At 40.7% G+C, this 105,174-nt stretch overlaps 2 protein-coding genes across 6 annotated transcripts; both read left to right on the top strand.

Moving 5' to 3' along the window:
- Positions 1 to 3,956: 3,956 nt before the first annotated feature.
- USP10 (ubiquitin specific peptidase 10) lies at positions 3,957 to 60,290 on the top strand. The gene is made up of 14 exons (XM_052796267.1): positions 3,957 to 4,103; positions 24,890 to 24,958; positions 28,678 to 28,723; positions 33,459 to 34,484; positions 40,210 to 40,301; positions 41,867 to 41,976; positions 42,449 to 42,504; positions 43,927 to 44,030; positions 44,787 to 44,886; positions 46,156 to 46,336; positions 49,985 to 50,150; positions 55,289 to 55,433; positions 56,695 to 56,760; positions 59,202 to 60,290. Exons 1-14 carry the CDS (start codon positions 4,083 to 4,085, stop codon positions 59,387 to 59,389), a joined length of 2,370 nt encoding a protein of 789 aa, XP_052652227.1. The 5' UTR covers positions 3,957 to 4,082; the 3' UTR covers positions 59,390 to 60,290.
- Positions 60,291 to 67,459: 7,169 nt separating this feature from the next.
- Positions 67,460 to 99,324, top strand: CRISPLD2 (cysteine rich secretory protein LCCL domain containing 2). Of its 5 annotated transcripts, XM_052796812.1 has the most exons (17): positions 67,460 to 67,564; positions 68,531 to 68,577; positions 70,922 to 71,107; positions 72,638 to 72,963; positions 78,301 to 78,419; positions 80,407 to 80,539; positions 80,649 to 80,764; positions 82,782 to 82,882; positions 84,446 to 84,595; positions 85,450 to 85,510; positions 86,121 to 86,187; positions 87,167 to 87,297; positions 87,446 to 87,489; positions 88,387 to 88,459; positions 89,147 to 89,222; positions 93,921 to 94,054; positions 95,858 to 99,324. In XM_052796812.1, the coding sequence occupies exons 4-17, from the start codon at positions 72,721 to 72,723 to the stop codon at positions 95,910 to 95,912; spliced, it is 1,503 nt and encodes a 500-aa protein (XP_052652772.1). In that variant the 5' UTR covers positions 67,460 to 67,564; positions 68,531 to 68,577; positions 70,922 to 71,107; positions 72,638 to 72,720; the 3' UTR covers positions 95,913 to 99,324. The 5 variants fall into 5 exon arrangements, with proteins under 5 accessions (XP_052652772.1, XP_052652771.1, XP_052652770.1 ...); XM_052796811.1 differs by lacking the exon at positions 70,922 to 71,107; XM_052796810.1 differs by lacking the exon at positions 70,922 to 71,107 and having other exon boundaries at positions 67,560 to 67,709.
- The last annotated feature ends 5,850 nt before the right edge of the window (positions 99,325 to 105,174 follow it).

Genomic DNA, 105,174 nt, shown 5'->3' with positions numbered 1-105,174 from the left:
TCAGAGCAGAGACGAGCTCCAGCTACTCACAGCTTCCTTCCCCCTTCTGAGAACTCTGCTGCTAAATGAGAGACACACAGCCCAGCAGCGGGTTTGTTGATACCACACACGTTTTTTAGCATCACATAGGCTCTTTCTGGAGCTCAGAGTAGCTTTGGGAAAAAAACATACCTTTGCTTTTATCATGATGGGTTCGGTGACAGAACATGAAAGGAAGGTGAGATAAAGACTTGCAGGTTCTTTTGAGACTGTAGCCCTAAAATAGATGATTGCGTGAGAAGAGAGAAAGCTCATATTTAAGATAAGGATGAATAAGTCACAAATAATTCAGCCAAAAGCTCTGCATAAATAATTGAAACACAGAACTTACTGAGTCAAGCATCCACATGATCTACTAAAGGCTTGTCCAGACTTCAAATTTGTTTCAGGTTAACTTGAACTAGTCCATGCCTAAGTTCCTTACATTGTGAAATTAAATGTATTTTTTACAAATTTTCAGCAAATTTAGGAATATGGAGTTTGAAGTCAGGTTTGCATTAATGCATTTTTGGAATGAAACACCTCCCATTGCTGTCCTGTGCTACTCTGCTCACTGCTGCTACCTGCGTAACCATTCCTGCGCTGCTGCTGTCTCAACTTCCCTTCGTAAACACCGGGATGCCTGTTGCTGACCTGTGCAATTTAGGCCACAGAAAGTTCAAAACTTACTCTGCCAGCTTGTTTCAGTACTCAGGGTACTCTGAAGTATGAAGCTTTGGGAAAACCTCAGTAGTGACTATCCACCATGAGCAGCTGTCCAAAAAAGAGGTTCGACAAGAAGGACCTAAGCAAGTTCTATAAAGGAAGGAGAAGCACTTTACCGGGGCTGTAAAAATGCTTTATTATAACCACGAGCAGCAGAAGGGACCTGCTTCAGCAGTGACTCCTGTTCCTCTTCATAGGCACCACATCATATAACAGCTTTCGTGCCCCCATGACCACTGTGAAAACAGCTCGATTTACCTCTGGCAAAGTTCACGGCGTCTCTGCGGACCTTACGCTGGAGGAGCACTGCCGCAGCTGCCTTTGACAGACTATGCCGATGACACCTCTGTGGACGTTGACCCTGGGTAGGCTGGTTTTCTATTGGAAACTTAAAAATACAAGGAGCCAACTGACCCACGAGCAGAAGCCCCTCCCTGAGATCCAACCAGGAAAGATGACTGCTGCTTGTGAATCCTTCATGGTAGGCAACGGTGCAATGGAGTGAAAAGAGCTCCCTCCCCAGCACTATTTTTGTGCCATTACGGGCACGAGGCTGGTACCACCATGGTCCCTTAGAGTCCTGGTGCTTTAAATAATGTTTCTGGTTTTTCTCTACACAGCAGCCACGTTAGCTTTCTGTGTCTTGGCTCCCCCAGAACACAGTATAGTGCTGACTGTTTTTTTTCTTCCCAGTTGAATCTCATTACCATAATGACTGGCAAAGTAGCAAAGCCCTTACTGTACCTAGAAACTATTGGGACAAAAGTTCTGCATCTCTGAAGAAAAAGTCTTCAGAGCTCCTAAAGCTCTTAGCACTGGGAGGAAGCTTTACATGGACAGCAGTAAACCTCCCGCAGCGATCAGCCAGTTCTTGCAACGCTACAGGAAGACGTTCCCTTCTGCCCCTGAAAGAGTGGATGTGTGGGTCCTGGTTGCTTCAGAAAAGTCATACGTATAAATCCTTCACCTCCTGGGCGCTGCCATGAGTACAGGCCTTACGATCTAGTGAAATCACGAGGAGTATGGTATGGAAGGGTGAGCCATTCCCAAGCACTTTGCATTTACAGTAGGATAAGAACAATTGCAGTAGTTACCGGGAGGCAGCTAACTTGGGAGTAGTTTATTCAGCTAACCAGCTAAAGTCAGACAGTCCTTTATTTCCCTAGCCATGGACCTCATTTGTTGTTGAACAATTCACAAAATAATTAAGTCAGTACCATGTTGTTAGGAACATTACTTTACCCCATGAATCTGAAGAACATGGATACACAGAAAGAATACAGCACCATTTTTTTGAAGTTGGAAAAGCAACATGTTGTTTGGGAGGTATAATTTGCGGCCACTGGCATAAAGGATGGAAGAAAATAAAACCGATTTGTGCAATGCAGTAAGCGGTAATGCACTAACAGACCACTAAAAATGCCAAAAATGAATGACAAAACAGAACTGAGGTGGAAACTTTCCAGCAGGTAAGTTTCTTCAAAGCATGCTATTACAATAAAACTTACAAAACTTACATTATTACAAAATATTGTGGTAAAATGTTAACAGACTTCACAATGAAACTGTATTAAGACGGGATAAAATTGAAGGCGTTTTAAATGTTGCTTAACTAGGACACAGTGACATCCTTTCTGCCCACGTCAGTTTTCACCATCCGCTGTGGCTTTTAACAGTATTGGTATTTGAATTAACTGGTTTTCAGGTGGGAGGCACTGCGCACATTTGTATTTTCAGCCATTTGAAGGGGCAGCCTTTCCAGCAAAAACAGTCAGTTTACTTAGGCAGTATTGTGGGCAGAAGGGAATTTTTGCCTTCAACCAGATGAGCTACGTAAGGGTTTTCACTCCATTATTTACCTTGTAAATTAGACTCCCGAGGGTAGAGGGGGTTTCAGATGTTTGAAATGCTGTATGCAAAAAGCCTATACATTTGTCTCCCTTTTGTGTTTCTCTCTTTTAATATTCAACAGCCGTTTTCACTGCTAGTTCTCTGCCTTAGGACAGAAGAGCAACACTTGCTAGAAACAAAAGAAAGGGAGCGGCAGCAGGGTGTGTCAACTGAAAGGACAGACGCTGATATAGAAAATCATTTACTGTCATGAGCACACATTAAGTGTTGCACTTCATGAAACGGGAGGGAAATGTCCTTATCGTAGAGAGGCTGATGAATCCTCTTTCCACTTCCAGTGAACGTCCTCTTTGAACAGCCAAAGACAACACAAAGTTCTTTTTTTTCCTTTTTTCCCTTCAACTTTCACAGTAACGTTAAGCTTTCTCTAACACTCGCTTCCCAACTGAAGTAGACTTTTGCAGGGTTTGGTAGTTTGTTCAAGGAAAAAAATATGGAGTAAATTAGCGATTAATTTAATGGATTCTTGCCTGGGGGCTTCAGTATTCAGTTATGACTCAGTCATCTCAAAATCATGAGATTGGCTTAGTCACTAGATTTTTATTTTTTTTTCCAGATACAAATGCCGAACCCATTCCCACTCTCGTTATTTGGGACAGACAGGGGTCAGCTTGGCTCTGCTAGCAAATGGGCACGCAGCCTACCGCTCACCTGCTGGAATAACCCTTGGCACGCGGCCTTTTACAGACTTTCGAGGTGAACCCACCATTAATTCCTTGGGGCAGCCTGGCTGCTTGCACGCTTGCATTTTTTCAGCGGCGTTTCTCCTGCACGGCACCACCTCACTCCAGTAGCACTGGGCCGGCTGTGCTACCTTGCCCGGGTTACTCAGCTGGGCCAAAGTCTGCGTGGCTCCAGCTCCAGCAGCCTGGGAACCAAGCTCCCGCCACCGGCTCTGGAGGCGGCAGGCTCCCCTCAGCCAAGGCTCTCCTCAGCCTGGGCCCGCCTCACAGCGGCCTCATGGCCGCCCGCCTCACGGCAGCTTCCCCCGTCCCAGACGCTGCCTGGGAGCTGAAAGCGAAGTTTTTTTTGGCAGCCTCGCCCACCTTCCCGCCTCAGGCTCGCCCCTCTCCCCCCCACCCCGCCTCAGGGAGGCGGCCCCACGGGTGGCGACCGCCCCACGGGTGGCGACCGCCTCACAGCGCCCGCCGCTCCCCGCCGCCGGGCCCCTTCCTCAGGGCCGCCCCGCCCCCTGCTCGGCCCTCCACTGCGCCTGCGCCGCTGCCGCCCGCCGCCGCCGCCCGGCCGGCACGCATGCGCAGAGGCGCTCCCGCCCCTCCCCTCCCCTCCCCGGCGGCGCTGTGCGCAGGCGCAGTGCGTGCCGCCTGCCCGCCCGGCTGGTGCGTGCGAGAGAGAAGATGGCGGCGGCGGGGGCAGCAGCGTGAGGCGCCCGGGAGACGCCGAGCTCCCCACGGACGCGGGGCGCCATGGCTGTGAACAGTGCCCAGGTACCGGCCGCCCCCGCGCTGTCGGCCCCGGGGTGTTGCGGAGGGGGGTGTCTCTGACGGGCTCCGAGGGGCGGCCGGGCCCCGCGGCGCGGCTCGCCGAGGGGGGGAGCGTGGTGGCCGGGACTAGGCCCAGGGTGATTCTGCAGCTTCATTGAATCTCCTCAGGGCGGTGGAGGGGCTTCGCTGCCGGCCGGGACGGCGGTCTCCCGCGCTCCCGGCGGCGGTCGTGCCCCGCCGAGGGGCCCAGCGTGCCGGGGCTGGCCCCCTCGCCGCGCCGGTGTCACGGCGGCTGGGCGAGGGGAAGGGAGCGGAGGAGGCCTGCGGGAGCCCTTTGCGGGTGAAGTCGGTGCTGGACCCCGTTGCGAAGAGGGGATGGTTGGAAGAGTTGATAGCTTGGGCTTTTTCTTTTTTTTTGGGGGGGGGGGGGCAGAGACAAGCGATTCTAAAATGAGAAGGGAATAAGGAGATTCGTAAACTAATCTCCCCCCCCCCCGCCCAAACACTCGATAAACCTCAGTGCATTGGGGTGCAAAGGGCTGAGTGTTGCAAGATTACTATGCATGGGGATGCGTGTGCAGTTTCCCTGTCTCCCACGAACTAAACCAGCCAAAAGATTTGTGCACGGAGTTAAAAAAAAAAAAAAAAAATGCAGTCGCGGTAGTTTTTCACTGGAAGTTAAAAGCTCGGTTCCTGGTCTAATCTAGTGTGTGCTCAGAGCAAATGATTGAATGGGTTAACTTCACTATTTCTTTCCTGTAAGGCTTTTCTCCCAAAAAGCTTTAAAACAAAAATGTCAGGCAATGTGTGTGGTACACTGAGGTGTTTATTTGCAAGACTTCATACAACTTTGTTTTTAGCAAATAATGAAATTTAGAGAACTTTCATCGTGTTAAAGATAATTCTGTTAAGAAACCGTGTCTTTTGTGGCGGAAAATATCTTTCATAAAATCGAAGTGTTTCAAACAAGGTGATGCTTTATTCTGAATTCTGTATTTTTTTTTCTGAAGAGCAGTTAAGGTACACATCTAATGAAGTGACGCACTAGTTTCACTGACAATTATTTTTCCATAAACAAAAGCTTGTAATCAGTGAAAACTATCATGACATTTCTTGTCCAGCTTGATTTATTTATGTTTGAGAGAAAGAGGGATGTGATTTTGTTAACGTGGGTGTTCAGAGGGCAGTTGCCGTTTCTGGAGTTTGCTTAAAATTTAAGATTGTTTTAAAATTTTGTATCATTTAACTTTTCTTCCAAAGTGGAGGAAACTCAGTTTTGGACTTTTTTTCTTACCATCCTAATGAATGATAGTTAAAATGCACATATATCAAAAGGATTCAGTGTCCAACTCGGAAGCTGTTTTACTCGCTGCTTTCCCCTCAGTACTAGGCAGCAGTCGGTGCATGTGGTCAGTTTGATAAGACCGTGTTTTACGTTGCAGCTTTTTTCTTGATTTAGAAGAATTGAGGACACTCTTGTGTCTGTACTTAATTAAGTTGGTGTACCTTGAAACAAAAAACAGTTCAGCTGATGATGTAGTTTATGGTGAAGCACTGCATAGCTGTAATTAAAACTAGACCGTAAATTCATCTTTAGTAGTAACTTGTACGTAGACTATTTTAAATCAACCCCCTCTATAGGCAAAGGTAGATATTTAGGTCTTGTGAGGATTACTGCTTAAATTTACAGGAGCAAATCTGTGAGATACCTTTCAGTTAATGCTTTGTTCGTGTCATTAAATACAGCTTATTTTTGTGTTTAAGTGTCAGTCCGCCCCCCCCCCCCCCCAATGTAAACAGTTTATTTAAATGCTGTCTGGGATTTATGTGAATACATATTCTAGAGCAAGATAGTGCTATAATGCTGAAAGAAGGTAATAATGTTTTGGACTCTTTTGGATGGAGAACCTGAAGATAAGTTCAGGGATGTGGTTTTACATGCATGTGTTTCCTTTTTATTTTAGGATGGTAGTGTTGCAGATCGGTAGAAAAATTAGAGTTTTGATAAAAGTTGTCTGTTCTGAGCACAAGACTAAGTAACATTATGTAGTCCTTATGTTTGTGTCATAATACAGAGACCTAGGCAAAAGTGCTTCGTTTTTCCATGTGACTGTAATTTGGGTGTACCGTAATTGAGACCTTTTTTTTTGTCACACGGGAAAAAAAGTTCAAGAAAATCATGCTCTTCTAATAGCTAAAATGCATAGTCAGATTTCTGCCAATTAATGGATTCATGTAATAATGGGCAGAAATATTTGAGTCAGTTTGCACATTCTAACAAATGAATCATGAAACATGACCATATCGTATATTTTCAAAGGAGCATTAATTTTGGATGGCCAGCTAGTTGGCAAGCACATGAGTATATGGTGACACAGTTTAGATATTGCTGGTCGTTTGTACCTCTGAATTCCATGTCATTATTTCATAATCATTTAATGAGATATTTAAGTGTTGCTGTCAGTTTTCTGGGTGTGTTCTGAGTATATTCAAAAGCTGTACTTTTTTTTTTTTTTTTTAATTAAGGTGAGCTAGCAGTAAACCTGCTGTATCACTACAGGTTTTGTATGACACTACAGATGTTGAGCTGATTTAGCACTGGATATAGTTGAAACCATTTGTCATCAAGGTCATCTAAAAATCTTCTGTTAAAAACAAAAAAGAAAGACTTTAAAAACTATTTCCCTGTTTGGAAAGAGTAATACTCTGTAGGAACTGTATAAACAGTTGTTTTAGCCACTTTTCCTATTGTTTTTCATAGAAAGAATTAATACAAACGCATCATTTATAAATCTTGTGAAAACAAGTTAAGCAGAAGAAAGGATACCATAGCAGAATGAATCATTTATGCTTGTTTTGTTCTTTCACCATTACTGTGGTGTCAAATTAACTCCATGCCATTTTAAATGTACCACATTGCCCCCAAACCCAGCTGAAGTACAAACCAGTAGAGTTTGTGTTCAGAAAAAGCTGAACAAGCTCATAAGCTGCTCATCCTCACCCAGGCCTGTGTCTGGCCTGGCAACCAGAATAACTGGAACTTAGAACATGGCATGCAATCTGACTCCCTGAAATACTGCACTGCAAACTACCGCTTTTATGGCTGGCTTGGAGTGTTGCTCCCTGGCAGGGTGTAGTTTGATGTTCCCTTAAGCCAGTGCTGTTTCTGGAAGGAAAAAAAAAAAAGCAGCAGTCTGTAGGCATTTGTTCTGTGCTGTCATTACAGTGTATTGCCTGATGTTTGTGGGTGACCTTGATTAGGAAATCTATCTGTCTAAAAAATAATCCTAAAAAATGGTTGTTATGCAGCTGAATGAGTTTCTTGTGCTAGTTTGCTTGCATCCATGCAGATGTGTCTGATGTTACAGTGTCCTTACAGGCAGAAAGAAGTGTTTGGAGAGAGGGTGATGTGGATGCTGTCAGGTTTGTGAAATACGCTGAAAACTGTGGGGGACACCCTGAACACAATATGAAAGGTGTTTCTGGGCAAGGGCTGCCAGTGGGTGAATTTGTGAAGAGGTGTTTGAGTGCATCATCTTGCTGTAGCTGCTGCTTCTCCCCTGTCCCGCTCAGTTGCTGTTCTGTGTTTTAAAGAGGTAAAGAAGCTGGATTTGTCTCCCCTCTCTCCCTGTTTTTTTGGTTTTTGGTGTTTTTTTTTTTTTTTTTGGTCCTGCTTTCATTGCTCAGAAGGGCCTGGGTTTGTCCTTTTGCTAGAGCTTTTGCTTATGGAGTGAGAAGTTGTTCTAGACTTCTGTGGTCTTGGGAATTCAGGCTGCAGCTGAAGCTGTGAGTTTAGGTAGCCAGAAGGTATCATTTGCCTTTCTAAAATGTGAATGGTGAATCCATGCAGAGTACAGTGGGTGAATGTGGGTTGGTTAACTTAAAAAAAAAAAAAAAGGAAGTCTGGGAAAACTGACATAGAACATAAATTTGGAACTATATGGCAGCATGCAAATAATAGAAGAAAACCCACAGGTTTTGTGAATCACTGTTACTTATTCTGTGCATTCTAGACTATAGCGCTGATTTGGAGACTTTTAAGAATGGATCCAGCCATTTACCTATTAATAAAGCCAGTTTTTGTAGGCAGTTGCTTAGACACAGTGCTTTTTCCGTTCATGTAGCTGTTAAAATACTTTTAAAGTTAAGTGGGGTTTTGTTTATAGGTAAACTAAGCAGTCTCATTTCTGTTTAGCGATATACATGCAACATGCTGTGTCGTACAAAACAGCCAAATCTGTTGTAATAGAAGTTGCTGGCCTTGGGCCATTGGATTATAGTCATTTGTCAGTCTAATGCCATTTCAGCAATGTAGATGTTCATTTCCAAAGAATTAAACATGCTAGAACTGCGGTTTTTCTTTTTGATGGAAGTGTCTTATGTGTGATCATTAAACATACAACTGGGGATTATGGAACAAAGGGTTATGCTTCATGGTGGAAAAAATGTGTGTGTGTACATGCGTGTGTGTATATATACACACACACGCGCGAACACTCCGTAATGGAGCAGTCTGGTGTTTTAAAATTGGGATTCTAAACCCTATTTTTACTTTATGAAATTGTAACGTATGTGTTTAAGACTCCATGTTTTAAGTATTCCCAATAATGGTGCCATGTTGATTATTTTTAAAACACTTTAAAGGTTTTCATTAGATTAGCAGTCATGTTAATATATTCATTAACACACTAATAGAGTAAAATTTTGAAGTACGTTAGTCTTTTTCGTTTCATTTGACTTTCTAATACCTAATTTAATTGCAGATGCTCTTGATATTTTAGATACGTCTAAGAACTTTTCCTCCTTGTTTGACAGCATAAGATTTACTGATTTTTTTGGTGTGCACTACAAGGTCTGTTTTTTCTTCACCTGTAGTTAGGCAGAAGGTAACTTAAATCACAGTAGCCCTAATAAAGTGTTTGTGTAAGGGTTATTTAAATCATACACCTTACAGAAAAGCATGTGTTTAAAAGAAAATGAAGAAAGGCCTTCCTGAGATCCTACGATAGTCACAAGTGTTAGTGCTGTACAAACTGAAAGAAACGTGCAAGAGTGCTTTTGGGAATTTTGCAGCTTATAGTATTGTATGTGAATTCATATGATGTATGGAAGTTTTAAAAGAAGCATTGTATGTTACTTGCTTTGGAATTACAGTAGGAAAGAAAGGGATATGGATCAACTTCCATTGAATGGAATATTAACACAAACTGGAAAATCACTTAAGGGTTCTGTAACTTTTTTACTTTGTTAAAAAAGTAAACCCCCTGATTTGGGTTCAGCTTTGAGGTAGAAGAGAAAAATGTCCTATCTGTAAGAAACTGTAAAGAATAACATATCTCTAAAGGTTGTGTGAAAAGATGCATTTCAAAAAAAACCTATAAGAAAGTAGGTTTTCTTCAAAGAATTCTGTGTATGAAAGACTTCTCTCTGTTCATTTGAACCAAACTGAACATAGTAGCAGAAATAACAGTGCTGTATTCCCTCAGTGCAGCGGGCATGTTTTTTCATACAACATTTAGAGCCTGCTGTAGTGATTCACAGGTTTCCTGCCTCATTTTTCCCCATGAATGTTGCAGACCAGCAATGGATTTACCAGTGTAACTTAAAATACAGAAGCTGTATATCATTCCTGCAAAGAAGTGAAGGCTTTTGTCGTGAAAATGTTCTGTCTTGGAGTGGGATTCCTTTGTTGGTAGTGTAGCAACATGTTACCAATAGCGATTCTTACAGTGTCAAGGCAATGTTCCTATTTTCATGAGTACTTAACAGCTTTGCCATATGCACATACCTGTCTCAGCAGGAACATGTATGTAATTTGCTCTTTAGCCCGTATTGCAAAAATACACATATGTTTTAAGTTGGTTGAAGATAACCTGTTATTAGCATTGAAAACTCCTAGAATGCAAGTGGGATTACCAAGTATTGGGTGACGAGTGACTTTAGATGTGCTGACTTTCATTGTGTGAACGTATCAAGACTTCGAATGCTGTACGTGGTATGAAACCACAGGTATTCTTGCTCCTGGTTGTCTGGTGAAGCAGAGTTCCTGTTGCACATGGCTCTTGTTTGAACAGGCTGAGTGTAAGTTTTAAAGAGGGAAATGAATTCAAAGCTAACCTTCTTTACAAGGTGGGAGTTAAAGAAATTACTCTGACAGGAAAAGAGGGGAGATAAAGGCAAGATATTGATAATTGCTTTGATTCTAGCTGTAAGCATTAGAAGGGACAGAGAGGGAAATGGAAAAAGTTCAGTTGCTTAGCTTAATGGTAGCAACAAGCAATTAGATTAATTGTATTCAAATAATGTTTTTGAACTGTGCTACTTAGGAGGGTATTTGGTTAAAAATGATGCTATACCGGTACGTAATATGGGATGGTCTTGTCATTTTAAACCTGAGTAGGTATGATAAAAGGAGAGGGAAATAAATCAGAGAGAGAGAGAGTCATTGTCAGCACAAGTTACAGCTCCATTGGAAGAAGAATCAACTTGTCTTGAGTTCCAGTCTACTTCAGTCGATCCACCAAATCATATGGTCTCTAATAATAGCTAGCTGTTACCAAAGAAAATAAGAAATAGTGCTGTAATGTCCTTAAAACATGGAAAACCTCACTTTCTGTTCCTCTGCTGCCTTTGGGATACAAAACCAAAGCTGCCACTGTTTGAAAATTTCTGTGGAGCACTGTAGTTTATTGATACAAAGTTGGAAAAAAGTCAAAGACAACTTAATTGGGCAATTCCCCATACTCATTTTCTTCTTCTCAGCTAAAGGCTGTGACCGTTGGCTATTGGCCCTTAAGAAGTTAAGCTCCCAGGTAGTGAAAGCTCCTTAACAAATCTTAGGACAACAAAAAAAGGGTTTTTGCTGTTAATATGCTTTCATAGCAAGCAAGAATGAGATAAAATTATCATCCTGGCATTGCAAGCAACAGAAAACGTAAGTGCAGCAGAATCATAATAGTGTGAAAGAGCAGTCAGCTTTCAGAGCAGAAGAAATAAAGCTGTTGAGTTTGCTCATGTCAACAGGTTTGCATTCTCAGTCTTTTGAACTTTACCTTTGTTCAAACACAACACTGAATTGTGGTGGTCACTCTTGTTGCCGTGAGTCAAAACGACTGTAAATACCAGATGCTGGCGTGCAGTGTTTCAGATGCTGCCAGACTCAGAGTTTCCTTAATTGGGGAGGATAAAGGCAATGGACATGTATTACACTTAGTACTAATGATTGTCGCATAAAGGCCATTATGGTTTTCTGCTTTGGTGTAACTGCATCCTTAATATAGAGATTTCCCTGAGGTCTCATCAGTGTTCACCCCTGGAACGATGCGTTAGGGCAGTTGTGCACACTTTTTTCCTTCGCTTTATGCTGCTGCTAGTAATGGTGGGTACCACCTTCAGAAGTTGTGGTGGGCTAGAGGGATCCCTCATTCCCAGAAGCAGTGCTCAGTTGTGTGCTGAGCTATACGGCATGTGCATGTACAATATTTACGTGGTAGTATGACTTTATAGTTAGTCTGAATTCTTCACAGTTTTTTCTAGCCAAAAATCTTAGGGCTTAGCTAAGAGCTAAGGTGTTTTATAGCCGTTTGGTTTGCATACCAAGTTTTGTGTAAGTGTTTGCGCTTCAAATTTATTTATTTTATGACAGCTTAAAAAAAAAAAGCGCTTGTAATTAGTGAACAACTGCTTATTATATTATCTTTGAAGGTCAGCTCCAAGTATGAGTGTCCAACACATCCAGTGTGTTTACTGAGTATCCAGAGGTTGCAATATTTGATAACGGTAGGCATCACTAATTTGAAACTTTTGTTCAGTTTGTATTTTCTGTCTTATTTGCAAACCAGCCATTTCGAACAACAGTATGAGTGACTGATTGTGTTTACCAAATGTTTTTATGATTTGCAAGATTTTTTTAATTGGATTTGGGACCAAAGGAGGCAATGTACAGCCACATGAGAAGCATGTTCTTTCAAAAGCTGCCTAAATTGGTGTTTTTTGGAAGTGGAAAGTATTATAAATTCACAATGCGCAGGCTGAAATATGAGGGTGTGGTTTCATCGTTGTTGCTCAACCGTGTCAGCGTTGTGGATTAGATGGCAATTTGCTCGTATTTACGTGGGGTCCCCTAAAATGCTCTTGCTCCTTTGTACCGTAGGTGGATGAGGGAGAGGATAGAAGGTGCTGGAGTTGCAGACGTGCTTGTGGAGGTGAGGGGTGTGAGCAGGGACGCTGCAGACAGCAGCTGCTTCTGTCCTTGCAGTGAGTAAGCTGAAGAGCCAGTGCTGCGTTGTGTTTGCCTCCCCTGCCGTGTATTCATATTCCTGTTTGTAGATGGCTGGATGTGCAGGCCAAGGAAGTGGCCGACTCCTTCCTGGATGGAGGGGGTACATGAGCTATCGGTTGTGTACTGTCATCTCAGAGCCTTGTGGGCCTTATCAGTAATAGTATGTCAGAGTATACTCTGGTTTAGTCCCCCTTTCCTCCTCAGAAAGCAAGAGAATTTCAGTATCTTCAATATTGTAAACGTGTTGGGAAATATCTTGAGTGCTCTGTTTTGCATTCTGTTCATTCATATGTGCAAAAGAAATCTGAATGCTAAGAGAAGATCTCGTATAAGGAAAGACATGAAGTAGCACCACTATCAGTGTTATTCTTTTGAAATGAGCTACCTAAAAAAAAAAAAGTTCTAAAATTGACAGCGTTGTTATCATACAGTAAACCTACTGCCATATTCGTGCCCAGTTTTTAATGCTGCCATTGAAAAATATGGGTGTTTATTAGTCTTACTATCTGTGTTTTAGTTGCAGCAGTGTATTAATTTGTGCATTTGTTTTAACAGTTATCTTGCATCTACATAAAATTGTGTTGCAGATGCTTAAGCTTTAAAACTATCTCGGGAGGAGGTGGCGTATGTGTGGTGTCCCAATTTTCATTTTAACTTGCACGCCACTTCAAAATACAAAGTTGCTGTCATGGGCAGTGCCAGATCCTCTCAAGTTTCCACCTGCCACTTACCACACATCAGGCTGGTAGAGGAAATGGATGGCTGCATATATACTGAGAATCAAACCAATAGATGGTGTCCTCAGTTTCTGTCTGCCAGGGGCACGTACAGCATACACACGTCACTTGGTGAAGTAGTGGAAGGGGCTTGAGTTCCTGCAGAGAGAAAATAGAGTAAGAACCTCTGTAGCATTACTCTCAAACTTCAGCAGTTACAGAGCTTAAAATATAGGAGACTTTATTATGTGGTGGTAGTTGTGTTTTGTTTCTGTGATCCCCTTGAGTCATTTACCGATCATTGTGTTTTTTGCAAGTTCTCTGGTTTATTTTTGGCTGTTTCTCTATGAGATTATAACCCATTTTTGGCAGGTCACAACTCGCAGAGGGGAAAGTCTCATTCTTTCTTGCTCCTGGCCACTTGCATCTTTTGTTTTATGCTGGTTCCTTATCTTCTCTTAACCCTCCTTCCCCCAGTGCAATAAATAAATAAATAATCTGGATAATTTTCTCTCAGTTTGAGTGTAATTGTCTTGCTGATCATTCAGCGTGTGCCAGAACTGGCACAGGGGAAGAGGTGGGAATGTGAATCCAGCAAAACAAAAAGGTGAGTAAAACCTGTGTGGCCTTGGTGAATGGAGCAGGTGGTGCTTGCTTTTAATGATTGGCCAGTGTTTTCTCTTGCTGTCACTGTTAAAGGTGTAGTGCCTTGCCGGGGTGGTTACCCCTGTACAAGCTCTGGGTATCATTAGCTTTTGCATTGTCTTTTTTTTATTCTCAGTGGCCAGTGTGGTTTTGATGGGACTTTGCACCACATTTAGATTAATACTAAACTTTCTAGGTTAAATCTCATTCAGCTGTAGTTCTAAGCATTCAGCACTTCTGAAATGTAGGGTTGAGATGTGAAGTTAGGCCTTCAGAAGAGGCGTATCAGTCCTGGGTAGGTGGGCTCAACTGCCTTCTGAAGGTGCTAATCTGTATTCCTTGTCAGGATGGAGTCCAGGTAGCTAATTTTTACCTCACCTAATCTTAGCCATCTTAAATCCTGCCCTGAGTAATTGCTTGTGAAAAGCATTGTGTGGGTGACTTGGCTAGGCATGGTGCTGTTAGGGATAGATTTTAGTTTTCCACAACATTTATTTAGCTACACTTACTCAGAGGCTATCTGTTCTTTTCCTACTTTTCTTTATCTTCCAGTGTATTTTTCAGCTTGCTTTTCAAACTGGAACAGTGGTCTCCTTACTGCCCAGGGTGGAATTTTCACCTGGGACGGGTCTGTATTGATCCTGTGGGGCATTAGTCCTTGTGAAGATGTGAGTAGTGGAAATAAGCAAAGAAAATACCGAATGTACACAAACTAGTGGGAATCAAATGAACATACAAGAAGCCTTAATTTTTGTGCAGCTTTGCTTTTGATTACTTGATTTTAGAGGCATAGTTTTTAGTGTAATTTCCTTATCTTAAATAATAGGGTGCCATCCTGAATCTCACATGCTGTATCTGCAAGGTTAGCACCTTTGCATACATGAAAAGGGCGTCTGCTATTAAAGCACATGAAGCAATTCACAAGAGAGGGAGTATTATTAAAGGAGCTGAGATACATACTGCTGTAACTGATTCAAAGAGCCTTCTGACTAACAGTTGAAGGATTATGTGATTCCAGAATTTTGGGTGACAGTTCAGCTTTTGGAGAGGAGGGTGGTCTGGCAGGCACAGATCAGTTCTTTCAATTTCTTTTTTTTTTTTTTCCTGTGCTGTCTCTACAAATAACTTCAGATCCTATGTCATCTCTTCATCTAACTCTTGTTCCTCATCTTCGGCCTCATCAAGCCAATTGTAATCTCCTTGAACCACTTAAAAATGTGCTTACAGTCAAACTTGTTTAATTTCTTAAAACTCAGGGTCTCATTGCACTTTCTCTTCCCAGAGCTCTACCTCTCTTTTTTTTCTTTTTAATAACCTCATCCAAGTCTAGATGTATTAGTTTTACTTTTTTAAATCATGGATTTGGTGGATAAAAGTTGCCTGTGAGGTAAATGCAAGTATAGTAAGCACAGAAGAAGAAAAGCTTTTCTCTGCCAGGGCGCTGCCAAGCACCTCTGAAGCTTGCTAGCTGGAAGCCATTACAGGGAAAGCCTGTCTTTGTCCTGGTAGCCCAGAGCATCCTGCCTTGCCGGAGTAGGAATGTACTGGCTCCTCAGTGCTATGAACTATGTGGATGGTAGAAAAGATAGTGCATGTGCTGTTCTTCCACCTGGAGGAATTGAGAGAAGCTCGTTGAAAACAATCCTTCAAAATCTCAGTTGCTAAAATACCTGCTAAATAAAGATTTTGTAAGCCTCAGAAAAATGCTGATTGATACAGCATGTCTGGAATTTGGGTGGACTGCTGTGACGTGTTCAAAGACAATTTGCTACTTAATGTGGCCAAAGCAGTGTTCTCCAGATGCAAAACTGATTTTACTACCGTGTTCTTAGAAGTTTGTTCTGCTGTAGGTATCTGGCACTAAAGGTTGCAGTCCTAATGATTTTAGTCTGGCAGGGAAAAAAAATGGCTAACACCAAGGCTTTTCTGCTGGGAAGTATCAGATAAAATTAGTCAGATTGTTTTGCCTGCCCCACCTATAATAAAATAGTAGTTAAACTGGCTGTGTTCTTGAGTAACTTCATGTTCCAACTTCTCTCTCCTCAGTGCTTATCAGGCTATAGTAAATCAGAATAATTCAGGTGTTAATTGTTTTTCTTCTTCATTATAGGAAGAGTTTACAATTTGTGCATTAGACTCAGTAACTAGTTCAGTGCAAGCAGAGCTTGAAGTAAATGTGTTTGCTCAATTATGAGCAACCAGCTTGAAGCTGGTGTTTTCAAACTCTTCAAGGGTGTGAAGATAGAGGCTTAGCAACAGGTGTTTTACCAAGAATGTTCTTGAATTCAAAACTGAGGAAGGACCTATCTACCCATTTTGGAAGTATTTATTTTTCTTTTGATATTTGCAAGGACTGCTGCTTGGAGAATTTAATAGGAAAGTATTTTTGTTTGGCTTTTATTTTGATTTAACATTGCAAGAAAATAGATTGGAAAATGTTACTTCTCTGAATCACTGGCAGATGTTCTGTGGGCTTCTAGTGGTGGAGCTGCTGGTGTAAAGGTGTCAGAAATTCCATCTTTTGCTCTCCAAAAAGCTAAGATTTGATGTAATCAGCCCTGACAATTCAGTTGCTATCCTCCCTCTTGCTTGCTGTCTGGAGTGCACTTTCCAGGTATTCCTGCTGTAGTCCCAAAATGGCTGCTCTTCACTGCAGCTCTTGTTTGTGTAACACATGAACATATATTCTTACCTTGGGCTCCGGTGGAAGGTACAAGGAAGATACTTCCTAAGCAAGAATACCTGATGCTCTCTAACAGGATACAAATTAAAAGGTATATAAAATGTATATGGAATTATCCTGTCACTGGGCTGTTGCTTTATGATCACATGTGATACAGCTGCATTGCCCTATTTCTACTATTATTATTTACAAAATAAAATTGTGGCTGGGTTTGGGCATAATTTTTTTTTTTTTTTTCATTTTGTGGAACAGAGGAAACATATCAATTGGGGAAAGCTTTAAATGTGAAAGAGCAGAGGTTTTTTGCTGGGGTAGTCCTGCTTTGGAGACCCAGAAGATAAGAGAGTCTTTCTGTAGGTGGGGAAGGTACTCGTAAATGCAATGGTGTCTGTGTAAGATGATGGGTTGTTGTTCTTCCACTCCCTTTTTACCCCCTCTACTAACTACAGTCAGCACTTTATAGACAGCTTCCTTGGGCTGGTTGTGCTTTGTAGCAGTTGCTGTTTGTTTCAAATGGAAGAATGCCAACAAGCACCTAACTTTTGGTAATAGAGTCAAGAGTGTACATAAACAGAATTTGTTTGGGTGTAAGAAATTGACTCGTGTTTTGGAAGCTTTTTGTATGGTTATTGTTTGGTGTGTTGCTCTTACTTGAAATACATAATGTGATTGATGAAAATGAATAATAAAGAGTCCAACATGCTCTGTTTTTGTGAAGATTTGAATTACAATCTTCAGGATAAACTGCTCTGATCCATGTTGTGTCCCCATGATAATGTCAGGCTGTAGGGGCCATTTGTTTGTTAAACCTGCCCTTCCAGTAATGCTGTGGCTACAGCTGAAATTTCACCAACTTGTGCTTTCATACTAGCCAGTGATCTGTTTTTTCCTCTGATCAGAAAATGAGCTTTTGAGAATAATTCTTTTTTTTTCATAATGGAATAAATTCCCCTCACATTAATTCATGTAAAATGTGTGGAAAATTCCTAACTTTCTTCAGCTGCAAGAATTCTGTAATAACATCCAAGAAACCCTGAATTGGGGGGGAAAAAAAAAAGGGAAGGTACACTCACGTGCTATATTTTTGAGCCTTTGATTGCTTAAATGGTAGACAGGCAGAGCTGCATTGACTCATGGGCTTAGTTGACCTACATTTACCTAGCTGTGATCTTTCTCCAGGCACTGTGTAGATTTGTTAATATTCTAGTTTTAAGCTGCAGGCTAGTGATAAAGGACTATAAGATGTACTAAGAGTTTGCTCATGATTCGTTGCATTTTCAACTGTTAAAAGCTTTAATATGCAACTACTCTGCATTAAAGTACAGCTTCATTTCCATATATTTTTAATTATAAAAATGGACTTTATTTTTCTATAAAGAGGATAGATCAGCATTGGATTTTTCAGAAATGGATTTGCCTAAAATACTGCTATTAGGCTGTGATACAGCTGTAAATATATGGCCAGTGGTCTTCATAGCACCTGGTTTTGGGTTGTTGCTTACAAATTCAGAATCTAAAAAAAACCAACCCCAAAACCAAACCTGTTTTTCAGTCTCACAATTTTGTCTGTGTTTTTATAAGCGTTTAACCAGTAAGTTTCTTGAGATTTGGAAGTTAGAAAACCTTGTTGTATCAAATTAAGTAATTGTCTGTGTAGTAAGACTTGATGGATTTCAGCTCAAAAGGAAGGAGAACCTGAGGGAAGGTTGTCTTTCCCTACACTTTCCAGAAAAAAATAGACAAACCTTGACAAAATGAAAGAGAAGTAAAGGGTGAGGGAGAAATACCTTACTTGCTGCTGGGATGACTAATGTAAGAGCTTTTTCTCTGCTAATAAAACCCAAGTGTAGTCATATGCATGTGCCCTTTTTTCCTTGCCAGAAAACAGACTTCTGTCTGAATGGTTCATTTTCTTCTTCTACCACAGCCTATCCCGGTAGCTTTAAGAATAAGTACACTTTGTAGAAGTAGCTTGGTGAGCAAGATTGTATAGTTTATGGTATACATAAACTATTTCATAATTTCAATTTATATGTGAACTAGTTTTGACTTGTTAGGCCTTCTGCTTAGATACAATTGAGTTATTCCTTGCCACTGTTAGTAAAAGCTGTATTTTTAACTTGTTTGTGGAGAAGTAGTTGAAATGGGAGTATTTGCAGCTTAAACTAATTTGACTGGAAGAGCTGATGAAGCTCTTGGGTTAATAGGTGAAAGCCATGTTAATTCTTCTTGAAAGCAGAAGTTGACACTTCATTTTCCTAGCTTTCTTGTAGCACAGGTGATGCCAAGATGATGATGCATCAGCAGTGCTATTTCTACCCATTTTTCTAGGACAAGCAGCTGTGTAACACGTACTCCTCCTCCTTGTATTCCTCCAGGAGAGTGTTCGTGTTGCTACACTGGAATACCAGTGGAGATTTCATTACAGGCAATGGGGTAATATTAGCATTCATTTTTTAAGTGGTTAAGGAGAGCACAGCAAAAACAGTTGACGTGGAGAGAGCTTGCAGGTCAGGCATTTTAATCTTTTGTGGTCTTCGGAGAACTTTTTTCCCCCATCTTGGAATTAGTTCTGTGGCTGCTGCTTTTGTCTGCATAGTTAAGATGCCACTTGGTCAGTTATGGTAATCAGAGTTATTGTACAAATATAAAAGTAATCTTACTTTCATTCCTGTGCGGTAGAGAACAAATTTTCTTGTATAGATTTAGTTAATTGGTTTTATGTAATTTGTGTTAGTTACCTAGATGTAGTTAGTATCTTGAAGATGTAAAGGTGGTATAATTGATGGAATGTTTTGCTCAAAGTGGTGTAGAATCTGCTGGACTGCAGATGTTATACTATTGTAATCATATTGTAGAGATTAGCTTAGGAACTGATTCTAGTTTTGTTGCAACTGGTAACACCAGTGACTGACAATCAGGAGGGTTTGGGTTGTTGCTCAGAGAGGTATTATAATGTGGGGTTTTTTTAAAGAGAACTAATGTTGGGAGGCAGGTACTTGGTGCAGGAAAATTTGATCTCTTACAGCATGTCAGGCTGAATGCTAAAATTGGTGAGACCAGCTCGCTAGTGAGCTTTGGAAACACAAGCTGACAGTCCTTTCCACTATACCACCTTCAATAGTGTCATTCAATATTCTTGACTTGTATTATAAAAAAAATGTATTGCAAATGTCATATACTTTAAAAAAAATTTCTCATCTGCAGAGTATTTGTATAATATTCTAGTCTCACAATTTTAAGTTCTTCAAGAAAGTGACAAAGACACAGGTCTTCTGATGTCTTCAGGAGTTTAGAACTACAGTTGTATCTGGTTCTTTCAAGCATTTTCAGGAATTTAGTTGTAACTTTTTTTTTTGTAATCTCCAAAGCTGTATGAGAATGTTTTGAATTCAGTCCTCAGACTTTAATTGCAAAATCTTGATGGGTAGAAATAAGGCAAATAAATCTGAAGTACTGGTAACATAAGAAAGTTTAATTAAAAACTGGAGTACCCATACCACCAGCAACTTCATGTGAAAAGAGATGCTGTTTTAGAACTGCACAAAGTATCTTTAATTTTGCATTGTTTTTTTTTAATCTAGGTTCTAGTTGTTGTGTTGGTATCTGAAGGGATAGATTTTGTGTCTGTCATGTATCCTCTGCCTAATGCTATCTCATTTTTAAGGTTTATTCCAGCATTTTTTTCTTTTATTTTCATCCTTGGTCTCATAGATCTGAGCATCTGCAAGAAGACGTTCACATTTGAAAACTCCCAGAAGTTCAGAGTATCTTGACACTAGCATTTAAAAAAAGGGTGGAAACCAACCGTTGTGAATAATTTTCTTTTTAAAGCGATTAGTTGATAAACCTCAGTATGGAAGGTACTAGATGGAAAAAAAAAATTTCTGATCATGCAGTGTAAGAAAGGCATTTTGTTATGTTGGTATATGTTTACTCACATTAGTTAAAATCATGTTAATTTTAATGTTTAATAACATACTGTACATCTCCAGTAAATAGTCAAATTGGGTTACAGTCATGAATTGCAAAATGGAATAGATCCATCAGTATGTTTTGGGTTTGCTATTTTGTTTTTCCATTCCGAAGGAGAGGTTTGGAAACACTGACGAGAAAGTGGAAAGGTAGTAGAGGTAGGGTTTTTTTTTTCCCCCCAGGAATTCCACAAAGCCTTGTCCTCTCCACACCCTCATGCCCCTGCCTCCCCCCAGAGGAGACTGTTATTTCCCATCTGTTTTTCTTACACAGCTGCAAGTGGAAGATCATTGATATTTATATGATACTGTTTTGACATTGCTCTTAATCTGTAGCAGAAATCAAGCTCACCAGAGTGAGCTATCTGAAGGGATCCTTGAATACACTTAATGCAGGGCTGATGATAGCTCTGCAGAGTTGAATAATCTGGAGAGTAGTGTGAGAAATGCAGTGTGAAATATGTGCTCCCAAAAAAGTGAGAGAGGATTCCTTCCCAGGAGCCAGAACAGAAAGCTTCTATGTAGGTTGCAGAGATGGTTTGAGAAGGAGAGGGAGATCAGATTTGACTCTGAATTAAGCCTCTTAGGGATTATGTATCTTTAAAAGTAAGTCTAGGGGTAACGTTACAATCAGAATTTTTCAAAACTTCTCCCCAGTATTTTCTTAGAGTTTTTCTTCCAAATCCAGTGTTGGTGTAAGACTGCACTCTCTCTTCTAAGCATCGTTCCTGCTCTACCTTGTGAGTTACTACTTGTACCATTGACTACTATTTAGCATGTTTTTCAAGCAGATGCTTTTTTTTGTCTGAGCATATAAATCAAAATCAGCTGTTGAAATGTGTAATTGAGTGCCAAACAGTATTTTTTGCTTGGAGAAAGCTTGATCCGCCCCCCCCCCCCCCCCAATGAAATTTGTGTAGAGCTCTAATTAAGCTTCAACTTTTCACTGGTAGTATTTTTAAATATTTGGGGTTTGCATGTTGCCATACATGCTTTAGTTTATGTACTATCGATGGTAATAGGCATGGGTTTTGCTAACTGGGACAATTCAGCTGTCTGTTCATATGCATTGTCACAGCGATTGTGCTCATCCTTTGCTCAGGTAACTGTACAGTTGTAGTAACTGTAAAGTAAGAGGCTGTTGATGTACTGACACATCGGTAATGGTCGGCATGACAAGCAGCTTACTTCCGAGCAGATCACAATCCCTTGCCTGCATTAGGGCTGATGGTAAGTCTGTATCTGAAACCCACTTTTTGCTTGGAGCTTGTGTGGTGAAGTCCCAGTCTATTATCCATGATTGAGACCTCGGAGTACTGTGACGTACACATAAGTTTAGAGGTTGATACAGTGTAGGGCAAATTAGAGTTTGGCATTTAAAGGAATCAATTTGATGTAGTCCTAATGGATATGTTTGTTTCTTACGCAAAGGCACACCTGAAAATACTAAAACTGGAATTGAAATAGTGTGAAACAGCTTTGGCAAAGCTTTAACACATGCTAGTGTATCTCTGCTCTGTGTTTTAAATGTTGTTTACGGAATGTGGGGTAAATTAATGCTGATCGTGAGAAGCTTGTATAGGAATTGTGTAAATAATTAAACTTCTGTTTGATTGGTCCAATAATTAGATTTTATTTGTCAGTTTGGAAAAAACCTAACTTTGAGGCTTTTGAAGTTATGTGGAATAATTTAGAGTGTACAAGCTAGGACCCCAAAAGCTCATACTGATAATGAGATTATTTCTTGTAAGGGTGTATTGGTTTTATAAAATCCTAGTGCTCTCTTGCTTAAAAATGCTTACTACTTAAGCATTTCAGTTGCAGAAAAACCTTTTACATTTGAATTAATGGTTCAGAGTAAGTACTACAGTGATGTTTTTCTGAAGCTGTTTCACAGCTAAAACAAGTATTTTCTTACACAGAGATCATTTGTATAGCGCTAGGCACACTGATTCATTGAGATGTAGGATGGACGGACAGCAGGCAGGGAGCTAGCGCGGTATTTCAGGTTGCTTAAAATGCAATGGCTTTCCCCTCCGCGACCTTTTTTGTGTAGATTGTTATACTTCCCAAGTGATGTGAAATCTCAGTTCTCCTTCACTTCAACATGTAGTTGTGCCTTAAAAAGGGTAGAAAATTCTGTCGTGCTAGCAGAGGGTGCTGTGTGTGCAGCTTGCAGAAATCTTATTTCTTGAGAGCCAGAGGACAGGAAGGTCGGTTAAGTTGGGTAGGTTTAATCTCATCATCAGTCATATGGCCTAGTAAGTTTATTTTGAAACACTATTTTTCTCAGTTATGCAGGCATCTTTTAACTGGTTTACTTTGTGTTTGCAGGTGTAAAGCATCGTTAAATAAAGCCATAAAATCAAATAAAATTCTGGTTTCTTCAGGCCCAAATGGGATGGGTTTTTTTGTGCTAGAGTCAGACTAGGATTAGTTTTTGGGTTAGATGTTGGTAGTGTGTTTTAAATTAAGAAGAAACAGTTGCATAGACACAACATTTCCCTTTGTGAATACATCATTATATAGTAAAACCATTCCATTAAGATAGTATTAATGATCATTTTGTTTCACTTTTGTTTGGTGTTCCCTAATTAAAAAAGAAGCACTTATTTTGCTCAAAAGTACCAGGCCTGTAACACCTCAGTTAAAAATGCTGGTAAATGAAAAGATTGTATTATTATACGGAAGAATTAGGGTTGGATTTAGATAACTTTTAGTAGTCTGGAGTTGAGATTTGTTTTGTTTTGATGCATGACTGCATCAAAAATATCTCCTAAAAACATAATTTAGTTATGATTCAGCAAGTGCTTTTTTTTAGACATGTTTTTGGAATATGATAAATTCTAGCTGGTATGTTACTGAATAAAAATGACTTGGTTATATTGAGAGCATAAGCCAAGTTTTACGTCCTGTGCCAAGAACTGTGAAACCATTCACAAGTACAGTTTAGGGATCCTGTTCTGTTTAGGTGTTGTACTGTCTCAGTTGGTAGTTAGCAGCTGATTAGTGAAGGGTTTTTTTTAAAGCATTAATTTTTTCACTGGGCTTCAAACATTGTATCACAGATGTTCCAGTTTATTTTGACTGTTGGAATTGTTTGTCGACTAAACCAGATTATATTAATATTTGTTTAAAAACACTGAAGGGCATTAAAATGGTTAAGCTCTTTCCACACATAAAAGTGATACACATATAAATAACTTTTTGTGTAAGAAAATACATTTTGTAACTGCTGTGGAATTTAACTTAAGCTTAAACTTTGAAATTTATGAATGTAGATGGCTGTGAGTCATGCAAACAGCAAGTACATGAGTTATTGGAATAAACCACCTGAAGTCTGAGAAAAGTACTGTGATTGATTTACTGTATCTACAGTTTGTGGCAACAGTCTGCACTTCACTAGAGGTGATTTTTCAAATTTTAAGAACTTTTTTCTATGTTTCAACTCCCAGTCTAGTTAGTTGTATCTTGATATAGCCAAGCTAAGGTTTTACCATGAGCAAGACTTGACACTGCTGAAAAAGCTTTTCTAATGGAAGGGTGGAGGATAGCAAAGAATGACTGTCAGAGTACAGTGAAGGTGAGTGAGAGTGGTATTGTAAGGTACTGGACCAAACTGACCTCCTCTTTTCCATAGCCATAATATTTGTGACTGGTGACTCTTAATGTGAATATCCTTCTACATGCCAACAGTTTATAGAAGCTTCCAGGTGCTATGAAATGCCAACGTCAGGCCTTTTTATTGGGAATGTTTCATTTTCTGTAAACTAAATATAAAATCTCATTTTAGCGTGGGGTTTTTTTGTGGTCTTGTACTTTTTTTTTTTTTTTCCCCTCCATAGAAATATAGATGCAAAATACCTAAAGAGGTGCAGGGAGATAATGTTGGGAAAAGACATTTCATCTTACGTTTGTTGTGCAGAGTTTCAGGCACGGGGTAACAAAATTCGTAAGAGCAGTTGTACCAAAATTGATGATGTTTAGATCTTGTGTATTTTTGTACACCTAGGCAGCTTCATTTCTGTGCTTGTGCACTCAGGTAGTGGTACCATTAGTCTTGCATAACTCATTAGTTTAGCAGAACTCTGGAAAAGTAATTCCTGTGTTTTCTGTTGTGAAGGGTAGGCATTTGTGTTGTTTTAGAAGGTAAACTAGCTTGTGTCTAGGGCTTATATGAACTGATGCAACTTCTCACTGTACATGTTGGTTTAAAACCAGTCACGGGATGAGCTGCAGTTTGTGCTGTGATTACCTCTAGTGGGAATTTGAAGGAAAATGCATTGTATACAGTTTTAGAGCCTAAAGTACTTTGCTAAGGCCTTGGGAAAGAATTAAGATGAGAGTTGGGATGCAAACAGGTGAGTTTCTGCCTCCCAACATACAGGTCTTTTTGAATGCTAGTACCTTAATAGATTTTTATCATAAATTTATTAATTGTATTGAATATAAATAATTCTTTAACAAAAATCCTTCTCTTTTATTTTTAGTATATTTTTGGGGAGTTCAGCCCTGATGAATTTAATCAGTTCTTTGTGACTCCACGATGCTCTGTTGAGGTAAGATCTACTTTAAACCTCTTTTAGAAATAACATTTTAAAGCTACATCTCTTTGTCTGTATTTGAAATATAACAATACAATTATTTTTTTATCATTCTCTTAGCTTGCTAATTTGCAAACTGAAGATATTGAACAGGAGTCATCTTTCCATGTATGTGGATGTTAAGTCAATTTTTAGAAATAAGAAATTAATTATTCCACCTTCTGCTCGTCATCTTTCAGAGATGGTATAGCTGACATTGTAGTGATAGGATATTGAAAGTGAGTTATCCAGCCCTATTACCTCAGCTTTGATTTATGTATTTTTTGTTTTTTTTAGAGGTGGATCTAGAGAAAACTTTTTCAGCAGTACTCTTGGTTGTAAGTAAGGTGGGCTTCTAAGTCTTGTGAGCCTTTTGAAGCACAGGGATTCTTAATATTTTTTGACAGGTGGAGCACTGCTAACCATCAAAGCTATGCTTACAAGGAAGGCTGTGCATGAGGTCTGAGAAGTGGATCAGTAATGAACTAATTACAGTGACAGTGAGGGCCATGGAGTGGAAGCAGTTGTCTGTGTGTGTTTGAGTTCATAACGTACTACAGATAGTAGACTCTTCTTCTCTGTAGTCCTTGGTAGAGAATGAAGAAACCATTTCCCTTTGTATGGAAGAGTATTATGCCATTGTCCTAATCTCCAGACTTGAAAAATGATTTTCCTCTATGTCAATTTCCATGTTTTTCCTCCAAACATTTCCATTCAAACATTTCAGTCATGCTTCCGTCCTTCCCCCATCAACATAAAGGAAATGAACACTTCAACTGTAGGTGGGGAAATCCTTTTGTCACATTTTACAAATCTGATGGCCATTGTTAATGCGACTTAGTTTCCTGTAACTTAATTTCCAAGCATGGTTAGTATAGTATACCAGTAAACAATAAAAGTGCATGAAGGGAATGGGGTGAGGTGGGGGAAGTTTAGAAAAAAAAAGATAGCTTCTACTTGCCTTTAGGGATAGCTTTGTATCTTTTCTGCTGGTGGGAAGCAATGCAGAATATATCTTCAGGTAATATGTGTTTCTTCTGATTATATTGCTGTTTTCCCACCATTAAATACAGTAGCAGCAGTGTGACGTTTGCATCCTATGTAGTGTCACCTTAAGGGTCCTACATGAGCTATTCTAATGCTTACATTGTGGAAGATGAAAATGTCATATCGACTTCTGTAAAGCTATTCTCAAAGTTATGTTGAGGAAACATGAACCTACAGCATTAGAACCAGTCTTACTTAATTTTATAACTGTATCAAGTGTACCACTTACTGGTTAGCTATCAAAATAAAAAACTGTGTTGAATGATGTTCCTTAAGTTTGTCCTTGATCTGGTTCAGTTTAATGTTTTAATTATCTGGATGATGAAATAAAAATTATGCTTATTAGTTTTACACTGTGCAGATATTTTGGAGAAAAGTGGTCTGAAAAAAATAGGGTGAAATTCAAGAAGGACAAGACTGAGATTATAATACTGCAGTGGTGTTTGACATACATTCTGTTAGGGGCAGTGCCAGTTCTGGGAGTCCCAGCATCTGTTGATGCTGGTGTCCTCCTGAAGTCCCTTACCTATAAACTGAAGGGTGGACTGAGGCAAGGGACTAGTTAAAGCTAAAAGTTGTCTAGAATGTCTCTTTATACGTGGCGGTTTTAATACATGTTCTATTAGATACCTGTTGACTGAGATGATTCAGATGACCCAGTTGTACAAAACAGGTCAACTCAGAAATCTCTGCTTCACAAAAGCGCTGTTAATTAACCAGATATGTAGGGGACCAATAAATAGGTGGACTACTTTTTTTTACTTTGTATTTTCTTAAGCCCTTTGAATTGGAGAAAAACAAGAATTACATGTTTTGTCATAAACTGTTGACTGTAGACTTTTAGGGTAACTTTTTTTGAGCTCTAACTATAAAATTATATTGAATCTGTGTTCAGTATTAATATGGATAATAGGTTCTTAACAGCTTGGAGCCTCTTTCTGACCCATTGATTCTCATTTGCATTAAGATGTATTATGGTTTATAAATGAATTTTACAGTATGTGTTCTTTTTATGCACTTTTTCATAATGTAACTTCAGAAATATTTTTCTTGCCACTTCTGATGCACTGTTGTCTATAGTGCTTTAAGAAGGCAGTTTGTAAGTATCTGTAGCTTCAGAGAACTGAAGACTCCAACAGAGAAATCTTTGATATTTGTTACACCATTATAATTAATATTTAGAACAGCATCGTAAGACTGCACTATACTCTCAATGTTTTATCTCCCTCTGCAGAAACAGTTCAGCTGTTCTCCAGACAGCTGCTGGATTGCAATGTAGCAATGGCTACCAGTTCACATGCAGGCACAGGAGAAGGCTTTCAGCTTCTGGGGGAGTTTGTGGGCAGGCAAGGCGGGGATTAGAAATTGCCCACCTGTAGTTACACAGTAGCAGGGGTTCTGTCAACCACTGAGTCCATAAAATGATGGCAGTATTCTATGCCAGTGTTTTATACCAGTGATGTGGTTTAATCCCAGCGAGCAGCTAAGCACCATGCAGCCGCTCACTCACTTCCCCACCCCCACCCCCCAGTGGGATAGGGGAGAGAATTGGAAGGAAAAAGGTAAAAGTCCTGGGTTGAGATAAGAACAGTTTAATAGAACAGAAAGGAAGAAATTAATAATGATAATAATAACAATAATAAAATGACAATAACAACAAAAGGATTGGAGTATACAAAACAAGTGATGCACAATGCAATTGCTCACCACTTGCCAACCGATGCCCAGTTAGTTCTCGAGCAGCGATTTCCCCCCCCCCCCCCGCCCCTGGCCAACTCCCTCCAGTTTATATACTGGGCATGATGTCACATGGTCTGGAATACCCCTTTGGCCAGTTTGGGTCAGCTGTCCTGGCTGTGTCCCCTCCCAGCTTCTTGTGCCCCTCCAGCCTTCTTGCTGGCTGGGCATGAGAAGCTGAAAAATCCTTGACTTGGTATAAACACAACTTAGCAACAACTGAAAACATCAGTCTGTTGTCAACATTCTTCTAGTACTGAATCCAAGACGTAACACTATACCAGCTACTAGAAAGATGATTAACTCTATCCCAGCCAAAACCAGGACAACCAGACATATTTGCAATCCAGATAGAAACTATATGCTGTGGTTACATTATGCTTAGGCTGATGGTCAAAAATTTTTGTTTTTTTAAAAATATGATTAAGAGTACACCTTAGCTGAAACATTTCAAGGGCAACACTATAGCTGAAGCAGGTTGAGAATCAAAAGGTTTAGGTGTGACTATTGTCTGTGCAAAACTTTGTTTCATCCTTTCACAGGTAATTTGGTCTATCTTCAGTTTTTGCCTAAAAAGAGGATATGTTCCTCATTGTAAAATCGTGGTGAGTACTGTTGATGAAGGAGGATCCTGATGCTGTGAGGTGAATTGCTTGAGAATTTGATGAGCCTATGGTGTGTAACCAAGATAATCTTTATCTTTCAGTAATAGTGGTAATCTGCAAGGACACTTGAAGCTACAGTGTGGGATTTGATAAATATAGAAGCATGTGTTCAAGACATACTCTCAGAAAATCAAACCTTAATAATGGTGTTACTTCTAAAGGATTCAGATGTTTCAAATGAAACTGATATCGAATGTTAATAGAGTTGCTTTGTCTTTAAATAAGTTTCATTTCTTTTTTGTACAGCTCCCCCCATACAATGAAACAGTTTCATGTGGTATTAAGTCCACAGGTAAGTTTCATGATGGTAAGAAATCAACATCTATTTTTTTTTTAACTTAAAGGTTGTGCTTCTTACCTTAGATTTACTACAGCCTCTCTTTAAATTTAATCTTTAGAACACATTCGGCAGGTATATGCATATTCGGCAGGTTAGTTTTTTAAACAACTTTATTGAATAAGATCCATGAAAGTATTTGAAAATACTGCATTGAACTTCAGCTAATTAGAGTGGACATGCTTACTCCTCGATTGTGCTACCACACACTTTTAATGTCTTGCTGAAATATTGAGGGATGTAGCTGTAAAAATGTGGGGGGCTGAAGTTCGCTAGAGCACTTGTACTGAAGAAATAAGTAACCAGTGTGGCATTCAGCTGGCCCTCCTGTAAGAGCCATAGCATGAATATTTTCTGGCAGTTGCAACCTGAAGACAGCTCTACAAGCAGTGCTCTGTTTGGTGTTCCTTTTGACTCTTGTTTCTGTCTGGCTTAGCTATTTCTCTGGAAAATCCTTTTTCTTTTGGTGGAAATATGACTCTTGATGTAAAATGCATTACAGAGTTCCCATTGTAAAGCTGTAGCAGTCACACATGTACTCTGTCTCAACCCATAGTTTAAACCGAACTTTCACAGTATTTTAAGTGGAAGGTAAATTAGTGGGGGTTTTTTTGCCTGAACCAGAGGAGAGCAAGGAAGCTGAGACTTACCCAGATCTCCTTCAAAATAACGCAAGTGTCTGACTGGACATTTCTCAGAAGTACTTAAGAGGACCAAAATGCACATATTGATGTTTAAGAACACCTAATCATTATGCTTAGCTACTTTGGCCTTGATTTAAAGGTAAATAAGATAGCCAGTCATAAAGAAGGACAACAGGTCCCATTTGAAAGCAGATGTGCAACATTTCTGAAAATTTGGAACCTTTATTTAGTACAAGACCAGTTTTAGGACCCTGAGTAGTTTTAAGTAGAATTTTGAAAAGTTCATTAAAAGGACCATATGTTATGAATTGTCAACTGTTGTTGATGACAGGGGTGTCCAGTCATATATTGCTTTGTCTGACTATGGATTTAAGTTCTGTTCTTTAAGACTGAGATTTTAATCTTCACAAGCCATACAGAAAGCTGGTTTGTACAAATGTTTTTCAGATCATTCCTAGACCCTGAGAGAACCTCTCCCAGCCCTGAGATTAGGTAATGACAGCAAATTAGGTTTTGCCTGAAAAATGTCTTTAACAAGCTTGCACTGTACTGTGCATGCATATTGTCACTGTGATAGCTGCATAAGAAGCTCTGGAAACTAAAATGGAATGTTGTGCTTATGCAGAATATCTATAATTATAATAAGATGACATACACTGACCATGTTGTCACTCCCCATAGTCTAATTTTTTTTCTATACTTATCTGCAGTATTTAACTTTTATGGAATTAGAAGTTCTGTTAATACTCACTAGGAATAATCAAATCATGGCTGAAGCTCTAATATGCAGAACTCTGTTCAGACTGATTAGTACTATGTATTCACAGCTTTTGCTATTGTACATAGGCTTTGTCCTTGGAGTATCTGTTGATACTTGTTTCAATATGCGTGTCATGTTGTTCATGACAGATATACCTGTTTCAGTCCATTCAGAAATAGCACTGTGAACTAGATTGAAACAAAGATGCCCAGAAGCAAAGTGGAAAGTCAAAACAAATAGAAAAAAATCCCTCTCACTTTTTTGAAACAAACTTGACACAATCTTATGGCAAATGAGCTTCTGCCAATCATTCCATAGACTAACTATACATTAGCTACCGATGTTTATTATTCTAATCCTGCTGTGAGGTGTATAGTTTAATTCCTCAGCTGTAACTTCCTAATTTGTGTGTTAAATTCTAGAATATCAGTTATGCTCTTGGCAGGATTTTAGCTTACGATGTTTGTGTAGCACCTTCAGCTAAATTACCATTGTGTCATAATTGTAAGGGATGTGTTTTGTTTTCTGCTCCCCAGTTGCCCTGAGTTGGCTCTTGTGATTGTCTAGTGTACAGTAAGCTGATAAGTTCACCAAAAACAGGAAAAAAAAATATACTCGCTCCGATTATTTTTTTTTTTTTTTTTTTTTTTTGCTAGGTTAGCTTTTGGTAACACAACTACTGGAAGCTTGTTGTAGAGTAGAGGAGCAGGACAGGAGTGCGGAAGTGAGAACTCTCACTTTTGGCTGTCGTAGACTTAACTTGCCCACGAAGGGAAACCATGTTCTTTGTTTTGAAGCAATTACTATTTTTTTAACAGGGATTTTGGAAAAGAAGCAGAAGTCCCAGATTATTTTGAACTGGTAGGGATTTGAAATGTGCCAAATAATTCATTCTTCTCATGGTTGGAGGAATATTAGGTGTTATCAGTTGTTGCTTGTGCTTGTTCCTGTTGTAACAAAGGGTAAAGAACTAGCTCTTGGTTCATGCTTGAACTAACAAGTTGCTCTGTAAGCAGATGAACTAATGAGGAATAGTTTTGTTGTGGATTTGTGTCCCGTACCCCTTAAAACCCCATGCTCTGCATTTGCAAGCAAATGAAGCTGTGGCTGGTTTCGAGCTGTGTGTGTCCTGACAGGTCAGCCAGCGTATAGCACTGATAGCCAGTTGTGTTGCTGCTGAACAATTAGGTGATGTCTGAGATCTCCCAGCCCTTCCCTCTTAAGTGGATATTGATATCAGGCAGCAGCTTTCCACCTCCCTGCCTCTAGGCTGCTGATTTTTTAAAAAGAAACTTAAGCCCTCTTTTCTGGTTGGTGATAGCAGGTCAGTGATTGCAGAAGTAGTTGATGAATGGTGGATTGACAGGCATGGTGTTATAAAATGCTTTCTCGTGGGTGTAGGGGAAGGGTGAAGAAAATGTGAAATTTAGGCTCTTGTTAACATGACTTAGAGAAATCAGATGTGTATGGAGAGGTTTTTGCGCTTTTTTTTTTTTTTTTTAAAAAGTTTCCTTTAGTCTGACTGGCAGCAAGATTGAAATGTGTTTACTTCTCATTTAGGTTAATAGATAAAAGCAGAAAAGCAATTAAAATATGTATTATATATCTTTGTTCATTAATTCATAATATGTTGGTATTGCATGTGTAAGTCAGACCTCAACACACACTGAATGTTTGTTACCCTTCGTTTGATATTAAAAAAATATGTACCTTGTAGATTCTTTTTCTTTCACATTTTTTTTAAAGCTAAAATTTTCATTAGCAGACTTCTCTAGAAGGTATTTGGAGAGTTTCAAAACAGTTATATTGACAGTTATGTATCAAAACATTCTCCACTAGACTCTGTTCTCCCATAGGATTATTTCTTTAGTTGTGCAAATAACTTTTTTTTCCTTAGGAACTGTTGCTTGCTTTTTGTTATGTTGTTGGGTTTTTGTTTTTTTTTTTTTTTTTTAAAAAAACCACTTCATTTTTAGTGTCTGTGGTATAGTTGAAAATAGGCACTTGTTGATGTGTCAAACATACTGTAAGTTGCACAAAATCTTTGAAATTTAGTGGTGTATCCACTTACATTCCTTTTGAGATACCTATCTAGTGTTATTTGGTTCCCTAGTAACAGTCTTAAAAATTTGAAATGTGTTTCTTAGCCCCCCCATCTTTGAGGAAACAAAATATTAAAATGAATGCCTTTGAAACAGTAACATACATATCATAGAAAGACCTACAAAACTTTAACTACTAAAATGTGAGCTTAACCTTTAATGTTTCTGAGACTCAGTTACGTTAATTTTAGGTCTTTATTTGATAGTTATGGAAATAGTTGTAACTGAAATATTCAGTGTGACTAGTTAGCATGCGTGCATTATAAAACTAATTAAGTTCCATGAAATTGCAGTACTTTGTGACTATTTTGTGATACTGCAGCCTGCCATGAGAATATTTCTTGGTGTTTCTTTAAAGAGCATGTAAAAAAATTCCTAGGTAAATAAATCCCAACAAAACCCGGAACAAACCAACCCCCCCAAACCAATCCTGTTCATTAATTTTTCAGTACTGCTTGTATGTACAAGTTGAACGCTGACTTATGTTGAGGTGTATCTGTTGTATTTCTTGTCATAGAATCATACAGTCATATATATCGTATTCTCATATAGTAATAAATTCAACTGTGATAAAATTAAATAAGTTATTGATGAGCCTAGAGTTTCAAAAGCTGTAATTGCAGTGTTTCCATACAATTAATGAAAATATTTTTCAGTTATTAAGGATGATGATAAGTCTTTACACACCAGGAAAACCAAAGCATCCCCCCCCCCAAACCAAACCCCACACGTGGATATTTTTAAAAGTTAAACAGGTAAAGGCTTGGATTTTGTAACTGTCAGTGGAAAAGACTGGCTTTAGAAGCAGTGTGGAGTTAAATATTGCACTATATTTTATATGCAATTATCCAATAATTAACTTAATGCAGAATATTGCTAAAGTCATTGAGCATTAATTTTTTTTTTTTTAATAGGTGAATTTAATAGGTGTTATTTGCAGGAACTGTGCAGTGATTTGGAAAATTACATACTCTGTTTAAGAACCTGAATCGTACCCTATTGTCTTTAAGAAAATGACATTTTGAAATAGCCTTCAGGATTGAGATAGAGAATAAGAATTATTTTTGTTTGAGGGAATGTAGTTTGTTTTCTGAGTTGCAGGAAAATACAGGGTTTTTTTCTTGATTTTGTAGCTTTTTGATCAGATGTCATTCACTAACTTAGGTTTGCTCTTGCTTTTCCAGGGGAAGAGTATCAGAGGATTGAATTTGGTGTTAATGAAGTTATTGAGACACAGTCATCTGTACTAAATAACACCGACTACAGTATTTCAAGTACTCTGAATCCTCAGGCTCCGGAATTCATTCTCAGTTGTGCACCTGCTCAGAAAACCCCTGATGATACTCTCGGTGAAACAAACTACAATTCCATTGACTGCCAGTTCACTGATCCAACCCTCACTTTGGACAGCGGTTCTAATGCTGAAAACGATGGCTTGTCTGGAGGCCTTGGGCAAAGGGAGCGTAAAAAGAAGAAAAAAAGACCCCCTGGGTACTACAGTTACTTGGAAGATGTCAGTGATGGCATTGCTCCCACAGAAGCTCTTGTAAATGGCCATGCAAATTCATCGGGACTAAACAGTATAAGCACGGAGGATACGGAACTGACGGGAGATATACCCTCCCTGGCCACACCAAGGACTTGCAACAGCCCGGACAACTCTGTGGACTTCGTTAATGAAGCCGTCTCTGATGATTCTGTTTCTAGCACACTAGACAATACCAGGACTGCAGGGCAGCCTGAGGTATGCCGTGTTACTAATTCTGAACAGTTTTGCATCCCCTCAGAGACTGGCAGAGATAGCCCTTTAAGGACAGCTGTTGTACAGTCTTATGCTGGTACTGATACTACTGAAAATCTTGGCGTTACTAATGGACAAACACTTGAATCCTCTGGTGAGGACACAGCTGCCAATGGGGTAGAATTGCACACTGTGGAAAGCACTGACTCAGACCAAGCTAAGCCTGAGGAAGCTTCACCTACTACTGAGGCAACAGTCCCGGTTGCAGGATCAGTCCCTGTTAATCAGCCTGCAAAATCGTGGGCTAGTCTTTTTCACAATTCCAAGCCCTCTGCTTCCACATCTGTGGTCTATGTTGAGACTAAGTATACCCCTCCTGCCACATCTACTCTGGTCCCTGAAAAACAGGTTGAAGTCAAAGAGGGACCTGTTCCAGTTTCAGAGGATCCTGTAGCCATAAAGATTGCAGGTATAGTTAATACACACGAGTGGATGTTACACTGGAAGGGTATTAACTCTGCTTGTAACAGGAGCGTGCTGTATTGATAGAGAAGATTCCTCTGTTAATGTTCTTAATAAGATGACTGTTCAAACACTGCTATGGAAGGTGTAATTTAAATAAGCTAGTTTTGCATCCCCCTGCGTAAACATTCCAACAGGATGTTACCATGTCATTATCCCAGATGTGGTAAAACTATTGCTACTTGTCAAACAATATTTTTAAGTGATCTGTGATTTTTAAATAGGCTGGTTGCATTCAGCTGTGTGCTATTGTAATAAGGAGAATTATGTTAGAAAAGTTTGTTCTGAAAATGGTGTGTTATATTATCCAGTATTTACAATCTTGTAGTGCCTTCTGTTACAAGAAGGGAAGAGCATTGATATATTTATGCCAAAGTAGCTGAAATTTCTGGACACTTATAGTACCTTAAGTGTAATGTCTAAATAGGTCTTGCTTCAGAAATTCTAATTCAGGAAATAGTTTTTATATTTACTGATTTGCTGTTTGAGAGGTCTGTCCTTCAAATTTTGAAGAATTATCCTTCACCATTATAAACAATATTATTTTACTCAGAAACAATGCTAGCTATTGCCTATTCAAGAATAACCATAAGGAACTGTCCAGAGGGTACATCAGGAAAGGCAGTGCATAACATAAGGGCTTTGACAGTTGGTCCTGTCATATTTGTGGTTCTAATGAGAAATGCTAGAATGTGCATGAGATCGTTTTTGCAGATTTAGTTAGAAAACATGAAGAAGAATATCCAGTTGGTTGCATTTTGTGTCACTGACTGGTGAGTGTTGGAACAAAAATAATTTTTTTAAATCTGTGAAATAGTCTGTATGTGAAAAGGCTTGTACAAAATCCTGCTATTTATGCTACAAGCTAATTTACAAGTACAATAGTGTTTTGTGTGTGACAGCTTCAAGTCAAAATTTTTTACTGTTACCAGAAGCTGACCTGGAGATTTCTATTCAGAATACCCAGAAGTATATGCCTGCCTCTCATCCCCTCCTTACTCAGTAATGGTTTCACTACTTAAAATTGTTGAGAGGAAAGCTGTCAGAATAATTTAAATTTCTGCATATTTTTTACTTAGGTGTTGCAAATGCAGTTGACTGTATTAAAAAAAAAAAAGTATAAGCAGGTGATTATTGTTTGTATGAACCCATACCTGTGGAGTTTGTTGTACTCTTAGAATATTAAGCTATCATTTGGTAGTGAATTTTAACTTAAAACTATTTTGTGACAATCATAAAGCTAGAACTGCTTGCCATAGATGAAAAGGGTTTTTTTTCCTCTTGTCCAAGTTGCTTCAGCTTTAAGTTAACTTTCTAGACTTTTACTGTTTCCATACTATTTTTTGCCACCAGGTGGGAGCAGAGCTTTTTATTTTGTCTTTAATGTATTGAAATAGCAATGTAATTTTTATACAGTTTTCTTCTGCACCTTCGCTATTAGCTAGCTGGTTTTGCAGAGGAACAGTCTGAGTATAGATCCTTTTTTGGTGAAAAGGAATTCGTCTTCTCATTGTAGCTGATTTAGGTAGGAGTTATATTGCTGCAATTCCTGTAATTCAGATGCTACTGATTTCAGTATAAAATGTTTACTTGAAGATCTGAATGCCATGTAATCAGTGCTTTGCTCTGTGGAAAAAGGTGACTTTCTTCGTTGTCTGTTCTTTTTTTAATGTTCTCTGTCCTGTTTGTAAAATGGGTACATTAGTGCTTTGTTCATACCCCCACGCTCAAAAATGTGTTACATGAGTTTCAATTTATGATTTCCAGACAGATAATTTGCTCTGTTCTGTACATATTTAATTTCAAATCTTTTGCCTAGGTTAACATCATTGTATAAGGGTATATAGCAATCCTGTATGTTTTTCATAGGTAGCTGCTGATTGTGTTCCTTGTTTTCTGTGTGGCTGAGTTGAGATCCTGTTGTTGGATTTGCTGGGAATTCACCAGTTTCAACTCGTGCCAATGGGAATGAATTTTTGACCACAAGTGCCGTAGGGTGCTAAACACAGGTAAAATCTAGACCTAAAGTATCTCGAGTTTAGCAAGCAAAATTAGCAAATCTTCTGACTTGATGTTGGAGCTCTGAGGCTTTTCTGTACGGTTTTTATTTAGAACAGCTGCTCAGGACACAAGAAGATAAGTTACTTTTCCAGGGACAAATTGCTGGTTTGTGCCATAATTTCACCAGTTCTTACAAGGGAGGTTAACGATTCACAGGCACCTTGAAGATTGTTTAATGCTGCTTGATTCAACTGCAAAGGTCTGTGGTTTCTTAGTTCTCAAATTTAAACGAAAGCTACATAAGATGAGGAGATGAACATCAGGACTAGAAGATAAATAAAACAGACAAAGAAATTTCATGTTAATCTTGATGAGAAACAAAGATACCAAAGTGTTAATTTTAGCAAGTGGGTAAGGTGCGTGGTGAGCTTTACTGGCACCACTAGTGAACCAGTTAAACGAACTTCTAAAGCAAACTATGAGCCATTGATGTTTATTTGGCAAAACTCAAGGCAGATAGCATCAGAATGGTAGAGAAGTAAGATACAGCACTTCCATATTTAGAAAGGGACAACTGTACTAATTATACACCTTAGCCTAATTTAGATGCTAGGACAAACATTTTAATAATTCATTTCTAAGGGACAGTAAGGTTATAAATAGTCCATATTTGTAAAAAATAAGGCTCTCTTCCAGGCTTCACTTGCCATGTTTCACAGTTACTACCCTCTGATGCATAACCTGATAATAGTTAATAATGCCTTATGTAATGTTCTAAGTAACTAGGGAAATAAGTGATTGGGAAACTAGCTGTTCTGTGAGTAGTCTTTTAACTGTTCTTGGTAACTTTAGGAAAAATTTCAATGGGAGAATCTAAAAAGATTTTCTGAGTCATGTTTTCTTTCAGTGTTTTCATTGTGGATGATGGTGGAATTAACAGTGCATGTAAAATCTGTTTACAGCAGGCAGAATTTCAGATGAATTGAAGAACACAAACATTTAAGATCTGAATAAATCTGGAATGATTTTAAATTAGGGGGGGGGGGAATCCAGTAAATGCAAGTGTGGAAGGATACACCAGAACAGAAATCAAATGCAAGCATACAGTACAAAGAATAAATGGTTGGTAATAGTATTAGAGAATAAAAGGATCTGTAAGTTCTAGGGAATTGATAAGCGTCTGTAGTAAAGCTGAAGACGCAAAGTTTTTTTCTACTGTGTGTTAATACCAATTTACATGGAAAAGATGGAAGATAACTATAATTCTGTTGTTGCTGTTGAGGACTCAATGAAAATGCCAGTCTTTGGGCATTACTTCTCAAGGAAGAAGTGATAGTGCAGCAGTGAAAACAGAAGTAAGAGTTGAAAACCATACTTTCTTGGCAAACATGGAAAATTTGTACTTACTTTGTCTCGGATGAGATTGTTGGAGTCATCATGGATGTAACTTCAAATACATAAAACAAATTCGTAAAGAAGATAAGTCACTGCTCTCCCAAGACTGTAGTGAACAAGACAAGAATTACTTAGTTTAATTTGTAACAAAGGTGTTTCAATGTTACATAGTAGAAAAATTTTTCTTACTAATAAAGCTAGGTAAGCACTAGAGGAAGTAATTGTGGCAGGGAGGCAAGCAAGGTTTGGGCTTTTTTATAAACAACTTCAGAAAGTTATCCTGTTGTACTATCAAAATGCATTCTTGCAGAAACTAGCAGTGTTGTCCTGGCATTTTTTTATCATTGTCTGGATATGAAGGAAGATGTGAGTGACTTATGTGATATTTGCCAAATAATAGTCTCAAGCTAAGCGTTAAATTGCTAACTTGTAACACATATCTCTTCAGCGTGGAGACCATATCCACATGGTTTCTCTTTTGTTAAACTTTGGACTTGCATTGATTAGGGAATTATCTTTTTTGGTTTTTTTTCTTCCCTTAAAAAAAAAATGTGACAGGTATTTGTAATAACCCCACCTGGTGAATGAACTTTAGCAAAATGTTTTCTGTTTACCAACAGAAATTTCTAAATATGATAATATTATTCTAGATAGATGTGTTTTCAAATCAAGGCTATGTTTCACAAGTCAGTATCCACCAAAGCGAATGTGAATTCTTTCTGGTTAGTGACGTGTGCTTTATAACAGGCTTTGAAATTTTAAGAAGGTTTTCTCATGGTTGTAAGTGTTTTTTTTTCTTCTGATACTCTTGTTAAAAGTTCCTTTAGTTATTGTGTAAATGTTAGATGTGAGATGAAAATGTGGTATTGAATGTAATTGCTGTACACAAAAATAATTCTTTGTTGAAAGAAACAAAACTTGCTGTAATTGCTCTAGACATTGTTTACAAAGCAGTTTTATGACCACAAGAGGATGCTAAAGGTCCTAATAACATTTTTATTTAGTATGATACAAAAATGGGGAAGAATACAGTTAACTTAAAAAGTTACTGATAGACATTAAAAATAAATACCCTTTTCATAATTTTTATCCTAATTTTCCTAGTTATAGTTATACTAATATCCTAGTTATATTAACAAAAAGATTGTATGTGTGCACAACACGTTTCAAACTTCGCTGCTTTAACAATATATTCTGAAATACTTGAGCATTAATAATTTAATAACAGATACGTTTCAACACTTGCAGAAGAATTTTCACCTGAATCTGTGCTAGGTGCTGATGTCTTCCCTTTTACATCTTTTTGCTGTCTGCCCTTTCAGGTGTCAGGTTTTTTATGTAATAGAAGACTGATTTAAATATTTTCTATTTTTTGGCATGTTTTTATTTGGTTAGAACTGGTGGTGTCATCAGGAAATATGATCTTATCGGTAAAGAGATAGTTTGCAAGTAGAAGGACATGGATTTTGTTTGCAATTCTGCCACCTCCTTTGCTTAGTCATGGCTTTGTGCCGCTGCTTTTCCACCGATGTCATGTTATCTTGTCTGTTTAGATAGTCCTTCTAGTGAACAGCTCAAACTTCTAAGTTTATGTAGTGTAGCATATAAGGGCTTTAGAGGCTCTCACATTTATTGTAAAAATAAATAATCTCCTTGGTAGACAATTGCTATGTGTATTTGCGTGTTTTACTCTGTCTTGTATACCTCTTGTCCTTATTTTGCAAATTTAAAATACAGCAGATCCAATATTTTCCTTAAGCAGTTTTTATTTAGGTACCTAAATAACAGGTCAGGCTTCCTGGAAAATCTTTCCCCTGTTGCTCTCAGTTTCATAACTGAGACAGACTTATTTATGTACAGTGGTTTCTAATTTTTAAACTCAGGCTATTGCTGAAGTTTTTGAAAGCAGGAAAACAGTACACATTATATTATCTAAGCCTGTTATCTTGTAGATTTTGGAAGTCTATATCTATATAAATAAAAGTATCTGGTTTTAGGAAAACTAAAAACAAATAGGTCATCTTAGTTTTGAAATTACAATGATTAGTTTTTGTACCAGCATCCTCCTGACCCAAATTCCAGGATGTCTTTGGTTGAAGAAATATGTCTGATTTGAAATATGAGCAGTGTTTAAATGGAGCAAAAATTATTTGCTGAAGTTTCTGGGAATCTTGTTAATTGATTTGAAATATTTTGTAATGCGTCAACAGATATTTGTTTTGATGGCTAGCATGTGCATTTTGTTGATGCTCAATTTACTGTTTCTCATTCTGCAGAAATACTGGAAAATGTAAGACTAATACATAAACCAGTGTCTTTGCAACCACGAGGGCTGATCAACAAAGGAAACTGGTGCTACATCAATGCTGTATCCTTACCTTGGAAAAAATTAATACATTTAAGTTAAAATTTGTATATTATATCTGTCAAAGTTTTTCTGGATTATTCTGGTAAGTATTTTATAAAAGCGTTTGTCTTCCCATATCCTACTACTGTGGTTAAAATGTTTAAGGGTAGCATCTAGAAATCTAGGGGTATTTTGGATCATTGAACCATGTGTCCAGGGTTCCCCTGCAGTTGGTTGCACAATCTTGTTTGCAATTTGTCTCTGTTATCTCTGTCAAAATACTTCAGAACTGTTAACTTCCTCATGACTGAAAACCTTGTAATTTCTGGTTATGTTTACTCATGACTCTTTGTGCGTCAATTTAAGTGGTTATTGCTCTTTTGTACTTGAAGTCAGCTATTCTTACTCTTAGGCTTTGTTTTGGCGATTTGGTAAGTGGATCATTTGGTTTTCTGTTGAGCAGGCTGTCGCTATCGTATCAACTGTGTAAATGTGGTGTTTAACCCTTTTACAAAGGGATGGAAGATTAGCTCACTCTTAATGTATTAGAATTGTATTCCCCTGCAAAAGTAACTTGTACCTTGGGTAACAGAAATCTTCCTTTTTCAGTGCTGTCTTATGATAATTTTATCAATAATAATTTTTTTATTAATGTATCCCTATCGCTTATGTTAACAATGGCTCACTGCAAGTGACAATTAGGATACTTTAACTGCTAGTGAAAAATATTACGACCAATTTCAAGACTGATCATTGCAGAACCTAATGATGCATTTCCAGACCAGCAATCGTGCTTTAAATGTCAGCTTTTCTCTCACATAACCAGTTCTGCACTCATGTGATTGTATGTATTAGCTCCCATTTTTTCAGTCTTAAAATGTTACATGGGAATTTGTTACTCAATTTTTGCACACTGCAGGGACCAAGTTAATATATCTCTCTAGCTGTAGAGGTTGCTGCCTTTTTTGCCATTTCCCTGCCCCTCCAGTCTTTTAATACATTTCCTCTGTTCACTGTTCTTGCCGAGCAGCACAGACTTTGATGTTTTAAAAGTATTTTCTCCCAACGTAGGCTGTAGTTTTACTGGTTACTCCAAAACTCTTCCTTACACTGCAGAATGTTTCACATCACAGCGGGGTTTTTTTGTTTGGTTATGGGGGTGAATCATCACCTTTAACTTGAAGTCTGTCAGCTGGCTTCTTCCATTCTTCTCAGAAAGCATGTTGCAGGTTATCACTTGCCAATTTTCAAATTGTTAATTTTATGAAGTCTTTCCTATGAAGGTTCTTTTCCTCTCCTGCTCCTGGACTAAATGTTTCCTTTCCCCTTAATTAAAGTTTTTGACATTATTGAAGTGCCAGTGAAATCACTGCATGTTACAAGATGCCAGGGTTTTTTGGTATAACTTCTGTACATTATTAGTTAATGTTATGATAAAAGTCCATCCATCTGTTCCAATTTAGTTATTGGATTGGTCTACATAATAAAGAGTTAGCTTTGTTTTGCATATAATTTTAAATATAATTGAATATTTGGTTAACATGCAGATTACATTTTCTGAATATTTCCTTAATGCCACTGCATAGACCCTGCAAGCCTTGGTTGCTTGCCCTCCAATGTATCATTTAATGAAGTCCATTCCAATGTATTCAAAATCACAGCGGCCGTGTACCTCAACACCAATGATAGACAGTTTGTAAGTAGCTTGTTAAAAAAAATATAAAATAAATCTGTGATCTGACTAAGCTCATTCAGAAATATCTTAACAAATGATTGTTTACTGCAATTGTTGAAAGTTGATATGTATCCAGAAGTCTTTTTTGTGGGTTTTTTTTGGTGATACATGGTTTTTATAATGAACTTGGTATTTTACAATTGCTTGACTAGTCAAGGAAGATAGTTCCTGTTGCCTGAGGAAGATCAGTTTTAAATAGTGTTTAATATGCAAAACTGAACCGTGAGAGCTGCAAGAACTAACCTAACACCTTGGTTTCATTGGCAATGATCAGGTTAATTTTTGTGTGAACTTTACTCAGACTTATTATGATATTCTTTGGTTTGGTTTTTTTTTTTGGCGGTCAGTAATGACAATGATCTAATTTTATTATTTGTCCTTCTAAGTCTTAACTTGCTGCTCATGTCTAGTTGTTCCTTCCATTCTGTTTCAGTGTTCGTTTAATGAATGAGTTCACTAATATGCCTGTACCTCCTAAAGCAAAACAAGGTGAGTGGTAATAGAGGGAGAAAAGTCTTAAAATCATGATAAGAAGGCTTTGTGGTAAGGATCTGCGTTGTGTGATGTACTTAAGACCTTTAAATACTGGTGCTTGATCCCCTTCATGGCTCTTTGGACTTTTGGCGTTTCTTGATATCTTAAAAAGTTTGTTATTGCTTTTCTGTCAGTGTTATGTGTTTTATAACTGGTGATTCATGTCAAGAAGTCATAGGTTTTGCACCTTAAATGTTTTCTTTTATTTGGTAGACCAAATGTACAAGTGCAGTAAGAATAGTTTTTGTTGAAGATTAGCTTAAATGTTAAGATGTCTTCTAAGAACATGCCCTTTGTAACAAAATCATTTGATATTCACTGTATTTTACTCTGTTTCCTTCCTTACATATTCCTAGCTGTTTGGTTTATCAACTTGCTCAATTCTATCACTTTTCCTTAAATACTAAACACTCACTTTTGTTTGGAACAAAATGGGGCCATAATAGGTCTCTTTAGCAGTTAGAGATTGCCTGCAGGCATGTTATCATGGCTTTTAATTCCTCCCTATCCTATGCACTATTTCAGTGTGAAAACTTCAGAAGTGTATGGGTCTTACTAACATGTGTTTAGGATCAGTGATGATTACGTAGTGAGGAATAGAATGGGGTTTTTTTGATGCAAATAAATTATCTTGTAGGTTTCATTTTTTAAATCTCTGAACCAAATCTGTTGTATTAAAAACTTATAGAAATAAAGAACAGTTTCAGGAATGTGTTTATGTAACATTATAAGAAAATATCACAAGGAGCTGGTTGTTCCAGTGATTTCCAAACAGTTCAGACATTTCTGTGGTTTGCTGCTTAAGTTTTGTTTCTGTAAAACAAATCTTACTGTCTTATGCAACTTATTATACTTCTAGGTCATTTTATTGTATTGTGTAGTTTTCAAATATAGTTTCTGAGGCCTTGTATTGCCACTAGGTTGAACATTCTGTCAGACTGTTCCTTGTTTGTTTTTTTGTTTTTCCTCTGCAGTGAGGAAAAGTGATCTATTAGAATTACAAATATATAAAAGACTTAAGGAAGTGTTCTTTGAGTACAAAAGTAGTACAAAAATTTAAATAGAATTATTCTTTTATGATGGTTATGGATATTCTTGCTAATCTTCAGAGTGTTGACTATAAAAAGAGTACTCACTTTTCCAGACCATCTGTAAGTCTATGTAGGGTGACATAAGATGTTTTTAAAAAAATGTGTACGGATAAGAGAGTTGTATCTTATGAATTCTGAGCTTGAGTCACTAAAATTGTAATAAGACTATTAATAAAAAATAATTTTGGATTCCAAAATCTAGTGATGTGTGAAGAGAGTGTTAAGCTAAAATGTAGAAAAACTTCTATATATTGTTATTTATATGTACTACTTTTTTGCCTTGCAGCTTTAGGTGATAAAATTGTGAGAGACATCCGACCAGGAGCTGCCTTTGAACCTACATACATTTATAGACTTTTGACGGTTATAAAGTCAAGTCTGTCAGAAAAGGTGTGACTTACAAATCTTTGACTTCTGTAATTGCATTGCAAGGCAGTAACTGTCATTAAAACAATATAAAGCCATACATCAGGTTCTGTGCCTAAATACCACTAAAATCAACTAGTTGATAGTTCGTTATAATGAAGCCAGACTGTCTTGGGACTTAAATTATAGGAAGATGTTAATTACAAGTTTGGCAGTTCGATATGTCAGAATAATAAATTACTATTGGAATGGAACATCTCTTTTTATAAAGAAGGTACCTGTTGATTTATATTTAAGAAATGAGCAGTAGTTCATTTCTGCTTGGGATTCAGCTTGGAATGGTTGAAGGTCCACAGAGACTTCAAAATACTATTTCACATTTAGTTTTAATTTAAAGAAAAGATAATGGTTCAAACCATCTTTTGATTTGGCCTTGGTTTGACAGCAACTTTTAATATTACTTTTAAAAGAAATAGCCCAAAACAACAACAACAACAACAAAAAATTACCAACTCGGATGTTAAATTGAACTTGTATTGAGACGAATGCAGAAATGCTTGTTTCCAGGTCAAGCTTATGTGCGTACTTACTGCTTATGGCAGGTTAATGAGGGGTTGTTATAGTAAAATTTAAACTTTATTTAATTTTACAACTTAGCTAATTTACCAACTATTCAGTCTAAATTTACAGGAGAAAGCTAGATGTTCAATGCCATTAACCTTGTGTTAAAATGAAAACATGAAAATGTCATATAATAATTGAAAAAACCATTTTATTCAGGGCAGGCAAGAGGATGCTGAAGAATACTTGGGATTTATCCTCAATGGACTACATGAAGAAATGCTGACCCTAAAGAAACTTCTCTCTCCACATAATGAAAGTTAGTGGATTTTTTTTTTTTGTAGCAAACTTAATTTCTTTCAAATATTTTCCTTTTTTTGTGGTGATTCTGTAATACAGAGTAATGTTTGGAGTAGATGTTGAGATAGGGATAGAGTGCCATGTTTTAGGGGACTCAAAAGACATTAACAAATAATCTTTTGTTAAAATGTGTCCGAAGGATAAAATGAGTCCATTCTGTCCAATTTATGAATGATCTGAAGTGTTACTGGGATTTGGAAAAGCATTATCATTCTGTAAATACTCTGAATGACAATAATAATAAGTCATACACTTGGTCCTCCTGAACAACGAATTTCTGTATTGCAAATTTTTACTGAGCTCAACTGAGCATTATTTGAGGCTAACTCAAGCTGACTAGTCTTGTCTTAAGCATAGGTACGTTTGTCTGCCATTCATAATACCTGCAATGTCAGTTGTTTACTGGGGTTTTGGCTCTCTCCATGGTAGTTCAAAAATATATCGGTGTGTTTTTTCACTGATCTTTAAACCACTGTTAAGATCTTTTTTTGAACTGGAAACTTCTAGACTAATGGCTAATTTCTATCTAATATAGAACAAAACATACCAACTTATTTTAAAATTCTTATTGACAAAATTGGAGAAAAATTTTCTTTGGAAGAAGTATTAGAATTTATGCAGAGTAAAAAGCCATTTTATTTTATAGTGGCTTTATGTTTGGGTCCCCTATTAAAAATGAAACAAAACGCTTAGTCTTCATAGAATTAAGGTCACTAGTTACCCAATTTCTCATTAGTAGGGTAAATTCTTTATGATATAAAATGATCATTTCATATTTTGTTCTTTAGCTGTGTGCAGTTTATAGCCTCCTGACTTTGGCACTTGCAAAGAAAATATTTGCTAAGCCTTGGGTTCCCTGTAAAATATCTGTGCAGAAAAGGAGTTGTATTTAATAATGGCGTAATTATGTTTCCAGAATAACACTTGACTTTCTAATTTTCTACCCCATAAATTTGCTACTAAAAATATATCAAACTTTGCTAGAAAACTACATTTGTTTACATACAGTCATCAGTGAGCTGTATTGTGTTAATGCATGGATATGTCCAGCTGTGAGTGAGCCTGGAATATACTTGTTCTCATTTACTTTCTCAAATACATGATCTATGAAAACATTTTATCATCTGAAAATTATTTGAATTGGATTTTTTTGCCTTTCAAATTCTTTATCTGTATACATGTTTTATTTGTAAAATACCAATATGGTTTTTTTCTTCTTCACTTTAAGAACTCTCAGTTCCCAATGGCCCTGAGGCTCAGACTGTTCATGAAGAAGAGGAGCAAGATGAACAAGGGGAAGGCAGTGAGGATGAATGGGAGCAAGTAGGACCTCGCAACAAATCATCAGTCACTCGACAGGCTGACTTTGTTCAGACTCCAATTACGGATATTTTTGGTGGTCATATAAGGTATAGTATTTTTTTCTAAAAGTTGTTGAGGCCATAGGCTGCTTTGCCTTTACATTTAACGTTTTCCTCTGCTTTGCTTTCTGTATTTTTCACCATTATTGAATAGTTGGATGGAAGAGACTGCTACACAGTTTGTTCAGGCCAGGAGAGGTGAACATTCTACCATGAAGCATTTGTTATGCAAGAGAGAGTTCAGAAGATGGAACAGAATGATCAAAGGATTGATCAATGATCAAATGATTCTATGACTTACTGTAGAGTCTGAATCTTTTTAAGTGTCTTAAAAGAACAGATTGTTTAGAGAACAAAAGCCCTGAATTGCATATAGAGGAGGAGTTGGAAATATGTATGCTTTGCATATTAATGTCTAAGAATTCCAAAGAACTTTACAGCTACCTAATTTTTGTGACCTCTGAGGAGTCTTGACTCATTTTGTAAATAAGGATACTAAGGGGTAGTGAGATTTGCAAAGACTTAAATCTGGTCAGTAAAAGAATGACATAAAATTAAAAATCACAAACTTTTGGTTATTTAGACACTTATGCTTCCCAGAGGCAGGAAGGTTATGTGTAATAGTTAATAAATGTTAAAGGCGAAAGAAGTTTGGAAAAATGTAAATTACTACAAGATGTTACAGGAATGAAAAGAATGTGGGACATTACTTGTATTCAGGTCTGATACCAGATGAAGGCAGAAAGTAGATACTGAAAGAATATTTATTGGAAAGGAAGCCTTATGACTTGTTTGAAGAAATGTGTAATTTAAAATGAAAGCAAGGTAAACACTTGCTAAAAACATATTCCAAAACAAAAATACTAGACTTGAAGAATTATTTTTAAATTGGAGACAGACACTTAATTGCTAGTGTTTGACTCCCTGTGTTGCCAGGTATTCAGTCTAGAGGTGTGAATAATGTGGGCTAGTGCCTTCTGCCTGTGAAATGCACTGAAATTATTCTTCTGGGATTTGAGTCAGACAGCTGGCAAATAAAATGATATTTTCCATAGAAATCGGCAGACAGATGTTTGTACGTATTGATGAAGTTCCACGTTGATGGTATGTTCACATACCCAAGGTATTGTTAATACCCTTAGTATATTTCTCGTGGTCAGGATTGTTTAGATCTTTACATGATTCCATTAGTTTTTAAACTAAGAAGACCAAGAGAACTCTGTCTTCTGCAGAAGTCCACAGAAAATGACATACAGCAAAGGTAATACTGAAAAAAGGCAAAAACTTGCACTGAGCAACAGAACCACAGGGTCCAATCCAACATCTGTTGTCTGCTGTCACCACACCCACTTTATTTAGCCTCCAAACCAGGTCACAGGGTTTACTGCAGAAACAGTATCCCATGTTGTGATGTTGGAAAGCTTCATCCTCTGAAGCTGAGGGTGGAGGTAGGAAGCGTTGAATACAGAATTACCAGTAGAGTTCCACTAAAGGAAAGCATCAGAAATTGGAAAAATCGAATGGAAAAAGCAGCTAGGAAAACATGGTTTGAATTGGCATCTTTTGGCTTGGGAAACTTTAGGCTGTCCTCTCAAGGCTTTAATTGTCTTTTAAATGCCTATTTAGGCATAATTGCTTAAAAAAAACCCCAACAACCCAAAAAGTCTTCCTTAAGCAATGTGAGACTTAAATGTGTAAGTACAAAGATACACAGTTCTATCAGGGTCTGGTTTGTTCATGTGCAGGAGTCCTTTTTGACTTTCAGCTTGTGTGAATTTCAAGTATTTGTTATGCAAGCTAGCTCACAAGCCAGTTAGGAGTCTGCTAAATATTTCCGTAAGTAGTACCAACTTTTCCCTTCAAATGCACTGTTATTTTAGAAGAAAATACATCAATTACGTTGTTGTAGTTTAAGCAGGGTAGCAATGGGCAGTGCCTGTATTCCTGAAAAATTCTTACTGTAGAGTTCTTGCAGGACCTGAGAGTAATTATTCATTGAAAATGATGCATTTTCCCTTGACCAGCTGAAATTTGTAATTATTCTAATAAGTGGTATTGTTACAGAAAATCATAGTCCAGCAAAGGTTTTGCTATCAAATCAATTTCTGCATATCTTTTTGAAGAAAATGTTTTGAAGAAATGTTGCAATTTAAATAATAATAATAATAATAATAATTATTCCTGAATGTTATATTTTCAGAATATTATCCATATCATTAATTGAATCTTTAATACATGGACTTGAAAACTGTTGGGATTTGTTAGCATTTTTCTGTTGATTATTGCACTAAATAATGGTTAGCTTAAAAAGGGTTTGGGAAGTGTATCCAAAAGCAGCAAGACTTAAACAGTGAAGGGTTTGTTTGTTGAAACACTGCACTTGCCATGTGTTGAAGGTTTTGTCCTTAAATATAGCCAAGGAGGAAGTGTTAAACTGAAATAAAGATGCTACTGTTTTTCATACGCTGTCTTTCCTCTAAAGGATATATATTTGCCAATATAAAGATGCATTGGCTTTCTTTTGGTGCTTCAGGGCTTTGCCTGAGTCAAGGGGCTCTTTTGATAGGAGTTTGCAGTACAGGCATTAAACCCATATGTTAACATATTGTACGTGACCTGGAGAAATTTCAGCATGGCTACGTGAATTAATACTATGTTAATTATCTTAATTCAAGCTTTGTAAGGCACTGTGAGAAGCGTAACAATATTGTAAATGAATGATTTCTTTGGCTGTATAAAACCACATTTTTGTAGCATCTGGAGCTTTTTGATGCAAGTACTGCTTTCAAAATAAAATAAAAAAATTCTTGAGCCACGTTTGATGGTTTTAAGTTTTCAGCGAAGTTTAAGAGAAATGAAAATCAGAAAGAGTTCACTTAGTGCAGTGATGTTGTGGCTGAAGAGTGTACTGTCTCGTTGCACAAGACAATGATCACCAAGCCAGGCTACTTAAAGGCTGCAACTGAATACACTTCAAAGAAAAATAAAAACCAAAAAAACAGGAAACATGTTCTCATGCCCTAGGTCGTTACTCCTGCCAGTTTTCCAAACGACTCCAATTTATGTACAAAGGAGTAAATGGACAAAGCCTGGACACAGAAAGTGATGGGAGGAAAAGGAAATGCCAGTCCTTGATGGAGCATAGTTCATACTTCCTATGGCAAGATTTAAGCAAACAATTTAAAATCACTGTGAAATTGGTTTTAATGAAGTGACTACAAAATTTTTGTATTTTTATTGGAGAATCTGGCATCAGTTGTAATTTTTACAGTAGAACATGCAGTTAGATAAGCACTAGTATTTTGCACTTCTAAAGATCTGTTGGAAAACATAATTTCAAAACTCTTAACAAAAAGAGTCCACTGGTGAATCTTTTTAAATGCATTATCAAAAATTTCAGTATTTTTCTTTAAACTTGATGCTTATCCAATAACTGGTTTAGTCCTTGCATGAATAAAACAATTCAAATATTATCCAATTCAGTATGCTCTAAGTGGATGCGAAAAACATTTAACTTGCAGTAAAGTGGATTCAAGTCATTGAAACTTATCCTTAATCTTGTATTTGTGTGTGTTGCTTTGGGTTAAGTATAAATCAAGTTACTAAAGTAGACTTCAGTCCGTTCTTACTTGAAGGTTCTATATTGTTGAAAATGACTCTGCTTTATTACATTTTAACTTTTTTTTGTTTCCATAGATCGGTTGTTTACCAGCAGAGTTCTAAGGAGTCTGCTACACTGCAACCTTTCTTCACCCTGCAACTGGATATCCAGTCAGACAAGATACGCACAGTTCAGGATGCGTTGGAAAGTTTGGTGGCAAGAGAGTCTGTCCAGGGTTATACCACAAAAACCAAGCAAGAGGTGTGTTCTGTTGACCCCTTTTTACAGCCACATACTAAACTTTTTAAAAGGGTTTTTAAACAGCTCTTGCCTTACAAATAGTTACTTGAACACTATTAGTTATGTTAACAGAAGAGGTACTAACCTTTTCAAAGTGTCCTGCAGCGGTAAAATGTATTACACTTGAACACATACACTGAAAGGAAGAGACCTAACTCTTAAACAAAACCATGCCTGTAAATAGGTATGTTTTCTGAGTTGGTGTAGTAATTGGTTGGAGATTTTACTGGAGCGTATATTAAATTAGCAGGGTGAACTGTGGTAATAATACATACTATTATGAGTAAAATAGCTTTTAGCTGATCTTAACATACTGATTCCTGGGGATTGCCAGATGTTCTTAGTTAAAGGAGCGGCTCTTCAGATTATTGTTTGAAAGTACACTCTAGCTTTAAGAAGAAAACTCTTGTAGCGGAACATTTGCATGGTTGTCTGTGTGGCTATCTTCGATGGGTTTTGATTTACACATTTCACTTACAAATCAAAAATGAAAATATTTACTGGTGCTAGGCCCGGTAGAAGTCCATCTAGACCTCACTGAAATATCTGACGATCACTGCCTTTCTCTCTGGATTAATAATCTGAAATCTTTCAGTAGACAGTAACACCTCTGTTCAGTGTCCTTGGCACTATATAGTTGACTGGTTTGCTGTACACAGCCCTAAAAAAACTAACTTGTCAGTAATACTGTATTCAGTTTTAGGTCATCAGTTCAAGAAAAATGTTCTTTGCAGTTGGAGAATATCTGGAAAAGAGCAATCAAAATGAATGTTAGTATAAAATTTCTGATGGAAAAGGAACGAGTGAGGGGGAGGAGCTGTTCAGCATCAAGAAGAAAAAACATGGAAGTAGAGAGATGGAACCAGATGTAAAATTTAATATGTCAAAGGCTGCTCTGAAAAGGAAAAGACTGATTTTTCTCAGTGATCCTCAAGCAGTAAATAGGAATAGGACCTAGACTAGGAATTACCTGCGGTGCTTGTAGAGTTGTCCTCGCTGCTTTAGGAGAAGGTTGGAGAAACACCAGTCAGGACTTACAGAAATCATTATAATTGATTCAGAGGGGATGGAGTGGAGGACCTTTTGATATCTCCAAGCCCTGTGATTCTCTGTCACTTTCAAGTACTAGGACATTTTATGCTGTATTCTTGTGCAGCTCTGCAATTTTTTTTATCTTACTTTTCAAATAATACAATATAATACATAATAGTAGTAATTGCAGTAGAAAAATACTTCATGGGAAGAAAAGCATGCTTTTGGCATTACAGTTTGAGAACTTGTGATATAGGGTAATAAATTAAACTTTTTCCCCACTAAGGTATTGCCTCGCTGCTTATGGTATGCATTAGTAAAACCATCATCTCTCGTGTGCATGGTTTGCTCCGATGGAAGTTTTGTGTGCGCTATTCATAACTTCTTTCAGTAGGCCAAGATGGAAGGAGGCTCTTGAGTTGTAGTTATTCTCTCTGACATTCATTTCTGTATCTGTATGTTTTCTAAATACTCCTAATGAGAATATGGTTAGATGAAGGAAGGATGGAAAGGATTTTCTTTGAAAAGTTAAAGATGGATAGCTGAAATTTGTCTGCCTTGTATGCTCAGTAGGAGTGTTAGAGAACATTTATTTCTCCACTTGTCTTCCATGTGAAAGAAACATTTGCAATGCAAGCTCATCACGATTTACCACATAGATTTTGTTTTGCTAGTCGTTCATTTTTTGGTTTTTACTGCAGATGGTTTTAACTTCTTTACTGACAACCCGGTGCTCAATTACGGGGTTTGGAAGAAATGGGTGTTCAAATTAGGTGCTGGAGGTTTGGTCTGGCTTATATTTTAGAGTCTCAATGGAAATACAAGCATTCACAATGTCTTTTAGATCTTTTTTTAAAAAGTTAAAATAGCCATTCTTGTATTAAAATTGTAGTGAAAACACTGAACATACTGATTGTAGAACAAGCATAGGACTTTGCAGATAGTAATTTTCAGAATGTATTGCGAAGAAGTATTTCATCCCTATTTTACAAAAGGGGAGTTCAGGACTACTGATAAAGATAAAAAATCATATTATTACATTATTAAAAATTATTACTGTCTTCTGATTGTTTTAATCTGGACTGTATTCTTTACAAGTTGTGGGTATAAACAATAGATATGAAAAGAATAATCTTCTAAATATATGTGGATGGTTTCTCTTAAAGTTTGTTTTTTAATAAGTTTGAGCTGATTTTGAATTTTATGTGCATATTAATGTAAACAGGAAACCAGATTTTCATGCAGTATTTAAAATAATTAGGCTTTTTAAATGAAAATAGGTGTTGAAAATGGAGTGGCATTCTTTTGCTGTTTCTGATTTAATTTCACTTGTTTACCAGCATTTGAAGAAAGTTGGTTTGGTCCTTCTGGTCTTGCAGATCAGTTTGTTAAATCCTGAATATTTCAACAGTTAATATGCTTTTTTTTTTAAAGGGCTTAATTTTTATCCTGACTGAATTGATTTTCTTTTCAGTCTCTTATTCCTATTTGCAGACCTGCTCATGTTGTCTAACAAAAGTGAAGACTCTTGAGTAACAAACTAGCCTTACCTCATTTGCTTTTCCAGGTTACCTTCCACATACTCCTGAGAAGGAGTCTTCACATCCCTCGGAGTTCTCGAACTGCTCCTTGAGGATCTTACAAGTATTTTCTTGGGACTCTGACTCATGTTCACTAAACAAACATTTGTGGCACTTTTAGCTGGTAATGTTGCTGCCAGAAATCAGGGCCCCTTCGCACAGTCAGGACAGCAGAACATGTGCTTATTCCTCAGCTGCTGCTCTTCAGTCTGGCACAGTTAACACAAAACTGCTTTGATCTGTGGTTTAAGCTAATATGGAGCTGCGCAGCTGAGGTGCAGGCATCTGTTCGCATACGCCAGCTCAGTTACTGAGGATGGAGAATGGCAACTGCTTAAACCACTGCAGTGATGTCTTCAGCATCCTCTATTCCTGGGCTGGGAGCTGTTAAGTTCTTTTTGCACTGAACTCTGAATTCAAAAACTTCAGATTTGAGATTTAAAAGACTCAATACAGGAAAATCTTGAGATAGTAATAACCGGGTGAATCAAGTGCATGTTTTTTTCTCTCTATAAAGCCTCTCTGGATTTTCTCGCTAAAAGCAGAAGTTGTTCCATGCTGAGATGCATGGAAGATGCATGCTCTCATGAGTTCATGGAAGAATTGTGTGAACCTCATGTTGTCACCTTCACTTTCAGAGTTTGCCTTCTGACTTCTTACTCTGCATGCTGTTTCCTGGAAAGTGAGGAGGTGGGCACCAGCAGGCACTTGTTGCATGGAAAAGAACAGGGTCCTGTTTGGCTTGCTGGTTTTAAAAGAAACTCAAAACAAAACACAAACAACTCCTCTCAGAGCTCAGTGAAGCTGCTGCTTTTGCCAGAGGTTTGATGGGTTTTGCATGCAGACGGTCATATTTTGAACCCTTGAGATACAGGTGAAATTTTACACGGTTTGTAGAGGCTGTTTCTGTTTCAAATGTAGAATTGCTTCTTGTAAAATGGATCAGCTGAGATCCATGAGGAAATCAAGTCCTCTACAAAATCTGCTTGCTTCAGCATCCTAAGAGGTTTTACTTTTTTGTGCTTGGAAAGAGGTAATAGTTTCTATTCCACACTTAGTACGTTTGAGCAGAATGAGGGCCAGTATTGAAAAATAATATGCTGATGATTACAATAAAGAGATTTTTCTCAATAAAAAAATGCAGAAAAACCTAAACCAGTTATTTGGAGAAATGTTTTTATGTCATAATTTCTAGGAAGGCAAAACATTTTTGTTCTGCAATTCTGAGTTCAATTTCAGGTTTTCAGACAGTAACTTTGTGGATTGTTTGGTTATAATTATATAAAAAATCAGTATTTAGTAGAAAACAGTAAGGTTATAACTCATACTTTTCTCTTTGAATTTTCTTCAGAACCTTTTAAAGAACCCAGCATATTGTTTTAGAAAGAAAAATGTTTAATTACCAATCTCCTCCATAACAGCTTGTCATGATGGCTTACTCATTTTTATGTAGCCTACATAACAGCTCACTTTGGTTTTTTGAGGAACTTCTTGAATGACAAATATTTTCTGGTTAATGAGAAAAAATTTTTGAAATGTTGCAGTACTGATCTCTTAATACATTAATTATTGTTATCCTCCCTGTGAATAGGTCTGTATTTTAATGATACCTTGTGAGAAGGTGTTTTTCAGCAGTGTTTTAGGATTCTTTTGGTGAGAAGCAGGGAATAAAAATAGTACTAGTTAAAACTGCAGGAGTCTGGTGTAGAAACTAGTATTTCAGTGGGGAATCACGAGGTGTGCTCAGGATGCTCTTTAAAGGACACAGCATTCAAACTTTTCAGCAAAGTAGTTGTAATACTGCTTTTCCATTTCAATCAGTGTTTCTGGAGCATTCAATGGAAATTCTCAAGATAAATGTAGATTTAGGTGCTTACATCAAAATCTTTTATTTTAATAGTTTGCCTTTGTTTTATAGAGATTCTTTTTTGATTATAATTAATTTACCTATTGAAAATTAAGATATGATTCAGATTAGTTCTTATTTTTCCTTCTATTCAGCTTTTTGTAAAAAGGTGTCTGCTCTTAAACATGAAAACTTTTGCCTCGCGTACTGAGGTGTGGTGCTGTTGTCTTCTACAGTTCAGAGTTCTCTGAATTCAACATATGTTACAAGTTATTGACCTTCGATTAGAGTACAATAGCTTGCTAAGAATTATTAGTCACTAAACTGTCATGAGGAGTTTCTCCTGAGGGATCTCCAGCAAGCTCTTTTTAGTACAAATATCTCTGCTCATTCTAACACGTTGCGTTCTACTAAAAGGTATTGGGGTTCTCCTTTAAGACAACACTTTGGTTGAAGACCCAGTCTGCTATAAGTCATAAACTGCAGTGTTTATCGTAGATTAATATTAATTTAAAAAAAAATCTGTGTTTTTCTGCTAGCTTATGTAAAATTAAATACTTATTCCTCTTTTAAAGGAGTAATTTTGAGCAGTTAACAAAAACCAACAGTTTTTCTTCATCTTTGTTCTATGTATGTTTTAGGTGGAGATCAGTCGAAGAGTGACGCTAGAAGAACTCCCCCCTGTTCTTGTTTTACACCTCAAGCGGTTTGTGTATGAGAAAACTGGTGGATGTCAGAAGCTTATCAAGAATATTGAGTATCCTGTTGATCTGGAAATTAGTAAAGGTAAAGATTTTTGAACAGAATTTTGTCCTCTTTAGGGAAAAGGTAATGTTGTGTTTCCTAGGGATATCTGTTTGTGTTTTTCAGTTTTCTTCCTTACTCCCAGCTTTGTGCACAAGATTTCTTCTCCATTGTTGTCTAGAAACTTAGTAATTTGGATGAACATTTTGTATGGGGTGTGGTGTGGTGGTTCTTGTTTTGTGTGGGGTTTTGGGGGGGTTGGTTGGTTTGTTTTTTCGGGGGGTGGTGTTTTTTCCCCATAAAAAGAATATATTTAGGTTTCTGGGTTCAGTCTTGTGCCTGTATGTAAGTTTGGGCATCCATTTGGCAAAGAACGTTATGGCGAAAGATCTTAAAAGCTGTGGTACATCCTGGATGTTGGGTTGGCCAAGTAAGAGCTTCCTGCAGGTTTAAGGAGTAAGGTTATAGACTGCTGAGGACAAATATTGGAATTTATCCTGTTGAATGAGGGGTATGTCCCTATACAAGGCTGTTGCCAAGTAATACTACATATTTTTATGTCAGATTTCATTCAGAGAAGTGGCAAATTATTGTAATAAATAGTGGCTGATTAAAGGAAACTTGTTTTACAGAAAATGCAACCTTAAGGCAGACACGTAAGCTGGAGTTCAGAGGTTAAGCAACAAAGTTCGTTCTTTTAACAAATGTCTTAAGAGATACCAATTTTACAAAGTGTGAAAACTTTCATATAATCCAGCATCTGAAGCTTGCCAAATTAAATGCATTTTGTTTTGATCAGACAAATTGACTGTTACCCAGCCAGTAGTTCAAATAGGAAAAAAAGAAGTAAAAATAATGATTACTCATGTCTCAGGTGAAACGCATGCTTTGTCAGACAGTACACTTTTATTTTACTTGATATTTTATTTTAAAAATTCTTTAAAGAATGGGTATTCGTAGAACTAGTTCAGTTTGCCTTGATTGACAAAACTGGTTGTAATATGGCTTGGAATCTGAAATTGATTTTTGTCATTCTCTATGACAGCAGGAATGCAAGGAAAAGAAATGAATGGTCTGATCTCTTCACCCCCTTTTTCAGTTTTTTTTTGTGGTAGTTTTAAACCTTCTGTAAACGTTAGTGTCAGCAAACTGAGTATTAGAACCTTGACCATTCTTTAAAGGCTGCAGAAGACAACTAATCTATGGTAGTGTTGGTTTCTCTTAGAAATAACTGATCCCTTTGAAATGGCATTTTAAAATTGCTAACTATTGCCTTTGTGACTTTTTTTTTTTCCTCCTCCAGAGCTACTATCTCCTGGTGTGAAAAGTAAAATTTTTAAAGGCCAAAGAACCTACCGGCTCTTTGCAGGTATTTTATCTATATGCCTCTAGTCCCTGTATTGCAAATACAAATTCTGCATATAGAATTCTAGAAACACTGGAGTTTCCTGGATTATATAAAATATTTTTCTTTAAAATTACACTGAAGTAACTTGTGGGTGTCAGGTTCTTATATTTAGTGGTTTCTTGCGTATACACATATATTGCTATATCTTTATTTAAATATCTGACTGATCCAGCTTGAAGCTCGTGCAAAAACGGAGTTTTGTAACAGATCCACCCTGAAAAATATCAGAAGCTGAAATACAGCTGTAATACAACTATGCCTAAAATACACCACATATTCTCAGAATAACGTTTCAAATGTCTTTTGAAATGGCTGTTTAAATGCTGGCTTTGCATCCCTTTGAACCCTCAAGATGAGTATTGCTGGCAGGGTATGAATAGCATGTTGTAGGTGGAAAAGTTTAACTTGGAGACGATGATTTTTGTGTGAGGAAGCGGTGTTTTTAAGAGTGTCTGCGATGTATATGAAATACCTAAATTGGTAGTTAAGATTGGAAGTTCGTGTAAGAATTCAGAAACCGCATTTTGATATTGAACAAAACAGTCTCTGGGCAGTAATGAATTTCCTGAAGTTTAAAACTCCTACACAGTTTACGATTTGCACCTGCTTATTTGTGTTGGCGTCAGGAGAACATAATAAACTGGAGAACCAGAGGTCTTAACTTCTACGTCGCCAAATCTGTGCCAGTACTGGTGGCCTTATGTGACTTGGTGGTTTGGATTCAGTTTTGTGACCGCTGAGGTTACAGAAGGAAATAACATACCTGTCTCTTGTGGAAATTCAGGACTGTTTCTGGCAGTGTAAATTTTTTTTTTTTATTGATAGTGGTTTTCATGGGACAAGTTTAGACAGTGTACTTAAGGTGGCTTGAAGAAGATGTGTTACCGCTGTAATTTTTTCTAACTCCTATGGAAAAGTACAATACCTCAGCAGTCTTCTGTCAGTCTAGGACTTCTCATCCACAGAAACTGAGCTTGTTAGATGAATTTTAAATTACTAAAATAAGCTTTTGAAGAATTACATTTCAGGTATCATCCAGGGTTTGCCTAATGATCTAAGAAGAAATTTTAGAACATCAATAATTCAAGTTTAAGCTACTGCAAAAAAATTGTTTCCTAAATTCCCCTAAATGTATAGATGTAGGATATTCTGCCTTTTTGCTTTGCTTAAGTTGAGTTATTCTGAAATGTTTATTTTCATAGAAGTGTGAAGAAAATCTGAGTTAGCTTGAAGTGTGACTCTAGTCTGAAAGAGTGTAAACAGTTTCATAATTATATACTTCTGCTCTTGTGTCAAATACAGTAGTTCCTTCTGTTTTTTATTTGTTCTTGTTAAGTGTATGGTTAGGGCTCATGTTTTTAGAAGAAGTTAAATGCAGTTTCTTACGTGCATCATTAGAATTACATGCATAAAGATCTATTCCATTTGGAGGCAGTTGCCACACCTAGCACTGAGAGCTCAGCATTAAGCTTTGGGTTTGGTTTCTGCAAGGAGAGCTGAGACGCCTTTTCTGCAGAACGCTTCTGGCAATGGAGATAACTGAGGAAAGAAGCCAGTTTGATTGTGTCTTGGAAGTAGCAGTATTAGCGGTTGATCAGAGGTGTTCAGTTCACAATTTTGTTAAGGAGGTTACTGAGAACTAATAAATGTGAAACTTGTAGATTGGTATTTCAATAGAACCTGTTCTCAGAATAAAATTGCAGTTAAGACAAAACAAAAAGGTCAGAGGGGGAATAACTGGCTTACATTTGTAATCAATGCTGTTTGAAAAGTGTTCTGTTGTACTGGGTTGCTTAATGTCATCTCATTTTTGTCTTCAAATTTAGGTTTTTTTGCATGAAGGAAAGTTTTATGATTTTTTGCCTCATAGAATACTCCATAGTCTTGACTGATTTTTTTTTTTTAATAGACTACTACATAGTTTTATCTGACTTTTTTTTTTTCTTTTTTTACAAATAATTTCAATAACATACTGTTGTCGTCGGCAGACAGAGCGAATGTGTAGCTTACAATATCTCGCTAAGTGTGGCAGTACCTGTTGGAAGCTCTGAAGGGTGTGCTGCACTGTTGCAGATGGCCTTTGTGAGGCAAATCCTTCCCAGAAAATCCTCTAGGAATTTATAAAAAGCAATTTGATGCTTTTGATTCTTAATTTACTTACACCTCCTTTTTAGAATCATAAGATTTGGTATGCTGGAGAAACTTTACTAATATTACACAGCATCAAATGTAAGCAGGCACTAAACACTTAAAGATTCTTGCTTAAGCCAGATCATATCAACTGGCTAAACCATGAGTATGCTATGAAGAAAGCAGTATGTGACATTTTTTCTTTATTTACTTTTTCAGTGGATATTTATCTACGTATAGTGTATATGTGCATCATGAATTTCTCTTTGCAGTTGTCTATCATCATGGAAACAGCGCAACTGGTGGCCATTACACTACGGACGTCTTCCAAATTGGTCTAAATGGCTGGTTACGCATTGATGACCAGGCAGTCAAAGTGATAAATCAGTACCAGGTGGTGAAGCCGTCTGCAGAACGCACAGCCTACCTCCTGTACTACCGCCGAGTTGACCTGCTGTGAAACTTTCTCCTTTTACGCTGTGTGTGCAAGATACCTGCTTTGTAGAACGCCAACTATCACTAACTTTTTTCTCCTGTAAATGCTCTTTTGAGTGAATCTTTTTTCTTTTTTGTTCTTTTTTTTTTTTTCCCTTGCAACTATGGGATAGAGTGATAATGGAAACTACCTTGGGTTTGTGCACAACATAGTTTGTGTTGACTTTTGACTTTGCAGAATGAAGTCACTTGGCTGAAAGACTCAGTCTCATGAATCACAAAAATACAAAAAAAAAATTAATCTGAGTTAATGCTGAATCCTAAGATAATAAAAGGGGATTTGCATTTGATTCCCACTTTCTAATTGCGTAGTAGAAGAAAACCCTGCACCAGCAACAGAACTTGTAGATTTCTGTGAAAATGTTTTATCTTTACTTAAGTAAAAAAATAAAAAAATAAAAAAAATAAAAAGTGCTCTCTGCTTCCCCAATAGTTTTTGATAAGTGGTAAAATATGAGCCGATGTGTATGAGATGGAAATGGTCCTGCGTGCTTCAAAAAATGTACAAACGTACAAATTGCAGAGTTGCTGGTTCCTAATAGGAAGACACATTTTAATAATTGTGCGATGAGAAACTGCTTAAGTACACATTGCAGATCAAATATTTGGAGTTAAGATGTTAGTCTATATAGATGGGTGATTGTAACTTTATTGCTATTAAGAAATTTCAAACTGCATTTATGCTTCTGTGTACATGAAATTAAAAAAATGGGCAAAATAATTAAGATTGATATTTCTTTAAGTCTGCTTTGTTTAATTTTGCTGTCTGCTCTCCTATAATGTTGAGTTCCTAATTGTACACAGTTTAGTGATATCTAGAAGTATAAAGTTGTCGCCCATCAATAAAAGTCACAAAGTTGGTTTAAGGTGTGTGTGTGTGTGGGATTTGTTTTTCCTCCAGTGTCAGTTCTACCCTTGAAAACTCAAAAAATTGCTATGTAGCACTTTCACAAGGTGTACATAGCGTTCCCCAGATGAAGGGCAGATGATTTTGTCTTTTACAACTTCTTGAAACTTCAGAAATGTTCCCATTAGGCGCTGAGCTGGAACTGAACTTGGAGAGGAGAGGGGGAACGGGAGAGGAGACCAGTCGGCCCAGAACAGCTACAAGTCTGACGCAGGGCCCGCACCCGGGACGTGGTGGTCCCAGGGCTGAATACTCCTTGGCCAGAAGAGGGAATTGGTTCTCTTCTGTATCCTACCTGAAAGCCTTGCACGGTTCTTTTGGAGGTAGCTGTTGGTTTGTTTACCTTTGCCTAAAATATTCCCTTCTTTAGCCAGTTGACATTTTCATTGAAAACTTTGGTAAAAATGTTGCCTTGATCAGCTTCCTGTTGCGTTCCCTGCTGCTGAACGTGATTAAAAAAAAAAAAAAAATCTATATATTGTTTAATCCTTCATTTGATGATAGTGGTGTTACCTGCTTACTGCATCATTGAAAAAGTGTTAACAATTGTAGCCAGTGAAACAGGGCTAATTTTAACAGGGATTGTCAATAAAAGGTTAAACTGCCAATACTCTGACCAAATACTGTTCGCTTTTGAAGGTGACATTTAGGAAAAAAAAAAGTTATTTTCCGCAAAGCTGTGGAAATAAAATTAGCTGCATAATTTTACAGGTACTGTGTTCCAATAAATTCCTTCAGCATTTCTTTAAACTGCTGATTTCGTTTTACTTTGAATGGCCTGTCTGTCCAGTAGATGGGCACAGGTCTTTGGTGAGAAGCAGTGTTAGCTTTTTCAAGAGAAGGAAGCAGCCCTGTAAATGCCTTTAGGTTTCAGCATGTGCCCATTGACACGCTCTTGCGTGTTTTGCCCAAGTCAAACAGCAATTGGTCACTTTACAGAAGAGGGGAAGGTTGTTCATGGCTCGTTCTTGGAGGGAGTTAGAGGTGGAGGTGTTAAATCATGGCTGTAGTTTGCGTGATTTCATTGTGTAGGGCAGTCGTGGTGGATGTGCGGCTCCTGTAGCGGAAACAAAATTCCTGGACTTGCCCAGGTGTTGGTTGGGCAGTAAGGCTTGCTGAAGAAAGCCCTCCTGATTTGCCTTCTGACTTTTCTTCCCTCTCATCAGACGATGGAGAACTTGGGACTTTCCTGCCTGTGAATCACTGCTGGTGATGTTGTTCTGGGTCAGGAATGAGCGTCCAGCCCCGTGGCCAGGGCGAGGCTGTTTGCGATGGTCCTCTTCTCCCTGCTCAAAGTTGGGTGATCTTCGAATGGATCATCTTGTTTCTTTCTTGAATTATTAGGCCATGTTAACTTTATGTCACTACCGCAATCCCGATGCTGAGAAAATTTTATGGTTTTTCGTCAGTTGGATATCCAAACCTATAGTTATCTTTTCATTGATCAGCAAATTTTGGTAGTATTTTCTGATCTGAAGGTTGTGACTGAGACACTGTTCTTGATTTTGGCGACATTCCACCAACTCCGTAACAGTTTTCCGTCCAAAGCTTGGTTTGATTTTGGCCAGTTGCAGGGAAAATCTCAGCTCCTGGCTGCTCACTGGGCACGGTGCCCCAAAGCTGGGGCTACCGAGGCAGTGTGCCGGGGGCTGCCAAAGGGCTGGGGCTTCCAGGGTTTCCCAATGCAGGGCTGCCCATGATGGGAACTGCCCCAGAGCCGCTGCTGGTGAGACATTGGTTCTGCTTTGAATTTGAAATCTGGGGGAAGTGGGTTGGGGGGTACGGGGGTGTTCCAAATAGGAAAGAAATGAGGTTTTGAAATTGCTGTTCTGCACTGGTTATTATTCATGTCCTGTTTCTGCACCCTGGTTGAAATAGTTTTCTGTACTGCAGAAATCCTTTTTTTTTTTTTTTTTTTTTTTTTTCCCCTCTTGTGGCTGTGTTGAGTATTTACCTGTATCTCCAGTGGATTGTGAAAAGGTACCTTTCTGGTAGTGTAGGCGTACCAGAATAGTCCAGATAAAATTACAGGTGGTCAGTAATTAATATATTACTCGATATCAGGTCCTTGCAGTTAACTTTGGTTTTGACTGGACAAGATGGTTGGCTGGTGAGTTTTGACCCATGTTACTCAAAAACTACAGGTTGGAGTTTGCAGGTAGGACAACGGGTATATTTAGTAGAAACAAATTGCACCCCGTGTTGTTGGTCTACTCTTGCACTAACAGGACTCCCGATGGTGAGAGATTTCCTAGCACAAAGCTTTTACTGTTTACAGATGTCTTAACCAGTTGTGGATGGGTTTGTCATACAGGTGTATTAAAAATACAGCTATAATAACAATTTTCTTTTTTATTTAGGGGGGCTGGTTGCTGTTTGCAAGCAGCAAGGCTTTCCCAGGACTTGGGAATGTACATTGAAATTAAGTTCAAGGTTTTGCTCTCTGAAGTCCTGCATTTTGTTATCTTTTGGGAAGGAAATGCTGTATTAGTCTCAGTCTTCCCATGAATAACGAAACGAGTCTTCTTGCTTATAGGTGACTCATCAACCTCAGAAACCACTGTTCAACCTGGAGTGGACCCCTCTTTGTGATGAGTGGTTTCGAGTGGAGTCCAGCACAGCAGAAATAGCTTAAAAAGGGTAAAGTGAAGAAGAGGGGAGGAAGAAATGAAGACTAGGATGAAAAAGAACGAACTGGTGTACAATTAATGAGATTTTAGTAGTATTTCATTGAGCTGTGCTTGTGCATCTGCTGAGGTTTGCTTAGAGTTGCTGCATATACGATGGATTAATATTACAGTATTTAAATTACAGTTTAATCACCTAATATAGATTTGCCTAATACATGCTTGGTCCTGAGAACATCCTGTTTGATATTTTTTGCTATCAGGAGGTTTTTGGTGTTGAACAGCGCTGTGTTCCTTTGCAGCTGTGGGAGCTCCAGGGGCTTCTCTCATGTCCTGTGCACTATCCCCTCGGGTAAAAGAATAGAAAATGAATTTATACCACAACTCAAGTTCTGGTATACAACCTAGACCTTTCCTGTTCATAAAAGACTTGTATAGACCTGTTGTCTTCTCTGATCCTGACAACTTTTATAAAAGAGGAGCTCCTGCTGCAAAAATGCAATTCACTCTGTATATTCAGTTCTACATTTCACTTAACACGAACAGGTTACAAGTGTTACTAATTATTTTAAAGAAATGGCAATGAGTAATTGCCAGTTTAAAAAGCAAGTGTTGAAATCCTCTCTTAGTATGAAATGGAAGTTGTTCAGATGGTATTAATTTTTTGATTTTTCACTAAGGATATTACAAATGCACTTGTTGCTAAAATCTGTCTTCTGCAGTTTATTACTCAAAGGAAGAAAAAGACTAAAAAAGTATGTGGCAACAGTCTGATGTGAACACATAACCACAATTTTTATTTTCTATATTAAACTCCTCCCATTGTTGCAAAACAAGGATTTTTCAGCCTTTTGATTATTTGATTTGTCTGTGAGGGATTATGTAAAAAAAAAAAAACCAACCCAAGCCAACACCCAAGACATGCTCCCCCCCCCCCAATACACCAATCTGGTGGTTGTTTACTGATGTTTAAACCAGGTTTTAAGAAATGGTTTTTTGAAAAATGCACATTAAGACCTCACGTTTTCAAAACTGGAAACTTTGGATGTGCAAATCCAAAAGGCTGTTAGAAAAATCTTACGCCACGAGCCAGGTCTGCATGGGGGATGATTTGATGGGGTGAGGGACGAAAGATTATCAAAAGCACAGGGTGCTTGAGGGTATGGGGAGATCGTGTGGTTTTTAATTAAGAAACTGTACTGTTTTCCACAATATCCCCCTGAGATGCTGTCACTCCCGAGGCGGGATGGGCTGCAGCAGAGGGCAGTGGTGGCACACACGACTTTCGTGGTGTTCCAGCTCTCAAGCTGCTGCCAAAATTGCTGCCCAGACTTCAGGGAGCTCCCGGGCTGTCGACAAGGGGTTTATCTTCATAAATCTGGTGTAAATCTCTCTCTTGTTTTGAATAGGAATGAAGCGTACGCCTTCGACATGCACTGGGTGTTCCCAAGATGTTTGGGGATTCGTGCAACTGTGGGTTTTATTCCAGGCTATTTCTAATGACCCAAAGGGGTTTGGAAAGAATTTGTATTAGCAAATCACCAGATGTAATGGCTACGGAGCTTGTGATTGCAATTCACCTTCTCTCTTTGGGAGTAAAGTCTCCAAAAACGAACGTTGGGTTAATATTTCTTAACTGTTTCAGTCTGCGGATCCGTACTCGTTACTTTAGTATTAAAACAGCGTGTTTCAACATCTCTCACTGCAGATGTAACCAGGAAATGTGGTGAGCTGCAATAACAAGGTGAGGTGTTTTGTAGTTTTTAGTTCACGTTTTGCTTGTACTCAGTGCGGTCAGCGGTGCCCCCAAAATTTTCTGAAATGGCTGCTGCTTGTGTGCTTATTTCCTTGTCTTACCTCAATTTTTACCTGGGCACTGATGAACCAGCACAGGCTTTGGGAAGTTTTGTGGGGAGTTGTTTTCTTGTGTATCATCAGCAGATTAAACATTTGGGGAAGCTGTCCCAAAAGAAGAGAGCAGCAAGAGAGAATAAACAGGGGTTCACAGTGCCAAATATTACTTGTGTTTGGGAGTAAATCTATAAACGCCTGGCTTTCGCTCCAGTGATTCGGGATCCCCACGCTCTTAATTCATCTGCTGGAGCAGCCCCTATATAATTCCAAGGCAGCATCATGCCGTATGGTCAAGAGACTTGGGCATCTTTATCTCATCCCTGCGGAGGGGCAAGACAAACACAGCAGAGATTTCTCGGCCACCTCTACCCCCCTGCATCATCCTCCAGTAGAGATAAAGCCCAGACTGCGGGGAAACGTAAGCAGACAGAAAATCTGAGGATGGTTCCCCCGAACACGAGCGTGGCCGTGGCACTGCCTGCCCGGTGTCCATCGGGGGTAGCCGATGGGTTGCTGGTCTTCTCCATTATGTTTTTCTTGTACATGATTACAGCCAAGTTTCTGCACGTTTCCTCTTGCCACCGGGTTTGCTTCATCCCCGTTATTCCCCTTGTACTCCCTCTGTTCTGGAGCAGGAGACAAAACCAGATAGTAACAGGAGTTAGCACTCGGGCTTTCAGTCTCTTGCCCTGTTCTTCGCTCTGCCCCTGCTCGTGTTCGGTGCTGTTATTACCGAGCTACTATTTGAATAGGAAATAAAGGGGAATTTAGTTGAAGTTGAAAATCAAGACATACTGTCTGCATGTTCCATTAGGAGGGCATAGTGAAATCTGTGTTTCTTCCTATTCATTGGCTATTGCATTAAAAGCCTTTTCTCCTAATATATACTTATATATGCAGCCTGCTTTATGTGGCTTTTACCACATAGAAATGGAGACGTTATAATCAAGGCGGTAATAACGCTGAATGATTAAAAGTAACTTCTGATTGTTTTGGCTTTGGTCAAATGTATGACCTGAAACTGCTGACTCGAGACAAAATGAGGTGGATAAAAAGTCTCGTTCCGGGCTGTGCTCATCCCTAAGCACAACCGTGCACCGTGTTTGACTTGTACAGTGAAACCATACTGGTGTATATTAAAAAATTAAAAAAACGAGTCTTTGTAAAGCAGCAGAGTTGATGGAGAAGTCAGACAGCCCAAACTATCCTACAGGGATTAATTTCCCACAGGAACATTTGTGGAGATTATGAAATACTGAATTTCCCTGAGATCTGGAAACCATTTGTACGTGAGATTTAAAATGAGTTAATTCAACTTTCTGGTAATTGGAGTGAACAGCACCTTCTGAGGGCTGTGAGTCAGGGCTGTGGAGCTGCGTGGTTTTGGGGTGGCAGCCTGTGTGGGGGCACGAGGGTTCACCACTGTTGGCCCTCGTTATTTGGGGGAAATTAGGAAACCAGGAGCTACAGCATCTTTCAGCTGATGAAATAAGACTTCTGCTAATACAGCAAAGTCATTGATCCAGCGTGAATCAGAGGAGCAAGGGGAAAAAAAAAAAAAGAAACAGGAGGATACAGTGATTTTAAAGTAAAGCAGTGTAGAACCTCTTGTCAACCCAGTTCTGTGTGGTCTTTGAATTGCCCGTGTTGGTGGCAGCATCTGAGCCTTTTTGGGAGCGAGCTGCCCAAATTGCGCTGAATCGCTCTTAGCATTGTAAAAGTGCCAGGTCCGAATGATGGACCATATGTTGTCGGTTCACACACATAGTTTGTTTTGAAACTCTTTGTAAATACAGCTGGGAGAATGTGGCCAGTGGGGAAGAGCAGCCAGAAAGGGTGTCGTGGCCGTACCAGGGACTGACTGGTGAGGACTGGTTCCCCCATGTCTCGGCTATGACTCAATTTAAAAGACGCAGACCAGAAACGGTGCTGAAGATACACCCCAAGTGATGAGAATCTGCTGCTACTTGAAAAGTTCTCAGGAGAACGGTGTAAGAGATTAAATCAACAGATAGGTCTTGGAGCTGACTTCAGAGGGGTTGTTTTCTTTGCTCAATGGAGTTGTTCTCTCAGCTGCCAATATTTGCTATTTTCTGCTTTGCTCATGCGCTGTTGAACAAATTTGATAAATGTCATTCTGCTTTCTGAGCACTGCTGGGCTTTAAACAAGCTGCTCAGTGGCAGAATATCTTGTAAGCTCCCTTCTTGTAAACAGTAAACAAAAGTGGTTGGTGTTTTGCTCGAAGAAATAAATATTGACCGTTTAGAAGAATGGAAGGACTCTTTTCCCAAGAACTTTGGAGAGAGGAGGACTGGACAGTGGATTAGGAAAAATTCATAGCTGCTTTGCTTTGGATATGCCAAATCCAGGAGATGGGTGCTCCCCTGCCTCCGGGCTGGGGCTGGGTCACCCTGGGTACGTGGCAGCAGATGTGGGGACCCCGCAGCGCAGCTGGATGGGGACCCCAAGGGACTCCCATGGGTGGGATGCCTGGACCTGCTCGCTCTGGTGCTCGGCACCGCAGCATCCCGCTGCCGCAGAGGTGCTGTAATATATTCATGATACTGGTTTATTTTTTCCTGTTTGTTTACTCAAAAAAAAAAAAAAAAGAAAAAAAAGGAACTTTCAGCTTGTCTTTTGCTCAATCGTTTCCTTTCACAGGGAATAAAACCGTGTTTCAACAGTGGACGCAGGCACGGAGCTCGATGCGAAAGCTGGGGCTTTTGGGGCATCAGCTGCGCAGTGGAAGAGGTGAGCCTTGCCTTGATGTTTCCCTAACTTTATTTTCCTTATTCTCTGTAATTCCTGCTGTAGGTGCCGGAGCAGCAGGGCTGAACCGCAGCTCTGTGCTGGGAATGTCAGCGCTGGCAGAAGCTGCCGGAACGAACTGCAGAGGGTGAGAAATCTCCCGTTTCCCAGCAAAAGGCCAGCTCTGGCAAAAAAAAAAAAAAAAAAAAAAAAAAAAAGGGAGCTGCCATGGGGTTTGTCGGGGGCTGGACCCCAGCTCGGCCCCGCTGCCAGACCTGGGGACCCCGCTTTGCCGTGGGGTCCTGCGGAGTTGTCTCAGCCCTGGAGCGACGGGACCCCCTGTGGGGTTTTCCCGTGGGGGGAGAGGGAAATGGCTGACCTGGGAAAAAAAAAACTCCTTTCTTGAACGACCCCTCCCTCATCACCGGAGCCCCTCACCGAGGCATCGGGGTCCCCCCTCGGCAGCGGGGAGGATGCTCGGGGAGCCGGCCGGGCTGCGAGCTGGCTGCAGGGGAAAGCAAAGCAAAACCCTTTTATATGATCATCCGCTTGCACTCCTCCTCCTCCTCCTCCTCCTCCCCCTTCCCCGGGTATTGCGTTACCGCCTTTGGGAGGATGGCCCTAATTTGCTGAGCCCCAATGACTATCTTCAAACTTATCCGACACCCCTCTGCTTTTTGCTCCTGCCTCCTTTTCGTGGTGTTCTCCCTCCCTTCTTTTTTTTTTTTTTTTTTTTTTTTAACCTTCTTTTCGTTATTACTCCAGGCCCGTTGCCAAACAGGATGATCCAGGATTGTCCTCTTTGCCTGGAGAGCATAAATACCACTGGGGAGCTCTGTGAGACTGCAGTTGGGACGAGCTGCTGAGCTGAGACCTTGCACATCTCGCACCTCCTCAGGCTTATTTCATCCTTTTTCCCCTCCTCCTAGTTTAAATATTTCAGATATATAATTTATTTTCCACAAGCAGGCTTGGAGGAGCTGCAATTTCCTGGGGACTTGGAAGTACTCAGCGAGGTAAGTGTAAGCTTTGGTCCCTGCTTCTGAAATGTGGTTTTAGGGGGTGGGTGTGTGTGCAAGAAATGGCTCTATTAAGAAGGCACAGTTTTAGTAACTTCTCCAAAAAGTTGCCTGCATGGTATAAAATAGCACAATACTGTCCGAGCTTCCCTTATGGATGCTTTGCAGAGGTTAATGCAAGATTAATAATCATTAATCTTGAATGAATGGGAGGAGTTTGCAAGTACAAGAGTGGATTTCTGCACAAATAGAGAATATCCAGGGGATGCTGTAGCAGCCTCTAATAGCTGACTAACCATGGGCACACCTACTCCGGTCCAGGAAGCCTGTGTTTATGCAGCTCTGCTCTAAAGTCCTGTCTAAAAGGAATTTCACAGTGTCGCCACATGTTGTGTCTGTTACCAGTGGGTTTTCCATGTGGTTTTGCGTAGAAACTCACCCACTTCAGTTCTGTGGGAGTGGATTGTAATGGAAGATCCAGATGTTTTGGCTCGTGGCCTCGAAGATGCTGAATGCATAGTGTGTTCTGTGCAGACAACGTTGTGTCCTGTGTCAAAGAACTTGTCATCCCACTTTTCTTTTGAAGCCGACGCAATTCTTCAAAGCTCGAAATGCGTGCGTCTCGGTTAAATAGGTGACCTGGCTTTTAATGCATTAAGTATGTCGTGCCTTTAACACTGGATTTCTTTGCACAGGTTAGAAGCTGATCCCAGGTTAACTCTTCTCTGCTTTGCTGTTTTAGATGCTTTGCAGGTATCCCCTGCTAACTCTTGCATTTTCCTGCCTTGTCAGCTTGTTCCATGTAAAACTCCACAGGTCCTGGGATATTTTAGCTGCAGATGTCCTCCATAACCAAGGAGTAGAGACCTACTCGTTTACTTTACCAGGGAGAGAGTTAAAGATGACTAGCCGTAAGGAATAAGGTGAAGCGAGGACATAATGAAGTACAGAAGTCAGCCTGCATGTGGCTTTAGCAGGCAGCGCTGCATGCCAGGCTTCAAATGCTACCAGCTCTTCTGCTTTCCGTGAAGTGCAGACACCATCCATTAGCTGGGGGAATAGCTTTCTAAAAATAAGCTTTTTCCAAAGTCCGGTGCTGCTTTTCAACTTCCTCAGACCCCAGAAGAAGGCCTCCCCTTTGTCCCCAGTTTGGACAAGCTTTACAGCATATTAAGGAGTTGGGTTCTGCTGACTCACGCGTTTCTGATTGCTCCCAGATGTTTACCTGGCACCAGTATCAAGGGCCTGATGCGTTTCAAGGCAGGCTGTGCTAATGCTCCTCTTGAACCCTTGAAAACAACAGCAGAGACTTCCTCAGCTGACTGTCAGGTGATAATTTTTTCTGAATAATGTCAAATCCCAACTCCAAGGCAATATAATTTCAATTTTCCCTGACGAGGAGTGTCTGATGCAGCCCGGAGGCTCTGCAGGGCGCTTGGGCCGGCCGAGCTTTAACACATGTCCGAGTGTTTCGTTGCACCTGGGCACGAGGATATTAAGGCAGGCAAATGGATGGACATCTGAAATCAATGAGACCTTGCTGAAATGTGAGCATCTTCCTGCTGCTTTCAATTAATCTGGCCAGGGAGCTCTTTGCTCCCCGTCCCTCTCTGATCGCTTCATCCTTCCTTTGGATGCTCAGCGCTCCCCATTTCGAGCCAAAGCAGAGGCAGGGACCTGCACGCCCCAAATGAAAAAGAAGATAGTGCCCAAGTGACCTAATTTTAGAGAGGTACTAGTATCCCGTTGCTCGCAAATGGGATACAGGGAAGAACATCCCGAGGAATAAAGCACCATCTGTTGCAAAGTTTTGGCTGGATCTCGAAACCAGACGCGTTGGCTTCATTGCGTAGCCGTGAGTGGGGCAGCTCTTCTGGGCTTTCAGATGTTACAGCTGATTTTTTTCAAGCTGCCCCTTCTGTAAGTTGAGTGTTTGCCTTAAATGGGTGGTGGATACGGGCTCCTATTTAGCAAAGGGCACCCGGCCAAATGAAGGGGTACAACTGCAGCATATATTAGCTGTCTGTTCCTGCCTGCTCTACCTACAGGGCAGGCTGCAGTTAAAATTGCTTGTGCTAAATGGCCGCATTGTAAATGGCTGTGGCAGAGCATCTATTTTTAAACTCTTGGGGAAGTGCCTCAAAGTAGGAATTGTTCCCTGAATTTGGGTCAGACAGTCTACAAAAGCAACAGCTCGTTTTTGCTTCCCCTACCCCTCTGTAGCCGGGTTAGAAAGTTGGGCTCCTGCTTGGGGGGAAGCAAATGCCAACAAACAGGGCTGAGGAGAGGATGAGGTTAAAGCGATATTTGTCCCGATGCCACCGAACGTCCTGTCTTTCAGGTGTGCCTGGAGCTGGGGACAAGGCGTGCGTGTTTGACTTGCTCTGCAGAGCAGGAAATAATGAGAAGCCGTTACCTAACCTGAGCAAATTACATTCCCGCATTGTTCTACAGAGGCAAAGGCTTAATGCTCTGCCTGGAGAGAGACTGAGGGCAGCTGGTTTTCATCTGCCTTAACACAGTACAAGTAAGAAGCCTCAGACAGGGACTTTGTCTCTTTTGCGTAGACAGCCAACAAGTTTTCAGGGGTTCTCAATGGCCTCCGAGGCTTTTGGGGGTCCCCACCTGTGCAAAGCACCTTGTGCTTGCCACTGTCCTCCACGGATGCTGTCGTGCTGGGTCTGGGGAACAGAGGGTTTGGGACTTTGTGCTCGAACGTAGCTTTTCCAGCTGGGAGCTGGAAGGCACTTCCCTGCCTTGGATGGTTTCCAACTCGTCCAGTCTCAGCGTGTCCAAATCCCGTGTCACTGGGCTGAAACTTCTCGAATAATTCCTGCTAATCTGGGGTTTGTTTTCTGATGCTACGTAGGAATGCTTTCAGCGTGTCTTGTGACAGTGCTGTCAAAACCAGATCCTCACCTAGCGTTGAAGAGGGGGATGGGGAAGCTTTCTTCCAAAATTTAGCCCTAAGGAGAGAGATGCTGTACTTGCACCGTCTGTACGACTGCTCATTGCCCCGATGGATTGATTCTGCTCTTGTGGCTCTAAGATCCCACCTAAAGAGCACTAGGTGCTGCAGAGCCATGCAGCAGCACATATTTCCTTCCCCGAATAGCTCATGATCTAAATAAACCCAGCCAAGATGCACAAGGCTCATTAGATGGAGAAGTCGGGGCCGGGGGGGAGAGAAAGGGAGGAGGAGGTTGGGAATGGCAGGTGGAGCGGGAGCACCATGGAGCAAGGGAGGGGATGGGGATTAAATGAAGCCATTCAAACCCAGCGATGGCCAAATCAAGACCATCTTTCCGTGCCCTCGGTGCTGACAGCTACCAAGTGTGCATGGGAACACCTAATCTTCTGACCGGGGGAGGTCGGGTGCTCCGGCTCCTCTCCTAATCTATCATAATTTATATCGCTGGCCGTGCTCCCGCCCGCCGTAAAGCGATGCGTCAGCAAGAACACCCCGGTGCGTCATTCGCCAGCAGGGATTTCGGTTGTTCGACGTTACGGTGACATTTCACATAAACAGCCGCTTTCACAGAGTCTGGCAGCTGCTCTGCTGGAGTCTATTGGCAGAGCGGGGGCCTCCGAAATAGCTCTTGCTGATGTCTGACCTCTGCGATCTGGCTTGCTGGGAATTTTACTTTCCCTTTTATTCATATCTGTTCACTTTAACAGCTGCTCTTTGGGCGAATAGCTTCAAATGTCTCCCCGCCTGTGAAGGGATGGAGCTGGGATTATTCAGAGCTGCTGGGCATTGCTGGGGGACTCCTGCACCCCTGGCATCTTTGGTGGAGAAGGCATCCACCGCCGTGCCTGGGTAATGTTCGCTGCCAGTGCGATGTCGGTGGAGTTCCCTGGTGTAATAAACTGAGTTCCCATCACTTACGGTGGTGTTCAGGTCTTCCTGTCGTTGGGGTGAACGATAATTGCTGAAACTGTAGGCACCGCTCTTTTCCGAGCAAAATTTGGCTTGTGTGGCTTCATCGTTGGGGGACATGTGCACTGAGAGCTTTTCTGGCACTGCTCTGACTGCCTGTTTCTCCCCAAAATCCAGACCCACAGTGAGCCACGGGAGTCCCTGCGAGAAAACCTACTGTCATCTTCGTCTCCGCATCTGCTGGCTGTAGAGGAGGAGGCATGAATCCTGCCCTGCCTTGGATCCTTCCTCTTGGATGTGTACTGCTCCTGACAAAGGCAGCCGAATGCTTTATCTTGCACAACTCGAGTCACCTGGAGAGCATTCTGAGTAAATACCAGGATGGGGAAACTCACTCCAGATCCAAGAGAGCCATTTTATTCTCAGACAGACAGGAGATATTGATGCTCCACAATAAATTGAGAGGTCAAGTGTACCCAGCAGCCTCTAATATGGAATACATGGTGAGTCTAGCTCCTGATACCTAACTTTATTATTACTTTTTTTTTTAACTTTATTAATCTTTACGGTGCAAGAGGTGTAGCCAATTTCCTCTAAAGTAAGTTCTTCTCAAGAGGTTTCCTGGAGCAGTTTCATTCCAGAGTGAAAGATGCGTTAGATCATTGGACTGTTTTGGTTGGAAAGGGCTACTAATGGGTCATCGAGTCCATCCGCTGCATAGTTTCAGGACTGGTTCCATTATTCATAAACTAGTGTCTGGCCCAGCCCTGGATGCATCTCCAGTGATGGTAATTCCACAGCCTGCCTCAGCAGGTTCTTCCATTACCTTAATGTCATAAAAGCATCAAATTTTCCCTAGTGTTTAACCCACGTTCTCCCTGTGAAAGCTTTCAGACCATTGTGACTGGTGTTTCGGGACACTGCAGTCTGCTCAGAGAAACTTCTGGTGGTCTTTGGGTTGCCATCAGTTACCACCCAACGCCGGAGGTAGCATCTGCCCTTTTGTCATACGCTGATCACCACAGATTATCGATGCGAGCCAAGCATCTGTGGTGCTGCTGGGAATCTGCTCAGGACCTTAGAGAAACAGGGCTTGAGGAATGTTGCTTAATCTGCAAAGAATTTCAATCACTGGAAATAGCTGGAAAGACTTCAGGAGTTCATGGGTGGATGGGTCAGTGCTATTGGCTTTTTGTAGTTCAAGAAACCAAAATAAAAGTTTGGTCAATGTATTCTCCCACTTCAGAGGGAGAATTTAAAAGTATGAGTATGAAATATGCCTTCACCATCAACAATTCAGATGAATAGGTTTTTTTCACCTGATGCCAGAGACCCTACTTTGAGCTATTTTTGACTTGCCATCAAAATATTGCGGGGCCAGAAAATGATGTAGGCATAATTTTTTTTTTTTTCTTTTTTGTGTGTGTGCCTTTTCCCAATGTGCAAACATAGTTATGACTGAAACTAGTCTGACTTCAACTGTGTGCTCCTGCTGACGGATTAAATGATTAATGATTTGTAAGACCACGTTTAAAAGGGTAAAAGTACACTAAATGTAATATAAAATTGTTTGCCAGCTGTGCTGAAATGAGTGCTGCAAATGGAAAATCCTGCCTTTTGTGACTGTAGGGAAAAGGAAAAGAGAAGGGAGGGCAGAGGACAGTGAGGAAGGACAACTGTCCATCAGTTGGTCCCCATGAGCGTTCACACCCCTGGGCTTTCATCCCACTTTTGTCAGAAATCGCACGCCTTTCTAAGGACCGGTGCTTTGTATCTCTCTTTCTCAGCGAGCTCTCACGTTATCCTGCAGGCAAGGTACTGCCAGAGAAGAGGGGACTTGATTAATTTCCAGAAAGTAAACACAAAGCATGAGAAAGCCAAACGTGTTTTTGTTGGCTTTGAGGATCTGAGAGGGCTGCCGTTGCGGGCTGTCCACTGGCCGACTGCTGTTTACGCTTGCAGCGAGGTTACACTTTTATATTTGCCTTTGCTCGGTGTGCTTTTCTAGTGGTTTTTATGGGTGATTGAGGGTAAATGAAAGGGCCTTATATGCTGTGAAGAAAGAAGCTGAGTATAAGATGGTGCTACTTGGAAAGGCTATAATCAGTCTTTCATGTATTCGTGTTTACCCAATATTGCTTGGAAATGCTGTGTGTATTCTGAACGTGAATTTCACTTTAATCCTTTGTTCTGCATAGGACATTTCTCATTTGGACTCGTTTAAGAGGATGGCCTGTCTTTAGTACCCTAGATAAACTTTTCTCTTTTCCTTTGGTGCCGGTGTGGAGCGTCACAGGCGACGTGCGGTGCTGATTTGTGGATAAGTAGGTAGAACTTGTTCTTGCCCATCGACCTCCAAACGCTGCCTTGCAAAAGTCCTTTCTCCCAGCTCCATATCTGACATGTTTAAGTGATCTAAAGTGGCAAGGGGAGCTAGTATATTCCAGGCAAGGGACATATTTACCTACTACAGGATGAACTTTAGCTGGTGGAGGCTGTTAATAAGAAAACAATAATGCAGTGAGTCCCATGACTTATCTGGAGATCAAAAGAATTACATACATATGGGATAAAGGTAAAGTGGAGTGAAGAAATGAAGAAAGAAACAGTTTTGCTGCTGGGTTTGCATAATTAATCGAAAGCTCACACAGGTATTCAGTGTTAATGGAAAATGAGTGAGCAGTGTACATCTTCCTGATGAAGCTGGTCAAATACAGAATTACCTTAACCCCTTGAACAGCTTTATGATTGACACTTCCACTGTGGGTTTGGACTTTATAACAGCAGTCACGGCAGTGGATGGGCTCCAAAAGCAAAACAAACTCCTTGTTAATAAACCCAGAGTAAAAAGGACATAATAGTTCTTAAGACATTGTGACCTTTTAAGATGGCTTAGTCAGATGGCTTTCAGCAGTGATGAAAGGCAGAAATCTTTCCTCTTGCAGAGGCCTCAAAGACAGCTGGATAAAACAAAATTGTTCTCAGTACAGATTGCTGGAAGGAAAATAGTTTGTTTTCATGTATAAGGTATGCATCCTTCCTCTAAACCGTAGGGTGGTGACTTTCCTTGTCAGGATGGGATAGTATTTCTGTGTGGGTTAGCAAAGCATATCCAAGCTTCTGCCAGTACATGTCAGTCCTGGACTCCCATGCCACTTTTCAAAGTAAATCGCCAGTATTGCAAAAAGTCTAAGCCGGGGAGAAAAATGTGCGAGTAACCCGATCACTACAATTCAGGTGTCTGGGGTTAGATTTACAGACTAGTTAGGCTGAGTAAGTAGACTCCTTGTGGGATATATTCTTATTAAATCTGAACCTACAAATTGTAGTATAGTGTGCGTGTGCCATGCATGTATTTTACATAGATGGTGTATACTGTACTTTGAAAGGCCATTACAAATTTGCAGGAGTAAAAAAAGAGAGTCCATGTGCTAAATCACTTGGAATCACACATACCTGAAGGTTTCTCTATCTCTGCTTGAGCATAGGTGTACACTGCCCCTCTGGCTTCAGTAGTCTTCCTAGATACTGCTTTGAATATTGGCATAAAGAACTCTTGCAAGCGTAGCTGGGAAAGTCTGAAATATCTTTTTTTTTTTTTTTTTTTTTTAAAATATGTTTATTGCTCTGAAATAATTCCAGCCTCCTGACCGCATTCACGTCTGAGAAGCAAGAGGCAAATAACTGCTCTAATTTAAATGGGGTGGCTTTGTAATCTGACGCCTGCAGAAATGAGCTTCTCTACTCATCAAGCACAAAGCCATGCAAAGACGTAGCTCGCTCCCAATTGCCTGTTGAGTATCTTTTGTCCGAGTTAATTTATTTTATCCGTAGGCATCAAAGGAAGATGTAACGCATATGTTCACATCAATTTCCATTTAATGGCCTATTGCTCATAACGTCTCTGCATTAAATTAGGAGATTTGGAACGTCCCTGCGTTTGAGGCTGCAGGGAATAACGCTCTGCTAGAAAGTCTGAAGCACTGATGTCTTGGGAGAGTTTCTGTGGCTTATGTGTTGGATGGGAAGGTGGATTGTGGCTGGTCATTGCCTAGTGCAGAAAGTGGGAGACCACAAAAAGCTGTGTGTCTAGGCACAATTGCAATAGTCTGCTCGAACAGAGGTTTGGAAATGTGCGTGTGGTGGGTCGGATCCCATCCACCTTCAAGGAGTTGGAGGGCTGAGACGGAAAATGGTTTTATTCCCTCTGTCAGAGCTTCGTCCGCACAGGGTTTTGCAGACTGACACGAATTTTCTTGGCCACCGGTCAGTTCAAAGCCAGGCTGATGAGCTCAGAGCAGCTCTGGGATGTTGTTGGAATTTGGGTTGCTGAGCATGCTTAATGATAAGCTGTTCTCAGAGGTCTGGGCTGTTAGCTCAGTTAGATGAGCTCATGTTTGCCTTACAAAGATAGTGTAGACACACCAAGTTCCAGGAGACACTGCGTTTTCCTGTCGTCTTAGCCAGGGACACGCGGTCCCTCCCCATCCCGGTTATAAATGCCCGAGACTGTCTTCAGATACTTACTCGGAATGAGCACTTGTTGTTTTTTGAGTGTGTTTGAGAGCCTAAATGCCCTCCAGTCCTCCAAACGGGCTCTGACAGGTCCTTTGATATGTTTGAGATCAGAAGTTCCTTTTCTTGTGGAGACGACAGGACTTGGAAAGACCAGCTGGTTGTGATGGTAAACGTCCAAAGAGGACATAATCTTGCGCTGGCACGTGAATGGGCTGGAGACACATTACAAGACCTCTCTTCTCTTTGGTTTTATTTGTAGGAATGTGCAGTAATATTTTAATCCCAACAAATTATCCTCTAAGGACTGTTCTGAATAGACCAGCTGTCAGTAATTACACAATGAATTCAGGGTACTGTCTACTGGGTCCGGCAAGTCTGGCCTTTAAAACAAATACACTCCTGGGCAGTGGAGCCAGTGAAGCCTGCTTTCCGATTTGCCTTTGTATCGAGTTTGAGCTCTCGTTTGGCTTACAGCTGGGTGATATTCAATGAGGACTGATGTCACACCAATGTCCTTCCCTCAGTGGGAACATAAATAGGATTTGTCACTTCTAACCCGATGCCTCTTTCAGTGAGAGTGGTATTAGCTTAACAGCTCTGGGACTTTGCCACCTCTGTTAAATTTGACTGGATCCAGTGGTGGACTCGGCAGTTATTCTGGAAGGAGGAGGGGAGATGGGACTGGGAGACTCAGACCCACACCCCTTGATTAAGAGGTTGGGCCAAAAATCTCCAGCTGTGTCGGTAGTGGAGGGCAGGAGCACATCCACTGTTGGAGTTCCCCGTCATGGGAAAGCCTGGAAATGTCCTGATAGTAAAGACAGTGGATGGAAAATCGTGCTGAACTTCATCAGTATTCATGCATGTTAGAATTCTTGCAGATCGCAGAAATAGGTGTCATGAGGAAGTGCTAGGATCTCCATCCTTGATGGTTTGGGGGGTTTTTTTGAACGGATTAGAAAAATATCTGCGAAGAATATCTTGTGTTTTAGGGTGGGTAGTCTTAGAGGGGTTCTCATGGTCTTCCCAGGTGTGTTTTCTGCTGACCTATGCAAAGCATCTCCTAAGAAGCATGGCATCAAGCAGGAAAAATAATAGACCCTTTAGTGCCTTGCATTTCCATGGCAGGGGGACGTCCTGACAAACTTGCTTTTAGATTAGGGCACATCACTGAGACTTGCTGGCTTCACAAAGACAGGCCAGATGCCAGGGGTGAGCTGTCCTTTAGTCTTTCCCAACTAACTGCTGTTGGTTGAGTCTCTTGATCTAATAAACTTGAGATGATGAATTGACCTGTTCTTTTCTCTCCCCGCACCCTGAAGACCTGGGATGACGAGCTGGAAAGATCAGCCCATGCTTGGGCTCAGCAGTGCATCTGGGACCATGGACCTAGTGCCCTCATCAGGTCAATTGGACAGAACTTGGCGGTTCACTGGGGCAGGTAAGAGTTGAGGTGCTCCAAGCTCGTTGCAAAGAGCAATTTATGGAGCCTCCTTTAGAACCAGTTGGAAAGGTTTGCCTTGTTGATGCTTAGTAGAGTACTGGGGAGATGGGAGAAAAGCCGAGGATCACTAATTGCTGTTGCTTTGGTGAAATGGTTATAGCGATAATATCTGCAGCCACCTTCGGCTGACTGTTCCCAGCAAACCAGCATTGATGTGGGTTACTCCATTTACCTGTATCTCTGGGTAACGCAGCTGTAATGTGCTTAAGATCACTCTTAGTCCTTAAAGAGAACAGCTACAGAAGTCCTAAGCCCTGCTCCTAAATCTGCTGTTTCAGGGGGGTTTCTGACACCATGCTGAGAACCGGCTGAAAGCTGAAGTTTCTCAGGAACAATGTCTGGACTCAGCTGCTAGTTCAGAACTTAATTATCTCCTGCTGTATTTCCCATAAATATTTATCCAGATCCTAATTTCACTTTACTGGAAACGCAGATTTTTTTTTTTTTTTCAACTTCCTGGGGAAGTTTTTAACCTAGAGTTGTTGTCCCAGTTAGGAAAGGCTTCCAACTGGATTTGCCTCTCCATCTCATGGTATTTTGCTTTGTACAGCAAACATTTTGTATGTGCTCAGGAGCCCTAATGGGTGGAAGTGCAGTTATGTTTGTGTAAATCGGGTAGAGCTTGGTTGAAAGCAATGGAAATTTGCTAGTGTGAAATTAGCCCGATATAAAAATTGGGCCCATTTTTATTGGCAGAATTAAATAATGATTGGAAAGTAGAGTGGTTAATCCATTGGAAACAAAGTCAAAAGATCGTGCTGTTCTTGGCTCTCCTACAAGTGTTCAAGATGGCCATGGGTTACTGATGGAGGTAGATCCAATCTTGCTCCCTTTGCAGTCACCGAGAGGAAAAAGAAATCAGATTTATCTCAGTTTTTTCAGGAACGGGCCATAACTTGATTGCCTCAATTTCCTCTCCTGTAAAATAGGATTCGGAAAGTATTCACTTAATGACATCATGACATTAATGTTTTTAAAATACTTCTAATGAATGATTTTTAATGAAGAGTTGGCTGAAAGACCAAACTCCAGTTGGTAATGATATCATTTATATTTCTGGCCGCTTGCTTCATGTGAGCTGTTGAAAGCAATAAAAAGCAGTGGGTTTGAAGTGCTGCTCTGATACAAAATTTGCAGGTTTCTCTGTTTGCTCACTGTGTACGTAGCAAGCAAAATGCCTATGAGTTTCTATAGGTAGTTTTAACACCATTTGTGTTCCCCCAAACAGCACAAGTAGCATCAGCAATGCCACAGACTGCAATATCTGGTGCATAGTTTGCACAAAGTACACGCGGCGTATGTGGGGGCTTGGTGCAGAGGGAAATTGCTGCAAAAAAAATAAATGTGTACGTGTGTAGTGCACCAACTATTCTGCACTAACTCTGGGTGTGATGTGAGTGTGAAAAAGCCCACTCGCTTTCAAAGGTCTTACAGTATTAACTGCTAGCGTCCTTCCAGATTTAGCAAATTGCCTGGTGGTGAAATAGGTACACGATGGCTTTCGGTTTAAGATGTTTGGCAAACCTTAACTTCTGTTTACTTTCAAAATACAACTTTCCGCCAAACTAGAAGTTTTTTGTAGTTGTGTGGAAAAGTCAGGAGGACATTTCAGGTCAGCGGCACTTGAAGGGCATGTCAAACCTATAAATAATACAGAAAGTCAGACCGGGCTGTGAATCTTAGGGAAAAAATCATCTTTAACACTTTCAATGAGATTTTTTTTTTTCTGTTCGTTAGACCATGTTACTGGGTTCTTTAAGCAACACCTTCTCAATGAATGGAACTTGCCTTGAGAAACTTTTATTTAAAAATTAGCAAAACTTGTAGTGAAAAAACCTGAGCTTCCAACACAGCAGGAGGCTACGGGTGTTGTTTGAAAACTTCTACCAGAACTCTGTGAATTAAACTGTCTTTGTTCCTTCAGGTATCGGTCTCCAGCTTTCCACGTCCAGTCTTGGTATGACGAAGTTAAAGATTACACATACCCGTATCCCCACGAGTGCAACCCGTGGTGCCCCGAGAAATGCACTGGCTCGATGTGCACGCATTACACCCAGGTAAAGGAGACGAAGGGCTTTTGTACCTCTACCCTCTTCATCCTGCACCGCAACGCGTGCCCGCAGAGGGCTAGTTTGCTCATTTTTAATAACTGCGTTGCGCTTGCAGATAGTCTGGGCCACGACGAACAAGATCGGCTGTGCCGTGAATGTCTGCAAGCAGATGAACGTCTGGGGAGAAATCTGGGAGAATGCCGTCTACCTGGTCTGCAACTACTCGCCGAAGTAAGGCGGATGAGCTGGGCTCTCTCCAGCTTTCCTAAAACTGGCAGCTTGCTTAACTAGCCCGGGATCTGGGGAAGAGATTTCAGGCAGTCTAGACTGGTGGTTGTGGCTTTAAATTTTCTCTTTCGACGGCAGCGCAGAGCCGGTTCGAGACTTCTGAGCGTTGCCTGGAAAACTGAATGAGGGGCTGGGGCCAGGCCGGAGCTTTGATGTTCCTGCCATGGGAAGGAGGAGCAGGAGATGGCCGGGACGGAGCTGGCGTGAGCTGCCAAGCGAGGCTTGCTCGCTCGCTCTGCTGCTCGGAGGGTGGGAGGAGAGATGGGGTGGTGATTAACGCCGCTCAGCGCTGCTCCAGCAGCAGCCGTCGTAGCCAGCCAGGTAGGCTGCCGTACCGTAAGGCGTTTTCGGTCCCGTTCCCCTCGGAAATCTGCTGGTTTAAACGCACCGCTGCTTCGTGCAAAGCCAGCCCTGCGGCAGTCGCTGGTGGAAGCGAAGCGAGCTGGGGCCCGCTGCAAGGAGCCGCGAAGAGATAAATCTCAGACCCGGTGAGCTCCCCGTGGCTTAAAAAAAAAAAAAAAAGTGAAATAACTGCATCAGTCAAGCTTTAGCTAGCTCGATGGTTTGATTAATTTTCAAAATGAAAATCACCTTTCTCGACTACTACACCCAGGCGAAGTTTCCTCCCTGGCAATGGCAATAAATATTTTCTGCTTTAATGGCTAATAGGAGAAACATTCCCACTCCAAGTCCTTGGCAATTTAAAACTTAAAACCAAAATGGAATAGGGAAATCACTATATACAAATGGAGTGGCTTGGAGAGCATCTGACTTCTGAAGATCATAGGGCAGAATAATGCAGAGAAAAAAAGGTGTGAGGGCGTAGAGCTGGCAGCTCATGGCACGATCCAGGCAGAGCTCTATGGGTGGGTTGTCGAAGCCCCTCTCCCCACGTTAGATACTCCCCCACGCTGTGCTTTGGTGGGATTTAATAACCTGCTCCTCGTAAGGGATCACACCATCGCCCATGGAGCTCCCACAGCAGGCTGGGCTATGTGCACGTCATCCATTCAGGGCTGCTGGATGGAAAAATACTCTATTTCTGCAGTTTCTGCTTAATCTTTTCTCTCTGGCATCAGTGCGCATTGTCCTCATCTAGCCTTATAGGTGGAGACAGCTGAAAGAGCAATAACCCAAGGGTTTGTAGCCACGGGCTGAACTCCGGCTCCTTCAAGCCCCTAAAGTTTGCAGTATGGAGTGCCAAAAAGGGCTTTTGTTTCTGGATAGTTTCTTGTGGAAAACGCAGTAATCCATTGATCTACTTCTGTTTACGTAAGATTGCAGTATTTATACAGAAGTTTAATGCAAAAGCGATATTGCACGGCATTTATTTAAGTAAAACCCTAAAAATGTCCTCTTGGAGGTGAAATGAGGAGGAACGTTTTTCTTACGAGGTTTGCCTAGGCTGGTTGTTTAGTCTTTGCTTAGTTGCTCTGGGCCAGGACGACATTTTTGCAGCTTCAGAGGCAAAACTGGGGACTTGAGGATGGCCAGGTTGAGCGAGGAGAGAGCGCAAAGCACCATTCTGCTTCCCAGATGATCTGGCGTGAGGGTCCGTGTATGTCTGGTGTTTTTCTGTTTGGAAATGGTTTCATACGGAAAATGGAGCAGCTTTTAAATGGTAAGAGCTGTGCTCCAGCCTGTCCCATACAGCTGCCTGGGGGCTTTGTGGAAAATAGTGGGAGACTCGTGGCTCTGATGACCAAGAGAGGTGAAGGCAAGTGTCGGGCAGATGGAGGCAGCAGGCAGGCAGCCGCCGAGCGATCGCTGGAGAACCACAGGCAGCACAAGGATGGAAAGAGTTGGGGACAGGCCGTCTTTTCCCCATTTACAGCCCCTTGTCCAAGGATGAGCACAGCAGAAACTCCCGTTTTCCCCACTCCCTTAGGGCCAGGCGGTCTCGGGGGCTTGGATGGGTATTTGGGTGTCTGATGGGTGTAAATTGCTCCTGTGCTTGCAGGGGTAACTGGATCGGAGAAGCCCCGTATAAGACCGGCCGCCCCTGCTCCGAGTGCCCGCCGAGCTACGGAGGAGGCTGCCAGAACAACCTCTGCTACAAAGGTACGTGGTGGAGGAAAAAGGCTGGCGCAAACTTATGCCTGGAAACTTTTAATTAGAAGCAGCCGCAGCTTTATGCGCCTTTTAATTAGCCATCCTTACTATTTCGACATCACGACACGTGGTAAATCGGTGGCCGCTGCTGAAACGGAAAAGCCCTGAACTGCTTAAAATCTGGAGCTCGGTTTCGGCGCGTTTTCCCCAGTGAAAATGAGAGTGAGCGCTCGGATCGGGGAGGGGGGAAGCTGCCCTGAGCTTACACGGGTTTGGCTCGGGAGCTCCGGCGGGATTTTGAGTTGTTGGCAGGCTGCAGGCAGGAGCGATCCCGTCCTCGCGGGGTTTGTTTGGGAAGGGAATGTTCTCCAGCGCTTACCAGAGGCGACGTGGGTGGGCAGAGCTTGGCTGCCTGCCCCGCTCCTTCGGGGGCCGGGGACGGAGCGTTTCCCTCTTTCCCCACCTTGGTTTTCACGGCTGTGAAATGAATACAGCGATTTGTGCCTCTTGGAGAAGAGGAGGGGATCGTGGACGGTTTTTCCTGACCTGTGGAGTTTTCTCGGAATAGAGGTCAATAGAGTGAAAAATATTAACGCTGAAACCTCCGGTGAAGCAGTGCTACCCCGCTAGCACGCGGGATTTTCTGGGATGGCGCGTCGAGGGCCTTTTTCTGCTCCCACGTGTTTTGCTTCACAGAGAACTGGGCTCTCGGAAACAGGCAGGTTCCCTGGAGACTTGCCCAAAGCAGACGTTTATTTTGCTGCAACGTTGCGTTTAGCGTTTTTAGCCCGTGGGGTTCGGGGGGAGGACCCCAGGGTGCAGGCGGGCTGCAGCGGGGAGAGGAGAGGGGATGTCCCGGTGGTACAGCGAGAGGCAGAAAGCCTTCTCGGAGCCACCATCCATCATCCCTTCGTTTGCGTCGTTCCTCTCCTCGTTACTGAGGACGAAAGCAGCACAGGGTTTCGGGTAGGACCGGCCAAGCGGAATAAGTTTTGCTGGCACAGTTTCCCAAATCCCTTTGCCCCGCTGCAAGAGCAGGCAGCTTGTTTCTCCGGCGGAGGTGAAGCGAGGGATGAACCCGCTGAAGCCGGGACAGAACCCGTGCTTTACCGGAGGATCGGCTGAAGCCGTGCTGGTGGGGTGGTTTGGAAAAGCAAACCTAGGTGGGAGGAGAAGGGATTTCAGCCACCTTCCTAAATACGAGGGCCCTCTTTGCACGAGCCCTTTAGCAAATTTGTGTTTTCCTGCAGAAAGAAAGAGCTGTATGGGAAACAGAAGACGAAATATCAGCACTTTATATCGCTGATTAGCGGGGTTCGTTTCAAACCTTTATTGTAAGATGCTCTGAATGCCAGTTCATGCGCAGAGAAGAGGGAGAGGAGCAGATCTCCCCTCCCGGTGCTGCACCTGCCCTGGCGATAGCCCCGCGCTGCCTTTCACTGGCATTTTGGAGTTTCCAACTATTTAAAACCAGATCCTCGTCAAACCAAATCACCTCCCTCAAATTCTGAACCTGACTTCCCCATCAATGCGAACACGTTGTAATTATTTTTAATCCCCTCTTCTAACAAGATTACCGTTACGAAGATCCCGTCATCCCTGAGACGGATGAGACTAACGAAGTGGAGATTTCGCAGGTGGCGGAGCAAAAGCCGGTGCGGTTCCATCCTCCGGAAAGCAAACCCAGCAAACCCAAGAAAATCATCCCGGACTCCTACATGAGTAAGATGGCCTCTTTCTTTTTCAGCTCCTATAAGTTTTCAAGTACCTTTATGGGAAAAGGTGTGGAAAGCGGTGAGAAGGCTCGGGGAAAAAATAACTGGGAGGATGTTTGAGTGGAGGGGGAGGTAACCTGTGCGAAAATTCGCTGTTAATTATAGCAGAAGCCTGCCAGAAGCAGGGAGCAAACCTTTCAAAAGCCGCTTGTGCCTTCTGCACGTCAATCTGCGGTAGTTATTTGGTCTTTTAAGCCATCTTAAGGGAGTATCGATGAAGACTGAAGGTCCCCTGATCAGTAATCAATTTAGGAAATATTGGGTTTATTTCCCATTTAAAATACTCCACACTCAGCAGTTATCCCCTTTGCAGCTTTTCTGGGTTTTTCAGTTTGTTTCCTTTTTATTTTTTCCTTGGGAAGATTTCTGAAGTTATTTGTGGAGCTGGTAGTACTTCCTCAGTTGTTCTCTAATTGCTGTTAATTAAAAGAGACTTATTGTAAAAACAAGGTGAGGCAAGCCAATGCATCCTTTTCAAGTTTATCTACCAGCATCTTGAGAGTCTGTAATTAAATGGAGAATGAGAGCTCTGGCTGCAGACCTGAGGCTGTAAATCAAAGCCTTCAGCTGTCAGATGTTTCTTCCTTGCTAATATTTCCAAAGACACCTGTCTCAGGTGAAGGGCTAAAGAGGCACAAACTGCTCCAGGCTGGGTTGGTCTGTGTTAAGATTTTATCTTCCTGCACCAAAGACCTCCAGGAAAGATGCATGGCGGTTGCTCATCTCCGTAGCTCAAGAGCAGGCTGTGGCAATCTCTTTCCTTTTTAAAATATTAATTTATTTTATTTTTTTTCTCCTTAGCACAAGTCATTACCTGTGAAACCAAGATGAGAGACAAATGCAGAGGCTCAACATGCAACAGGTAGTGTTTTATTGATACCTCTTGGAGCGCTGCGGGAAAAAGTGGCCTAAAAATTGTTCAGTTCTCGCAAACATAGGCTATACTATGTATTTTTTGTGACTATCTAGGTAGGCCTTCTTTTTAAAAAAAAAAAAAAAAAAAAGCGCCTTAATTTCTCTTAATACAGAGCCTTGAGCCAAGCCTAGCAATAAGGTGACTCAGTTTATTTTACTCAGCCATGATGACCCACAGTTTCGGGTGTCCAAAGTAATTTAATAAATTTTGGCAGAGTAATTTTTGAGCCTTTTTCATGCATTCCACCGCTGTCCAAGCCAGACCAATAATTCATGGCTTGTTCCCTCCCAGTCAGTCAAGAACTTCTGGTTAAGGTTTCTGCAAAGAACAGGACAGTTTATCACTTGGAGAAAAACCAAATCCACAGAATCTAAATATTGGTTGGGCTTTTAAGGAGGGTGGAGAAACTGTTTTAAAAAGTAGCTATTTTGCAATCTTGTTTTTAAATGGAAGAGTTACGTGAAATGAATGGAATGACTATTAAATGAAATAGAGTCAAAGTCTGTTTTTCTTGAATTGTTTTTTCGCCACCCTCAAAGATATATATCTTTACTAGGTATTTGTGCCCAGCTGGCTGCTTGTACAGTAAGGGAAAGATCTTTGGAACATTTTATTATGAGAGTGTAAGTACCTTTTAATAGCTCATAGATGTAATTTGTGGGGAGTTAGCGGTAATAACAGAAATGGGAAATGCCAACAATTCTAGTGTAATTTGGCTTTTTGTATTCTCCAGTTGTGGTGCTGTAAAAGGGTGCTAAGAAAGATTATCTGTATTTTCCCTCACCTTAGTGATGAAAAAAAGCAGCAGTCTGGAAAGGCAAAGGGATTCCAGATGTGATTTTATCATGAATGCCCTTAATATGCAATGAAACCCGTGGAAAGTGAGGGATGGGGATCAACAGACAGCTCTTACAAAGATCTGTTCTTTAGTGTGGGCAGCTGTCATGCTGAACAGAAACTTTATACGAAAAACACTGTTAAATGTTGTAACTAAATAATATTTTGGGCTGATTTGCTGGATCTTGAATTAGGAGGATAATTTATTTATTTATAAAGCATGGCACTGTTTTCCCATCAAAACTACTTTTGGGGTGAAGAAAGCTTGAAGATAAAAGGGGTTTTGTGTAAAAGCATGTTTGCTTTCCCCATTCTCACTGTTGGTGCATGACTGCATCGCCCATGATACATATTTGCCCTGCAACTTCTGTGATTGCAGACAGCCGCCTCCTCCAAGTGGTTTCAGCAGAAGTATTTTGGGTTTGAATATTTTGTTGAGAACTGGAAATATTTCATACTGGTTGTTAATTTCCAATGCTGCTTTTCTTCTAAATTGTATCTAAATGTACGGGTTTGTTATTTAAAAAAAGCTTGCCATTCAACCAGGCAGTGCTTAAAATAATAATAATAATAATGGAAGAATAAGGCTGTGTTGGGAGAGTAAGATTTAACAACCAGATTCCAAAGGAGTGTACTCAGCTTATTTTCCATTTGGCACTTTGGTGGTGGTTTCATTTCTTCTTCATTTTTTGCACAGCGGTTGGTCAGCGTTGCTCTGTGAATGAGATTTGTTTCACATACTATTTGTATTTGTACTCTTGTCAGTCATCAAGCATATGTCGTGCTGCAATTCATTACGGCATCCTGGACGATAAAGGAGGACTGGTTGATATCACGAGGAAGGGGAGGACACTGGCTTTTGTGAAGTCTACCAGGAACGGCGTGGAGTCTTTTAGGTACCACCTTCATGAAAAAGTTTTTGTATTTCCTTTAAGTATATGCAGATGTTCAGTCGTCTTTGTTACTCCTATGTAGGCATAGTGATTCAAGTAATTCTAGTCTGCTTATTTTTTTAATAAATGTTTTCGTTTGCTTGTTTTGCAGGAAAAGTAAGCCTTCAAATGCATTCATGGTTTCCAAAGTCACAAGTAAGTTTTAAAAGTTGAGAAGAAACCATTGTTGCTAGAATTTTATGGGATACTTGAAAATGTCATTCCTTACAGTGCTCTTTTTCATTTTAAGTGGTCACGCCAAATGGTTCAGTACCAGAACTAAACCCTAGAGTGGTGATCCATCACCCTCTATGGGCACTTGCACCATCAACCACCTCATTTTTCTGTGGGGATCTAAGAGGAAGGTACAGAAAAAGGCGATAACGGGCCATTTCCAGCAGCATCTGGTGGTGGATCACGGTCAGGTCCAAACGTTAGCTGCAGTGTCACAAGCTGCTGATAATAAAGTGATGGAAGATGAGCCATGCTTGTATGAAAGCCTCAGTCTAGAGTGAACACTGTATAAAAAAAAAAATATAGTACCTAATATAATAGTGCAATAGTATAATGAAACACATAATACATACGAAATTAGTTTGTAACAGTGAGTCGTCATATTTACGATGAGCATATAAATAAATAATGTGGAGTCCTACTTTTTAAACCATTCCCACTCTCTGAATGTCTTTGAATAATTCCTCCTCCTCCTCCATATAATCAGCATTTTGGTTAGATCCACTTGAGCCACTTTCAGGGAAAACTACCGGTGTCAGGTTATTTACACTCCACGTCCGGAACTGTAGGAAAACTGCACCGTCTTGTGGATCAGCTGCTTTTCTCTTTTGAAAGCTGTGACCTTTTTAAGGCCACATCGTAGGATGGTAGCAGGATTTCTGCTGGAGAGCTGCTCAGCCCTCTCCTGGGTGCATGGTGCTAGTAAAGGAGCGAGCAGCTTTCCTCCTGGTGCCCTCAGCGGACTCACCAGATGCGTTGTGTATTTTCTCCAGCTGCTGTTAGGTCTAGTAATTTGCCTTTCCCTATTTATCTCCGCAGCACAGACGCTGGATTGCTATACTACAGTAGCTGAGCTGTGCCAGTTCAAAAAACCGGCGACCCATTGCCCAAGGTAACTGCGTGCCGCGAGCCCGAGCCTGCTTAAGTTCAGCTTAAACCCGCTCTGCTCTGGGCAGGGAGGATGCAGAGGTCCCCAAATCTGAGGGCTAGCGGGAACGGAGCTGGTTTGACCAGATGAACTGGAGGAGAGGGCTGGGAATGGTGTCTTTCCTCCTGCCACCGTGCTTTGCTTGGTATCGCGTAGAAGAGATTTCTGGCTGCTTCAATAACAGCCGGGCTAAGTCGGGCTACGTGATCCCGTTTCAGCACACCCCTATGTAAGAGCGTGCGACTTCGCGCTCTGTCTTTATTCTCCTGCACTTGCTGGTTTTTGGACGTGGTTTTCCTTTCCACCTTAAAACGTGGAAGAAGTTTGTTCTAGAAGGCTGCTTTGTGCAGGTGTAAGTCGTGGCGGGGGGGGCACAAACACGTGCAAATAATTATGTGCACAGCATTGTGCAAAAACGTAAGTACTCCCCTTTGAAAATGTCATAAAAGACCAATCCCTCTTCTACTGGTGTAAACGCTTCTATTTGCAGTTCCGTAGTAACTACCAAATGTCATCTGAGGGGAACAAATAATTAAATTCACTGTTGCCACCTGCAGACCAGATGCAGGCACTTGAAATGTCCCAAGAATGCAGCTTGCTTTCCTGTTGAGCCTTGACATAGAGAATAAATACGAATAAATTGTTTTCTAGGATTTATTGTCCAGCCCACTGTAAAGGCGAGCCATCGTACTGGGCGCCGGTGTTCGGCACAAACGTTTATGCAGATGTGAGTATGCTCCTTTCCTTGATGACCCCGTGTATCACAACGTCCGTATCGCAGAGCCGGGGTCGTACTCTGCGATTTAGGGAAGGCAGTCAAAATCTCCGTCGTCGTTGCGATGTGGGGATGGGGTAAATGCGGATGGAGGAAGAAGTAGCCCCGACAGCTACGACACCAGGTTGGGGAGCCCTTCCACTCTCCGACATCGACTTATTCTTATGGACTTGGGCAGGTCACTTAACCGCTCCGTGCCTTCGGGGCTCTGGCTGTGAAATGATGGTAGCGCTTACCTGCCTTTGCAAAGTGTTTTGGGATCTGTAGATGAGCATCAAAGGGCTTTTATTATATACGGTCACGCTATATAGTTGGCAAAAATTGGCCGTCTTCCCCCTCCCCTGTCCTCCTCTTTCTGGGAGCTGAAGAGCGTTTTTGAGCAGTCGCGACACAGCGCAGAGCAGTGGAAAGAAAGCATGCGAGTTGGTTTTATTGGTTTGCTTTTCTAAACTCTGCTCACGGGGATGAGCAGAGACTTGATGCTAAAACTAGGCAGAGTGTCATTTTTTTGAAATCTTTTAATATTAGGCCTCTAAAAACTGGGTTTCAACGTTTTTCTGTTTGTGGGTGCCTCTCTTTTTTTTTTCTTTCTTTTTTTTTCTCCATTGGAGATTGTGTTTAGAAATGCCAGCTCCCTGGCTGGTGTGTAGGAACGTGCTTTCTGAAGGCCTGGGGGAAGCAGTCGGTAGATTGTGGACCCCCAGATTGGGATCAGTGTGGAGCTTTGCAGACTCCTGAGAAAAAACATCCTGTAGAAATCATACAATAATTTGGGGCAAGAAATTTTGAAAGCAATTTAAAAAAACCCCTGTTGAAACCAATTTTTTTAAAGGTAGAGCTGCACAAACAGGTTAGCCTAGACTAGCTCACATGCAAATTTATCGGGCAGCTACCACCCTACGGTGCCTGCCTCTGTGCATGCTCTGACCTGCAGGAAATGGGAAATAGTTTTTTCTCTTTTATGAGGACAAAACTACCTCAGATTACCCCCAAACGGGGCCTGCGATTACAAGGGTATTAGGCGAGGACCAGCATCCCGGGCTGGCATTGTTTCCTGATTTGTACTGACGCAAAAGGATTAGTGTCCTTTAATGAATCGCAAGCTCCGTTTCCTACCGTACCCCCTGGGTATTGTTTCATAAATGGCAGCATGGACTGTGATTTGGGAGAAAAATAAAATAGGAAGAAAAAAAAAAAGTATTTGGCCACTTCCTAGAGGGTTTGGTTAACATTTTTCTGGACTACTGTACTAATAAGGGTGATGTGGGTGTAATAAGGAAAACGTTTAGGTTTTTACAAGAGTGCAAGGTTGGTAGCAAAGCAGGTGAAACCAGCTGGGGAAAAAAAAGAGTTTGAGGCAGCTGTGAAACGTGCTGCAAAGGCAGAGGTATTGGTGCGGAGAAATGTTGAGGCTGGAAAGCTGACAAGAGAAACATGCGTGCCGTGCAGGGAGAATTTGGGCAAAGGCTTTTCCAAGGGAGCGTGGGCTCTGCAGGATGCTCTCCAGGAGGGGATGCTGTGAATTAACTTGAGCCTGCGGCTGAGGAATAATTAAAGGAGGCAATAAGCTGGATGAGACAAGTGCTCGTCTTCTGGGAGGGCTCTTTGGCTTCGTGTCTAGAGTGGCACCGTCATGGCCCTGGGGGGACTTGTGCTCCAACTGTGTCTTCTTAAATAAGTTATCTAAAAGAAAATGAAGCCTTTTGCCCCATTTCCAGTCCGCACTCCCTACAAGGTGCCCTCTAGCCTTTTAGCACCCTCTCCAAAACATCCATTTGCTAAATGCTCTGGCAGGTAAGGAGTTGGTAGTCTGAACTGTGATGACAAAAACGCTTGGCTAGTCTGTGTTATGACCTGATTCTCTGTGCTTCTGGCCTGAGATAGCATTCACATTTACACGATCCCAGGAAGGCATGTGAAAGTTCGTTTTGCCACGAAGAACAAAGCTGTGACATGAAGAATTGGCAGGTTTTGTGGGATAATTCTGATTTTTATTCAGGGGGCATAGGAGCCACTATCTCTGTTTGCATTAAGGGATTTTTACCTGCTCTAAATGCTTTCTGATTGGGTTTTTTTAACTCATCATTATAAAATGATCTTGGATGATGTGTTTATAAGATTATCTCCTGGGTACTCCTGGTGGCTTAAAGCGCAAAGAGATACTGGCAGCCTTTGCTTTAAAAAGCAGTGCAGGAAATTGTTCGTGGGGAAATTAGTAAGGCTGTGGAACAGGGACATAGAGGAGCCTTAAATTTTGGGATAAATGAACAAAATGCGAGAAAATACGCTATGGGAAAAGTTGATGCCCAAATCCCAGGTCTTTCCATTGAATGGCATTACTCTTTGGTGAGAACAGACTTGCTGCCTGCATGCAGTGTTTGCAGATCGACGTGGCACAGGGAGGGCACGGGGGGAACATATCCAGCATCATCCCAGTGCTGAAACTGGTAGCGAGAAGCAGCTGGCTGGGGAACAGAAAATTTGTTGCCTCTTTTCCCTGGTGGCACATTGCAGCAAAGTTCTTTACGCTGCCATGTAAACGGGGGGGGAGAATAAAAAAAATTCTATGAGCACATGATCGTGCCTAGGAAATAAAACTCATCTCTTGCTAATGTGGACAGGACCGGTTCTGGGGTGATGCTGGAGCTGTGTGAACACCCAGGGGTATTTTATCAAGGCTGTAAAAGAGCTTTTAAGTTTCACGAGACACTGTTATTTGTCACTCTGCCTGGCTCCTAGTGTGGCATAAGACTGCAAGGGAAACCTGTCCCCATCCCGCTCAGGAGTCCTGTCGAGCTGGGAGAGAAAATGACTCTCTGCTCTTGAGATAAGATCTTTTATCCACAGTTGTGCGGCAATTAGTTGGAGAAGGATAGATCACCTATATAACGAGGCAGGCATTTATCACCAGAGCAAAGCAAGTTGGGTGGCTCAGCTCTCAGGAGATACGAACTTAATGATGAAACCAGCCACACTAATGAGGAAATTATGGGTGATTAAGCTCATAGTCACAAACTATTGCTAATGGCCCACTCTAAAAGTATTGTCATTTTATGGTGTATGCCTCAGAGTCCACTTCGTCAGGAAATGCTCTCAGAGCGTCCCGAGGGGCTACGCCATGGAAAGCCGTTGTGTTGTCCGTACAGCTGTCCTACTTCTGAATTTGAGGGGAAGGCCTTATTCTCATCTTCCAAAAGCTCTGCAATCAGTTCATCAAAGTGATGCCTGGCCTGGGAGATAAGAGGGCTGTAATCCAACAGAGTGATAAAAGGATGTTTGGGTAAGGCAACAAAAAGCCTGTTGGTCAAAGCTTTGAGTCAGAGGCAGAACAGCAAGTCCTGGAAAAAAAAAAAACAGGAATGCCTTGAAAAGAACATTGTTTAGGATGTCTCCCAGTGGAGAGCGTTGCAAATTGATTCAGGACAGTTTAATTTTATGAGCCAATTTTAGATTTACAGATTTCCCACTGCACACTAGGGTGAATTCACAGCATATCTTCCAAACGCAGTGTTCTCTTGCTCCCTTGACCATATATAGAAGCAAAATACCAAATTGGCACTCAAAACTCAGAGAGCTGCCAAGAGATAGGCCATCCAAAGTGATAAATATATAGGGGACAAGGCAAACCTGCCATATATGGCTGTGAGAATGAAACAGCACGATCTGTATTGTACGTACGCTACAGGAACATTTGCCCTTGGCACTGGTTTTGTGGTACTTTGATTTTTAGCGATCAGGGAGTTTATGGGGTTGGGATTTTCACCCGCTGCTGTTCCCTGTGCAAAGCTGTTTTTTGTTTTTTTTGTTTTTTTTTTTTTATTCCAGCCTGCTGTATGTAAATCCTCTAGAGACTCGATGGCCAAGTTTATACTACGCCTAAGCGTTCTCTGCATTTGCTCTCTTCTCTGGATGCTTTGGGAGCTTAGTCATCAGTTGCTAGTGTTTCATGTTCCTCCAGCTCGTCTGACTCTGCACATCCTGGAGAGCAGGGAACGGCGTGATGTGCAATAGAGAAGCTTTAGTCTTTTCAGAAGTGTTAATCTCCTTCCATACCTGGTGTTGTCTTATGGGGTAATACCTGTCCAAAAACTACACCGCTCAATGGGTGCAGCCCTTCTGTTTTTCCTAGAAAGAAGGATGTGAACTGTCCTGGATAATTGGTGGTCATTTACCTTAATTCAGGAAAAGCATCTGCTTTTCGGGCAACTGGGTGAATAAACTTTGCTGAGGCGGCTGGTCGCTAGCAAAGAGTTTCACCGCAGTGGTTTTTCTGGTGCAGACCCAAGAGTCGCTGGCTGGAAAGTTGTCCTCAATTCAGCTTTGGCTCTGGATAATCTCCCAGGCGCAGCTCCACCACAGGTGGGAGTGGTGGAAAGGCTGCTGGTCCTCTGCGGTGGTGGTGGTGGTGGATCTTCTTACAGCCAGGGCTTATGACATACCTGCAAGATCTGGTCCATGACATCTTTTATCCCTACACTGTCCATAAGAGGGACAGAATTGTTTCACAGCTTTTTCACTCTTTTTATTTATTTATTTATTTATTCATTCATTCATTCATTCCCTGGTTTTCCTTGGTGCTTATGGAGATGGTAAATCTCCAGATATAAAATATAGACAGTTTGTAAGCCAAAATAATCAAATGTTTTTCAGAGCTCCAGTATCTGCAAAACCGCGGTGCACGCAGGAGTCATTCAAGATGAAAGAGGTGGTTTTGCGGACGTGATGCCCGTCGAAAAGAAGAAAAGTTATGTTGGCTCCTTAAAGAACGGAGTCCAGTCTGAGAGGTGGGATTTTTTTCTTTGTACTTTTCTCTTATTCTCGACTGTGTGTTCAGTTGTATGTCAAAGTCAGCAGATATCAGCTACAAAGGCTGGTGGATTGGAAATACGTGACTTAACAGTGTCACTGTGAATTTTGAGACCCAAACAAATAGAGCGTGTTGTCCTGCTCTTACCTTCCACAAGCGAGGAGCTGCTTTTAGATTGGTGTGAAACATTGTTAAGCCTTGTTATATTTTATTACAGTACGAGTCCATATATTTTTGTAGTTTCTTTTGGGCCGACCTTGCTGGTTTCAGTGAAGAATTGCAAATCAGTGCTTCCAAAATCCTGCACCTCCAGATGATTGCAATGATCAAGTCAGCACTCATTCAGTCCTTTCTAATTTGAAACTTCTGTTTCAGTCTGTGATGCATTTTTTTCAGATATTGGTGTGATAGTACTGATTTCTCAGAGCTATCTTTGCAAACATAGAATTTCCCACTACTGGGGGGGGTTGGTCACTACTAACATGGGTCTGCCTGCTCTATGTAGTTTCTCTTCTATAATACACCATAAGAAATTCAAACAAGTTTGCTGTCTTTATTCTAATAATGGAAATCCCAGCATGCTGTACAGCATCTCAGAAAATAAAAATACACTAAGACAGGAAAGATATAGGCATTAAATATGGGCTTCTTTATAGATCTGTCAAGGTCAGCATTTTGCGGTTCTGTGATTTGCAATTACATAGACTGGATTTAGGTGACAAAACCTCCTGTTCGTATGAGTTTTCTTCTATCTCTGTCTTGCTTTCACTTACCTTTCATACTAACAGACAACGTTTTACTTGGATGGCAAACTCTGCCCTAGCTAAGAATAAACTCTACCGCTAGCAGCGACAGGCAATATGAGCACCCGGTGCTGATCTAGGAGGTGAGGGAAACCAAAGACGTTCTCGCAGTAAGGATGAGCATGAAGATTTAGAAAGTGTTATTTACACTCAGCAATAAGGAGCACCTTCTTGCTGTGAGATCCACCGGACAGTGAAATAGCTTTTCAAAGATCAAGGTGAAAACCTTATCCTTTAGGACACTGGAAATAACCTTTGGTAAAGATACATACCCAAACAGGCATGGGAAAAGGTTGCCTTTAAGATTTACTGAGTCTTTACCCTTGTTGGAATGTTTCTTTTGCGGGAATATGAAATTTTGCCCTTTTCCTGGGGTTTTGCAGCCCAGCAGGGCTGAAGAAACAAGGGCTGGGAATAGAAACAACCCCTTGCCCCCACGCACACAGCCACCCCCAGCAGCTCGGAGTCAGAGCTGTTGGGGACACCTCTGCAGTTTGAAAACGAATATCCATATTTATTGTCATTTAACGTGAGCTGATCTGGCTACTCCCATTGCCAGCACCAGGAGATGGGCCAGACAGGCCCTGGGAATCTGCCAGCCTATTTGACAACTGTTTTTTAGGAAAACATGTTTCTCTTTATGCCCGAATCTCTGCATAAGGGAGCACAGTGTTCCTTGGATAAAAGCTAGCACTGTAAGAGAGGCTGGTTTTTTCCCTGCTCCTTTTGTTGGCATTAGCACTGTAGATTTGGATTGAAAATGTAAAACAAAGGCGAACTTGTGGATTTGTTCCTCTTCTTTTTCATCCTTTATCTTTTTCCTGCTCCTGGTAGGGCCACAGCAGCACAGAGCCAGTGTGCTGAAGCAGTGCACCCCAAAGAAATTTGAAGTTGCCTGTAGGTCTATCGCACTTTGGGTCCTGCAGTGCTTGCATTTGGTTCATTACATATTTTTTTTTTTTTCTTTTTTTCTCCAGCTTGAAGAATCCTTCAGATGGAAACGCTTTCCGAATTTTTGCTGTGAAGCAGTAAATTCCCAGGGAAGGTGCAGGTTTCTTTGGGAGAACGCTCTGTTGATCTCCAGAGACAGGAAGGCTCCTCTGATGGTATCAGCTCTGACCGTACCCTCCTTGCCGATCTCTTTCAGGGAATTAAAAAAGAAAAGGAAAAAAAAAAAAAAAAAAAAGACACCAGGTTCTGACTCAGCTGTTCGCATCTCATCGCACCCGTTCAGCGTTGTATCTTTTCGTTTCGTGTTTTTGTTTCTCTAGGGGCATTCAGCAATGATAAACTGTTCTATCTTCCAATTTACGAGAGGTGTGCTACACAGAACAGCGGTGGCTCGATGTACAGCAGACGTAGGGATCTCGGCCTGGCCCTGGATGGCATTTTTAGGGTGTGAAGCATCTACCGTGATGGGCGTGAGGACGTGCACTGCTGAGCAGACTCAGAAGTGAGCAACTGTCCAGGCGCTGGACCCTTTTAGAACGAGAAACTGTTTTAAAAGTTGCATCTTTTGGGGAGAGGCTGGGCTTTGATAGAGTGTTTTTGCGTATGTTTGATGTTTTCTGTGCAAAAGAAGAGAAAATTTGGTCTTTTCCCAACGAGGTGGCATGCATCAGCACCGCTGTGTAAGGCTGCTGGGGCATCGCGCTAGGCTACGTTGTACGATGGTGTCACGTTTGGGGAGAGGACGTTCTTGTCGGCCGGACATCAAGGTTTTTTGGGGACTGGAGTAGGGCGTGAAAAAGAGGCAGAGATCCTCGCTGCAGAAAATGAGGCCACCAGAGAATCAAAACAGCAGGTTTAGTGTTTGCTGGTCAAACATTCACAGGTGTTTTGCAAGTCTGGCAACCTATGAGAAGTCAGTGAATCGGGGCTCCTGTGCTGGCACATCTCATCCTATACTACACGCCATTTCAAATAAAATTTCAGTTAAATGCAGTGTATTGTTTTATACAGCAGTGCTGGTTGTTTTATCTGTAGTAGTTAAGTAGTGATAAAGTTAATCTTATTTCTGCTAGGAATGGTTGCATACATAGGAAGCATGTTCACCTTTGTGAAGCTCTTTGTGGTGTGTACAGTTCTGAGACTTGAAAGATACGGCGTAAATTGGGGTAGATGAATTTTTCCCGTTCAATTTGTGAAACCAACAGATCCCCACTTTCAGTGTAAATGCTGTACCCGTGAGCATTTGATATCCAGGATGGTATGTTTTGCAAAACCCATAGGTGTTGTAATGTTGTTATTTCGTACTTTGTTATTATGTCTCAGCATGTACCCAAATGCATTTCAAAGCCAAGAGAAGAGCCTAGCATGACCTGCTCTTTTAAGGCAAGAGAGTGTTCTCAGCTCTATATTGGAAATGAATTTTTAGAATTGGTCGAAACTCAAATCCGGTTGTCTTTTGATGCACACACATCCAGTAACGTCATTAGTCATAAGAAGGCAACGTAAACTTTAGTTCTTCAGTTCTTGTAAATGCATAGACCTTCTGCTCAATAACTTGATTTTAATGTTGTATAACAAATGGGAAAATATTTCCCTCTATTTGGCAGATGTCTCCTAGCTGTTCTTACGCTCGGGCTCTGTTTGGTTTAATCTAGACAGATATAAAAGCCATCTCTTCAAGCTGTTTCAAAACACAGACCAAAAATGTTGATCTGATTAAGCACTTCTTTAATTCTATAAACACCAGGAAATCAGCAAGGAAATTACATTTATCACTCAGTTTGTCTCAACGTTGGGGTTTCTTTCTCTGTGAAATCTGAATTTGGAAAGAGACCTTATGTAAAGTATAAAATTGGAGCTGCTTTGCATCGTCTCCAAAAGTGCTGCACAGCAAACCTACCTTTGGGGCGGATAGAGAGAAATGACTCTGTGTCGTCTTCGTTTATAGAGTATTGTCTTCCAAGGTGTACAGAATTTGCTTTAGATAGGAAAGCTGAACTATTTTTTTTCTTACTAGGTAAACTGATGTTAAAAACAGCTGGAACATATCTTTGAAAATCTGCTGGTTGGAAGCGTTTGAGATCTTGGCAGCGAGATAAGGCTTCCCTGTTTCTGCCCACTGTGAATAATTATGCTATACATGGTCTGGTTCAAGCCCATTAAATACTGCAGCATGAATCTATGACCATCATGGGCCAAATGGTAGCCACAGTGCTATTTCTTGAATCGGAAAGACTAAGAAAGAGATGCGATCAGGTATTCTTCATGGGGACTGCAAGAGCACATAAAATGCCTCAATGCTAACATGGGATCCCACCTCTAATATGCTGTCCGTGACAATTACGTATGCTCTAAAATGACGGAAAGAACTGTGAGGGCTCTTGGGGAAAAGTCCAGGGGATTATTGTGAGCACATAAAAATCCAAACAGCTTGGGATGTATCTACCTGACAGAAAGGGGGCAAGGGAAGAATTATTATTCCAACAGAAATATCCTAAAATGCTTAATTCAAGTTACAATTGCATATTTTTATCTTCAGCCAACTGGTTTGGATTTTTAGAAACCGATGTTAATTTAAGTCTGTATCTGTTTATTTTTGTATTTGTTGTACAAAAGAGAAATTGTGACTTTACTACACAAATATTATTCGAGGTCCTGGGTGCTATTAATTTAAACATACCTCCACCAGAATTAGGAGCGATCAGGTCCTCCAAGGCAGTCGTGATATATCAATTACTTGCAATCATGTGTGCTAGCTATTCATATATAGGTGGGACAGTACCAGTTTTTAGCCACATATTTACTGATTTTATTTCCGATACCAAAACATTTCTCAGCCTAATATATTTCAATGCAGCTTAAAGATGCAGCATGTCTTTGTACCACCAGATCCATTCCTCCTTAGACCCCAGCTCAGCAGATTAGTAAGCACGTACCAACTTGAGGCACTCGGGTGTAGCCTTACCGAAGCGTCTGGTTAAACCCCTGGCAAAGCGGATGCTGCCTGGTTGTTCTTTTCCAACAAATTTATTTTTGAAACCAAGACTGCCAGTGCAGACACTGTCATTGCAGAGCATCTCAGCTCCGCATAGCCAAATGTCCAGAAAACACAACCAGCGTGAAAGCCAAAGCGCGGCGCTTCCCCAGCTGCCGGTGTGCTGTCGGGTCCATTGGCTCCATTAATTTCTGCATTTTAAGATGTTCAGCCAACAGCTGATTGAGGAGTCTCCAGTTGGTCGGTTGTGCAGTCTAAATATTTAGGGCCAGTTCATAGAGTTGCTTTTTTTCTATGAAAAATGATGTATTTTACTTCCTATGTATAAAAGTTTCTTGTAAATTTTTGTGTGCCTTTGCATGTTTTTCAAGGGGCCGTGTGTTTGTTTATAAACTATAATTTTTTTTCTAATAACAGAATTGTAAAATATCTTCTTTCCCCCCTCCATTTTCTTTTGATTTCTGAATTATTTGTGAAATAAAACCTTCCCAGAATGAATGCTTCCCTTGTCTTTAATGCTTAGCCAGAGCTGGGGTTGTATTTAGAAGAGCTATTTGGGATTACTCCTGGGGACTAGAATATCCCCTGGAGAGCCCAAGCGAGATCAGGACGTGCAGAGTCTGTTCCACAAACAAATAAATAAAACTGCCCAGTACCCAGGCATTAAAAGTCAACCTTTACCCCATCAAGAATAAGATGTATCCTTTCCTGAAACACCCTGAGAGTAAGGGAAAATCAGTGTCTTTCTTTAAGTCCCTGTAATATAAGGGCTGAAGTAGGTTAATGGGTTGGAAAAAGTGTTTAATGAAGTAGTGCTGCAAAATACAACTGAGATGAGCTCCTCCCCACCCGCCCAGGCTGTTGTTAAATGTACCCTTATTTTTTTTAAGGGAAAAAGTATACAGGTTTGGGGGGGTTGGGGTTTGTTTTTTTTTTAAATTCCCCTTGAAATTTTCTCCAAGCTCATACTTGCTGACAGCACCACAAATCAAACCAAGTTGTTTCATGGTAATTCAACACCATCTTGGTTAAAGGAGCAACATGACAAGGAGGTTTACAACTCAGCCTCCAGGCAATGAGCACCATATGGCTTTTGACCAAAAATGTGGACTGAACCACGGGAGGGAGTCCTGATTGACAAGGCCATGAAATTTTATGTTTTCCGTTACGTACGGAACAAGATCAACATAAAATACAGAGATGTTTGCTTTACTCCAAAGCTGGCCTGATACAGTTTTGGTCGAATGGTATTTACCTGTAAAACCCAAACCAAGGATTGACATGGTAACACAGTTATTGAGCTGCTGATGATTTCTGCAGAAGGAAAGTTTCGTGGCTATTGCATGCTCTCCGGTTACAAACTGCCCATTCAAACTTGCTCATGCCCTATTTATGCTTGCTCTCCCCCACTCTCGCTGCTGCAAAAATATCTCCCTTGTTGAAAATATTGGAGAAGATTTTAACAAGCTTAAGAGTAAGCAGACAAGGGTATTCAGACTAATGCTCATGGTCACGCTGAGGCTGCTTAGACCATCCTATTGATTGCAACACTTACCTGATTTCCAATTTGCTAGGGCTACAAAATGCCCCAAAATACCATTGCAAAATTTAGGTCTGGGTTGGTGGAGGGAGGAAAACAGCACAGCATCCAAAATTTAAGGCTGATATTCCTGTCCTTTGTGTTAGTTTCCATCCCTTTGGCGCTGGCTCTGGTTTTGCTAACTGTTCTCTCCTCCTGCTAGAACCATGTGCTTTACCCTATGCTTGTCAACAAAAAAAAAATGCTGTTATCAGGAGTTCTGTGTGTCAGCAACGCTGCAGACAAAGCTGTGTCTTCTCTCCGTGCAGCAGCCTTGCAAATCAGGTAGGTGAAGACTTAAAGCAATACACAAAAAGGTAGGAGAAAAATTTTTTTTTTTTTTCCCATCCGGGGGTGGGATTCAGGTTCATGCTTTAGTGAAGAGGACTTAAAAACTGGAACTGAATGTAAATAGAGTGGAAAGGAAAGAGAAACCCATGTGGATCTGAGCGAGGGTAGCAGTCTACAAAAGGAGCAGACCTAATAACCCTGTTTTCCCACTTTGCTGGTAATCCTTCAGGATCAGCGGGATGCAGGGCTCTCCCTGCTCGCTGTTTCAGGAGAAATGCCTTCTTGCCTGTTGCTCTGCCTTCTGCTGCCCGCTCCTCATCCTGTGCTGAGCTCATCAGAGGCTATGTATAGCATGGGCATACCTTGGGATGGGTGTTCTTCCAAAAACCCGCATTCATTTATAGGATGCACCCGGGCGATGTTTTCAAAGCCATTTTGCAAACGACGGGGTTGGTTCTCATTTATACTAAGGACCTACTTTAAGGCACTTAGAAGACATTTATGCCACTTTAGGGTGTGGACAGAGCAGTGTAAAGAAACCTCAGTGTAAATAGAAACCACCCTTATATCTTGTTGACAGTGGTTAAAATAGGGTTATGGAGTTAAATCAACAGACAAGGTCTCCCTTATGCAGTACTCTTCTCTGCAGCGTTTGCTCCTCACCCTTCGTACCACGTGAGCAGCAAGGGCTATACGCAGTTTCCCTCATCATCCGCTGCATAGCCGAGCACTTTGTACTGCTCTTAAGTTTCAAACTGAATACAAGGCTATTTATAGCGGGCTAAAAGTCAGGAGGCTCAGGTGGAATATTATAGCTGAAAGCCAAACGAGGTGGGAGCACAGGCTTGTAAAATAAATTCAGTGCTTAAGAATGCCTTACAAGTAAGCGTTGCTTCTTACAGGCTTCGGGCTCCTCTGGTTTAGCAGCTGTGGGTGACCATGACCCCAAGTGAGGACCTGCCAAAACATACACTGTCCTGAGAAGTGCTTGACACCGATCCTCAGGTTTTTATTTCAGTAGCTGCTTTAAGGCTTATTTCTGCACATCCATCTTTTGCACTTGTGGAAGCGAAGAAAGTACCACCTAGGAACTACGCCAAGGGGCCAGAGAGCAAGTTTGTCAGAAACAAATCTTAAAAGCAGCCTAATTTCCTTCTCTAGCAGCTTAACAGGCCTTGTGAGTAGGAAAAAGAAAGAGTAAAACCTGATACAGATCGACTCGAGGAGGATTTTTGATACCCTCTCACTTGATGTGCTTGTAATCAAAATACAGTTTAGACGAATGCAAGGGGCTCCAAAACGCATCAGTAACTGTGTGTGTCTGGAGAGGAATTCTCAATGGTTCACAGCTGATATCTGTTTTGTTTCATTTGGTTAAATCTATGGAGACCTGTGCTCTGCAGGCAAAATTTCAGCCTGATTCTAACCAGTAATTTCATTAATAATCTGCGTGGTGGAACAGCGAATATGCTTATTAAATCTGCGCCGGGATGGATGGCACAGAGCTGAGAAGGACTGAGAGTGTGCTGAAAGGTAAGACGGGAAAACACAAATCGCTCTAAAAGCTGGAGAAACAGTCTGTGAGAACAAGCCAGCACTCGGAAGGGAAGAATATGAGGAATAATAAAAGGTGGAGACCAACCAGCAAGGCAGTAACTCAGCCCAACTGAGCCAAAAAAGTCAAAAACTTCACACTGTTGCCTAGGAGGTAAATGTCGTATTAGGTGTGCAAAGAGGGATACAGTCTGCAAGACTCGTGAGGAACCTTTCAGCTTTGCTTTGCGTTGTTAAGGTCACTAGCACAGTATCGTGTCTGGGTTTGTACAAAACTGCCCCAAAAGTATGCAGCCGACTGCGAGAAGTCCGGGAGGAACCAAAGAGAGAGACCTGAGAGTTAAAACAACCCCCAAGAAAGGGTCGCTGAGGATAACAAAGGAAAGAGAGAAGACTCTTGAAGCGTGTAAAAGTAGCATAAGGGGAGAGAGGGCATTTGTTCTTCGTGCCCAAAGGGACCCCACTGAGAAGTAATGGGTTTAAACTGTAGTAGGAAACATTGAGACTGGCCATCAGGAAAGGCTCTGACTGGAACAGGTACTCTGCATGGTCTTTTCAGGCCGTCATTCAAGGTTTTTAAGAAAATGCTGGATGGCAGCTCCTAAAAATGAGATCCTGCTTTGAGTGGACTAGAAAATGTCTTCATGGCCTTCCCAACTGTAATTTCTATACCGTTCAAGGCCAAAGGAAACATGAAATCATATGGGAAGTGTTACCATCTATTTGGACCAGGGTGGTGCACAATCATGGGCTGGTATTGTCCCATGGGTGATACAGGTAGAGACCTTCTAGTAGAAGTGGCCTAGGTGAAGGTACGCAGGGTCATGCTAGTATGGATTGAGATAACAAAAACTAGGCGTTGCTCTCCTAAGTGTTTGTTGTTCAGGTTTTTTTTTTTCCTGTAGGTCTTTTGGCAGACAAATGAGTCCTGTGGGACCTCGAGGCGGGTTTGCAGATGGACCTGTGGACCTCCTGCCACGTCTGAGGTAAAGTACTGGGGACAACTCTAGAAAAATGTGGATCTGAAATGCTGGCAAGGGGTGATTTAGGGCATCCCTGTAGGGATGTCACTGAGCAGAATAACACAAACTGAGTGTTGGTTGTTGGAGAGCAGCGCGGACTGCTGAAATGTGGAGGAGGCGTCTCATACCAGTGCCAGGCGTGTAGCACCATCTGAGGACAGGCTTTTGGTGGGAAGATGGAGACCATGGAAATTTTCTCATCTACAGAGTCATGAAACAATCTCAGGCGTCTGGGGGCAGCCGGCCAGCTCAGCAGGCTGCGTTTGCCTTTCCAAATACATGAGTGAAGTCAAGCTGTCTTAAACCGTTACAGCAAAACAGATGCACGGAGCTGAGTAGCCTACTGCTGGTCAATGCTTTTCTGAGGAGCAGCTTCTTTATCAGAAAACGATGATTTTTGTAAATCCAAAGCACTAAATTGGAAGTTGTTTGGGCACCAACCATTTTAACAAGAGCAATAAAATTATGAAAGTACTTGAGTTTTGATGAGCTCAAAACTCTAGTCTAGATGAAGAAAAGGACTTAAAGAGCCAACTCTAGTTGATATTGTGGACAGCTCAGGATGCTGTTTCAGGAAACGCTTGTGATCGGCTTTTGGGGAGAGTTACTGGAAAAGTGGTCAACCCCTGGCCCCCGGCCACGTGCCCAGCGCGGCACGACGGCAAGGGCTCGGTGCGGAGGGGGTCCCCGGCCCCCCCCGGGTGTCCCGTGCTGACGCAGGAGAAGCTTGTGTGAGGTCTCTGCTCTTCTCTTATATAATCCATGACTTCAGATAAAATTAATGCCAAGTACCCAAAAAAGGGATTGTGTGTGCTCTCTCGCAGCCTCTTCCCGTAATCTGAACACAGCGTTCAACTGTGACATTTTTGCCAGTAAAAGAGAGGTTTTTCCTTTGCCTTGAGATCCAGATTTAAAATTAGCTGCGTCTCAGCAGAGCCATCGGCAGCGATCCCTGCCAGCCTCAGTGCTCGGCATTAGAGGTTCAGGGCCGTAAAAGAGCCCAGCAGCCCAGTTTAAACAGTGACCAGAAAAGTTTGTTCAGGGAGGGCTCCCTGGCCGTTAACAACAGGAGCTTCCATTAGCTCCTACGTCGAGAAAACCAGTCAAATTTTATAAAAATACTTCCTAAAGTAAATACTAGTGAGTCACAGATACTAAATATTAATAATTCATACATTGGGAACAGAAATATTAGCAGGATCTGTGAGGCAGGTCTTTTTTACGTGCAATATTACAGAATTGGGTATGTGTTCCTCTCTATTTTTTTTTTTTTTTTTTTTTTTTGTCTTGCGTGTGCCAACCTTTCACGTCTGAGTTGCAGGCTTAGAGCTGCTCCAAGGTCTTGGGTCAATGAAGCTGGTTGGTGTCTAAGTCCCACGAGGGCAGCAGCTTGCCTGGAAGGGACCCAAGCAGGCAGCGCTCCTCGTCCGGGGGTCAGTAACGGGGCATTTCTGGGGAATCGGCTGGTTTGACTCCATACTTGCAAATTGCAGATAAATGAGGGGGTTTTTTTCATTGCCAGACTGACCTCTGGAAAAAAAAAAAAAAATCAACCCTAAGCCAACCACATTTATGCAAAGTTTATGCAGCCACCCAATCCCCCAAAGCACTTTTGTTGCATTAAGGAGCAAAATGGAGCGAGAGCCACCCCTCATTTTTCTAGCGAGGCAGTTTTAATTGAAAAGTGGTTTTGTTGATCAAAATGAAAAAAGGAAAAAAAAATTCAGAGTTTTAAAAAGTGGAATTGCAGATATTTCAGTCATTTCTTTTCATGTTTGAAAGCATGGCTTCTTAAAAGTTTGTTGGCACTGAAAAGCATTAACAGAAAATTTTAATTAGACTTTTTTTTTTTTTTTTTTTCAGTTTCCCATGGTGTATAACCAGCATTTTCTGGCTCATGGT

Source organism: Harpia harpyja, chromosome 9 (assembly GCF_026419915.1).
Source record: "Harpia harpyja isolate bHarHar1 chromosome 9, bHarHar1 primary haplotype, whole genome shotgun sequence".
NCBI lineage: Eukaryota > Metazoa > Chordata > Aves > Accipitriformes > Accipitridae > Harpia > Harpia harpyja.
This window is presented reverse-complemented; position numbering and strand designations above follow the sequence as displayed.

What these genes read in the sequence shown, in the direction of transcription:
- USP10 (XM_052796267.1), top strand. Translation starts at nt 4,083, where the DNA reads ATGGCTGTGAACAGTGCCCAG. An exon ending in ACACCAATGATAGACAGTTT is followed by an intron (nt 41,977 to 42,448) that starts GTAAGTAGCTTG and finishes ATTCTGTTTCAG; the next exon opens with TGTTCGTTTAATGAATGAGT. An exon ending in AGTCAAGTCTGTCAGAAAAG is followed by an intron (nt 44,031 to 44,786) that starts GTGTGACTTACA and finishes CATTTTATTCAG; the next exon opens with GGCAGGCAAGAGGATGCTGA.
- CRISPLD2 (XM_052796811.1), top strand. Translation starts at nt 72,721, where the DNA reads ATGAATCCTGCCCTGCCTTGGATCCTTCCTCTTGGATGTGTACTGCTC. An exon ending in TGTGCACGCATTACACCCAG is followed by an intron (nt 80,540 to 80,648) that starts GTAAAGGAGACG and finishes TTGCGCTTGCAG; the next exon opens with ATAGTCTGGGCCACGACGAA. An exon ending in CATGGTTTCCAAAGTCACAA is followed by an intron (nt 87,490 to 88,386) that starts GTAAGTTTTAAA and finishes TTATCTCCGCAG; the next exon opens with CACAGACGCTGGATTGCTAT.